Source organism: Cyrtonyx montezumae, unplaced genomic scaffold (assembly GCF_038088225.1).
Source record: "Cyrtonyx montezumae isolate F1298 unplaced genomic scaffold, pur_monq_1.0 scaffold_17, whole genome shotgun sequence".
Classification (NCBI taxonomy): domain Eukaryota; kingdom Metazoa; phylum Chordata; class Aves; order Galliformes; family Odontophoridae; genus Cyrtonyx; species Cyrtonyx montezumae.
Window position 1 is genome coordinate 3,420,407 of NW_027071903.1, and position 144,179 is coordinate 3,564,585.

The 144,179-nt window shown below is 38.1% G+C and overlaps 1 protein-coding gene across 1 annotated transcript; it reads left to right on the plus strand.

Moving 5' to 3' along the window:
* The first annotated feature begins 17,979 nt into the window (after window positions 1-17,979).
* On the plus strand, window positions 17,980-83,232 carry ADAMTS18 (ADAM metallopeptidase with thrombospondin type 1 motif 18). The gene is made up of 23 exons (XM_065734240.1): window positions 17,980-18,081; window positions 18,237-18,321; window positions 20,179-20,495; window positions 44,635-44,917; window positions 47,054-47,253; window positions 47,896-47,979; window positions 48,826-48,985; window positions 49,643-49,748; window positions 52,503-52,640; window positions 54,075-54,228; window positions 54,676-54,771; window positions 55,197-55,345; window positions 59,877-60,049; window positions 60,875-61,005; window positions 61,161-61,284; window positions 62,430-62,674; window positions 70,360-70,498; window positions 71,532-71,658; window positions 75,919-76,123; window positions 78,290-78,481; window positions 78,825-79,037; window positions 79,964-80,111; window positions 83,117-83,232. The coding sequence occupies exons 1-23, from the start codon at window positions 17,980-17,982 to the stop codon at window positions 83,230-83,232; spliced, it is 3,687 nt and encodes a 1,228-aa protein (XP_065590312.1).
* Window positions 83,233-144,179: the final 60,947 nt, after the last annotated feature.

Genomic DNA, 144,179 nt, shown 5'->3' on the forward strand with positions numbered 1-144,179 from the left:
GGTGATAATTTATTCCTCTTTAAACTTCCACATCCAACTGCAAGGACAGTGTAAAAATGTTGTGACAATGTTGAAAGCTTAATCTTTCTAAGGGACGAGGTGATGCACTGATCCCAAACTATAGTCAGCCTGATTTCTCATAAGTGTAGTGATTCTGAGTGCTTCTCTGACTGCAGATGCAGAGTAGGTTCTTTATGCAGAATTTGAAAGGCTTCTTTTGCTACCACAGAAGCAAAGGAGACTTGATTCTCTGGATATGATCAGGATGCCATGTTACAGCAAAGCAGTATGTACAAGCCTAATCTAACAAGTGCCCAAGTGAGCTGGAAATGTCAGAACTGATCAATTCACTATTAAAAGATGGTGTTCACAATTATGACTAAACAGATCAATAATACCAACAATTCAGAGTCTGAGATGCTATAAAACAGCAGTAATAGCTGTAACTAAGAAAACTAATTGCATTGACTAATTGTCTAGGAAAGTCCTACAGATAGTAGCTAGACTATCAGAAATGTATTTTCACTGTACTGTAGCAAAATTTTATTAGTACTTCAAACATTCAGAGCTACACAGTCCATTTTTCAATAGATGGTACTATTTGGGATAGCTATCTGCTCGTTCCCCAAACATCCCTGTATATCTTCTCCATGCATTGTCCTTTGTCAGGCCTCTTGTTTAAACTGCTTTTCAGACTGAGACTGCTTTTGACAGTAAGTATGCAAATTTCCCTTTGATTTTGTTCATTAAAAAAGCACTAAGATGGCTTAGAGCTGTGCCCTGTTGTGCTTAGAGACTAAAACTGATTGATAAATATTTTAAACCCTCTCTGACTGAAACACAGCAGCTACCATTACACAGCAGCAGCTGTGGCATATTGAGATGATTTTCTCTGGTGCTTGATATCGCCAATTTCTGGAACAGGTGAAGGCTGCTGTGGTGCAGAAGGGCATGCAACGCCTGCTTCCAGTGCTAGATCCTTGCAAGATGGTCAGTGCATTAGTTCAGGCTGGCGGACAAAAGGTACTCGCAACACCAGTAACCAGCAAGGGAGCTGAAGCAGAGGTGATACCACATGTAGGGTGTGTGAACATAGATTAATTTGTCCTGTATGTGTGCTGTGTATGGGCACAAGGCTGTGTTTAAAATTCCCGTTGTGTTGGTTCACATGGTGCCTCTGAGTGTGAACACGTGGCTGTGGTGTTCAAGAAATTTCACATGCACATCCTCATTGTTTTTCTGATGCAGTGCTTTCAGTATGCTTATTTTTGTTACAATTTCCCTCTGTCTCTGGTTGGAGTGAATAAGCTGTGCCATTTGGCAAAATAACAGTGATTTATGTTCACTTCATTATTTATTGAGATGCATTTTTGCTTCAGGGATATTTTAAATTTGGTGACTGATAGATTTAGTTTTCAGCTGTAGAAAACCTGTTCAGGAATGTCTCTGAGTCACATATGTGCAATGTAGGAGTGTAATTCTAACATGGCATTAATATAAAAATAGAGAATGTCACTGGATAGATCTGTCACCATAAGTGTAAAATAATGTTAAGTACATTGCCATCAGGCACAAAGGCTGCCCCTGGCAAGCTGCTGGAAATGTGGCAAGAAGCAAGCATCTGTTAAAACTCTGAATTCTTATAATGAAGGCTCTTCTTGAAAGTATTGGTATTTGCTTTCTACTTGAGAGATGAATCTCTACTTGAGAGATGACTTGCTTGAGTTCATCAAGAATGCATGTTATAAATGAGGTATCAAACACCTGCATCTGTGCTCATTTTGTACTCGTACCTATTTTAGTGAAGCTAGTCATAGATGGAGCCTTACTATAAAAGATCTGTTTTTTCAGGTAAATGCAGAAATTCAAGTGAAGAGAATTTAAAAGAGAATTTCAGTTCTTCAATGTAATATGGTTGATAGATGGTAAATTTATATTTTAGCTTCTGAAAGTAACGTATGAGAAAAAGTTCAGAAAGCTCATAAGACTCTAAAATTCTTTTCTTAAGAAATAATTTGGACTGTCTGGGGGATTTGTTTGTATAATCATCAGCGTCAGACATCACTTTTATGTGTTTGGCAAATTGTTACCATCTTTTTTTTCATTTTGATTTGATTAATTAGACCACAATGAAGACATTGAAATAAAATGGACTGGTTACTTCTTCCTTTGTTTGAAAAATAAACATTTGGTTTGAGATCACATTTTTCCACTTGAGTGCATGAGAATACACTTCTGTATGCTTTGATTTTTGAAGATTTGTTTGAAAAATGTCCAACAAGTTTCTGGTTAGCTTTCATTATTTGCACTTATGATTTCTTTTTTTATTAATCTATATTATTTCATCCATGCTCATATTCTTTGGAAGTAGTTACTGAAATATACTGTTTAGATGCTCTCAACTGTTTTACCCTCTGCTAATAGGAAGATAAACTTGGCAAAAAGAAATTGACATTTATTTCTTTCTTGAAAAATAAATTTAAAAAAAAAAACAAACACATTTTCTTCCTAGCAATTCTGAATCTTTCCTCCTCATAACACACAACTTGTACAATCATTAAAGAGTTCTGAGACATAACCACATGAAATTATGAGAAGATATGGGGTGAAGTATTACAAAGTGATGACAGCTGATTCCTAATTTCATCATTTGTTATATTTCTGGTCTCTATGAACAGCTTGAGATAAGCAGATTTTTGTGGTTGGTATATTCATGGTTAACACGATGATATATTTCTTGGGACACATGTACTTTGCAAAGTATTTCAACCAGTGTAAGCGCCTGTCTGAACTACATAAAATAAGGATAATTTAGGACATGCTGAACCCATGTAGAAATCCCCTTTTCCTTCTGCATCTGCATAAGAAATGAGGCATGAGTCAAACCAGGAAAACAAGTTTGACAGTGCTCCATTTTCAGGACCAGTGAGTAAAATGGAGAAAGACACAGTGAATGAAGGAAAAATCCCTTACTACAAATGAAAGTTCAGTTGTTTACCTTTTTTGTCTGACCTGTGAGACAGGTTAAATTTACACTGTAGTTTCAAGAGCCAGAAAGGAAAAAAAGGAAAACCCTCAGAAGCGTCCTCTGACAAGACGTTTTCACACCACTTTAAAATAATTACATTATATTTGTTGGGAACTCAGCTGAGGGGTAGTGCTCCAAAACTGCTTTGCAAAATGCCATCTGCTTGCTAGATTATACTGAATAATGGAATGATAATGCATGATCAAATACTGAAATAACAGTTGAGAACAGACCTGAAGTCAGTTCTCCATTGCTTGTGTGTTCTTCTGTTTTCAGAGTTTTAAATATATTTTATGGGATGTAACAAGTGTTTCCATGTTAGCATTTAAATATTTATATTTATATAGTTAAAAGTAATCTTATGCTTACATGCTTCAATCTTTCATGACATTACGATTTTCTGATAAATGCATGGTCCTCTGTTTTCTTTGAAGTAGTGAATTATTATACAATATGGACTAGATTATCCATAGATTATTCTCTTCACCACACAAAACATGAAATCCTTGAAAGCTTGGGCAAACAATCTATGTCAAGCTGCAGGGTCTGGGTTAGTGCTTGCTCCAAATTACAGTTTTCTATAGCATCTCAAAGACATATTCTGAGACAAATGAATAAGTGAAAAGGCAAAATACTTTATTACTCAAAAATTGGAGTGAAGGGGGTTGTTGTCTGAAGATTTATGCACCCTGTAATTCAATTTGCAGCTCCCTGTACTTGTGTTTTGTTTTGTTTTTTTCTCAGGGCACTATGCCACCCTGTTACATTCACAGGTGTTGGCAGTGAACATGGCTTTGAAACAAAACCTCCACCATACTCTTCAATCTCCTGTTCAGGGAAAATATTCTGTCGGCATTGTGCATAATTATTATATTTCCTTAAAGTCTACCTCCAGCAGCCTGATCTGTTCTTGTGCTGGACAAGTGTTTAGAAGCTTATGGTCCATGCCTAGTTCCTAATGACTTTTTCCACTCCACAGAGAGTTGGATAGTGCCCTTAGGAAATGTGTGATTTAGTCACTGCAATTCTCTTTTAATTATTAATTTCTACTCTTCATTTATATTTCACTGAACTGCAGAAAATCTCCAGTCATCACAGTGCCACTTCCATCTCCTAACAGCCTGAAATATTTATTAAACTCATTAAGCTCCAGTCTCGGTAGCTAATTACAACAAACTTATGTTTGTGAAAACAAATCTAGCCATGAAGATTGAATTTAAATGAGTGCTAAAAACTCTTTGCCTTTGGAGATTTTTGTTTTTCCTCTTTTTAATTTGTCATGCTGATTTGTAAAGCTTCCTAACTATTCTGGTAACATTAGCACTGTTGATAATAACAGACACTGTTTGTCTTGGAGAAGTGCCAGTATTCTAAGTACATATCTAATTTGTCCAGACAGTTTTAAAGTCTCTTGAATTTAAATTATAAGTTTAACCTGCAGAGTTACAACAGCTAATTGCAGATTAGAATTTGGAATGAGATTTTTTAAAACAAAGTGAACAACCAGAATTCTTTGAAGCTAAGAGAACTGAACAAATTCTCCTCCTTTTGTACAATAACTACCACCAACATAGATATTCAAGTAGGGTTCTCAGGTTTGTGCATGTGGACTTGGTGCCAATTAAAGGTTTGAACAGACATTAATCATGTAGATGATGATGAGGCCACTGCTAGACCTAAACCTATGTGTGTATATTTACTGTGGTAAAAAAGCACTTTGGCATTGCCAGTGAGGGGAGACTCCTCTGGAATGTCATCCAAGCTCAGGTCTCTCTGGGAACATCTCTGGAGGACTCTTCTTCTCCAGGAGCTATAGATAGGCTGCAGTAGGTGGCATTTTTGCTGGGAAGTGGTGATTCAGGTAATTTTGTAAGAAGTGTCAGTTACATGGATAGAGTCAGGAAGATTCTGTGCATGAGAAGGTCAGTGTATTTGGTTTTTGCCATCTACAGACTTGTGCTTCAGTTTCTGTCAAGTGATGGATGTGGAGATTGTAGAAAACAGCCTGTCATGACTTAGTCATGATGAGATTATAATGCCATAGTCATTATAATGACATAGGCCTTGGTATTACAAAATTTCCATGTTTCAGAATTACATGGCAGCATGAAATATCTACAAAGCTCAGATATCAAAGATAGCAGATCTAAGAAAACAGGACATTAAAAAATGGAAGTTATAAGCTGAAGTGATAACTTTAATTGGCATATCAGCTTGCATGTCAAAAGACAGAAGTCAGAAATTCTTAAAAAGACAAAGTCTCCCACATAATTACCCTTTGAATGGAAATATTCCATGTTTCTTAAATATAACTTGAGTTATGTTTCGAAGTCTTCATGTCATATACATTTTATATATAAATTAAGTTCAGTAAATGCCGTGGAAAGAACTACAGAACAGTGTGGAACATGAAGATGAATGTGCAAGGCTCACTTCTGACATCTGCTGGAAGGAATTTCAGGTTTACTGACAGAGGGAATTTGCCTTGACCTGCAGCAGTCAGGGGATAAAATGTTATGGTGCTGTGGAACAGAATTCCTTTATGCACACACTAGGTCTAGCGTATCCTTCAGAGGTGTTTAGTAAGTCCATTTCACACTGTCAGCTTTTCAGGCTAGGGCATGCAGAGGAACTGGGTGCAAAAGTCACAAGATAAGTACTTGATGGTTTGTGATTTCATGAGTTCTGCCCTTGGAATTTAGAAAACTTGCTGAGAATTATTTTCATACCATTTTAGAAAATATTTGCAGGCATGCTATGAGTTAGGTTACTTAGACAAGTAAGCTTAGAGTTGAACATGGAGTGTTGCTCTGTCATTGTGTGCTGAAATGAGATAGATTTTCGGAAAAAAATAGCTCTTTTTTTTTTTTAATCCAAAGGAATAGGAGTTGCATGAGTTATCCTGGCTTGATAATCATCATAGTATATTGCCAAGTAGAGTCAGACTTTTCTCTTGTGGGTCAGTGACATTAGACAGAGTTCTAAGAAGCAAGTTCACAGACAGCATATCTTTTTGAGTTGTTGTCAGCCACAGTATAGAGGCATACACTATGCATTTCCAATGCATTTGTATTCCAGTATACAAAATAATGGTAGTATATTGTGGAGGGTAGAATTACTTCAATATTTGACTTTCCAGTTTTACAGTTCAAGGCACGGCATGCATGGATATAGAATGGCTTGAGCTTGAAAGAGCCTTGAAAACCATGTAACATATATTTTGGAGTTCCAAACATTTCAGTTATGCTGAATATAAAGGCTTGTCTTTCTTTATCTAGGCGCTTCAGAGCCTATTCAAGCTTCAATACACTTTCTAAAAGTGATTAAAATCCTTCAAATCTGTATTTAAGGTCAAGATTTTTAATGCATATGATCAAACACACCTACTAGACTGGCTTACTGGATTTTTAACCTTTCAAGATGAATCTCTGCCTCTATAACATCATCATTTGTTTCTGTTCCTCTTTAGACAAGAGTGGACAATAATGTACTTTTCTTATCTCTCTCACAGAGCACTCTAGGCAATGAAATGGAACTCTTCATTTCAAATATCTGTTGTTGCAGGTCCTTTTTTCTGACCTGAGTGACATCCTCAGATATTTTTTGAATGTTACCAGTTAGTACAGATTTCATTTACTATGCTTATGCCTTATACCAAGAACAGTATCTAACCTTTTCCTCTTCTACCAAGATGCTTTCTGAGGTATTGGGACGACTGCTTAGGGCTCTGATGAGGTGATCGAGGCCATTCACACATACATCTATTGCACAAGGTTGCATCTGCTCTAGGCTACATGAACAATGGATCTCAAGTGTTGGAGCTGCATGGCATCTAATGTGTGTGCACTGAATAGGTGATCTGTGTGAGCACAGTAAGTTCAATTCACTCTGGACTTAGTGTGTGTGTATAAATCAAGGATGCATCCCAGACACATTAGTTTCACTGCATTTCATTTTGTCTGGGAAAATGTGGACAGAAATATGGTAGCCCTAAGCTTCCCACATTCCATACTCTACACACACACGTAATAGGTTCGTGTCTTGAACCCTTGTTCTCTCTTGGGCTTTCCATTATTGCTGATACAACACATAAATCTCAGGCTAAGTGTTCTCTTGACTTTGAAGTCACTTGTGATTTTCCTGTAGGCCCAACAGTCTTTAAATCCTTCTGAGTCATTTACTAGACTTTCAGGTGGGAAATAACAGACTCTCCTTGATTTAGCCCTGAAGATGATTCTCTACTTCTCTGTATAATGCCCTGGTATCTGACAAACCATTCCAAGTGATTTCTGCAGACATGGCCATTATTCTCTTTGTTTAATGTTCTGTGTGGTTTTCTTAGCAAAGTTGCTTTGGTCTTTATTAATTGAGAGTTGTAAATAATTTAGTTAATCTAACACTTGATCAGCAATTTCAAATCAACATTCAAGAGGGAACATGGCCTAAGGCAGCTGTTATTTATTCTGGTCAGGTAATTCTCTTCTGGGCTGTTTAAACAGCAACATGTTTTCTGTGGGAGTAAAGCTACCAAACTTAGGAAAGAAGACTGCAGAGGTCTGCTGAATTTTCTGATCACATTTCTGTTCATTAAAGGTTCAGCTACATAGGCTGCTTAGTGTAATAATGATAATCAAGTATTAAAATGGCCAGATAGCAGTGTAATTAGGAATATGCAACACTGCAGTATAAAGTCCAGGCATCTGGTAAGGATTAGATTTGCTGGTTATACACAATCATTAAGATATAAACCATTTTGACAGATCTGATAGGGAGAAGAAAGATGAATACATTACCATTTAAGCTGCTCTTGTAGCACTGAGAAATCCTGTAGTGTTTTCCACTCAAAGTATTTCAACATCAAAAGCAAAACATTTGGCTCTAAGGGAAAAGTTCACATATTTACATGTATCATCCACTGCTAAATTCTCCCTTAAGTATTTTAAGGATTCTATTCCTCTGTAGAGGAAACATTGACTAAAATGCTCCCATTTGGATTTTAGGGGATTTCTTTTCCCCATTACGAGTTTTGGAGCATGGGAAAGTCTTGAGATGGTACTCCAGAACAAGTCCAATAGTCATGAAGCTCCACACTAGATTTGCTTCTAGGCAGCCCATAAGGAAGAAAAAAATCTCCCTAAAATATGAAAGACTGAGCCATAATAAAAGCCCTACAATAATTCAAGGGCTAGCATATACAAACAACATTTTTAGTTAATGAACAACCAAGCTTTAATCACTGCAAAGAGATCACTTACTTCACACCTGTAAAACAAAACAAAACAAAAAAAAAAGCAGTTTGAAAATTAAACAGTACAGGCACTTAAAACTCTGTGATGAAAACTTACAAAAGATGTATCTCATCATGTTTATCAACAAAGTAAACCAGAACACAAACACCCATTCTCCCTTTTCTTCCTCCCAACAACAACCTGCACACTACTGAAGTGTTAAGCTCCATTTAGTGAGTTCTTAGAGCAGGTTTTCCTGCAAGTGTCTGCAGCTCCAGAATAAAGTGGGAAACTGAAGAAAGCTTTGAATTTCAAACGTCTTTCAGTGAGGAATTAGTTTAAAAAGACATACAACAATAAGCCATGAAATAAGTCCAGACACAACAATTCAGGGCTAGAATATGTTATGAAACTGGCAGGCATCCAGGCCAGGGCCAGGTGCCTGATTTGGATGAGATTCAAGTGGCCTTAGGCCACCTACAGAGCTTGCAGGTAAAATCTGGAAGCTGCTCACCTCAGTATGCCCTGCCTTGGTTCTATTTCAGGTCCTTGGAAAGGAATCCCAGCTGGCTGGACCTCATCCAAAGCAATATGCTTTTAGATCGTGTTGTCTGTATCCTGTGATGAAGCAGGATTTTAGAAAATGTATTTGGGAAAGAGGTATCTAATAAACTGCCTATTTCTCTCATTTTGCAGTGCAGCTGCAGTGATGTTTACTCATGAGAACAACATATAGGTCTTGCTACTCCTGACACCTTTAGAATGTGTTTGCAAATGAATGCATATATAATCAAAAAGACATAAAAGATCATGAAAAAGAAAAACTTAGGCTTAGATTATTATAGGTCATAAGAAGGAAAGGTACTTCATCAATCTAATTCATATTTATGCATCTTATTTCTGTTTGCTTTATGTTCCATTTTGCTCTGAGTCATGAAAATAGGCCAGGGTAACTCCAGTGGTATACTGCAGGGCGTAGATTTCTGACTGCAGTTTTTGATTGGCTATGTCTGAGAGACATGAGACCTTCCATATCCCTCTAAAAGATGCTATGGATGCCACTACACACCGTGCAGTGTATGACTGCAGTTTCATACCATGAGGACAGAGGCAACGCTTGCTGGCCTGGCAGAGCTGAAGTCAGTGCTTTTCTTCTTGTTAGATGCAACTCAGTAAAATTATCCAGTGAGCACGGGTGAAAAATAATCGGGTTACTCTCAAATGGACTAATCGGTTTCAGTTTCTGGTGATGAAGTTCTAGTACAATGTTGCTGTTGTCAGCACTGCCAAGAAGAAAGTTTTAAATCTCATTTCAATTCAAGATAAAAAAATAAAAAAAACACTCTACTCTCATTAAAGGGAAATGATTGAAAAGGGCACAAAATCAATTTTATTAACGTTAAAAAGCTCATCCACATAGGAAACCAACAGCACTTGCACAGTATTTGGTGTTTTGTAATGGAAAGGAAAGAAAGGATTTTGCTTATCAGGCTCTTCTCAGCAAACACTGACATACATAGTATTAGACTTGCATGTGAGGGTTTTCTGAGTAGGGCTTTATCCTGTGTCACTAGGATTTTCATATTCAATATTGTTCCACATTGTTCAATATTTTTCCACATTTCTCTTCTTGTAACATGCCTAAAAATCACTTCTTTAACTATACCAGTTAGCCTTACTATTTTCCCCACTGGAGTGCTTATCTTAATAGCTCAGAATTGCCACCATTAGGTCCAATTCCATTGTTTTCTTTCAGCTGAAGAGGGGCTGTTAATTTCAATGTTACAGGCATACAGCCTACAATGATTTCACTCCTTTTTCTTCCCAACATCAGGCTCTATTGAAAATAGACAAATCAAACACTTCCCACTCAGTACACACACATAGTAAGATATTATTAAATGTTGTCACAGCAACCAGTATAACACTGAGTTTGTAAAACAACTGTTTGACTCCTAAACATGTCGAACTACCTTTGGAAATCAACACTACGCTCAGGGAATAGTTTTGTTTGCAAATTAGGAATGCAAAGAAAGCTGTGGTAAATTAAAAACTGTAAGCTGAGCTCCTGGGATAGGGACCAATTTTCTGTTCTCTGTGTGTTCAGCATCAGGCTCTCAGGGGCCTTTACGACTACCACTGCCATATTCTTCATGGGTCACTGTCATCTTTTGCAAGAAAGATAGTGGTAGAAAGTATCTTTCTTTGCAGAAAAATAAAAGGGAAGTAGTAAAGGCCTTATTTTACTGATAAAAGACTAGAAAGTAAGCAAAATATTTAGAGTTCATACCTTCATACAAAACCATGAGGTGATTGTTTGCTGCCTTTGTGGTTCAAATTAGCCTACAAGAAATGAGAATCTGGTCTTCAAAAAAATGATGCAGCTTTCCAATGTCTAACACACATCCCACTCTTGTTATGGTAAAAGAGATTGAAATCTTTCAATACATAGTCAACAGAGTATCTATGCAGATTTCATAGACAACGCTTTCTTTGTATAGTATTGTGTGGTGCTGTAAGCCCTTACAGAAGCAGATACTGAGCAGCTCCATATCTGTGGGAGACATTTTCCTACTTGATTGCCAAGTTGTAGTTAAAAATCCCACCAAGCGGTCCATTTTGTGTGAGATTGATTTTGTGTGGCAGATAACTGCAAAGGGAGGACGAACGCACATGGAATCTGAAGTAAAAGCACCTAATTTTCTTAGGCAATGGGCTGATACCCGATTGAAAATGTTATAATAAAGTATTTGCAGGTACACTGCAAATGTTACACGGAAAGGACTGAAAAACTTTGCAGTCTATGTTCCCAGCAAGAAGGCTGAAGTAACAAAGGCTTATTGATGTGAAAAGGGGGGGAAGTTTTTAATAGAGGAATCCCCGGAGCCAGCCAAAGAAGCATTATCTTGTATTAAAAAAATCTGCAAATAATGAAATTCAGAGGAGAGAGAAGCCAATTTTCTTCTTTGCTTGGCCCATGAAATTAGTACCAAATAAAAGAAGAAACACATGTAGAAAGGACTGGAGACTAAATCTTCCCAGCAATATTCTTCTCAGGGCATGTTATTCAAAAGAGTACAGGGAATCATTATCAGAAAGGCTGAGCAGGTTCAGCTCCTCTTGATCTCAAATGGGGCTCTGAATTCCTGGTACTTTGGAAAATTAAGTCCCCAGAGTGCACTGAAAATTTTCAACCCAAGACTCAGAGTCCCACTCTGAAACTAACTGGATACAAGCAGGAAAATTATAATCTTAGATCTTGTCATAACAGCAACCCAAACTGATGCTCACTGCTCACATGGTAGCTGTTAAAATAAGGGAACAAGCTACATCAGGAAAATTTATCTTTCTAGTACAGAAATTAAAGAGCAAGATAGTATGTCAAGCTTGGGTGAGAAGAAGCAGTGCTACTAGGAGCAGGCTAGAACATCTAGCCATGATTGGAAATAAGCCAGAATAAGAAATGAGTGAGGTACCATTTCATCCCGATGCCATTAGTTTTGGGGATGAGTAACCTCATACATTCCTATCATGGAAGAAAGAGGTTGAAACTTCCATATGAATTCTCCTTCTTGGCCTGGTTTATCCTTTTCTGGGATGCAGATGCTGGCTGACTGTAACAGAGGCTGGGCTTTCCTTCTCGCATGTTATGCCAGAGTATGCCTGAAACAAATACTAGTGTTTTAGCAGTAATTTGGAGGAATTTTAAATACATCTTTGCAACTCCATAGGCCACATGTCCTTCCAGGTATACTGCAAATCAGTATTTATGAAAAGCATTTTCAAAGTGAATCTTTGAACCTGCTGGACTGTACAGTTTCTCCCGTGCCATTTTTGATCCATTGTATAAATAGAAATTTTGGCACGTGCACAACGTTATAAACTGCATAATTGTTTTTATTAGAATTCTGTGAGTTTGGAGGTACCTGTTCTTTAATTACACTTGGATATTGTCCAGGAAAACTCTTCTAAAATGTACAGCTTGCAAATCCATAGTCGGGCCACCCACGATGGCAGCTTTTATTTTTCTTCTATTAGTGATGGACATTTTCATTTAATTCTGGTGTGGGTGTGTGACAAAGCCCCCGTGTTCTGAACTGCAGCTTCCCCCTGTTCACTTTTCAGCCACAGAGTGCATTGGGATGCCATGGCAGCAACTTCTGTCATTTGGATTGGAGCCAGGTAAGCGCAATTTGCCGACTTTTTACGTTGTCTTTCTTGCTGCTTTGGTCTCCCCTCCCCCCTTCTAAAAATTGCCAGTGACACTGGAAATGCAAGTCAGTTAATCTTGTCTAAAATCTAAGCATTAGCCTACAGCTAACTGATTGCAAGAGAAATGCAGAACATTGCTCTGGGAAGTTTCTGCGTGTCAGCTGTAAGCATCCAGCGTGGAGGTGGGTTTAGTTCCGCTCCTGAGCCCAAATCTCTGGTGTGGCAGGACCGAGCAAGTACAATAGGAGCAAGTCAGCAGGATAGCTGGAACTTCATGCTCCACGCCAGTAAGTAGGATGTCCAGCTAGCACAAGTAAATGTGTAGAACTAATCAAATTAGGATGGACATGCTGTGCAACACAGAGACATGCATGTAAGCAGAAAATTGTGTTTAATATTCGTAATCAAAAGCATTTCTTTGGGACTATAACAGCCCAGTGCTACGTGCAAATTGGGTGAGGAAAAATGTAAACATTGTTTCTTTGATTTCATTGGGAGTTAGGGTGCAGGAGGAATGCTGGATCAAGCTCCTTTTCCAGTGGCAGTGATTAAAAAGCTATGTGAAATGAACTTAGGGACTTATTGACAGAAAATATTACTGTAAATGGTGGTGAAAACCTATTCCACAGAGATTACTCTTTATTGCTTGGAGTTTGCCAGGATTTATAGGATGCAATCTGAAAACTGTGGGTTTAAAGACCATTTGAGGAAATAACTTCAGTCCTCACACCATGTTTTGAGGCTTCTGCAGAAAGTAGAATTTAATACAGAAACTGGAGAGATGGTGGAATTTTATTCTGTGAACCTTCAGGCCCTGAAGGAACATGAATTAATGGAGGAACCACACCAAGTCTAGCAGTAGATGTTTTTGTTACTTACACAGTTTCCATGTCAGCTGAAATATAGTTACCTATAAACAGAATAAGCAGTGACACTGTATAGCCCATGCCATGTGTCACTGAAGAATTCAATTAACCATCATGCACAAGCAACTTTATTACAGTAGCTTATATTATAAGCTATACACTGGCTAGAAATGCTGAAGTGTGCTTTGCATGTGCTTTTGGGTATATGTTAGTCTAGCATTTCCCATCCCTGAGAATATTGTGGCCAGCTTCAGATTTCATGGAAGGAAACAAAGAAGGATTCGTTGTTTCTTTTCATTAGGGAAGCTTTTAAAATGTGTGGAGAGAGGAGCGGATATGGTATAGAAGAAGCTCTGCTGTTAGCAGGCATCACAATACTGTCTAGTGCTTCATAAATGTGGTCTGTGGAGGCAGAGCAACTGGAATAAAAGCAGCTATTCTAACTGGAGGGGGAGGGAACTGTTGTCCTAAGGTCATCAGCGTTTGGGTCTTGTCATGTCCCAGCAGTAACACACTCATACCTGAGGTGCAACCTGCAGCAGGGAGGCCATGAAATCTGCATGTGCAACCTCCCTTCTGCATGGGGATTGTCCCAACAAGAGGGACTGCAGCAGCCTGTCTTCTCAGACTCTGTGCACTAGCCAAGCAAAGGAGCAACTGCTACCTGCGCCAGCTGGAGAGATCTGTGCTCTTCTTTAACTGCATGGTGCTGAGTGAGTTTAGGTAACATACAGATAGCCATACTGGTTTTGAACCAGTGTCTTACATCCCTGCCACTACATGTAATCTGTGCAAACACTTCTACAAATTATGAACTCACACATGTTTTGCTGTAGAAGAAGATCAAGAAGATTTTTTTTAACTTTGCTATAAGTGAGCAATACTTGCTGAACTCTGTAGATGAAATATATAAATTCACAAATTGCCTTGGGATTACTGAATGAATAGTAATCAAGAAAGGAAAAACTTAAATGTTACGGTATGCATGGAGCATAACCAAGTAATTGCACTTCTGAGACTACTCAGCTTGGGACAGAGATGAACTTGACAGTCTTGAAAACTACCAACTCTTTCTAAAGAGGGTCCTTTTCAATGGGAAAGATGTTTTCATGAAGACTTCCTCACAAGGAGTTTCGCCCAGCACTAGTTGCAGCACTCACTGTAACTGCAGCCAAAGCCTACCAGGAGTGAAACATCTTCATAAGGATCAGCACAGAGAGAGCATCAGGATTAACCTGGAAGCATTGTCAACAACCCAACAAGTATGTTCCCTGCTAAGAAATAGTTGCAGAAATGGTCAAGGAGGAATGGAACTGCAGAAAGTGAATGCAGAGACAGCAAAGACTGCATTTGCTCTGAATTTATTATTCTTACTTACTCAATACAATGTGGCCGAAGTCACATAGACTGACAGAAACAAATCTTCACTGCTGCTTTTTCTCACTGGAAGTATTCCATTTCCAGCTGTCAATCATATATGATTTAAATATGATGCAAATGATTCAGATTAATTTCTAATACAAATGTATCTAGGACAATAATCAAGGTTAATAGAGGAAGAGGTCACAGTATTTGCCTATCACTGTGATCATGATAACTGTATGGGAACTGTTGAATCATGGCCCAAACCACTGATTGATCACCTGAGGCAAGTACTGAGTCAGCTGCAGGTGAAGGTGATGTACCTGTGTGATGGGAAGGGGTGGAGCCTGGCTCCACCTCTCCCAGACCCCACTTAAGGGCTGACCACCACTGGGGAAGGATCTCTTGTTGGAGATCTCTCCCTAGTGGAGTCATCAGCACATCTTGACCATTGTAAAGGTGAGCTTTTCTTTTCCAGTAGTCTGTGTATCATCTGTATAAAGCCATATGGAAATATACCATCCTCCATACTATTCCATCTGAATTCCTTTCTTTAGAATTATTTGCCCTACAATAACATAGTTCTTAGAGGGAAGCAAAGCTTTAGAAATTCACAAGAGAGGGATTCAGAACATGGAAAAACAAAGTTTTTGAAAGTAATATTCAATTCCCTGTGGAAACAAGAGCACTCAGCATCTTTGCATCCAGACATCAAGTATAAATGGACAATTTGCATCCAGGTGCAATATATCTGGGGTGGGTGGATAAGACTACCTAGTGAAACTCAGGCTGTGCTCCTGCAAGACTCAGTACAGTGATGAAAGAAAACCAGTAATTTACTGCTGCTATGGCATAGCAAAAATCAACATTTCCCTTATAGATAAGACAGAAAACTGACTTTCCAAGTCATGGTATCTGGAAGAACGTATTTGTGCTGGAGATCCTCTCCCAAGAAGAGTGTTATTTTCTGAGCAGTGCTGCTTAAGGGTGGCAGCTTTCTACTGGGACTCTGCACTTCCTTGTGTTCATTGGTAATGGAAGAGCTTCTCATGTAGGTACAAGGGAATTACAGCAGGTGGATACAAGCAAGTACGCTAAAAATACAGCAAAACTGATCAGCAGGAACAAGTTTGAGCTGTGTCCCACCTGCTGGCCTGGTGAGAAGAGTCCAGGAATGGGCCATATTATGGCAATGAAAGAATACATCTTAACTCGTTGTCTGAGGTGAGAAGTGCTAGGGAGTGGGACAGAAAGCAAACCCTCTGACAGTGCTTTATTTCACTAATGGTTCACATGGTAACGATGTTTGCACATGGTAAGGAGTCGCCTGCAGGATTCTCTGATGTTTATGACCATCGCTGCTGGGGTCATGATTGACTCAGGGAGCAAAGTGTGATGCTGTCTGAGCATGCTAACTGATCAGTGATGCTGCCTATGGGCCAAGGAAGGTTGGGGTCCCCTGCCTAATGCCAACTCAAATTTAGACGCGAGTCATTTATAGTCATGCAAAACAGTATCGCTTGTTTGTTTTTTTTCTTCTTTGATCATTCTCAGAAACTACAAATCCCTGGGGTGAAGCCACAGAAATCATGAGCAGAACTCTCTTGTAGGGAGTGCTAGGTTTGTGATGAAAGTTTTGCTGTTGTTTCTTTTGTTAACAATTGTAATTGTTATAGGTTTGTACTTCTTTCCCTCCCCTTGCAGCAAATGAGATGTCAGTCTTCCCAGTCAGATAGTCTACAGAAAACAGGTCTGTCTGTTGAGGGTGCTAAAGGTTGATAGTAAAATTGTGGTTCCCATGGTGTTATGCTTTTCTCAGTACGTACTATCTCCTATGCAGAGCACATTTTATGTGTTTTGGGACCGTTGTAAACTTGCAGCCAGCTATTTCTATTGAATATACTCTGAGAGGTGACAGATGCGCTATTACAAAACAGTCTTGAAACTTTACCATGATGTGTTCAGCAAGGTGATAATATAAAACCATTGGGAAATACAGAGAGGTGTAGGAGAAATTCCACACCTGTGGTGTTTTTTTTTAAACGTTTAGGGACAGAAAGGCTTTGGACGGGAAAACATTTCTGATCTGTGTGAGGCACTGCCCCACAGCAGCCACCAAGAAGCCCAGGGGAAGGATGCAGATGGAGCTGGCTCGCAGTTCACCTCGTTGCATGCTGTGCTGCATCCTGTGCCAAGTGGAGCACCGGGCACCTGGTGGTGACATAGCCACTGCCTGTTTGCACGGCGTGACACTGGGACAGGGGAGATTCTGAGTGAGATTGCATTGAGATGTGCACAGGAAAACTCTCTAGCACAAAAGGGAGATCGTGAGGTGAGAGATGCTTCTTTATCTGCAGCCAAAACCATCAGAAACAAAAATGTATTGAGTGCCAACCTGGATCTGTCCATTAACTCCACTACTTAAGTTTCCCTCCAGATTATTTAGACCTTTCATCCTTCACTGATGTTTTTTGTAGAATAGAAACTGTAACCTAACAGCATGGACAGGACGTGTCACAGGGCCTGGTGCTGCTTTTGGCTCAGTACCTGTAAGCCACTGCACAAAGCCAGCTCCCCTTCTGACATCATTGCTCAGCGTTCAATATCACAGATACACTTTGTCCACAGGCAATCTAGATTTTGATTTGATTTTGACTGTGTGCTTCTCCCGGAAATAATAGAAAATAACACCATATTCTCTCCGAATGAATGAAGCTTTAGAAGCTGGATGGCTCGCGCTGCTCTCTTCTCCCTTTTCCCAATTCCCTTCTCCCCATGTCATCACCCACTTGTCCGTCTGATGAACCCCCGCGGCTCAGCCCTCCATTCTCGCTCCCAGCTGCACCCGTCGCGCTGCCGCAGGTGCGCGGCACCGCTCCCGCTCAGTCCGGCCCTTCCTCGCTCCCGGACCCAGGTGCCTCCCCCCCCACCCCCAGCCCATCCCGGCCCCGGCCCGGCCCCGCCGCCTCTCTATTGGTCCCGCCCGCTCCGCTCCGCGGCGCCCCCCGGGCGGCGACCGCTCGGAGTCGCGGCGCCGGAGGCAGCGCTGCCCCGCGGCGGCGGTGGCGGCGGAGGCTTAAAGCGTGCGCGCCGTTGGGCGGCGAGGGCGCGCTCACCTGGGCGCCGCTCCATGGGCTCCGCCGTCGCGCACGGCGGGGGCGCGGCGTTGCGAGGCGGCCGCCGGAGCCGCTGCGGGGCAGAGCCCAGGTGACCATGCGGGGGATCCGGGCTCGGCCGCCGCGCGCTTCGGGCAGCAGGTAGCACGCCAGGTGCACGGCGGAACATGGACTGTCTCCTGCTGGTCGTCTGGACTTTACCTGCCGCGATTCTCAGCGGCAGCTGCGTGCGGTTCCCGACCTTCCCGTGGCTTGGAAACGCTGTAAAGGCAGGTCGAGAGCACTTTCTTTTGCAATCGCCTAGTGTACTTGCATAGCAGGTTACTGCACAGTTTCTGGTGCCTTGTCTTTCTGCCTTCCCTTGTCAAGTGAATCTCGCCCAATACTCCTCTCTCTCTCTTTTTTCTTTTTTTTTCTCTTACAGACCCTTCAGCTGTGCTGCCTCTGTTACGTGTCTCATGCAGCAAGTTTAAGCAGTGACAGCATCAGTAGCAGTGAATTAAACCATGGTTTGTATTGCTCTTTCTGTATCTGTGTATGTGAACATTCATGTAGATGCTTTTTTCTGAATGGACTTGAGTATTTAAAATGAAGAAGCTTCAGGGTTTGGGGAGCATAAAGTGAAAGTGAGTTGGCGTCGGTAAAACGGTTAACTGTGGGCACAGATTGACTTGTTGAGCCCTGTGTGCAAAGACTTCAAAGAATTATGTCTACAGACAACGGTGATGAATAAATGAGGAGGTAAATACATCCATATATACATGTGCAGTTAGAAAGATGAATGTGTATGTATCCACAACATCAAAACCTCATGTTTTTGTTATGAATGCAAGGAGGCAAAAGTAGTAAAAAGATTGGGTGGGAGAGAGGAAGAAGGAGCACACTGCAGGCTAAGGAAAAGCAAACCTGGAGAGGAAACTGTGTGAATGAGAGCCTTGGGGCTGTTTGTTCCCAGGCTGCAGAGACTAGCACAGAGATGCTGATGACTTTGGGAATGCTGAAGTGCAGTATGTGTTTTTTATTGGCTGAGAGGGGAAATTAAGTACAGTGGAGAACTGTACCAGGGTGCAGGACAGAAAACCCTCTTGCACCCATTGCCTGTTCACCAGGGGATTCCCTTACTCCAGCAGCTGTTTGCAGTTTTTGGCACTGGCCTGCTTAGTGTTCTGACTTCTGCCGCTGATTAACACCACTCGAGGAAAGTGAAAGCTCTTGATGTATTGCTTCCACTAAGAAGAAACAGCCTATCCCTGCTTACGTGTTCAGCTTAGTGTGTACCCAATAAAATCTACTCCGGCCCGGAGGTTGATGGTTTCTGCAACATCTTTATCAATATAAGAAAGGTTGTTTTTTGTTTTGTTAGTTTTATTTTTTTTTCCTTTTGTAATGGTCAATTTCAGTGTAGGGAGAGGAGAGGGTTGTCTAACTGTCAAATGCACAGGCATCTTTAAGCATGCACAGAGGTACAGCTCAGCAGTTCACTGGGCTGCAGAGCAGTTTGTTCAGCATACTTACTCACAGCACTGGGATTTGGTGCCAGTGGTCCTGGTTCAGGGAATGACAAAAATTCACAGCCTGCTTCTATGGTCCCTGTATGGACAGATCAAGCTCACTAGTGATAGACTTCAGGCTAGGCACTTTCTTGTGCAGTTAGCTGAACCAGGGCCTCTGTTTTTTCCTTTTGTAGTTTGCTGCAAGTAGATCTCAGTTGTTTTGTAATTTATCATGTATTTTATCCAAAACAATAAATTTCTTTGACATGCAATTAGCAATGGCTGACTAAAGGTTATTAGGTAGCATGTAATCTCTTTCTTCTGAAGGTCAGTTACAATTTGAAACCCAGTCTAATCAAGTCACTACAAAGAGATGAGGTCTTACTCAGTTAAGGCATTAATAAATTAATCCTTTAATCCATTTGAACAAGTGGTACAGTTCTACAAAGTCCCAGTCACGGTTCCCCCTACAGTGATACAGTATTTGCTGCATTCTTAGGGAATAAAAAAAAACCCCTCAAACCAAAGCAGCCTTCACATTTGACAGCAATTAATACAGGGGGAGGGGAAAATCTACAGATCTGCTGGTGATGACAAATGTCTTCAGAAGAGTGATTGTGGGAATGTTCACAGCTATGCTACTTAGTCTGTACCTCTCAGTGGGGCAGAAAGGAAACAAACACTGTTTGAGAGGCTGTGTGACTTGCAGGGTGAATATATGCAGCCATGCCTATATACACATAGCCTGTGGAGCTTTCAGGCTATTCCCCGAATGAGGGAATTCATACCATAACAAAAGCCTGCTGCTTACTGTGTTAGACTGACACCTTATTTGCTGGATGCTAAAGCTGATGGCTAACTTTATCGTTACAGATTATGTCTTTGTGACACCTGTCAAAGTGGATTCCAGTGGATCGTACATTTCACACAATGTTTTGCACAGCACTAGGAAAAAGAGATCAACTCACAGTTCAAGGAGTTCCTTGCACTACAAATTTTCAGCATTTGGACAGGAGCTTCACTTAGAACTTAAGCCTTCAACCATTTTAAGCAACAGTTTTATTGTCCAGGTACTTGGGAAAGATGGAGTCTCAAATTCTCAGGAACATGAAATTGAGCAGTGTTTCTACCAGGGATTTATAAGGAACGATAGTACCTCATCAGTAGCGATATCTACATGTGTAGGCTTGGTAAGTGTTTCTTTCAAACAAATCAGTACTCAAATTATTTTCATACTTGAAACCAATAGATGTTTTGGCGAAGATCTTGATGTACCACGTGCCATTTGGTGATTTTCTTAATACACTGCTTGCTATTGTGCTAAACAGAAGAGGTATAGTTACAGTCAGTGAACTGTATTACTGTATTTTGTATTTGCAGCCTTTGAGGAAAAAGCAGAATAGTGACTGGTAGTCCGAGTAATTTGCCCATAGGTGCTTTCATTTGGTATAGTTGGTGATTGTTTCTACCTTTTTTCTTCCTTTTAAATAAATGTTCTTCCTGCTATTGTGAACTGCTGTGAATAAAGAAAAAAAATCAAACCACAAGCTAATGAGAAAAAAATGTATACTTAGGTTTGTCAACTGCTTTAAGGAAGGTTGAATTTCCTAGCTCAGCAGGAGTTACGAACCAACTTCCCTTGGCTTCCGGTGGCAATTCCCGTCTGCTTTGGTTTATAAGTTTTGATGAGTTGATCTCTTACAAATGTCTTAAATTCTGTTTTTGCATATTTTCCATTGGCGGCTGTTCTCCAAGTTCATGAAAAATTATTATGCACAAATGATTACTTTTTTTTCCCCTCAAAATATTTGACAGTGCTGAAATTTTTTCCTGCAGAAATGTCTTTACTGATGTAATTCAGAGTAGTTAACTGCAGAATTAATAGTTATTGATAGCTCTAAGGCAAAGGATCTTGCACTTTGCAAGCAATTTCCCATGGATGGAGATTTGAACAGTGACATTCAACAGTGTTATGTTATATGAGGCCATCTTTATGCTATGTGGCTGAGAGGTCTAAAGGATGTGTTGGGTCACCCTCTAGGAAATCTCTTGCAAAGGTACTTGACTGTAAGGGCTATTGAACTGCATGGTGAGACCAAAAGAGGGGCACTTCAGACGTCCAGCGTTTCTTTTGAAATAGTAATCAGTGACTTGAGAAGAGGGCGGTTCACGAGGAATTGCTGTTGAATACTGATAATTGGTTGAAGTAGTCTGGATAGTATTCTGAATGCTCTCCTTACGTGTTGGTCACAGCAGTTAGACGAGATAGTATTTTCCAGTTAATTTGAACAGTTGCAAATGTGGCTTTGAAGCAGATGCCAGGAGCTGGAATGAATTTTTTTTTGTAGTTTTTTTGTTTGTTTGTAGCGCTGAACTGTCAATATCACATGTGCCTCGTTGTGAATTTCAGCGGAAGCTTAATCCTAGAAACTAATAGGTTTTAAATGCCATTTCCTTTAAGGGAGGTGTTCTACCTCTGTACAACAGCTGGAGTTTGGGTGATCTCCCTGTTTGGTCACGTTTTATTTTCTAACATGCTTCATGAGCTAAGTGGAGCTGGGCTTGTCATGTCTTGTCTGGAGAAGGAAGGTTCAAGTCTGCCTCGGGTCACAGAGAAACAGAATGTAGTGATCTTAACTGAGACTGAAATGGATCTTTTACCACTGTCTCGACATAGAGGTTGTTATGACTGGTAAGCTTTACTTACAAAAGATCCAGAAACTGATCAAAAGAGAATAAATATTGTGGCTTCAAAAAATTTATTATGGCAGAACCTTTTCAGTGTGTATGCTATCATCAATTAGAATCTGTCTCCTTCTTTAATCAGTTCCAAGATTCAACATAGTTCACCTTAAATTGTTATTTTACATTGGTAAATGAAATAAAACTATTAATAATCTCCTGCAGAGTCAGTATTACAAAGTGTAATTGTTCTTTTCTCCCTGTTCATTTATTAATTTCAGTGCAACCAGTGCCTAGGAGGAAAATTATCAACAGGATTCTTAGTCTTTCAGTTTGCAAGACTACTTTCTTAAAAAATGTGTCATCAGCTGTTTGTAATGACAACCTCCTCGTTTTTCACTGTGATCCAAATTCAGTAATCATATGCTAAGTCTGGACGCTGTGCCCTGACCAAGAGAACCTTGTGAATAGCTTCTATATCCTCTTTGCACCAACTACTTTTGTCACTTGGTTGCCCTTCTTTCCTATTTGCTTTGTTCACTGCAATTAAACCGAAAGTGGTGTTTCTTCTATATGGTTGGTAGCACTAATCTTTCCATTGTTCCTTTCATTAGCAATAGCTTCTCTACAATAAAATTGCAGTGACCCATTCTTTCAGGCCTGGAACACCACAATGTGATTTGGAAGCAATTGCATTTCAATAGACTACAGGGACTCTTTGATCTAATTTTTTGGATGACCTAGAGTATTCAGTCATTCAGTTGTCTGTTATCTGCCATTGCCTGCAGAGTGGACTTTTGAGAGAGTCTATATGAAATGGTTTGTTAGACAGGATGACCTTAACTTAACACTGGAAAGGAGCAAGAATTTGTTGCTTCAGTATTATTAAGATGTGTGTATCTAACATTTTAATAGTTTTGTTGACTGTGAGGCCTCACAATTTTTATGCTGATTTGTTGATTGGAAACCGAATGTGTCCATCCATCAGGATAATTTTCTTGATGGGTCAAAAGGCAAACTTGGGTCCGTGCTCTTTATCTGAATAAATACTTTGTGTATATTTTTTTATCATTTTAGGATAATGCATGCACATTTACTTTGAGTAGTATCTCTTTTTGTCAAAGTGCCTGAGAGCTTTGATTGTCAACAGGAAAATTCCTTTTTTTTCTGCCCTTCATTTAACATATGCCTTGCTGTACCTTTTTTTTTTTTTTTTTCATGAAATTGACTCGTACACAGGAAATCTTGTTCAGATCTTCCTATGTGTCTGCTTCACCATCAGACATCGAGTAACAGCACAGTGCTTACACAGTAATAGAAGTGTGTCACGTTTAGTAAAATTCAAACTCGTGTTCTACATCACACAGTTTCACTGTTTATAGAAAGTGCTCAGAAGATTGCTGTACTTCATATACCCTCAAAAAAAAAAAAAAAGTATTCTAGGCTATATGTAGAGAAGATGATATGTTCTCTCCAAAGAAGCTATGGTTTTTTTTTTTTCTTTGTAATTTTCATATATTTTGCTAATACATTCTTACTCTCAGGGCTGTTTCTGTTTGTTTAACTCTTTTAACTTTGGGTCAGTGAGTTCATTTACATTTGTAAATACAAAAGCAGTTTGTTCTTCTGGCATCATCTTAATGTGGTTCAAATAGAAAATTATGTAAAAATTTTCAACTCCTTTCTCCACTGGTGTTCATTATCACTCTTATTTAAAACTCTTCTGGTAGTCAAGCATGACTTTTTGGAGTTTCCTTCAATTCCTTGTGCTGTCCCAGTGTGTACATCCAGTCTGCAGGTTTGCCTTGTCACTTCATCTTACTTTCAAATCAAGCTGCTCATTCTGCCCAAATTTATATACATATTTTCTTTCTAAACTCCTGATTTAATTCTTACCTATTCAAATTAAAATTTATTATTCCCGCTATTGTTCAGTAATATGAAATTACTTAGAATTGCCTCTACTTATATAACTGGTGTGCAGACTATGCCAAGAACACGTAATGAAGGGGCTTCCTGAAGGAGGTAGTGTAGGGCACTGTTAGAAAAGAAATTTTTTTAGGAAGTATTTAGTATGGCCACTTCTGTATTTCCTTGCCCATGCCTGTAAACATCACGTTCTTGCTCCTGTATTAAAAACAAATCTATGTCAGGTTCACCATCTTTAAACCCACTTGATGATGACATTGTCTCTAAAAGCCTTGCTACTCTCTGTGGTTTGTCTCTTTTTATATGCTTTTTGTCTCTGTTCTGTCTCCTTATGTGCTGTGTATTAGGTCTGACTATGTATAAACTCTTGTATGAAGTGAGTTGTTTGCAGTTACACAGTAAATTGAGAACTCCAGAGTTGTTAGTAGTCGGATTAAATTACTTTTAAGAGTATCTCAAGAACATCAAAGTGTACTTTTAGGAACAGAAGTCTTGTTCCCTCGTAAACAAGACCTCTCTCTTAAAGAGTCAGGGAAGTTTATAGCATAGTCCAGTGCACAAAACACAGAAAATACTGATTGTAATGAATGAGTTGCTTTTTTTGTATAAAGTTTGTGGGAGTGCTGCAGCTATTTGGTAGAGGAGACAGGTAGTGGAGTATATGGCAAACACAAAGCATTACCCCCCAGAAGAAATATATATATACAACATAAAGGGCTACTCTTAGCTTTACATCACTGAGGAGGCATGCATGTGTACTTTGAGTCAGAGGCAAAAATCGGTTCAGTGGAACAATTCAAGTCCTGTAAAATTATACAGTTTTACTGTTTAGGCCACATTCAGCTCTAAACAAGTGTGCCAGTGTGGAGGCCTGACAGGCTGTCCCTGCTTACCCTGGAGGAGACTTTGTGCCATTCTGCCCTTTTATTTAACTACCTCAGTTAGAAGAGTAGTTAGAAGAGTGGAATCGGCTCCATGCACTAGCTAGTGCCCTCCTTTGTTTTTGGTAAGATGTGATTGAATCTTTCATTATAAGGGGCCTCTTGTCTCAAATTCTGTTGTTTCTTAGTGTCTAGTCAAGGGAGGAGAAAGAGGAGGGAAGGATGAATCATGTTACACTCACTGAGCTGTCGAGTCTATGACTGGAGAAGGGGTTAGATGTAGTACTGAGAGATAAACAGGAGATGTATTAATTCAATGGTAGTTGTGTGTGCATGTCTGAGGGCAGGACTTGCTCAAAGTATCAAAGAAGCCACAAAATTAAAGCTTCTTAATGTAGTCTGGCCACCTAAGAGGCAGGCAGGCAAGGCAACTCATGTACCCATTCTTTGTAGTCATTTAATTGCGCCCTGTATTAGCATTATTTAAGTTCATGCTAACAACAGTCTCTTATTCTTAGAGCTCACACTTTAAGTCCAATTAAGTATGTTGAGACAGATCCCAAGGTTCTTATTCAGACGAACTGCTGTCAAAATCAGTGAGCCAGGCTAGTGGTGAAAGTACAAAACAACTGCTGTTTGCAAGGACGTTCTTTTAGAAAACTACAGCTGTAAAAAAAAAAATAGGATAAAATTTGGCCTGGTAGGACCTTTAAAAGAAACCAAGTACAGGAATGACAATTTGACTCATTCTCAAAGCTATTTTTAGGCCCTCCACAAGTTGATATACAAATTCTGTATTTTTGCTGTTATACTAGATGTGCCATTGCCTCCACTACCAGCCCTTCAGTGAGGTCTGGGAAGGGCTGCATCCTGGCTCCACCCCTTCCAGTTACTCAGGTGCATTGCATGCACCTTAGCTCCCCTGGGTTGGCCCTGCTTTCCTAACTGGTGCTCAATCACTGCTTCAGGCCGTAACTTAGCATTTCCACTACATATGGAGATTGTGCCATTATTTTTCCCTTAATACAATAAAGAGGAAAGGAGGAAAAGTCTTACAAGGAAAATGAGGTTACAGTGAGAAAAAGCCATATTCTTGAAGATATTCTAAACTAGACAAATGCGGAACATTTCTGACTTCAGCCTTGTATCGATCTATGATGGGAATTGAATTTCATGGTGGTTAGGTTATTATTGATAAGCCTTCTCTATAGCTGTCTGATAAATTTTCTATTTACCTTTGGTTTTAACTCTGCAAGACAGGGACTGTGTTATCCCAACCGACTGATTCCTCATGAGTGAGAAAGCGAATTCAAGAGGTTAAATGCTGGACAAGTAATCTGCCTACACTGGACAGGAAAGGTAATAGTGTTGTGTTTTTTCCAGGTTTTATATTAAAAAAAAAAAAAAAAGCCTGCAACCCTTGAACACACATAGACAGTGAGACAGTGTTTCCTCTAAGATCATTTTGGCCCCATCTTCCTGAACACAGGGCTGTGAGCATGCAACAGGTCTCAGGACTTGCTCAGAGGAGCTGCTCTGCTCAGTTATTTTTGCCTGCTCCATTATTGCTTAACTGGCACTAAGAGCATGGAAATTGTTCTTTGGTGTATCTCAGAGCAAACTTCGGCCTTTTTTGAGCACCACAGTTGTACCCTAATAACAGTTCCAGTAATTGAGCTGTTGCATAGATGTTTACCTTTCTTCTTTAAGAAGCAGTGATGTCTACCAATTCCTTTATAAGTTACTTCATCTATCCTTGAAACATGAGCATTTTTCTTGCTGTAGCAAAGTCTTTCCACAACTCTTAGTTCCCACAGTTTCCCTTAGGGAATCAGTCTGTTAGAGAGAAACTAGTAGTCAAATGCCTCCATAAGGGTCAAGAGTGGATGACCTGTCTGCACAGACTTGACCTCCTCATAACAGGATGTCTTTGATGTAAATGAGGATTTTTATTTTAAGTGCCACTATTTTTGTTTGGATCATACCATCTCTGCTGCTGATATGCAATGTATTTGTCTCCGCAGCAGTGAACTCCTGAACATCCAAAATCTTTCTCTATTTAGAGGCAGATTCTAAAAACTAATAGCAGGTTTTTTTTTGTTACTAATAATCAAGGTTTTATTTCTATTTTTTTTCTTTCTTCCTCCACTTTAAAAGTGTTTGAGGAAAATAACCAGGTTTGCAGACCCATAATCTAAAGCCTTTTATTTACTCAAAACACAATGGCAGTCTGTGCAACTGTAGTTCAAGACCAGCTCAAGCAGCCCGCTCTCAGAGCTTTGTACATGGCACACAGCAGTGGAAAGCACAGAGGTATCCTGGTTGTCCCCTGACCATGCTGTACAGCCCATTTAATTTGAACAAACAGTAGTATCATAACTCCATATTTTTTTTCTGCCAAGCTTTCTCCTTCTTTAGTCTCTCTGCAAAGCCAGTGGCCTGAGTATAATAGCTCTGTGATTTGTACAATTGTGTTGAACTGGGAACTGGTCTTTGGTTCCTGGTCCTGCTGGCTATGAGAAAAGGACAGAAGTCTGAAGTCTGTTACCAACTTTTGTGATTTGAAGTTTGCAGTTCTTGGATGGGCTATGATAGAAGCTGGGGCAGTGCTATACAATTGACTGCTATGCCGAAGTTTATTGGTTCAGTAAGATAATTTCAGAGCTTCATCTGATTTTGTTTATGGACTTATAACTCTCCAAGGGGAATCTAAAAAATACGTCTTCTTTTTGGAGATTTCAGTGTCCAGTGGCAACAACCCCACTGAAGTGAACAGCCTTGTTACTTTCCTCTAACTTGACTCCTGATCACACATAGAAGTTCGGTCTGTGTGACACATTTTGAAATGGTCTTCTGTCAGTGAGCTAGCAGAAGAGGAGTTAAACTTGGCTGTCTGTGCAGCCAGAGCTAAACCTACAGCAAGTTATATCAACTGAAGCTCAGACTTCATTATCTTTTTCTTAAAACTCACTCATTTTGTGTTAGGAAGGCTCTGACTAGCCCTTAAATGGTATCTGAATTGAACTATAATGTATAATTATATTGCAAACAAAGTTTTCCTCTGTCTTTTTGATCATGTCACCGGGAGCAGAAATGTTGGTTCTTTCTTGCCTTTTCTTATCCCATTTTAATCCCAATTCTGTTGCTGCAGGTCTACCATAAATTACAGTATGTGAAAGGAATTTCCTATTGATTTGCTCTGACAGTGATTCGACCAGCTATGTGAATAGCTGATGGAAGCAGCACTTTACTTGGGTTCAGACAGCAGAGCACTGACTAAAGCTTTGAGGTAAACATTTACCGAAACCAGAAATCATGATGTCCTTGCAGCTCAACACAATTTACAAATGTACTAAGCTTTAGTACAAGCTTTAGTGTGTGTTAGAGGCTCATAATAGGTTGACATCAGTAACCTTTTATTGTTTGGCATGCTCGGAAATCACTAAGAATGAGGTGAAGAAATGTCAAATAATCAGGTCATATGCAAGTGAATGAGTCTTGATGGTTGAAGCTTAGTGCCGTGGGAACCATTGTGGTCCGGAGTAATTTCTGGAACGCTCAAGTTAATTTCTCTCTTGCAGTGTTCATGTGCTAGGGAAATCTACAAACGATTTATAAAGTCAGATAAAAATAAATTTCCTAAATCTTGTATGTAGTTTCCAAGCTAGTTCCTGCTATGAAGTAGTAAAATAAAAACGTATGGTGACAAAGATAACGGGTCTTGAAGTTATTCTTACTGGAATAGCAAGGTCTAGCATACACACATTTAATAGAGAGGAAGCTGAAGCAATAAAGTGATGTTTACTTATGGAGACAATAGGGCATTGCCTTTTCACTCTTCTGTGGTATTAGCATTTCTAACTACACTACTATGTACACAGCTCGCTCATGGCTTTATGCTGTGAGGACTGGATTCTTGCTGTTCACAGTGGGATCACTTGAAAGCTTGTGCCTGCCTGCCTAATATGTTAATTGAAGGACTTTTGTGTCTCAACAACTTTATTAATATTAATAGAATGAGGTTTTTAATGGACATGTGCAAAATATGCTTGACCTAACTTGAGCCCTGACTCTTGTTTTTATACTCCGCAGCACAGTGTGGCTTCCAACTAATTTAAGAATGTAATACTATATACTGTGTCAGAATGCACAGTCTAGTGGAACATGGATTACTCTTCAGATCGAAAGTTTCTTTGCCATGAGATATTAAATTTATATAATGTCAGAATATAATTAGATTTTTTTCAAATAATAAAATTAAAAACAGGCTTGCTTTCTCTTTCTGCAAATTAGTGCACTTCAGTGAGAAGACTGAGCATGTGAAAATAATTCTGTCTTGAGTAGGCTTCACTTAGGCCACACTTATTCATCTTTTTTTATTATTTTTATTTTTTAAGAGAGAATTCATCAAAAGAGTAGTTCTTAAAATCAGGCTAGACTAAACCTCATGAAGTATTTTCAGTGAATACAGTCATTGAAGTATTACCTGGTAGTGGTGTAGAGTAGGTATAATGGTTGTCAGAGAAGAAAGTTTAAACCTTTCTAAATATGTGGCTACCCAGTTTCATTTCCTGTTAACACTTGACAGAAAATTGTGCTATTTATTTTGGTTGATGCAAGTATAAATTAAAGATTGAAGTACAAACCTTGGTCTAGGGCTAGCCTGAATTTTCTGCAGCCCCCTGTGGAGCTTTAAATGATTATAATATGGATGAGAAAAATGCTTGTGTCACTTTTGCCCTTTTTTGCTACTTCTGACAGATCACTCTACATTACATTGTTTGCAGTAGCTGCCTGTAAAAACACTAGACGCCAGCCTACCACAACAGTATCTCCAGTCCCCAGTTTCTTTCTCTGGTTGCAGGCTACTCTTCATGCTAGAAACCATGCTGAAGACTGTATGGGTGTATTTTCCATTCCCAACTACGCATATTGATCAGATTCTTGATTCTAGCAACTAAAACCTGAGCAAATGGGGAGGCAAAAGGAAAATTTGCAGGCTGAGACAGAAGTGAACAACTGATGTCCTCTTGATTCCTGCAGCATGCTATCTTCCACTGTCACTGACAGGTATTTGCTGTTTTAGGGACTTAATCTAAAGCTTATAATGTGTTCCACGCTTCTTTGGATCATTACTTGGCCTCATGAGAGTTCCCTTCTTCCATCCTGGCCTTTGAATCAAGAGGCACACAGTACCTTTCTGGTAAAATTACCACAATTATTATTTGGTTTAGAAATTCATTTTTCAGATGAAAAGTACTGCTGGTTTATAAAGGAAGTGAAGCATGTCAGTTTCCACTGGCAGACCCTAAAACACATCTTGAAGTAGCCCAAGGTAGTGCTGTATAATCAGATTTCACTGAGTCAAACGATAGAGGAAAGCAGCCTACCTGAAAGGCAAAGAAACCAATCTGCAGACTGACCCTAACTTGTTCTCACGGACCTCTAAGGCTAGTAACAGCCAGAAGTGAAATGAAGCAGGAATTCAAGCACCTTCCCAGAATATCAGCAACATACTCAGAAGTAAATAACTGGGAAGGGTTTACCTGGTCTGATCATGTTCAAGTCCTGATGAAGTCAAATTTGGCATTTGGGCTATGTGACAGTTTACCTTCCAGACTTGAATTTTTTCATTTCACTAGCCAATAAAAAGAAAGGGGAATTTATGTATACGTAAGTGCGTGTCTTTACAAAAGCACTGAATTGGTGCCTGTGTTGATCTTGATTTTACAAAAGAAATTCCGTTTAATATTAATGTATTATTGTTTACGTAAAATTGATACAGGACAGTGCTCTTTGAGCTGCTATCTTCGCTGCTATTAAATAACAGTACTGTGTTCTGGCTATTTAAGTGAACACCTTCATGTTTCTTCCAGGCATTGACTCAAACTTTAAGCAGAGACATTGAGATTTGTCTCTGTTTTTCAAAGCAAGTGGCTGTACATAAAGTAGCTGGAAAAACTGACTGTGACATATATTGTTTTTGCATTACTTCAGTAGTTATGTATCAGCATGTATTAAAGGAAGTACTTCTGGTGAGTTCAAAAGGTATCTTATAAAATTGATTTACTAATGCAAATAATTGAGATAGATTTAGGATTGATTTAAAATAGTGTAAATAGTTTGAAAAAATATGTCCAGTGTCATTTGTAGTCCTTTTGAGGAGCTCAGTGGAAGTGCTCAAAGAGGAGCCCAGGACAGGAGTCATCAAGCGTGAAATCTTGGGCTGAAACTATTTCAACAAGGGTGGGAGTGTAGTTTCAACCCTCTCTTATCTTAACAGCATTCCTTATGCATGCTAGCTTTCCACAGTGAGATGTGTGGTTGATTCGTAGCAACTGATGGGCAGCTTACAATTATAAAGCCTTCAGTTTTCCCATTCCCGAGCAGATAAGGAGGGTGGGCATTTCCTGATTATATGGTATATATTCAGAATATTTCAGTTCCCTATGGTGCTATTTGTGACTAATTTACTTCCACAGGACATTAGCACTGCTGGTGTTATTTTGTGGAAGGGGTGTATGGTGTAACATGCTGTGAAGAGAGGAAATGTTTCACAAGAGGTCTTTCTTGCTTTTCCTCTGTTTATATTACCACCTGGAAAGAAGGAAAGGTGGAGTAAATGACTGATGATCCAGATGGATTGGGTGAACAGTCCCATCTTTAGTCATGATACTTTAAGCTGGGTGAATTCACGCTGAGAAGTGGCAAGATTGCACTTTAATTCCTGGAAGCATGTAAGATCTTGTGTAGGAAAATGTGTAGGCATGAATAGTGCTTGACTACCTTCATGTCAGTGTTCTTTTGGCAGGCAGTGCAGATGGAGACCCCTTAGCCAGGGAAAGCCCAAATGACTGCTCTGCAGCCAGGTGATTTGGGGGCAGGTCAGAGTTGTGCTGATGTGAGAGATGGGCTTGGGGCAGGATACAGCTGAGAAGTTAGAACGTGAGAATGGTGAATCAGTGTCTGCACAGTGTGCAGTGGAGCTTTTGTGTTCTGTGGTGTCAGGCTGAAGCAGGGAGCACACGTAAGCCCTGGGATAGATGAGACTGAAGTGCCTGTAACTTTCACACACTTCCATGATGTCCCAGAGCCTCTGTAAACCTGACAGCACATTCCTCTTCTTGGAGCTTTTTTCTTAACCTGTGTTTAACCTGACCTTTCCTTAACCTACTGTTCAGTAGATTCATTGCAGAAAGAAGGTCAGGCTGCCTAGGAAATTTTGCCTGCTAAATCTTCTGTTGATATATATATATATATATATTTTACCATCCTTGTATAAATTTGCAACACGTTAAGCTGTCAACATATTCCATACAATTTTATCTCCCTTGACTTCATTGCATTTTTGTTCCACCTAGAAAGTCTTTATAGTGCTTAACATTGTGGCAATACCTGTAGCAATAGATTTCCAGGTTTCTTGGACCAATTTAATATAGACAATATCTCACACAACAAAAAGTCACTTTCAAGTACAGCTTTCCCTTTGTCATTTTATTTTTCCTGCTTCTTGAGGTCTCAAAGATGCTCAGATTGTTCCTTTGATCTTTGGAGCTCCACAAACTATATTAGAAAGTAATACATTGAAAACACTGTACTGTACAAACACTTTCATGGTTGCTGTTCCCTTGCTCGATAATCACAATTGTGTGCTTGCTGAGACAGGAATCAAAGATCTCTCTTCTTGATCAGTTTCTATGTGATTCTGTAGAAACAGAAATCTTCATGTCCTCTCCTCATATTCTTTTTTGTTCTCTGTTCTTGTCGCTGATTCTTGGGGGTACATAATGGAGCTAATTTTGTTAATGAAAAGAAAGATGTAAATATTCCATGCAGTCTTTCATGCTTTTCTTAAGACTCATACCAGCTGAAGTGTCACATAATCCATAGGCTTACACTAAAATCTGTTTGTGGGGAAATTAGTGTAGCTTTTCATAACCATCGTAGTTCTGCAGGCCTATTCAGTCAGGCTGAGTCAAATGTAGATCTGAATACTCCCAAACCGCTATGTTAGCAGTCCAAATACTGGTTTAGGTTTGTGTGTTGTACTCTGACCCCATCAACAGATGTCAACAGGTGTAAACTGGTGTATTGGAGTGAGAAGGAATGGATTTAGCTCAGTTTATGCTGAGAATCAGGACCAAAATTAAGGCAGCGTTATTATTTCAATTTTAGGAGGATTGTTTTGATACTGTATCGTATTTCATATCACACCAGAACATATTTTAGTGCTTTTTGCACAAGATTGAACTTGCTTCTATTACAGGGACTACTGCAGATAGAAAACTTTACTGAAAATTATTTCTCACCAAACATTCATTTATAATAGTATTAAATGCTTTTCTGAATGTGGACAAATTCACCTAGGTTTTCTGCTTTTAATTTCACTAGTTAAACCAGCAAAACAGTTGGCATGCTCACTTTTGTACATCATTCCCTTATAATAAAAAAAGTAGTGTAATTTGCGGGAGAGAGGAGTGTGAATGAGTGTGCACAGTTTTGAAGCAGGACATGAATGAGACAGTATATCTGTTCCTCTGTTTGGTAGCTTGTTGCATTTGACTGCAATTAAGGAATCAAATTTTTGGACCCATGGTATAGTTGGCAATTTAATATTGTGAAGGCAGGTTGTATGGCTGCAAGCTATGCTGAAAATATGTGAGCATATTTCATGACATGGACTATAGATGGCAGTTATGACATTTAGCTTAGCAAATAATTCACTTCTTCATCAAATGCCCATTCTAAACTAAGACCTGGAGCCTAAGGATCTTTATATGGCTTACTGTGTGTCTGGCTTTTACGTGGAGTTGTCATGGTACAGGTTTCTTATGTTGTGATAAACTGAGAAAATGGTGAGGCCTAATTTTAATTTGGTAGGATGCTGCTACCCCATTTCAGGTTAATAGTATGAACTGCCTTCAAAGTTTTACTTATTTGTCATTTCTTAGAAAGAAAATGTGTTGTGTTGTGGTTTAACCTGACAGATGGCAAAGCACCACGCAGCTCATGGGATGGGGGAGAAAATCAGAAAAGAACAAAGTAGAACTTGTGGTTTGAGATAAAACTATTGACTAATATAGAGAAAAAGAAAAGGGTTATGACTTATACATAAATGTTATACATAATAGTTATGACTTATACATAAATGTGTATAACAAGTGATGCAAAAGCAATTGCTCACTACCTTGCACAGTGCCCTGAGCAGCAGAAGAGAGGGAGATGTATTCCCACACCCCTTCCAAACTCCTTCTGTATGATGTCATATGATATGGAGTACCCATTTGTGCAGTGTGTCAGCTATCTTGATTGTGTTCCCTCCCAGCTTCTTGGGCCCTGCACTGGGAATGGCCTTGGCTCTGTACATCACTGCTTAGCAGCAGCTATAAACATCAGTGTGTTATCAACATTGTTTTGCTCCTAGAACCAAAAACAGAGCACCATACCAGACACTCTGATGAAAACAATTCCATCCCAGCTGAAACTAAGACAGTGTGATTCTTTGAAAATGTGAATGCAAGCAAAAGCTGAGTTTAAGTTATTCTTTTCCCCTCTACCTTTTATGTCGGTGCTAAATAATCACACTTCGTGTATAGCCATGTGTAAAGTAGACAGAATTACAGCAAAGGAATTCCTTGTTAGGAGCAAACCTATCCAACCTTGTCAGACTCCAGTGGATGTGTCCGCGTTTCTGGATCATGTAATGTATAGCACTCAGGTTCTTGTGACTGAGACCACATGGCAGAAGGCAACCCAGTGATGTGGTGGGGGACACATGGCAGTATGGGCTGTCTTTGAGCAATGTGTCTATGGACAGGGCACTTACCAGTGCAGAGTCCTGGTGGTGCCAAGTGTCTAGCTACTATGGGTTTGTGTGAGTGGCAGCCTGAAGGTTGGGGCTGCAACAGGAGAAAAGCTGTGCGCTTGTATAGAGTGGGGCATGGAATCATCTGACAGGTCACATGTGAGCCTTTGCAATTTTTTCAAGCATTTACAGTGTAAAATATACTATCCTGCCTTTAAAACTGAGAAATAAGGAACAGAGAAGCTGTGTGACTGAAGAACTGGAAGCTGAATCCAGATAACACAGGCGCCAGCTTGACATTCTCACCCTTGGGCCATCCTTGCTTCTTGTTTTCCATTCCGTTAATGGCCTAAGCTCTTTTATTCCACTCCCTTTCTCCTTCCCACGTAGATATTTCAACATATGTATGTCTGTGCATGTGGAATATCAGCAAAGCTGATACTTTATTCCCTACAGAGTTCCTTGTGACCACTCTCTCATGTAACTAATCCATAGCAATGTATACTCTAACAAGGAAAATTAAAAGGTTGGGAACCACTGACCTAACTTCTTAGTAAGCAATACAGCTGGCAATCAGATGTAACTCGAGATCCTCGCTATTGGAGCTGCATGAGCTATTCATAGCAAAATAAAATTGCTATGGGAATTGAACTGGATTTATTTTGTTTGAATGCAAATTATCCTGGGTCAGACAGGCTCAGATCTTCTGCCCCCTCAAATGCATTTGCATCAGCTCTGCCAGGCCGAAGCTTTTATCTGGAAGATCTTCACTGGGGAAAAGTAGGCATGGGTAGCAAACTGTCACTGTCTAGAGCATTCCCTCTGGGGCTTTGATGTGGTCAGTGTAAATCACCGAGTAGAGAGAAATGTCTGCCACCAGCTAGCGGTGTGCAGTCTGAGTGTGTTCTGTGTCTCTTGCCTGCAACTTCAGCAGGGTCTCTTTCAGGCTTGTCTGCCACTCTCACTCATGATACATAAAGTTCTTCTGAAAGGACTAGCTGCCAAAATCCTAGCATCACAGGAAAAGCTGAGTTTTCACTAAAAAAAAAAAAAAAAAGACTAAGTATGATTCTCGTACACACAACCATAAAAGAGTAAAAAAAAAAAGATAAAAAATGAAAATTAAAGATCCATCCAAAGTGGTTCAAGAAATCAGAAAGCAAACAAAACACCAAAGAGCTTCAACATTATGTTCCAAAATCTCACAATTTACAGTATTGTTTCCTGTGAGGCCTGATTTATGACTTTTAGCGTTTGGAGTTGTATGTCTGATAGGAAGGAATGTTGCTGATCGGAAACACTCAAGCAAGCATCTGCTAATGCTACGTACCTATGGAAAGGAATTTCCAAGTGCTGGGTTTAGTTATCTATCATCATCATTTGTTGTTGTTGTTTGTTTGTTTCTTTAAGCAGTCTATTTTTGGTGTCATTATTATTTAAATAATTTTTCTGGTTTTGCCTTTATTGCAGGATCAGAAGATTCATTCAGAAGCCATACAGTTTCCCTAGAATATTAATATATGTTAATCCAGTATCAAATTGATTAGCTGTACATGAAGGAGTAGAGTCTTTCCAGTGCATTTTCATTGCTCCTTGTCCTTTGAGCAGTACAATTCTTGCTAATGAGCTACATATCTTGAAGTCACATTTCAGAGATTTGAGTGTAACCTAAATGGTGCTTTTATTTTGTGTTGGCACTCAGAGAGATCAAGGAGGTCTTTGCCTTCTGTGCTTCAAAGTTTCCAGAAGGTAGGGCTCCTCTCATCTGCAAAGGATTCCTTTAAGTCCTGATGCAGCAATGACCTTTGTTGCAGGCTGGTTTAGGTGACTAACTAAGCTGTCATCTGAGGCCTGTTGGTTTGTTACGCTTGGTGTGCCATAAGTAACTAATCAACTGTAAGACAGCACATGACAAATATGGACTGCCTCTTTTTAGGAAAAGTAAAACATAGTGTATTCATAAAACAATCCTGCTGTTTCCTGTTTACTTTGTGATGGATTTTAGAACTGTCATAACTAATAAAACATCTAGATTTTATCTTGCAGTTGCAGGGATTTGCTTAAACAGGCAGTCCCCAACTGCTTGTACAGCCACCAAGCCTTAATTCAAGTTGTTGGTTTTAGCTAATTGTTTTCCAGAAACATTATAACAAGCCAAAAACTCAGTACCCATACTGATGGAATTGTTAATGAAGTGATCTTGAGTGCTGCTTGGCAAACCTTTGGCACTTGAAAAGATCTAACACTCTGTCCATGGTGTCATGGTGCTGTAGACTACAGTAGTATTTTTCTTCTGTCTATTTAAGATGCCTGATTATGTAGGGTTTTTTTTGTTGTTATTGTTTTTGCTTTTTGTTTGATTTTAAACACAAGAAATGAAAAAGCTCAGGTACTTGAGCATGTATTTAATCTTCGGCTAAGCAATCCAATTTGTGTTAGTTCTAGAATATCTTGTTACCCTGCAATAAGTGCCAGTTTAATACATTTAAATACCAATGTGAGTGGTTCAGTTAATTTCAATGGAGAAAAAATAGGAGTATTTCCTTATTTGCCATATGCTGACAGAAGATTGCGTAAAGATGTTTTAAACAAGTTTAGTCAACTGCAGAAATACAAAGGCACTATTCAGAGATAACATTGTCTTTGTTCATTTAGGAATAATTAAAGACATGCAATTTTGTTACCTTGTTTTAGTAATTGCTGAAAGTTCTGTATAGCACTTCTTTTGAGCAGCCACACAGAGTAGTCTTTCATGACTAACTCAGATTTCAGTTTCAACTTCTTACTTTCTGTTAGATCCTTAGATAATAAAATGCTCTGTTGTTAAGAATTCCTAACATTTTGCATTTGCAAGAAAATCTAACATGATGTAGAAACCAAAGTAAACTGAGTTATTCTATGACTCATTTAGAACCTAAAGGAACATGTGATCTGCTGTACAGTTTTTAAGTTGAAATAGGGAACCAGTGTGATTCCAGCGCTTCTTTGATAAAAATACTTCAGTACATATAAAGTCCATTAACTTAACCTAAACATTTGCTGTGGTACAGAGCCAGATATTACAGTCTGGTGGAAATCAGGAGAGGTCTGCTGAGGTTACTCTCATTAGCCAAGGACTGAGACCTATGAAATATTACATTTGTACTTGCCTGACTGGGATTGTCATTAGAAACTGCCCTTGTACAGACTTGATACTTTCCTGAAGAATGGATGAATTTGTTTGGCAAACATAAAAGCTAGGGAAAAGTTTAGTTAATTTAAATTCTCTTTTGTTTAGCATGTTTGCATGACTTTGTGCTGCCTGGTTTGGGATAGGATCAAAAATGAAAACGCTCTGAGTTTTACTCGTGGGATCTCTGACTTCAGTAATGCCTGTGTATTATTGGAAACCTCATGAGAGTCCATTCTCACTGGTTTCCCAGAACATTTTATTTCCCAAACTGGTATAAATGCACCCTGAAAATGCTTACAGTCCAGAGATAATGTTCTGTTCAACAGAAGCTCCTGGATGTTTAGCACTCTAACATTTGGTCATTTAACAGCCTGTGGTTCCACTCTTTGTTGGAAAATGATGGATTGTGTCCCTGTTACTCAGTTAGCTGCTGCTGTCCCCATTGCATCTACAACCCAGAAGGCTGTAGCTCATAGCAGAGAGTGAAGACACTTCTTTAATTACCATGATATGCTGCCATAGGTTTGACTGTTTGCTCGTGCTGCTTCCCTAGGGTAAAGATACCTTTCACCTCTGCTGCACGTGCTACAATTCAGCTCCTTCATTCTGCATTGCCAGATATGTAGTTGTTTTGGTTTTTTTTCTACCCAATTTCACATCTTAATTTACTTATTTTTATTATAGTTTCCAGAGCACTGCCATTTTGACCCTAACCTGAGAGGTGCTCAGTAACCCATCTCTCAAAAAGTCAGTGATATCAGGTATCTCTAATTCCAGGTCACTATGTACTATACTGCTGGCTATAATTCTTGGAAATAATTTGGCTTATCACTGTAGTAAGGTTGTAGTCCTGCATGTTTTTCAGTCTACCAATTTGACCCATCCCAAGAGGTGAGTCTACTTCCATTACATATTCTCTAAAGAGATATTTATTTATTTAGACTGCTTACGTGATGTGGGATTGCTTTGAACAACATTCTACTCTTATTGGTTGAACATCTTTGCTTTGAAGGAACAAAAATTCCATGGTATGAGAAAGCTGTATCTCTACCCCTCTTCTCAAGACTCGACCCAAAACTCATTCTAAACAACTGGCACTTCTCTCAAGACAGGAAGATTTTGTATCAGGCTGCTCCTGTATGCATAGGGGACCGTCAGGTCTGACTATGCGTTCGAAGTGGATCTGAAATGACCCTTGCTGTTCTCCAAACTGCTGGACAAGAACTATCTCCATTCCAAAATACCATGTAGACACAAAAAAATTATGCTGAGCTCATAAACCCAGTTTCTCAGCAGCTACTTTGTTTCTAGTGAGGATTGGCTTGCCACCATCTGCCTCGGACGGTGTACAGAATTGGATGGAGAACTGATCTCAAACATGACGATCATCTCTGTACATCATGAGAAGACCACCATTGTCCACCTATAAAACCTGAAGGAAAGGACTCATCTCTCCACCATCCTGGTGGAGTCTTTGCAAGTACAAGTGTTTTGGGGGACCTCTCCCTTTTTCTGTCATGCAGTGTGGTATGTTGGTTTTTGAAAACAGACATTTGCCCAGTTTTGGAGGCAAGTCTGGGCCCTATGGCAATATATGGCTGTTAGCTGGTAACTCTTAGTTGTGTGAATAGCTTAATGATCTGTGGATTTCCATCATATCCTCTTTCTGCTTCTAACATGCTCATTATTCCACAACAGGAAATGATCTTGCATAGAAATGCCAAGGGATGTACATTTGAATGAGGGCAGTCCCACATTCCAGCAAGGGAAGCCATTGTGGCAGGCAGGTCTCTGGTGTTTCATTTGGGATGCTAAATGATCAAAAACTTAGCAGCACTTCAGGGCTGACAACAAGAATTTTTAGCTTTGATTAAAGTGAACTGCAGCTAAGATGATTTCCTGAGTTTTCATTACAAAAAGAATGAGAAAAAACTCCAGGATGTTGTGACATTAGATAACTCCAAAAATAGTGTAATGTGAATACTAGATAAAAGGCAACTTTTGATTGTGGACCTCAGGTAATTTTAAATAACCAGCTTTTAAATGACCTTTCTTAAGTCATCTTTTCTTATTCGGTCTATTTCAAGAAAGTTCTTCTTTTACACTTTTATTTAAATGGAAGCTATACTCTGATACGTGCTGTAACTCTCGTTAAGATGTTTGAATCAATGATGTGTTTTCTAAGAGCTGGACAGTTGGAAAATAGCACAACAGAAGTCTTGGATCAGTGTCCACTGATGTCTGTGTAAAGGTTTATGCCAATTTCAACTGGCCTTGTGTCAAATCTCTTAAAACTTTGCATGAATGCTTGGAACGATTTTAATGGGTGTGAAACTACATTTAACTCTTCCTTTTTGAGAGATTTTTCATCTTGATTGCATGCACGCCCACCTAGTGGTATAGAATTCATTAACTTCTTTGGCCGTGGTATTAGCGGCCACCAGTTATGATGGAGTGTTTTTTAACAATTTTATTACATGCTCATAACATTGAATAATGCATTCTGGAAATGAGTAATATTGCTTAGATAGTTTTTTACCACTTAGTTGAGTGGAGATATTCCTCTTTATGCAAACCATAATTCAATTTTGCATCAGTCAGTATTAAGTAGTTTTGATAAGCGGAGGCAGCGCAGTTCATTTATTCACATTTTAGTTTTCAGTTTCATTTCTTTATGCTTCTTACCTAATTTCTTGGATTTTTCATCTCAATTATGAAACTCTTTATTTCGTTACCTGTGTAGCCAAGCTGTTACATTTGGTGTTATTAGCATTTAATGAAAGGGCCTTACATGCAAATAGAGAACTGACAGCCATGAGACTCTTCTGGTTTGGAACAAGGGTTTCCTTACTATTTCAGAATGTCGGTTTTTTCCTTGTTGTTCTTTTTGTTTTTGAATACAGGAAAGAAGTAGAAGTTCTGGAAATGTTCTTCTGCATGATGTATCCCTCGTTGTCAGTGCTGCTTATTTCTTATGGAGGGTCTGGTTCTTAGAGATACTGAAACATTCAAATGAATTAGATTTACTGGCTGGTAAGCACCAAGGTTGTTCACCAAGTCTGAGAACACAGAGGAAGACAAATGGAAGCAGCAATTTGCAGTTCTATTTAAAGGCAGAATGAAAAACAGACATTCTCACTCTAACATACATTTTTCTACCTTTGTCTAACAAAGCTCCTCTGAGTTTGAGACCAGTGGAAGATTTATCTGTTTTTTAATAGCTAAGATGAACATTTGGTGGTTCAAAGAATTCCCCTTATTCTTCAGGGTTTTTTTCTAACATAATATTAAAATAACTTAAAGCTGAAATTTTATCATTTCCTGTCTCTAAACTTCTTTTTGAGATTTGTCCTCCTTTCGAACTGTACTAAGAAAATGGAGCAAGTGCCTTTTCTTGGTGATAACCCCCTGACATTTAGGAATTTTATGAAGATGTAGTCTTGTCTGAAAGTTTCTTTAGCCCAAACCTGAGCTAACATTTCATCATGCATAGAGTGGGAAGAATGTTGCCTTTTCATTTTTTCCTCATCTTTTCTGCAAACAAGTTCTTCAAATGTATTGATTCTGAATAATTTGCTACTACACAGATCAACATATATTCCTTTCAGTTTCCCTTCCAGCGGTGTAGAATATTTCTTACAGAAAGATAGCAAATGTGTGTTTTGAAGGAAGAACAAGAGAACAGCAGATTCCAACTCAGCAGTCCTCCTGGGTCTTCCTTCCCACCATATTGTCACAATCACTGTTATTGCTAGTGATAGCTATGCTGGGAGAGAGGGACTCCCCAGTCAATTTCATGTTGTGTTGTCTAGACTTGTTAAAAACATCTGATTTTTGCCATACTGCTTCCTTCATAGTGTTCTGAGTACAGAGAATCTGAAGAAAAAAATGGGGGTTGGACCTATATGTTCCTTTTCTTGCTGGGTCCCAAACCCATCAAAGTTAATGGAAAGGTATCACTGACTTCCACTTCAAGGAAAAGCACATTTGTACATAAAGCTATGCTGCCAGTATGAATACCTAATACTTAAAATTTCCATCACAATTTTGACAGTATTTGTCCATCTACTGAACTGCTCGAGCTGGAGAAATGTATTGCATCTAACTGATGATTACAGTAATGTTTCATGTATGTATAGGAAAAAATCCAAGCACTCTGACACTGCCCAGGAGTGCAGACTAGCCAAAAACTGGTCTGCTTCAAGGAGCTGAAATTAATTGGCAGTACGAAGTTAGAAAAGATGATTCTGTGCTATTATCCTGCCTCAGTTCTCCAGTATTTCTCAGCTGGCATAGTTTCTAGCCAACGTGACCACAGTCACAGACCATTTTACTTTATCTAAGGGACTCAAGAACCTATAAGAAAGGTATGTTGCAGTTACTCCCCAGGTGCCCACTTTGCACCAGCCCAAAGGAGTGCCTTTGTCAGAAGGTCAGCATTCTCAGCATTGCTTTTGATTTACCAGAGAGATTAATGTGATTCATTGAAACCATCCCATACCTGTAAGAAATGGAAAATGGTTGACTGAGTGTCCAGACAGCTGCATGGCACTTCCCCTTTCTTCTTGACATCTTAATAAGACTGTATGTTACCTTTTGGAGAATGTGTCTGATATAAGACCCAAAGGAAAGTAGTTTTATGGGAGACTCAGCATCATTCCTGCTGGAAAAAGATGAGTAAGTCACTCAGTTAGAGCTTACGAAGTGGTGCAGCAATATGCATGCAAGTACTGCGCCAGAATTCAGTCTACTTTTTTTTTTCCCTCCCACAGTTCTTAATCTGCCTTTATGATGTTAAATGTAGAAATTACATTTGGGGCTACATTTGGTGCAAGTTGGTATACATCAGTGATAGTTTCTTATAGGAAAATGCAGAAAAACTTTTGTTCCATATGGTTTGATTCATTCACAAGATGAATCCTACAGGAATAATTTCAGATGTAGAAACCTTTAAGATGGGGAAATAAAAACCAGACTTACTACATTTCTGTTTTCCAGCAGGAAGGAAAAAAAATAGCACTGTACTATTACCAGTGTACTTCAGCAGATTAAAGATTGCTTCTCAGAACCACTTTTAAATTGTGTAATGGCATCACAAGGATTAAAATATTAGTCTTCTTTCCTACAGGAAAGTACTTTGCCATTACCAAATGAGAATTGACATTTGAAATATGCCAACTTATTGCAGTGAGCAGACAAACTAAATTCTTGTCTATGCTGCCTCACTTTTATCGACAGAGGCAATTTTAGCCCTTATTTAGAATGTCAAGTAGATGCAGATGTATTATGACAAATTTGTGTTGACGAAAGGAGAGGGGGTAAATTGTGAATCATAATATGGTCTATTTTTACTTTCATACAAATTTTCAGGAGACGATTAGACAATTAGACAGTTAATAATATGGCATCACTTAAGTTGTCAAAAGGGAGAGCACAGTGTGAATTTAAGAGTAGTCTCTTTAGGACTCAATACCAGGGAGTATGAGGAGGATGCAATTGATTCGGGAAAACGGAAGTAAATTTCTTTGAAGAGTGTGTAATGTCTGACTATAGACTATGGAGAACTTGTATGTCTTTGAAATGTATTTTTAACTGGAATAAATTTAAATTCAGTTTTAGTATTGACTTAGTAGACAGTTAAAGATGTGAAGATTTTACACGTATTTTTTCATTTTCCTTTGCTTTACATTTTCTGTTGGGTTTTCCTCACGAGAGACAGTTGTGAAAGTGCAGAACATTTAAAAAATCCTTAAGAAATACAGGGCTTGTATTAGGCATTAAAATTTGCTCTCTTTTGAATATCCCTGGCATTCTAGATGCAGGAGTTTGGGCTAAAGAAAAGTGTCAATTTCAGAAGTGAATAGATGGTACCTGTTTAATACGCACATTTCAGAGAATGCCTTTTGAGAAAAGAGGTAGAATCATGAGCTGGAACTTAAGATGTTGGACATGGTTTGTAATTGGTGTTCGTTTATCTGCAGATATTTTTCTGAAGCATTAGAGATATTTAGTTCTCATGGGATGTCAGTTTTGGCAAGAGAGTGTTGGCTTGTGGTAGAGCTTCGTTGATCCAAAACAAAAATCTGTATTAGTATTAGTTATATAATGTAATAGAATTACCTGATGAAACTTCTTGGGTTTTGACTTTGTAAAAAAGAGTGTTTATTACTACATGTTTTACAAAACCAAGAAATGAAATAAAATCATAACTGATTAATGAGCTGCATGGAAATACTTCCTCCGTGCCACCCACATTTCTCTGGCCCTGATCCTGGAAACACTTCATCACATATGCATTTTTGTGTGTAGACAGTATGTGAAAAATACAACATAGATTTCCCATACTTCAGTCTTTTAGGGCTCAAGAAGGTGAATGATAATATACTTGATTTCACTGATGGTTGTTTTTTTTTTTGTATGAGGGTAAAAATTGTAAACTGCTTTACGTTGATTAAGTTGTTGAGAGTTGATCACTGAATGATGGTACTAAAATTTGTAGAAGCTTTATTTTTGCTCCACTGTACCATAATGTGCTTAGATTTCTACTTAGAATAACCTGATGCCAGGATTAATATTGCCTAAAAAGTTAATTGTAATACAACGTGAGAGTGCTGTGCTAATACAATGGGGTACAACATTCTTGTTTTCTGTGTTACCAAACATGACACGTGGCCATCTTCAAAGTGAAATAATGTATATTTAATCAGGAGGACTATCAAGATTACATCTCAAGTAAACCTAACGTGGAGGAGCACTTTTCAGTATGTCTAGAGGCTTTGGAAGATCATTTCTAAGAGATGGCATGTTCCATTTGTGAGCCTTGACAATCTTTCTCTAATTTGTGGTGCTTTTCTTTTTAGTCAGGTTTGATAAGGACACGGAAGATCGAATTCCTTATATCTCCGTTACCTCAGCTGCTAGCACAGGAGCACAACTACACATCACCTGCTGGACATCATCCTCATGTCTTATATAAACGAACAGCAGAAGAAAAGGTGCACCGGTACACAGTAGAGTCCAATCCCAAATCCTTTCCTCTTGGCCATCATAGAACTCACGTTTACCACAAGTATCGTGCACAAGCAAATGGTTACCACCATGGAAGGTTTCAAAAGCAACATTTTTGTGGACGTCGCAAGAAATGTATGTAAGGAAACTTTCTCTCCTTGTTTGAGTTAGTGGCACTTAGGGATGTGTGGTGATACCTGCAGCTCATAGTCAGCTTTGTGATATGGTTGTAGTAATTCTTAACAGTATGGCTATAGAGAGAAATAAATACGGAAAATGTGATTCTTCCTTTAAATTGATAATCTATTAGGCAATCAGAATCACTGTTTAGTTTATTTTTTCTCTACCTCGATTGAAAGATCCCTTGCCTGTTTTGGTTTGGTTTTGTTGGTGTTTGTTTTTTTTTTTGACGTTTGTATAGTTCTCAGTAAGCTGTTCTGTTTCATGTTGCTGCTTTTGCACAGATAGTCTCTGAACTGTCCCCAGTTAGTTTGGGGAAATACAATTAATTAGGCTTAAAGGTGCCAGGAGAAGCCTTCAAAATCATTCATTTATGAAGGGTGGGGAATAAATTTTTCAGAACTCACCATCTCATATTGAAATTTTCAGCAACTGAGATCTTCAGAAAGAGCTTCTTAAGTAAATTGTTTAAATAAAATTTTGGAGCCACTTCCTAAGAAACGTTTTAAAATATATCCTGCCAAGGTCTATTCTGAGTCTTTCATTAGGCCCCCAAATTTCTAAGCATTTTAGAGTCCCCTTGGACTCTATATGTGTACTTAGAGTATTCAATTGGTTCTCTTTGAAAGCTGATCTCCTTCTGAATTGAGTTTCTTAATAAGGGTCTTTTGGATTTAGGATTGTACACAGTATTGAAGATATTGTCGGTCCATTTATATTCTTCCAACTTCCTACTTGAGTAAGTTCCTTTTCCAAAAGCCATAAAGGGAATACAGAGGGAAAAAAAAAACAAATGGAAGGGAAGGAATGAGAAAGGAGACAGTAGAAATGATGGCTGTCTGAGACTCAGGTCTATTTGTAGCCTGAAAATTGCATTTTAAAAATTGACTGCTTCTTCAAAAGTCCTTTTCTTCCTAGAGTTGAAAGTTAGGCCTCAAATGCCCGATGTACAAGTCTATGATTCAAATTGTAAATGTTTGCATTCTGATGTAGGTCAAAGCAACCTCATTACATACAGGAGACCTTTCCTTCCTGTCTGTTTTTCCTGCTGAGTGCTTAGAGCAAATCAAATGGTGCTACAATAGCTCATCTGCTCTGTGGTGTTTTATTTTATTTGCATTGTTCACTGTGGTCTCATGCCTTATTTACTCTATCCTCTGTGACTGCTTGTCCAAATTCAGAATTATTCATGCCCTCCTTAGCTTTTACACAGTGCTGGTTCCTGCATTAAATGAGAACATCTAGTTTGGCCACCTGGAATAGAAAATTTTAGCTTGAATAAACAAATGCATAAGCACCGAGTGTGCAGCAGTACAGGAGGCAGTTCTCTGCTGTTACCACTGCCTGTATTCAAGGTTAATTTATCCTGATCTAGGAATGAATCAAAGCTTGCTGAACAGTAGGAGGGACAAGCATCCTGCCACTTCTGGTGTCATAAAGGTAGCTTGACCAGCTCACCATCTTTTAAATCCTGTGTGGAGGAATTTGTAAGAGCTAGAAAAGCCAGTTAGTCATTTCTCAAACTCCTCCTCAGAATCTGTATGGCTTTTCATAAGAAGTGAGTGACTGTAGCCAGTAGATTATGCTTGAAATATATTTCTGCTTAAGTTCTCCTAGTGGCAGTGAAGCTAATCCAACTGCAAAACTCTGCTGCTTGTAGATTAGTCTACAGGACATGTAAATTTGAATACAAGAATCTTACTTACGTGATGTGTGCTTCCTTTCTGTGCTGGTAGTGGATATCTGTTGTGGAGCTTTTTTATGAACCCTGCTATGTAAGTAGCACATCCCAAACACCTCAGGACAGGACAAATGTAGGTATTCTGTTTACAAATTTTGTGTTTTCTTTTTTCCTTTTTTTTTCTTTCTCTTTTTGCCACAGATGCTACTATTTTATTCTATCAATTTCTCCTAATCATCCTATCCTGAAGAAGGAATCGGATCTTAATAAATATACAAGAGCTTCCTACTCATGTATTCCATACTGTGAAAATAATCTAAGGCTCCAAATCTCTGTTATTTCCTTTTCCGACGAAAACTGGTCAGAAATGATCTGAACCCTTCCCCAAACTGAGTTTTATTTCCTTTCAGATGCACCTAAGCCACCCACAGAAGAGACATATATTCGTTCAGATGAATATGGGACTTCTGCTAGGTTCAGGAGATCGTCTGCTAAAATTCAGAAAAATGGAAGTCTAAATGTTGAAACTCTTGTTGTGGCGGATAAAAAAATGTTGGAGAAACATGGCAAGGAAAATGTAACAACGTATATATTAACAGTTATGAATATGGTAAGATCTGACGTACTTGGATTATGTTATGACATGTTACTCCTGTAGAATATTGTCATGTCGGATTCATATCTTTCATTAGACAAATGGTGATAACAAAAAGAGCATGCATACCTTACCCAAGCTCTTTTTCAGGTCTCATCTAGTGTATTACTTAGGTCAAAAAGCTTTTTAAAAATAGGTTTTTAGATTTTAACAGTTCTAGCAACATTAAAGAATATAAATGTTTGGATGTCTTACTCTGTTCAGTTTGATGTCACTCCTTGACACTTAAAAACAAAACAAAAACAACAAAAAAGAGAAACTATAAATTTATTTTAAGAAATTGGATAATTAATCTATAAATATATTTTTGTTTGTGGCTTTGTTTGTTAGTTTTGTACTGCAGAACTTGAAATTGATTAGACTTGATCTAACAGAGCAAGGACAGAACAAAGCCCATTGGAATCAGTAGAAGGATTTCAAGTTTTTTGAGTAATCAGAGTGCTTTGGGGCATAATTCTGGGTTTGGATTAATCCTAATTCCATTAATGTACTGAATGTATTGAAGCTGAATGTGATGACTCAATACACATGTCTAGTCTACTCAAAAAAGTTTTTTTTTATATGTAGTTGACATTTCTTCTTCAATAATCATTGCAGGTTTCTAGTCTGTTTAAAGATGGAACAATTGGAAGTGACATAAATATTATTGTTGTGAGCCTCCTCCTTTTGGAACAAGAGCCTGTAAGTTGTCAGAATTGTTATGGTGTATATTTTGTTACATACTGTTCACAGGGAGCATTGGATATTCCCATGTTGTGTATGTAAACTTTCATTAGAAGTTTGTTATGACGCTAAAATGTGAGAGGAAAACTAAAATAACCCTCAAAAAGCATGTTCTCTACATTTCACTTTTTTCCTTTTTTTTTTTTTTTTGAATACTAAATCTTCATTTTCATTTAAATGTTCTTTAGAAACTTGAAATAAAACTTAACAGTTTCTAGCATTTTTTTGGATAGAGCTGTACTGTGAAATCTAATTAAGAACTATTTAAATAGATAGGAAGGTTTGGGACTAAGCTCTCCAGTCAGATATCAGAAGGATGAAGGAGTAAAAAGCAACAAAATGTAGACAGCACATAGCAGAAGAGGAACTAGAGCCAACTTTTTTGGCAATGGCCCTGAAAGCGAAGAAGAAAGAACCTTTCCAATGGAAAGAAATTTGTGAGGGATTCATCTACCTGGATAATACTTGTCCTCCAAAGTAGTATACACACGTATTAATTGCAAGGTTGAAAAGGTTTTAGTATTCAGCTTTATTAGAAATCAAATGTATTTGTATGCTGTAATTCCAACTATTGACTCTGAAAATATTTATATGTCTGGGGAATGCTTCAGTTTTATTCTATAATTCTAATATATTCATTCATTGACTGATCCACACAAACAGTAACTACAGGAATAGGTAAGTACTTACAGGAAAAAATACACAAAAAAATCCCTTTTCCTCTAACCAGCTCTTCTTCCTTCAGTCATCTTTCTCAAGTACTGATGGAAGCACCTTATTTCTGTGTCTTTGTATTACCTACAGGGTGGATTACTGATCAACCACCATGCAGACCAGTCCCTGAACAGCTTTTGTCAATGGCAGTCTGCTCTGGTTGGGAAGAATGGAAAACGCCATGACCATGCCATCTTGCTTACAGGTTTTGATATCTGCTCTTGGAAAAATGAGCCCTGTGATACTTTAGGTATGACATGAAAACTTCTGGATATCAACAGCAGCATCTTCATTCATAGAGACTGAAGTGTCTTAAAATAAGCAAAGTTATTTTTGCATATAATGTTAGACTTGTTGAACAGGAAAGATCAGTATTATTACTACATAGTTTTCTTTGGAGTACCTAGAAGAAAAAGATTTCAAGGATTACTGCATCAGCAAAAAAAAAAAAAAAGGCAAAATAAACTACCTGAAGGCATTCTTCTGGATTGTCACCTCTACAAGAAATACTTGGGATTTTACAAATCTTTGAGCCACTCTGATTTGATTTGTTTTGACCTTCATTTATATTATATATAGTTTTTTATTTTGTGACTACTTGCCCTTTGTGAATGAGATTCCTCCCTTATTTAGGAGCAGTAAAGACATGTAGGGGCAAAGAATGATCTTTGCCAATAAAACACATTTTGGACAGTTAGGTTTGATTTGCATTTTCTTCTTATGCAAGATCTCCTTTATTGTCAAATAAAAGTCTGCTTTAATTTTTCTGTAATAAATCTGGTGAAGAAGAAAACCATCTTGCAGTTTTATGCACTGCGATAGAACGGCTGATTAAGATCAGTGCAGATGATACATGTATTTAGCATTCTGTAGAGGAATGACCTTTTCTACTGTTTCCTTCTTTCAGGATTTGCACCTATCAGTGGTATGTGCAGCAAATACCGTAGTTGTACCATTAATGAAGATACAGGCCTTGGACTGGCTTTTACAATTGCTCATGAATCTGGACACAAGTAAGTTATTTTTCAGGAATCTCACCTGCTCCTTCTATAGCTAAACTTGTAGATGAATGGATGCTTTCCTGTGTAACTTTAGGGAATCTGCTTTAGCAGGGCATTTGGACTAGATGATCACTAGAGGTGGTACCTTTCAACCCCGAGGATTCTGTGATTCTGTGAATTCTGACTAACCCCTGGCAGTATAGAGGCATCACTTCTGTACGTGGAACAAACCTGAAATCAAGGCTTAGAGAAAATGTGGACCTATGGTCACTTTTCTGAATAGCAACATTTCTGCACATAGTATCTTTCAAAAGCAGTGCTACTGTATTCTGCTGTTTGCTCAAGGCATGAATCCTTCTGATTCTGCATGACTGAATCAGGACTATTTAGTTTTCGTTGTACAAATATGCTCTACAGTATATACTATGACCTAATGTCTACATGAGTGACCCTTTCACAAGTTTCTGTGCATCTGAAGGGAAACAAGGAATTAAAGAATAATCCAGCTACTAGTGAAGTCCATGGGAACAGAGCCAATGCATTCAGTAGGACCAAATATGTAAAATGTGTAGGGCTTGATCCTCCTGCCACACTAAGGCAATTTCACTGACCTCAGTAGATTTTTAATGCTCTTCGATCGGTATTAGGGAATCATGCCTGTAGCTCATTTTTCAAGAATTACCCCCTTCAGTTGACTAATCTCTTTCCTTATTTGTTTTCTTCCTACTGACTTTGAGAGATTACACTTGGAACCTCTTTTCTTCAGCATTGATATATTTTCTTTTCCACCACTGCTTTTGACTCTTACATTACGTTTGGTATACTTTTATACTCTTGTGTAATGACATGCATCTTGCATTCTGGAGAAAATCTGCCCCAGATACAAACTGCCTTTGTTACCCTGTGTTCAAGTTCCTGAGACTACCTAGTGTGAAGTGTAAAATGACAGAACTTGGCCTCTGTGATACAGAGATTTGTGAAAGAAAAATGTCCTTGAAACTATTGCCAGGAAATCCTAGCAATCACACAGTATGCAGAATACAGCTTTGGGAAGAGTACTCAATTTCATCATCTTAAAGTGTGAGGTACTTCAGTGCAATTCAGGAACTCTACTGATCAGTGTTTATCTAACAGGTTAAGGAGTGCTCTGATGCTGTGTTTGTGTTGGAGAACAAGTGATCTGTGGTGATAAATGCAGGTTCATACTGTGGTAAAAATTACTTCTGACAAGATGATCCATACAGGACATTTCTTGGAGCTTTCTTATTTTGCTCACTGTGTGTCTTTGGAAGTTACACACCTCTTTGTTACACACTTTTTATGGTTTTATTTCAGTACTTTGTATCTTCACCTGAAAGTTTTAACAGTTTATGAGTTCAGAGCCCATTATGTCAGTGGATATTAAAGCTGGATTCTTTGGCTTCAGTGCATGTGAACAAAGCTTGTATCTTATAAAGGATTACAAAATATCAGCTTATTTGGGACTGTTTTTTGACCATTTATAGTGAGCCATATATTTTAGCAAGCTTGGAGCCACAGTTGATGGCAACACATTCAGTAACTGATGAGCCTGCAATGATTTATAATAGGGGACAGAACTCAGTAAATTGGATATTCCCTGCACATGCACTCATTGCATTTATAAAGTTTCCAGTGTACTAAAATGTTGAAGTAGCAGATTATGAAATTTCTATTCAAAACATACTGAAATTCACAGATGTCCTATACAATAAGTAAATATTAAGTAGTGAAACAAAGCTTGACAATTACATTTATTATAATCATTAGCCCCTCATAATTTGTCCTTTTCAATGTGGTGTTTATTACTGCTTACTTATTATTAACACTACTAAATGCTTCTTTATATACAATGTACTTTTTCCTCAGTTGGACCTACATGCTATCCTTAACTAGTAATGATTGTGGCTCTGGGGTAATTTCTATAGCACAATTATCTGCACAACTCATTAGCTGCAGTTCTTTTGTTTGGTTGGCGGATTTTTTTCTTCCCTGTAAGGTACTTAGTATTTTGGAGATGTGAAAATAGTGTGCCTAGAGTGTAAACAAAGAATAATAGCTTTAACTTGAACTTCTTATAATATTTTTCTTTCAAAGTGATATTACTTGGAATTTGTCTGTTAATCTGCAGAATATGCTTATTGAAGAAGGTGATATAGTAGATTTCTTCTCTCTGTTGCCCCTTACTGTTCCTTCAAAGAGCAACATCATTAGTAGTGAGAGGCAGCTGATTCCAAGTACCGTAAGCTGTTGGCTTGTTATGGAATGTCCAACAAGGTGGCGAAGTGCAGTAGTTATTTTTATATGAATGCATCCACTCATTTTTGATGCACCATAAAGCAGATGTTAGTAACTTTCAGTTGCAGTTGTGAAAAAACAAACAGGCAGGATTTCATGAAAAAGTTAAGAAATGGTTATATGTAAAACGCCTGATGCAGTCTGCAGCTGGTAATTAGATGCCACTGTCTTGTCATGGCTCACACTACAGAGCTCCTATTCATCACCAATATGGGTCATTCTTGAAAAATTATTATATTTTTCTAATTAGACTGAAGGCAGTAAAATCTGAATGCTACATAATGGAGCTAGTTTCATAATCACCATTGTTCTCGTGGTGGTTTGTGTCTATTTTCAACTCTGTGGATTTCAGTCTTAGAAGTGTTGCCTGTAATGTGTTCCTCCTGCCTTAAGTTGTTTCTTGCTTCTGATTAATGAACATTTTCACTCGTATGTGTGGCTCTTTTTCAGCTTTGGTATGATTCATGATGGAGAAGGAAATCCTTGTAGAAAAGCTGAGGGAAATATTATGTCTCCCACGCTCACAGGAAACAATGGAGTATTTTCTTGGTCTGTATGCAGCAGGCAGTATCTCAACAAATTTCTCAGGTAGGCCAGATGTAAATCTGGGCCAGAGCCAGGGAATGTATCTTACTAACTGGGCTTGAACTTTTGAACAGACGTAAAAATTACTTAAGTGTGAAATGTACCTCTTTCAAAATGTACTCAACCCAGTGCACTGTTTGAGCTCTCACACTTGGACTCTTGAAGCATATAGGTGGTATGGTATTTAAGTGCCTTTGTCCTGCCTCATTTCAAAAGAACAAATTTCACCCTGTATGAATATCCTATGCTAATTAATGGCATATCATTCCTTCCCAGGCATTCCTGTCATCAGATAGGTTTATTAGAGAATTAGCAGGAAGTAAACACAAAAGAGAGCAGACGCAGTCGTACCAAAGTCATTACAAAATGTAAACTAACACTAGTGGACTTTCTCCCTAGATTTTCTCTCTTGATCTAGCTCATGCCATGAATTTCAAGTTTTAGGTTAAGTTTTTATTTTAAAGATTTTCATGCTCTGCTCCTGGAATAAAAAGAAAAAGAGAGAAGGATGCTGTTTATTTCTCCAGAGTGTTAGCATTATTCAGTGATGCTTTTAAACAAGCTGTGTTTTAGTTTATAATTTATGTCATCAGAACTGCACTCTTTTCCTGCAGAACTTCCCTATTATTGAGTTTGTCATACATATGTAGGCAACATATCATTATGCAAAGGTGTGTAACAGGTACTGAGACCTAGATCCAATAAGGGCATTTTAGATGTTAATTCCTTAAAGTAAAAATCAAGCACCAACATTCTGTGGATCTAATTCTTGAATTCTAATGTAGTATTTTAAAGCAGTGAATGGGGAAAGAAAAAAGAGCTCTGTTGATTTTTGCCTGCCCCAGTGGTGCAGCATATTCAGATTATACGAATTTCAAATTAAAAAGTGATGTAAGCACCCCACTGTACAGTATGGTCCAACAGACTTACACTTTGAAGATATATCCAGCACAGAGCAACCTTCCAATTATATGGTCTCTCAAGCATATATAAAGGAAAGAAAGTAGACCATAGTGTACCTTTGGCATTTAGCTGGATCCAGCCAACCCGAAGCACACAAGCTGCATCAGGCTTCTGTTTGTCAATCCACATTAAGTGAAATGAGCCAGTATCTATGTTGTCTCCATTGATTCCTGACTTTGGGAACCCACTTAAGGAGAGAAGCAGAACAGATTAATTTGTCTCAATTACATGCAAATAAAGATAACTTATCACAACAGTTCCAAAGCCTGGAAATTCCTGCTTCCTCAAAAGTTTTCAGGTCAGGCTGCCAACAAGATGTGTCGAGATCTTTTGGCTCCTGCAACCAGATATTCTCATTTCAGTACGTGACTGTAAAGCTACTTAAAAGTACTGTATGCTGTACTGTTTTTACTGTTCCATAGCAGATTGTTTTGATATAAAGATCATAGTCATAATTATACATTCTCATTATAGTACAGCTCAAGCTTCCTGCCTGATTGATGAACCTAAGCAGACCGGACAGTATAAATACCCTGACAAACTGCCAGGCCAGATGTATGATGCTGACACCCAGTGCAAATGGCAATTTGGAATGAGAGCAAAAGTGTGCAACCTTAGCTTTGTAAAGGTACCTACTGATATTTGTGTCACTATAAATACATAAAAATAACACTGAGGTTTCTGGAGCTAGGGCTGTTTATCTACCTTACCTTGCTTGGCAATGTGCTTTGAAGGCTATGGCCTCCTTTAAGGGATATCACCATTCCAGGGGAGTTTCAAAGCAAAATTTGTTCTTTCCAAGAGTCATAAGAAGTGCAGTTGAATACATAAGACCCAAGTCCTTGCCTGCTTATACTTATTTCTCTATGCTTAAGGAAATGAGCAAGAAATACAGCTTTGATGAAAATATTCATGGGATGTGGGAGGTGGCAAAAGGAGGAAGTTTCTTGTTTTCCCCCTATGCATTAACTTGGAAGTCTAGTAAGGATTTATAGAGTTAAGTAAGAAAAAAAAAAGGAACTCAAAGTCTCAACTTTGTGATGAAGGATTATGAGTTTTTTCTTTTTCTTTTCAGGATATCTGCAAATCTCTATGGTGCCATAAAGTGGGTCATAGATGTGAGACAAAATTCATGCCAGCAGCAGAAGGAACAGCTTGTGGTATAAACATGGTGAGTGAGTGACAAAAGGCGAAATGTTTTAGCAGAATTTTTAAACAGGGTGGGAGGTTTTGGGGTTCTGACAGCCCCAAGACCATCATTTAATGTGGATTTTTTTGTATAAGATTACCCAAAAATATATTCTCAAAAAGAACAATTTTGAAGACTTGTACTTCAAAGATCTTAAACTCAGAGCTTGTATAAATTATAGGATGCTGCTTATTTATACTGTTGTGTTAACCAATGTCTACTTCAGAGTTATTGTTATCCAGAGAACTATCTCATGGATCTCAGTTGGAAACATTTGATTTATTAGGCACTTGAGCTTTTAAATGTCCCTTTTTTTTTCTTTTTTTTTCTTTTTTTTTTTTTTTTTGTTTTGCACCTACTAGGTACCACTAACTCTGATGGGATATTTTTTGGCATTCTTTTGGCAGTGGTGTCGAAGAGGACAGTGTGTCAAATATGGTGATCATGGACCCAAGCCTGTAAATGGCCACTGGTCTGCCTGGTCTGAGTGGTCACAGTGTACTCGGACTTGTGGAGGTGGGGTCACATATCAAGAAAGACACTGCAACAATCCAAAGTAAGACATAGATATGAAAAGGTATTATTTTTACACTATTTATGTTATTAAAACAGAATTATTAAAAAAGAATATAGTCCATTTCTTGGGAGAAATAATATGCGTGAAATGCTTCTTAGGCCTTTTTTCCATGTCCAGTAAGACCACTCAGTAGCTGAAGGACAGATGTATGTTCTGCTGGTAGAAAGTAGTGGCTGAGTGAAGACTTGTAGAACACTGTAACATCTATACAGCCCAACTTTCTGAATTTATTGTGTCACGCTGCAGTTTATCAAACACCTGCTGCAGAAGAGAAATGCCACACAGTCACATTCACACTTAATAATTTAAGAGTAAGTGAAATAATTCTTACAAGCTATTAAAAGACTCCTAATGGGATCATACCATCTTGTGTAATAAACCAAAGATGTTTCAAGTCAATATCAAAATAGTGGTAGACAGATGACTTTGTATGCCTGCCATGTTCTTTGTATTCTTTTATGCTTCACAGGTCATAAAGTTTCAGAGCCATAGATTTGTATGGTAACTCATAAAACATTTCTGGTTTGTTCCTCTAGTGAATGTCTTATTGCTGTAAATACTACTATCCCATATACTACTATTTCATAGTAGAAATAAAATGTTATCAGATCAAAATCTTTTCCAAGTACTCAAATTACTGCAACTTACTAGAAAAAGATCTCACTATGTTATACACAACTTTAACAGGCATATACGTATGAATTTATCATTGCACACAGTAAAAAAAAGCATTTAAACTACACTAATAAAAAAAAAAAAAAAAAGAAAACCTGACACGGTTTATATGAGGCTGTAAGGAAGCCTCATACCTGTTATAGAGTGCTACAGTAGTAATATCCAAGCTTCATATATTGTGTTACAGGAGAATGCAAAAATGTAAATTAGATGAAATAGTCTTTGTTACCCTCAGTCAGTCAATCTTTGCAGATTTATAACAGATCATTCTCAACATTAGTTGGAATGTTTCACTTTTGCTCAATGTAATAACTAATAATGATTTCAAATGATGTTAATGCAGAAACTCTACTTTTTGAAATGTCTGGCTATCACATGTTGAATTTATAACTTGTGTTCAGTGTGATCTGTCCTAACTTCTGTAAAACCTGATATAAGAGTAGATGTCAGAACTGGACTGTATCTCTACAAAATTTAATTTTATTACAGTAGAGTATATCCAGTTATAGCAAAGAGAATAAACTACAAATCTCTCTCAGTTTTAGAGTGATTAAATTAAAGGACTATAAACAAGCCATCTACACAACACTGTATAGCAGTGAATGAATATTCAGGTAACTGTATTTCACAGAATTTTCACATGCAAGTAGAATCATTAGAAATATGATCCTATCCATTTTCAATGTTAAACCATATGGAAAGATTTATAGCCCACTGAATGTTCATTGTTCACTTCTAAAACTACAGATAAACAAAGAATAATGATTCCTTTCTTTCTGAACTTCTGAAATATATTTCAGATGTTTATACATTTCAATATATATATATTATTTCATACGTAAGATATTTATTTCAATTTTCCTAATCCAGGTTTGTGTTGGAGCTAGTGTTTGTTTTGTTCAAATGCCTGACAGAAGATTTTGGATAGCAAAATTCTGAGAATGACAACAAACAATATGTATTTGTATAAGAGGTTATGACAGGGGCTGTGTGGATCTCTGAAGAACGGACTGGACTCTAACATGGTTTTTTTTTAAGATTAGTACTCCATTTTTTTTCTGAACAATTGACTTAGGACCACTGAGGGAAATTTCTAGGTTTCCAGTGATTTCAGTGGTGACACACCTTACTTAAGAGCTTAAAGACAGGTGAGGAATGTAGCTCCAGGCTGCTGCTTATGAAAATCTCATCTGTGTTTGTGAAATTCACCTCTTGAAAATGATATCCAACCAATTCTGTTTCCTTTTGTTTGATGATTATAAGATGTACATCGTTACCACACCTAAACAGCTCTGGATATGGCTTCTGAATGATCACCTCAGTTATGTTTGAATTTGTAATAACAAACTCGCATGGAGGTCATCATGTAGAACACAGGGCTATGAAGATTTGCTAAAATCAGTATATTTCTCTAAATTGTCCCACTGTAAACTCATGGATCTGGTTTTTATACATCACATTTGACAATCAAGGTACTTTTCAAAGATACAAATAGGTTGAATAATCATTTGGTGAGAGAGAACCTAAAGAGTGAGAGATTTAAATGAATCACATAACTGTGATTGTCAAAGACATTTTAGACCTTTTCAATACATGCAGAGAACTGTTGTCCAGCTTTTTGATACCGTCATAATGTGGTTGTAGTAAGAGTAGGAAGTTGAATTTAAATAATTACAAACCAGAGAAAAAAACAGGAGTCCAGAAATTTCAATTTAATTCCCTGTGTGTGAAATGTTTTCCTTGATCATATTTCTTTGAGGACTTTATACTCTCTGTTTGTTTTGAGGACTTTGAGGACTGTAGACTCTGCTTCTGTTAGCCTTGAAGCCAAAACCTATTGGTACAAGGCAATCAATAGAAGCATGATTTTATCAGTGGATAATAAGCCTTTTCTTTGAAATTTGCTGTTGTAGCCCTCTAGTTTCCTGTGAATTACTTTACACTTCCTGGCATCTTGGTGTAAAAAAGGAAGGTGGAAATGTTTCTATGAATCCTCTGGCCAGCAATTTCAGTAATAAGAGTGTACTGTAAGATCAAGATACTGCTGTGACAGGGTTGGAGAACAGAATGCCTGTTGCAGTGTTTCGCAAGTTTGGTGGAATTTTATACCATCCTCAAATGCAACCCTGTGGCTAGAAATCATGATCTAGCCATAAATAATTCCATTTTATTGTTTATTTGGTGGCATTTACTTGGAAGAAGGTTGCTTCTTTTCTGTACACTAAAGCAGATTTGTTCTCTGGGGTAGAGGAGGTCAAAAAATCATACATGTGCTGAAGCTGGAAAGAAAATCTGTAGAGACTTGAGTCAGAACCCAACACTTGGCTGACTTAACTGCAAGCTCCCCCCAGTTGCAAAGTCAACACAAATACTCCCTGACTTCATGAATATTTCACATCCTGCCCTTCAAGGAGTGAATTGCTGCCACACAGGACAGAAAATCTGACTCTTTTTAAGACCTTTGCAGCTGTTCTGTCTGGTATCAGTGTAGTTAGGAGATGACCACAGGAAAGGTCCGTTTAAGTGCTTCTTCCACTGCATGTTTCTCTGGTGCTTCAACCCAGTTTTAAACGGAGTAGGAAAGTGTTTCCATCTCTACTTTTGAGAAACTGTTTTGTAACCCAGAATTGTGGAAAATTCAGCTATTGTGTGTGTTCCAAGCTGACTCAAAACATGAGAACCAAGCTCCAGCTTGGTTACTGGGTTAAAAGTATATATTTTACTATCAGCTCTATACAATATTTTATATTTAAATATATATTTAATAGTATTAATATTTAAAATTGTCTTAACTAGTAATAGTTTTTAAAGAACTTATAGTTTGTCTAAGTACTTGTATTAACTCATATACTTTTATTCTCATTTTTTTCTCTAATGTGTGTGTAATATGGTCATGGTAACCACTGAAAACTCATAACTAATTTTTCACGTATGTGTGCTTCCTAGTTTTTAAATATCATAGTATAAATGTGTGCAGGTGCAGAATTGTTACTTTTTTTTTTAACTTGATACAAGAAACAGTATAATATCACAGCGTTCTTAAGAGTTTTGGGTTTTAAAGACTTGGCTCAGTGCTTGCAGATATATATCTGAGAGCAGTGGAACTGCAAAAATAACATCAGTGGATTCTTAGGAGATCTAGAGGGAATAAAAGAAGTGAGTGAGTATATTTCTCAGCAGCTTATGAGACCCTTCAGTCACTTTAAAAAGTGCAGTTCTTACATTTTTACCCTGTCTCACAGCTATGTGCATGGATCAAGTAGTAACAAATGCACACACGCATACAAATGATTCTTATGGCGTACAGTTGAAGTTATCCACAAATGTCAGTGGTATCCTACAGGAGGCAACTATGCAGTTTCCTACTTCCTTTGTCTCTTAAACAATGCTTTTAAAAATGTTTCACAAAACAAAAGAAAAGAATCAATCAAATGTGATTATTTTGTTCTCATTTGATCAGTTTTGTTTTATCTTTTATTAACTCCTATTGTGATAGGTAATTTTTGCACGTGTTCATTTGTGCATTACAGCAGAGCAAGGATAGCTGTTTAAAAAGACTGAAATCAGCCAGTATAAAGCCCTATAAATTCTAGAGGTGAACAATGTTTTCACTAATTAAATGTTTGCATCTTTGCTGAGTTTGCAGTGATCCAATTCATGGCAACTGCTTTGCTGTGTTTTAGCACCTATGAAAGTTAAAGGTTTGTTTAAGAAATACTGATTCCCCAGGACAGTTTGTCCTCTCATTTACTCTGTTAACGTGTGTATAACATGCTAATCACACAAAAAGTAGGTGATGCCAATGACATTTTTTCTTATCTTTTTTTTTTTTAAGACCACAGTATGGCGGCAAATTCTGCCAAGGTTCCAGTCGTATTTATGAGCTTTGCAATAATCAGCCATGTCCAGCAAGTAGTTTGGACTTCCGTGCCCAGCAGTGTGCAGAATACAACAGCAAACCATTCCGGGGATGGTACTACAAATGGAAACCATATACTAAAGTGGAAGGTAATTATGGCACAGCTTTGATGGACAAAGGCAATTGCAGGAAGCCAGCTATCAGCTGTAATTCATCCATATTCCTTAGGCAAATATCACCCTGATGTAAACAAACAGAAATTCAGTTGGCTTATTTGAGGTATGTTTGCTTTCCAGCATAGTTGAATCCGTCCTCTTATGTGATACCATCTGTATGAACATGCAGAGTTCATTTTGGTTGAGAATTTAAATCTTTGTCCTTAGCATGACTCCCTAGCTATTGCTGCCCCTTTCTTTAATTTTATATTACATCTATTTTAGTCTAAAACCAAAATAATAAACAACAACAGAAATTCCGTTAATTTTTCTGCATGGGAAATGTGAACTCCCACAGTAATACTACCAGAATCTTCTTTCCTTTGGAATGTTCTCAAAGTCTAACCATAAACCAAACTTCTTATTTTTCTACTGGTACAGTCCCATAAGAATCAGAAAAACAAATAATGTACTGGCATACATTCTTTTTTAAATCATATTTTACTAAGAGGTCTTAATAAAGTTCAGGTATCGATTACTATCTCTTTTCTTTTGTGGAATTGTTATTTTTAATGTACGCATCTTAATTTTGTAAATACTTTGCATCTGTATCCTCCATTACACTCTTGAAAATAGGATCTCTTTCTCAAATCTGCTACAGATGCCTTGCCTCTGTAGAAAGTGGAATGCTAAGTACAATTGAAAATCCAACTGAATAAAAGCATAAAATGATGCTGTTTCAAATTTAATGGTCCAAAAATTCTATATTTGCTAATACTGCTAATACTTCTTTGTTTTTGTGTTTTTTTTTCCCTTCAGAGGAAGATAGATGTAAATTGTACTGCACAGCTGAAGACTTTGACTTTTTCTTTGCAATGTCCAGCAAAGTGAAGGATGGAACCTTGTGTTCTCCTAATAAATATGATGTTTGCATTGATGGAATTTGTGAAGTAAGATAAAAATATGTTTCCTAATGTCTTTTTTTCGTTATTTTTTATTTTATTTTGTATTTTTATAAGTGGGGAATTGATTCCCTTATAGAAAATGCAGCTGTTTCTTCAAATCTCTTGTGTCTGAGTCCTTCACTTCTGCCTTTTGGTTGCAGCAAGTAGGGTGTGATCATGGACTTGGTTCCAAAGCTGTACTGGATGCTTGTGGAGTTTGTAAAGGAGATAATTCAACATGCAAGTTCTTTAAAGGCCAATACTTGATCCAGCACAAAGCCAATGGTAAGGAAAGCTGTTCCACGTGATCATTAACTCATCGCTCTGCTGTATCCCCATGTAATACATATGAGTCTTTGCTCATTAGGGCAGCGATGATAAGTCCAGATGTGAACTGAAAATCACAGGGAGAGTGAGAGAAGAGTTCACATTTCTCCTGTTTCTTGGTAACAAGAAAGCTATGATCATAAGTCTTGGTTAGTTAATCTGCAGGCATTCCTCTTGTATCTTAAAACATTTTCCTTTAATGTGTGAATTTCCTTTTTAAAAATATTTTAGGATTTGTGCAGGTGTGTCAACAATTCTGACTGGAATGGGACAACGGAAGTCCTATTATGTTTATCATAAAAAATGAAACACAGCATAGGGCCAAACAGGACAATGTTTCCATGCCCATTTTCAAATTAAATTGATTGAAAGCAATCTGGTTGATTCAGTGGATGAGCAAATCATTAGGATGAAGACTGTTCTTTAGTGGTCTGTTGCAGGTTTACTGTAAAATTCTCTCACTGTGCCTCAGTTTATCAGGCGTAAAATGGAAGTATTAAATATTTATTTACCCCCATGGGTATTTTGCATATCCATTAACTGATGATCGTAAGGTATGTGAATACTATAGTAAGATGTACTGAGCTGTGTGCAGTGAGTGCTGGAGGTTGTCAGTGTTGTCTCAACTGACTGTAGAATGAGGTAGGTTTTTTAAATGCTCAGGATTACAAATGGGTCATAGCAGGGTGATCCACTGTTATATGGGGCTTTTGGAGGCTCTCTGTATCCTGGTGCATCTGACCTCAAAATATTGTCTGTGACTGAAGTAGGACCTTCCCTACTATAGGGAAATACAGGGAAAACGTGGTAAAACATTTACAGTGGAACCATCTTTATTCTATTCTGCATTTTTCTAAGGTGAACTTGCTTATTCTTGTCTTCAGTAGCAAAAAAATTCCTGGAATTGAAATACCTTTGAGTTACTGTGATTGCAGACTGCATAGTGGGGTTGAAGTCAGAACGGGTTTCTTCTTGTGGAAATGGAGTAACTTTGGTGGATCAGAACAGCTGTCTTCAGTGGCTTTCAAATTGGCTCAAGAAGGAGGAGCCTTCTCTGTCTGTACAACAATTGGAAAAATGTTGCTTTACTTCTTTCATTTCAGACTACTATGCTGTGGTCACTATTCCAGCAGGAGCACGCAGCATACACCTCCATGAAATGCAGATCTCGACCAGCTATCTCGCAGTGCGCAATCTCAGTAAAAAGTATTATCTAACAGGAGACTGGACAATTGATTGGCCAGGAAAGTTTCCTTTTGCTGGAACAGTTTTTGATTATCAGCGTTCATTTAACCATCCAGAGAGTCTGTATGCAGCTGGACCAACTAATGAGACGCTGGTCTTTGAAGTAAGCTTTCTTCTGTTTATTCTTCCCTTGATGTCTATTACAGGATTAGTAACGACAGCTTTAGCTCTGTGCTGTAGCTCTCAGAGAGATTAAAGTATAGTGTTAAGTCATGATAGTATTCAGTCTTAATTGTGTAGTCATGCTAAATTGCAAGGCCTTTCAGCAGTTCATCATGGTCTGAAGTTTACAAAACTGTCACAAATTCATTGAAAAGAAAGGTGCATAGAACATAGCATGTAGTGTCATTTCTCCATTGCTGCACAATGGTGATAGAGATTAGAAGCACATCTCACAAGTGGTGTACTATAAAATCTAGTGATGCAAAAAATAAACCTAACTTATGCTAGAAGGCTTAAAAATAAGTTTCAAATAGTGCCTTGGAAACTGCAGGCGCATGTAGGCCTTTTTACATCTGCCTTGGGACACAGATGGTTTAATTAGGCTCCTTTAGGATTAGGTTCCTGGGTAGTTTCTGTTGATTCAGTTTTATTGGTGATAGCATCTAGAATATAGAATTTTGTGTATCTTTATTTCCCAGTGGACTTTGTACCACTTGCTCTTTCTGCCAGATATCTTGTGTTGACGCTGTTTTGAGTAGAAAGTGAATTTGGTACATAGATGGTGTGATGCAGTGTTGCACTGAAAATGAGTCACGAGTACTTCTGTTGTGGGAAACATCTCTGCACTAGGTTACCTTACTAGATTTTCTGTTAAAGCATATCAGAACATCTGAAGGTCAGTATCTGACTGAATCACCTAAGAGTGTTTACAGATCATTAGCCACATTAGTTGGCCTGCTTTGTTGTAAGGCTCTAGCAAATCCCTGCATTTTTAACTTGTCTGGTGTGCCTGTTTTGATGGAGAAACTCTCTTTCATGGGAGAAGGAAGAAGCACTCCCCAGGAGTGGTTCAATCCCTTCCCACATCTTCCAGCAATACCCTGTCCAGCTCACTATCCAACAGCCCTTTCTCTGGAGAGTACTTGGGGGGCATGATCATGAGGGCTGTACCCACTCTGGGGAAGTGGTTGGTGGTTCTTCATCCCATCACGTAACACCGTAACTGAGCACTGCTCTCTGGACAAGCTTAGCAGGAAGGGTAACCAAGAACATCCTTTTTCCATTACACAGCTCTGTTCCTTTAAACTTAGAAATGCAGCAAACATAGACTGTGATACAAAATGTATTCTTCAAGGATTATTTAAACTTTCACAGCTATTCAGTGAAGTTTTATTTTGAATATTGAAGAGCCTTACCATTATTCATACTGAGTAATGTACTTAAACTTCTATTTAAGCGCCATTGAAGCTCACAGACCTTGAGCATGTGTTAAGGTACTTTAGAGTGGACAATTTGACATAGGAAAAAGGCATGTGCTTTAGCAAATTATTATCACAATTTGTAATCCCTTCTTAAAACATTTTTTTCTCTTTTGAACATTTTTCTTTTGAGATATGTAGGTGAATAAGAACATTTTAGTCCAAAGAAGAATTTTGGCCTACATGTTACAGACATGCTTCCATGTCCACAAATCATTTCCAAAATAGCTTTACACCAAAGAAAAAAGCCTACTTATAAATGTTATGAAATGCTAATCTGAACTCTCAAGAATTTTATTTGTCATAATACAAAGTAAATTGTATTGTTGTAGAACTTAGGTATGAATACTAAATAGCCTGTAGATGACTGACTTGGCTGCATATTGTGCAAATACTTCACAGAATAAAGAAAAAAAGCTTAATGCCAAATACCACTTCTATTTCCAGCCTATCACATTATGCTAAACAGTTTTATTAAGATTTAGCATTTAACTTGAGGCTATTGCTCCTACAAAAGCTTATTTAAACTTCCCTTGTATTTTTATTGAAATACCTATACCACTGACTTTAGTAACTAGGGATACTAACAACTAGAAATGTTAAAGTTGCATATTCCCCAATTATATTTATCTATGAGCTGTAATAGGGATTTCATTAAATAATTTAAGCAACAAGATGAATTCTGGAAAATATGCAAAATCTTGTTTGTTCAGAGATCTCCATTATTTATGCTTTGTCAATAACTAAGCAGCAAAAACTGCCAGTGAAGAGTACGCATTTATGTGAAGACATTACTGAATATCTGTTTGCAACAGTAATACTGAAACAAATCCTACTTAACGATAAATACTAGAACCTGAGAGAAGGCTGAATGATGAACATTTAAGCATGCTATGTTGTAGATTAGTTTTTATCTCATTTGTAACTTTCAAAGAGGCATACAAAATAAATCCTGCCAGCAATTTTTTTATCCAATTAAGTTGATATTCAGTAAGATGAGGCATTCCAGGGCCCAGACTTCAATTTCTTCCTGTAGTTTAAATATTTTTTCTTTATTTTTAATTATGTTTTATTTAACACCAACTTAATAATTATTATCTGGATTTGATTTTTTCCAGAATTCCGTGGAAGTCCTTGTAAAAACATACACTGCAGGGACTGAGAAACTGAATAAACTGCACTAGTAAATACAGGAATTTTTATTAAGTGGCACAAAATACAAGTTTTTGTAGATGTATTTACTGTCGTTCTACTATGATCAGAAAGATAGATGAGCAGAGCTTGTGCTTAATTTTGTAGTCATAGTTTTGCTTGACATTTGTGTGGTGGTGACCCAAGCAACCCAAGTTTTCAACTGAATTTCTGGATGCAAATCAATCTGCTGCATCCAGAGAGCTGAGGTTATGTGTGTCCTCTGAGCAACATTCACAGGAGAGGATGGGACCCGTGCTCTGCAAGCATGGTTTCAGACAGGTCTAGCACATCTGTGCTCAAGGCAATCCCTTCCTTTGAAATGCAGTCTTCCTCCAGAACATTTTCTTGAAAGTGACATCTGAGGCATGTATTAAGAAAGAAGGATGAAACCTAAAAAAAAACCTTAAAATTCCCTCTTGCTGTGCATACTACAAGTAAAATAGTTCAGCCTTACAGTCATACTACTTTTCATATTTATATCTCATTGTACAGCATGTTCCTGTGCATCTGTGTTTTTCTGTGAGGTGTTCCAATAGCTAAGCTGACACGTATCATTTAAACAGGCTTTGTAGTCCTATTCAGTAGTGGATGAGAGACAAAAATCAAAAAGTAATTTTCTTATCTATCCTGGAATTTCACACAAAAAAACCAACCCCAAATGCACATATATTTACATATATTATGTGTATGTAATTATGGGAACCAGTAATACCAAAGACAAAGAGCAGCAATTCTGTAATTCAACTAGGCTGTGGGACTAAAAATACAAACTTCAGTGGCCAGATATTTTCTGAGGAGAACACTGTGTGAAGAATGCAGAATTAAGGTTGTAGGATGAGTATTTCCTGAGCACAACTACTAGAAATGTAAATGCAGATTTTAAGAACTCGTCAAAACGCTTTCTCAATTGTTGAAGTAAATTCACAATGTAGGGAAAGCAAAGTAGTGTATAACAGTGCACCTTAAAATTTGTGCATCTTTCCGAAATGGCTGTTTGTAATATTGATATGTTGGTGATTGTGGGTTTGTAGAAACCAGTAAAAGCCTAAATGAGAAATATTCAGGGGTTGAGAAGGCAGTTCCCAAAATGTCCGAATTCAGACTAGATGGAATAACGGACAGAGGTCAACGGGGTAGAAAGATGATGGTTAAATGATAATTTAGGATCAGAAATCAATACCAGGTTTTAAATTATATTTTCTGTAGCATAATTAAATGGAAACATACTGGATTTTTTTTGAAGTAGTTGAATATATTCCGCTTATTTATTTGTCGGTCATATAAGGTCACTACTGCCAATTTAAGGACCCTGACAGTGTTTTTCTCTTAACTGAAAAATACTTAACCTGAGGAGGAACAAACAGTAAATTCATCGTTCATTCATCGAGGTTAGGAAATGAGGGCTGACAGTCATCACCTCTAAACGCTGCAATTACTTTCTCTAAGATGCTGATGGAGCACCGAGGGCATGGGCATCAGAGAGCTCCATTGACACAGGTCTTGTGTGAGGGTCACTTGTGGCTCCCATTTGCTGAAATATTCAGTCACCCTCCACCACTGACTTGAATTAAGGGAAGGATTCTGACAGTGCAAAAGAAACTGAACTGCTAGGTCAACCCAGAAAATATTGTATAAACTAACTTAAAAACATGGCATTTGATGATTTATTTGTCCAGTCTATCAATAAATGAAGAATGGAGTCATTTGAGAACTTATATCTGATTTGAGAAAGCACTGTAAGTTTTTCATGATGAGATGGCGTCAGTGTCTTCACTGATGTTTACCTCAGACTTGGTGAAATTTCTAACCAAGGAATTGTGAATTAATGGTGAAAAAATGTGGTTTATTTTAACAGCAGTTAGTAACAGATGGAAAGGATGCTTTACAAAGAGACAAATATTCACAGGAAGGCTAATGGACCTTCAAAGCAGGCAAATGTCTAATTAAAATCAGTAAATCACTTCCTCTTTGTCAATAGGGAAGAAAAAAAAAAGAGAAGGAAGGCCAGGTGGAATGACTTTACTGATGATCTAGCTGCCACTGGGAGAAAGCCAAGTTGTAGTTATAAAACATTACATTTATTATTAGCTACTAGATGATAAATTTGTACTGATTTCCCCTAAAGAGAAAGTAAGTTAAAGAAAGCTAAGATGTGCTTATAAGATACAGATGTTGATCCAATACAGCGGATAAAAGGGTTCTCGTTCAGTGAAGAGAGACTAGCTGGACAGCATCCCTGAAGGTTGTATGTTTGGCATGTGAACAGTAAAAAAAATTAAAAAAAATGGAGACACAATAACAACATAAGATAAATTTGAAACAGCTGAAGTAGGAATGAGATCATGCAGGACCTTTCAAGGATACTCTATTATTTTTATTTTGCCTTTTAATGACCTTAGTGGACTTTCTTGAAAAACAAGTTTGTCATAAGCTTTTAGTTATTTTGTTTAAACTGACTTTAGAGATACTGAAAGGATAAAAACTCTTTTGTTTAAGCTTTGGCTTAAGCAACCAATACAGATGCAATCCTTCCTTTACTGATGCTTTTCTCTACAGGTGTTCTTTCACTTTCCTTTGAAGCTCCTGGTGTTAGCTGTGGTCAAGGATCCCGTGTAACTGCCCCTTGAGCCAATGGTCCCTTTTTTGTAACCGTTTGTAACAGCTTTCCACAAGGATCATATCCTCCATGCTTAGATTTACACTACTGAAAACAAATTAACTTCATGAATGCCAATGTGATTAATCTCGACTGATCAAAGAAATCAGAATCTGGGTTAGTATTTTGGATGCTAATACATTTATTAAATGGCATGTAGATTCAGAGTGGATCAAAGTTGCAGGCTCACCAGCATCTTTCTGAAAATCCAAATAACATAGCCAGACACTCATCTTCTGCACAAGCTTCTTAGCCTGCCCTTACTGGTGTAACTCTGGAGACAGCTCAGCTCCAATGTGCACCTCAAGAAATTATTGAAGACTTACAAAACATGGGAGGACCCAGGAAATGTGGACACAATTTGAAGATGCAGCTGCCATGTATGCAGCGGCTCAAAGTCTGGGCTCCTGCCCATTTTGTAAATGATGCATATACAGAGTGAGTAAAAATGCGAATACATTTTCATTTAGCAGATAGGGGAAACACATATAGGTAAACAGTAATTATTCCTTCACCTGGCTTTTTGTTTAAGTAAGTAAAGTAAAGTACTTTGTAAGTAGTGGGCGCCTATCCCTCTCCTTCACAGAGACTAGGTCATTTTTACATCTGGCTAACCTGCCAGACACTTGCATATATTCCTGTACGTTAGGCAGATTATTATGGGAGGAAGAGGAGCTTATCTTTTGTAACTTAGTCTATTCTGTTTCAGTGTATGGCAAGTGACTTCATATCACCTTAAAAGCACAAAGCCTCAAGCATAAAGAGGCATGTGGACAGGCTCTTCAGAATTCTGACCTGCAAAATGGAATACTGTACAGGAGACTTAGGGTAGCCACAGTAAAAAAAATTAAAAATAAAAATGCATCTCAAAGAAAGGGCAGATGCACAGCTAGTTTCAAAAATGTATTGGTTAGCTTTGAAATCAAAATTAGCAGCAAAAGGAAAAGGTTCTTTACTCAGGAGAATTCAGTTTATCCATTGTTTTAACATTTTATGCCCTAAGCAAAAGCCACAGTTCTTTTTCTACAGAGTAGATCTGGCAGATTCCAGCCATAGAGTCTGTGGTTTTCAAACTCAAGAAGCTGTAAATTTTATAACTCTGCGCCCTGCGGTCAGAGCTGCTGAGTGTTGTGTCTGAAGTCAGGTGGTTGGTGTGTTAAAGGTAGACATTAAACAGTATTGAGGAACTGGAAATGTTTAAGGAGGTTTTTTTTTGCCAGCTGTAAATTTGGGAGCAAATGCCAGTTGGCTGAAAAGATGCTGGAACGTATCCAGTTAAGTAGAACTAGCACTGGAGGTCTTTCCAAATTTGTAGGTCTGATAACTTGGCTGTATATGCAGACTTCAGTTATTGGATTGTTAAAGGAAGGCTTTATAATGAATGTTTGAAAATATGATAGAAAACTTTTTATATGCTCATTACTTTGGCAAAATTGTAACCTTGCAATAGCACTGCATTCCTGATGAAAACTTGGTTGAACATTATGCATTGTATAACATTTTTTAGCTGAGTGCCAGGGACTTTAAATTACATGGTTTTGTGCTGTACGGTATTTTGTCTTCAGTACTTTTCCAGAGTTTGACTTTTACCCTTTTAATCCGTAGCTGGGATGATATGGGACGTAATAAACCTGAATGTGATGCAGTTCCTGCTTTGTGAACATATCCTCTTGTGGTTTCAAGGATGGGAAGGAGGGGCTGTAGCTTTAACTGCTGGCTAGAAGGAGAGGAAGTTACAGATTTCAGCTCCCTGTTATAACTCTATCTACTTCAATACTAATGAAAGAAGTGTAGCCCAGTGACTTAAAACATGTATGGAGCAGTCTGCATGATGTGCAGGATTTACCCAGAGGCACTCAGTCAGCTGGAGGCTGCAAGTTCCTGACATTGCTGTGAGGTTGTTCTCTGAATGATAGATACTAGCATCTCTTGTTCCAGCATGCCAGGGATCATTTGCTCTCTTTCCATTTGCTGTCTTGAAGCATCAGGATAATATTCCTCCACAGAAGTAAAGCTAGTAGCCACATTTTTATTTTTTATATCTTCTCATCCTCCCTCTTCTGTGTTCTGAATTGTTGCTTAAAGATATCTTACTAGAAATTTTAAGCTTTACTCTTATTTTGGCCATGTAAATACCACAACTTCATAACAGTTAGAATCAGATGAGGCAAGAGCTCAGAATTACATGTGAGCTTGAGGTATGAACCAAATTTTTGCACATGAATTACTAAAGGCCAGACAGGCCGTTTCTGCACTCTGCTTGGATGTCCTGCAGGTGCTGGTCCAAAGAAAGTTTGATGTTTAGGAATTGCTTTGATGAGCTTTAGCATAACAAAGAACTAGGTCTCTGGAAACTTATTTCATGGTGCGTATAAATACATTATGTTAATCTTAATAAATGCATTAGTTAATCAGTTAATCTTCCAAATCACAGAATGCCTTTTTTTTAACACTCCCCCTTTTATTTTTTATATTTTATTTTTTTCTTAAAACCAAACTCCAATTACCCATCTGTAGATCCTGTTGCAAGGCAAAAATCCTGGCATTGCTTGGGAATACACATTTTCCAGAATCAACGAAAACAAGACGTCTGTCAAAAAGCACAGCCACTCCTGGGTAACAGTGCAGTCAGAGTGCTCAGCTACCTGTGGTGGGGGTAGGTAACTTCCTAGTATATGATGCTCTTCATTTTCATTCTTCTTTATACGTTCATCTCAACCATTTCAGCTGCCTTTAATTTTGCAACCATGTGTAACAGTACATACCTTGAACACCTGGTCCTTTTTTTTCTTTTATCTGACAACTTATAATATAGATGGAAGTACCTTTATACTTGCTCTGTGGTAGAAAGAAAAAAATAATGACTGTCTCAATTCATGCCTTTTATGGTGACAGTCATTTTTTCTTCAGGTAAATCTGTGCATTACTTGCTGTTGAAGTAACATGGGAATTAAACATGTGCTTTGATGTAGTTGTGACCTGGGAACACAGGAAGATAACAACTAATGAGTTAATTTCTTCTGTCTGTAGAAAGTAATTGAAGACTAAAATACTGTAATGAACTGTACTGACAGTTGCACACTGATCTTCTTGCTGTTTAATTACAAATATTTGAGTTCAGTGAACATAAAGTCTGAAATTCTACATAAGCTGAAGACTTACTACCATACTCCTCTAGGTATTAGCTTTCCTCAGAACATGTATTTATTCTTTTTAAATCCTGTGTGTTCTGTCAACTGAAGTAATTCTAGGATGTAATGAAAGCAGAAAAGTGGCACATGGGAAATATTGCAGAAAAAAAAAAAAGCAAAAATAAGAGAATTTGAGTGGCCTTTAAATTGTAAGTGGGTCATATAAAGAAGATTCTGTGATGCAGTTGTTCATAATATCGAAGAATTGGACAGGATGATCCAAGGAAATGCCATTTTATGTTCCTGAATTTGAAAGAAGGTGTAATTCAGAAATACCTTGTTAGTTTGTTGTTTAGACACACTGGTAGAGTGTTTAAGGAATTTAGCATTAAAGGCCTGTTACCAAATGAGGTCCTGTTTCACTTAGTTGAAGTCAGTGGAATTGTACCGAGGATGAGCTTGGACTGGTTCAGATAAAAATTTTTTCCTAATTCATTTTCTTTTGAATTTTGAGTAAACATTTATTTTATCACTTTTTTTTTTCTAATACTTCCATAGGACACATTACAGCAAAAGCAATCTGTTTAGAAGATCATCGTACACGAGTTAATTCCTCTTTCTGTGGTCCAAGGATGAAGCCTTTAACTGAAACAAAACTATGCAATACTAATCCTTGCCCAGCACAGTAAGTTCTCTTTATTTTTCTACCTTTCATTATGCCTTATGACTGAGTTAGCTAGCAAGGAAGTTCTCTGTGATAGGCACCCAGAATTGTACAGCCCGCTAGATGAACCCATTTTTATTCTGTAATTTAAAGCAGTAATTGTTTAAAAATGTTAGTTGTGTAGGCTTCTGCCCAATGATAATAATAGAGGCAGTATTTCTAATGTTGCTAAGCAAGACCTCCTGAGGATTGCTTGCAGCTCTGTCACCATGCTGGGGTTAGCTATGTGACACTGAGTAAATCTAAGTTACTTAGAGGCCCATTCTGCCACCTTTACTCACCTTGAATCAATAAGACCATTTCCTGAGTAAAGTGCTACTCCCCATGTGGAAGGTTGGCCTTCTGACTCAGATTCCACATATTAGATTAGGCTAAAAGAATCTTGTGAAGTGCAATTAGTGATTTTGGGGCAAAATTCTTCATACAGTATATATACAGAGGACTATCTTAGCCAAATAAATTGTCAGCAAAGCTCCTGCTCCCACTAAAATAAATATAAAGACATTTCTTATGTTAACAACCTTATTTTCTAAGACATAAGAAAGGTGAGATGCAAAGGAAGACAATGACATATAGATAAGCCTTTAGAATCCAGCTGGTATAAATCAACAGAGCTCCTTTAAAAACAAAGGAGTTACACTGATTTATAGTAGCTGTGGTAGGAGTCCTTTGGAAAAAAATGTTGTGTGTTCATATAATTAAACACAGTATCATGTGGCTCAGAATTTAAATGGGGAGATTTAAGGGTACACTGACTGTCTGTCTCCTGCTGGTTTTTTTAACATTTGGACTCCTGGTTTTTCAACTTTACTATAAAATTATAATAACACTAAAGATCAGAAAAGACTTTTGACTTCCAGGACAGGAGATTTTCTCCAGTGATATGTTGGAAAAATTTAATTGTTGCATAGGAAAATTAATATTGTTTGAAAACACAGTTCAAGTGCACGAGCAGCAGAAGGCAGAAGTGGAGGAGCTCTAGTCCTCGTGTCATCTGCTGGTTTTACTGGGTGGTGGTGGTGATGAACCCAGTAAGTGTAAAACCACTTAGTTAAGCCCACTCCAATACTTGATAAAAACAACACATTTAATAGGTTTTCTCTGTCTGCCCCAGTGCAGAAGAGGATGATGGGGTGAGGCAAAAAGACAGACATGCTCTATGGTAGCGTTGCTTTTGCTGCAGAATCCATAATTTGCAATATGTTTAACATTCAAAAAAACAGTCCAGTAATAGTTTGGAATTTCCTGCAAAATTTAAAGATTACAGCAGAGAGCACAGAATCCAAATGGTAAATTACACATTGCAACCACAAAAGGATAGAGATAAGACTTAAATAATGGCAGCATGTCACATCAGAGCCCCATGTTCCTGCTTCAGCAATTTCTTTAGATTGCTTTTAGCCACATGATTTTCTGAATACTAATTTTAAGTAATCTTTGTAGCCAAACACAATCTGTTTGCATGTGACTTATCTCCTGCCAGAATTATTTTTAACAGATGAACATAGTATCATGTAGGCAGAAATGTGGTGTCTGTGATGTTCCCAGAGTCTTTTTTCATCAGCTTATGCTCACCTTCATTTTCATGTAGCATTGTTATGCTGTAAAACTTCAGCAAAATGATTTTCAGATTTTCATCTCTATTTTCTCTTTCTGAACCATACAGAGAATTTCTATTTCTGTTAAACAGATACCATGACATGTTTTGAAGATCCACTGGTATAAATATCACTGAAAATGCTGAATGTCCATTTTGACATGCAGTCTAATATTTTCATGATTTACTACAACACAGTTAATAACTTGATCCTTAAAAGTAGTACAGAAATAAAAACTGTAAAAGCCCCAGGCTTCCCCAGACTGTGCATTTGGGGAAAAAAACAATTCAACTGACTGATTAATTCTTTTTAAAACCACATGGGGCGACATTAGAAAAATTAGTAAATGTAATGGAGGAAACGATAGACAGCAAATAAAGAAGAAACAAATATGGTGGGCAGAATAGGCAAGGAAAGAAGGTGACTAATAGATGAGATATGTCTGTTTTGTGACTTGAATGAGAAGATTCCAGACTTGTAAAGGTCAGTGAGGAATAATTGCTGTATAGGAACAAAGACTGCGAGAACAAAACTGTCATCCCAACAGTAAGAACACAGACATCAGAACCACACACTGTTGCTGGATTTCAGAACTGTCAAATCTGCTCATAATTACTTAGTTATTTGAGCTAATGAAAGATACTCTTGGATCATAGCCCAGATAATTCTGGAAAACGGCAGTTTACTAGAGGACATTAAAGCAAGTTTATTGCCATCTCCTCTACAAAGAAGAGAACTTTCTGGACAGTCAGGCCAAATAGACTCTTAAAATGATTGTTTTTGATTGCTCTGCCAATCATGGTTGTCAAAAACATCAAGAGAAACTAATTAAAAGTCATTGAATGGATTAAAACTATTAACTTATTCCAGATGTTTGTATTGCGAAGGTCCACATACTTCTAAATTTGACAAAAACAAAATTACAATGTGTTCTGGATAACTGCTGACTTTTCATATTAATATTTCCTTGTCCTTAAATTGGGTCATTTTATATTTCCCACTTCTTTTGACAGTTACTTGAAGTTTCTAGATTGAGAGTTGAGATCAGTTCTGTTCCCAAAGGAATTTTACCCAAACAGGACTTTTGTATATTTTAAAACAATTAAAATTAGTTTTACTTTCAGGCAGATGTGATCAGACAGGCAAATGGGATGCTGGTCATCTTTCAAACAGTAGGAAAAGAAAAAAAACAGCAACCTTTCTTGTCATTAAAACTGTATGTGAGCAGCTATTCTAGTCATCGCAGGGTGAGTGCTGTAGGATATGTAGGATAGGCCAAGCAGCTGGATTTGAGACCAAAATAACCCACAACCTTTTCTGCTACATAAATTATGAAAAATCTGTAAAGTACTTGAATTCAGTGCTGCGTGTTTCAGTAACAGATTTCAAGTAATCATTTAATCATTCCTAATTTCCTCTGTTTTCTTCACTCATTTCCCATCTTCTTGTTCCTTATGGTCGTACATTGGAAGCCTTTGAGGACAGACACTTGGTTGTGTGTCTGTGAAGGGTTGGGGACCCACCCAGTGCTTCAGTAATAGAAATACTGAGCAGCCATTGACATTTCAAAACTGAACTCAGCCTAAGGAATTGGCAGTGATTCTTCGGTCTTTGTGTAATTTTAGTGACAGCATGCATAACTGAAGCTTGCCTGTGACTGGAGTGTAGATTTGCTGAACAGCTTTTACTGGTTAAGTTCTTACTGTTTTATTTAGATCCCACATCTTCTGTCTGACAAATTTGTTAGTCTGAGATTTAAATCCTCCAAACTCTATTGACAGGACTGCTGATTTTAGCAAGTCTATTCTTTTTTGCAACTAGAGGCAAGCTGAGGTTTGATATTGTTATCACTGGACACTACCATGCCAACATTTGTCAGGCTGCCAAAAATGCTCTGGGGGGTTCATGCCTACTTAAGTTGGTCCCGTTCCTTCCCTGCAATGCCACCTGTTTCCACATACCTGATTAGGTGAACCTTCTTCCAGTTTGTGGGTTTTTATGAAAGAGAAGATAACAAGGAAAGCAGCATAACAGCAAAGGTTACAGTTTTCCAGTGAGACAATCTCATCTATTTATAGATGTGCCTTATCAATCAGGCTTTTGTTTTGTTCTCTTCTCTGTTAGTCTTCTTGGAGGTCTCTTTAGCAGCTGAAGTGGCAAAAGTGGTCATTCGCTCATTTCTTCAGAGAATATTTTTCTTTTCCATTTGTAGGGAGTTTTTCAGTTAAAATACTGACGCAGTTAAAAAGGAATGATGATTTGGTAGGCAGATCTTTAGATTTTCTAGATACTCCACCAGCCTTAATGGCAGTGTCTCTCTCTGTCCCCATGGAATTTCAGATTCCAGATTAGATTCATAGGCAAGTTAATTCTGGTAGATGTGAACTGTATATTTTTAATACTGGTTTTTCTAGTTCTATTACTTATATTTGTTCCCAAACAAAATGTTTTCTTCTTTGAAGAAAGATTAAATAATTAAGGTTTTTTGATAGCTTGAAAAGATTATCAGTACATCAGTAGATCAAGCAGAATCCCTGAATAATTCACGTTTGATAGGTGGCTCACACGTGTTGATAAAGTGAATTGGCATCCTGTGTTTCTAATATATGTTTTCTCTGTTAAGCTGGTCAGCGGGAGAATGGAGCGCATGCAGCAGATCCTGTGGAGGGGGGCAACAAACTCGTCTCATCCAGTGTGTCCAGAAAAAGGCTTTCCAAAGAGAGGAGGTGGTGGCCCATTCCCTGTGTCCTGTTAGTACCCCTACACAAGTGCAGATATGCAATAGTCAAGACTGCCCACCTGAGTGGAGCCCTGGACCATGGTCTCAGGTAATCTTTAAAAATACTTGTATTTTCTATTGCTGACATATTAAAACTGCCAAAAATTCTACACAGAGAAAGGAAATGGTGCAAACTGTGAAAATCAATATTGTGCACATAGTTCTATTCATAGAAATGATAACTTGTAAGCTATATTTTAATGAGCCTTGATATGTGGTCAGACAGGAGGGCTTCCAGAAGGGAACATGTGGTGTCCTTTCTGGTGCATACAAACAGATTGAAGATCTTTTCTGGTTTCATAACTTAAGGCTCAGAGAATTGAAAGCCATTAACTCCTGTCTGAAATAAGTTACTAAAGCAGTATGAACTTTTGTTAGAAATGAGTGGTGGTCAAGGAATGAAGAAATATTTGGAATCGTTAGTTCACACAAGTTTTTTAATTGTGGATTGATAAAGGTGTGATTTACATGTACAGTAATTGTTTCTGTACTTTTGTCTTTGTCGGAGTAACTCTTCTGTAGCAAGAACACTGCTGCAGTTAATCTCCATGAGGGGCATAAGGCCCCTAGGCAGATTCCTGTGTGTACACACCCTGCTTCACAAACCTATGAAGAGCTTGACATTAAACCAGTCTGAGTTAAAAAGCACACACATGCTTACACAAAACTCTGCTCTGCTCTGTCTGTGACTACTGTTGCTGCTGGCATGAGCTGTGAATGTAAGGATAAATCAAGTGTTGGGAAATCTTTAGATGTAAGAGACAGATGACAGTAAACCTATACACAAAAGAATTATTTTGATTTTTCCATATTCATTTAGTAAGACTCAAGGTGGAGTTGAATTTACTGCAGATTTTATTACTCCTTTGTACTCCTCTTGTTACTGTTATTCTTTAGGTGTTTGAGAACAACTTGACCTAAGCTTTCCAGGTTGAGAAGCACAGATTGCTTCTTCATGTGAGTGCCTTGTAACGTACTGGGACAGATAAGTAACTTTCTCTTCCAATGCACGTGAAGAAAACGTTACTATGGCAAAAGGCTGTAAAAACAGATATGATGACTAGATATTTAAAAGGGAAGAACAAAACCTTCAGACACATCCACAATTTCAAACTTTATCAAAAGTTTTAACACAGTTATCCAAGTCCACAAGCCCTCACTTGTGGAATTATTGAACCAGGCTTACTGAACAATTTAGCAAAGTTTTAAGAGTCAGCTGAAAGCTGCTGTATCACAGGCTCAAAAGAGTTAAAGGAAAAAATGCAAACTACACAGTCTTTCTTCACAAATCAGAGAATCATTTTAAATGAAAGGCTTTTCCATCTGTTTGGGGATAAGATTACAACCAGAGATTTTTCAGCAAACAGGTATTTCTGTTCTATTTCAGTGCACTCTGCTTTCATGAAATCCTTAGAAAACATTCATGATTTAATTTGTACAGTGATAATGTGTTAGTCCACACTGGAATGTACCTATTAATTAGTATAAGAAGAAGAACACTTAGAAGAGGGTGCAACAAGGTAGAAAGTCCACAGCATTATTTCAGAGCTGTTCCCTCATTTCGTCAGAAATGGCTCATTAATGCATTTTGTTGCATGCTGAGGCAGTGAAAGCTATGGAATGTCTTTTCAGATGAACCACAATTAAGCAATTCATATTTATTCACTAGTGACTTGTCCTAAGCTTTGTTGTAACCTTGGCAATTAACTTTGGTCAAGCATCTTAACCATTTTCTGTATCAGATACTGTCTTCTTGTGAGATTCATTCAGTGAAGGAGTTATGTATAGATTCCCTACATAGATTTCTTTGCTGCTGTCTCATCCCTCTGGGCCAACATGAGGACAAGATAACAAATAGTTGAGAACATCTTGCTGCGGGAGATTTTCAGATGGGAGGTTCGAAGTAGCTTTCAACTATGCTGTCTAGAGAAAAAACAGTTTTGCCCGCAAGTCCACCTTCCCTCATCTACAGAAAAATAAGATATTACTTGTCCTACATGGGGGCTGTTAAGAGTTCATAGTTTACAAAAAGACAACACTCAGATGAAAAGTTTAAGACTGACATACTGATGTTGCTGTTGTGGAATTTCAAGTTTACCTCTGTTAGAGTGGCAGCTACAGAGCACATTTACAATGGTTTCTATGTTCTGCTGTAAAAAAAATTATGACAATTTACATTTCTTCTAGCTCAGATGAATATTTCTTTCCATCACAGTGCTCCAAAACTTGTGGGAGAGGTGTTAAGAAACGGGACGTCTACTGCACAAGTACTAGTTCTCCCAAGCTTAAAATCTTGCCTGAAAGCATGTGCAGCCAAGACCATAAACCTGAATCCCAGCAGACTTGTGTGCTAGGACGCTGCCCCAAAAATGACCGGCTCCAGTGGGTGATTGCTTCCTGGAGTGAGGTAAAGTACTGCTCACTACTGTCTTCCTTCTGTCGCTTTGAAAATGTTGACTTGGGGACACAAAGTCAAACAGCATAGGAAAAAAGAAAAGCTGAGCTGACATTTGGAAATCAGTTGTTGTGGGCAAGCCACAATAAAAACATTCAGATGTGCGCAGATGTACTCAATGTCTTTGTCTTTTTGGACTTCCAGTGACTTAGCTTCATATTTCTGTTTACACACGTGGACTTTAGGGTTTTATAATGCTTTTATAGTTTTCATGTAATTTAGGTTGTCTTGGGCATAGCTCAGACTCCTTTGAATGTGTTTCTATAGAATTAAAAGATGTGCTTTGCTTTTACAGTGCTCAGCCTCCTGTGGCCCGGGTGTACGCAAGCGAGAACTAAAATGTGGTGAGAAAAGCATCCATGGGAAATTAATCACCTTTCCTCAGAGAAGATGTAGAAACATCAAGAAACCAAACGTAGACCTGGAGGAAGCTTGTAACAATGGACCCTGTCCATCCCAAACTTTGTATAACATGGTGTCTGGCTGGTATTCCTCACCCTGGCAGCAGGTAGGAGCAGGAAGCTTTCTTGTCCCTCCCATTCCATCCATGATATGTTTTAGTTCAGTTAACTTCTTTGTCCTAAAATTCAAGAAGGCTTCCCTAAAATGTTACTTGTGCTCCAATGGCACTTGATTCCACAATTGTTTCTCAACACTTCCTTTTCAGTCTTCTGACTGCACTGTAATTGAACTATTACATAGATATATGCACAATGTATTTGAGGATCTGCACAGATTGCCTGAAATTCCCTAAATACAATGATTAATTAGGGGATCAGTCTGTATTTGTTTCTACATTCTTGCAAATAAGCTTCTGTATTTCTGGAACTTATCTACTTTATGAGTCACATATCAATGAGCCACACACTCATTCAATAACATTTACATGAAACAACGTATGCCTGACAATTGTAATCAGATGAAAATGATCACATTTATCTTAAAGACAACTTTTCACGAAACACATACGAGTAAAAGGCTTATTCATTCTAAAGTACTTCATAGATCTTCCTGCAAATGCATAGTGTTTTTCCCCAGATACTGCTATAATTATGTTTCCAGTGGGAGCTTTATCTCTGCTCCGACAGCAGGATTGGACCCAGAGGCTTAGAGTTCAAAAGAAGTCAGTGCAGCCAATGAGGAACAGGTTTTCTAAAATATTCAGTTTATGTCTACATGTCTAAGTAAGGAACCAAATTTTCAGTTGAATCCTTAAATAATCATATTTTCAAAAGAGTTCAAGTGTGTAGAACAGACACACACACCTTGGAAAATGTGGTCCTGACGGGGATCACCAAGCATCAACACATCTGATCCTGACCTCTCTCTGAAAGCCTCAGCTAAAGCTCTTCAAAATGTTTTCCTTTGGCTTTCATAGACTCTGAGGGACTCTCTATAATTAAAGATTTTTTTGCTGTTGTTTCTTATCTACAGTGTACAGTAACATGTGGTGGGGGAGTGCAGACCCGGAGCGTACAGTGTCTGCGCCAAGGGAGACCATCCTCTGGGTGCCTGCCCCATCAGAAACCAGCAGTACTGAGAGCCTGCAATACTAACTTCTGCCCAGCCCCTGCAAAAAAAGGTAAAACTCAGCTCTGTGTTCTGCAGCAGCTTATATTAATACACATGGATATACTTTATGTCCAGTAAAAATCACCTTTTCCAGTTACGCCTACTGAACATTTGTACTCGACATGTTCTTCCACAAACAAACAACTTTTCCCATCTTTGCAGCTTTACAGTTACTCTCAACACTACATCTCTTCTCAGAGTTAGCTCTCTTAAAGCAGACTTGAGAATAACTGAGAGAAAGTTTATAAATAGAGATGTTTAAAAAACAAACAAAAAAAAAGTGTTGTTTTTAAAAAGTTAACATGGTGTTGTTCTGAGCTGCACCTTCAGTTTATGTTTTGGTGAATGTCCTATGCTGGTACTCTTTTATGATTAATAGTGACTTTTGAATTAAACAGTAAGAACTTGCAATTTATTTTTAGTGTTTTAAAGTCCACCCAGGTGTCAGATAACACCCTGGAGGTGGTTGCAAAGAAATGCTTTGTCTAAAGTGCAGTTTTGCTTCTCCTCCTGATCAGTATGGCACAATAGGTCAGGGAAAATGAAATTCAGCTTTCTTCCCTACTTGTATGTCTGCTATATCTCTCTTCATGTCTTTAGTGTGTTTTGAGTTCTGGAGTAGCAAGAATCTTTATGTCAGTGTTGGAATGGGAATGATCTTACAATCACCAAAGGAGGAGAGTGGTGCATTTATCCCATCCAGTGTATTTGCTCACAAGCTGGTTACAGTTTGTGACTCCTTAAGTGAGGAAAAATATTAACGGAGGTCAACGCTTGCCCATTGTATTAACAGTTACCTAGAGATGTTAGAGCACTTCAATCATTAACTTTCAATGTAGTGTACATCAAGTGTCTTGTTACCATTTTAAAACAAGATGCTGAAAGTACCATCTATAAAGGAAGCTGAATTGCAAGAGAAATCAAGTAGAGCTGGGAGCAATGGTCAACCTCTGGCCCTGCACCTTGTAATTTGATGTTAGGCAACAACCCCTCTCGTCTGTAATGATTCATGATATTCACTGTGCACACGAACCCTGCAGAACCTAGTGGTATCTGAAGAGCTAGACTGTCCCACTGTAGTAACTCAAGGCATGCAGAGTATCGAGCAGACCTGAATTCTAACAGGGATATACTGATTAAATGTACCTGAAACACATAATTGAGCACTTTTCCTATTTTTATAATTAAATATTCTTAACAATTCAAATGGTAATTAACATTCCTAAAGTAGTTCTGCTGTACTTCAGAATTTCTGTAGTTCATCCTCTTCTGTCACGATACAGCAAGCACTCTTCCTTCACCCCAGCCTCCCTTTGCTATATTTCATGTCTGAAGTAATGTCTGTTACTAATTTTGGCCTTGGCCTGTTTCTTTCTTGCCTCACATCTGCAGGAGCCCTTTCACCTTTATTATAACTGGGTCGTCAGGCTCTAGAGATCAATTATCTCCTCACTGCTCTCTAACTTTCTGTCTAAACCAGCAAAAAAAGAAGGAACCAGCTGTGCTGGAATCACATCGAAGCAAATCAGTCTCCATTATCAGTCATGCAGCTCCAGCTCAGTGATCACAGTTGAGAAATTAATGTTTCAGGGAGAGTTTACACACTTTCCTAGACAAGCTGGGTCACTTCCATCTGTTAGATTCAGTTACGGTCACCATAACTCTGAACAAATCCAAATGCTTGAAATAAATCAAAATTAAAACAACATGTAAATACTTGAGTAAATAGAAATAAGGAACTGACAGCCTGGTCTGCATCCATTGAAGTTTGTGGGAGTCTTTGTGTTCATTCCAATAGCCTTTGGATTAGGCCCCAAGAATAAAGTTTTTGGCCATACCTCTGTAATGCTAATGTTGCACTTCAGTCTTCAAAAGGGGGACAAAGATTTATTAACATTACCTCCTCAGTGCTTATTATTAAAAAAAAAAAAAAAAAAAAAAAAGACCAAACCATAACAAAAACAGTCACCTGTAATTTCCAAAAATTAGCCTTTACATGGAGGGTGATGGTCCCAGCGTGGAACAGCTTTCCTTGCCTTGAGCTGAGCAGCTTTTCATCTGTTGACTGCTTTGGTGGAGAATCCTGACGCTCGATTAAGGTGGTACGCAGTGTGTCACTGAGCTTTCTAGTTCCTATAAAACTGTTCAGGGGCAGTGTTATCTTTGCATAACAATAGCGTTTACAGATGGGATTCTGTTTTTAAAAACTGAGCAAGAAAATGGCAGTATTTTCCATTTTCCTGTTCATCCAGATAAATCTGAGGATGGTAAAGGTACAAAATTATCACCGTTGCCATCATAAAAAAGGTAATTAAAAAAGTGAAGTAGTGACTACTCAAAAGAAATTCATACAGGGAGATCGAGATAACTCCCCAAACCGCATGCAGACAACACTGGCTAGATTTTCTTCAGTGTCCCCTTGTGAATTCCTTTTACTGACCATGTTAACAGAAGTTCTGAGAGTGGAATGGAATCTTTTCCCACAGTTATAGATGAGATTTCAGTTTAGCTACAAATTTTGCTGAATCTCATTTAAATGACTGCTCTCCCAGACATTGTGAATTTGTTTATAAATCATCCATGTGAATCACCACTCTGCTCTTCTAAAGACAAGTAAAGCATCCACTCCAAAACTCTAAAAAGGAGCAACTGTGAAATGTTTTTGAAGCTACTGGGCCATGGGTATACATGAGCTGCATGTAAGTTTGTGAAATGAAATAGTAATGATAAATTTTTTCCAACTTCTTTTTGTAATTAGTCAGAAGTTAGGTTTTCCAGAACAAGACATTGCCATCCTGTCCCTATTCCCATTAGTTAATTAAGTTTTCACCACTATGGAATAGTCCTAAAAAAGCCTGGTCCATGCCACCTAACTGAAACACTTAGGTTACAAGAGCAATTCCTTTCAATCCCTAAGGAGCTAAATGCAGAGAAATAAGTCACTTCGTAAAGCACTGGTGAAACTACTGTCTGATTTGTAGAAATGCTAAAACTGCTTGCATTTCTCTCTCTCAGATGATCCTTCTTGTGTGGATTTCTTCAGTTGGTGTCATCTGGTACCCCAGCACGGTGTCTGTAACCACAAATTTTATGGCAAGCAGTGCTGTAAATCATGCACAAAGAAGAACTGATAGCAGCACGTTACCTGAACCCTTCACTGACAAGATTTTTTCTTCAATTTACGTTGAAACTAACTTCACTTTGAGTCAAGACATGGTGCCACACGAACCACTGATGGAAGAGATTTTTTTCTAAGGGAATGTCTGAGGTGCAGTAATTGTTGGATAGATGTTGAAAAATGAATGTTTTTTTTTTTCATTTGCTGACCTCACTAAAGTACAGGGTACTATGGATCACTTGAACACTGAGACTCAAGGGGCAGTTCTTCTTTCCTTAAAAATGTCACTTTGCACTGTCACACATTACGAGGAAGAAAATAAGGTAAGGATGCCTTTTCTGGCTAATTTACCAGAATGCTAAGCAAGAAATAAGATTGCAGCATGGCAGCATGACAGACCACAGAATCACCAAGGTTGGAAAAGACCTGTAAGATCATCCAGTCCAACCATTCTCCCATCACCAATAGATCACACCATCAAAAGTGTTTCCTTCTTTGTCTTCTGAGATAATATGGTCCCAGGGTAAGGAAGCTGTTCACTGCCATTTTCACAGGAAGACTTTCAAATACTGCTGGGAGAACCCAGAGTCACGCATGTGACCATGAGAAGTAAGTGCACTACAAAGATATATGGTGCTTCTCTATTGCACTTGCTGCTGGAAAAGCAAGTTTTGCATCATGCTTATGTTGTTTTGAAGAATTCATTTTCTGCTTTGTGTAGGAACTCAGAGGTTAACTAGTAACTTGAAATGTATTCCTAGAAATATTCAGCGTTAGAATATTTGGACTTTTAACATTGCTGTGTTACAAGTAAAATAGAATTTCATATTTCAACTAACTCAAGGAACTCAGATGTATTGAGCTCGATGTTATGTTTTCAACTTCCTAAGCTCATAAGATATGTAAATTTTAAATTTAAACTTGATATATTGAAGTAGGTTTTTTTCAGAAGCTATAGGTTGCTTAAATGCCAACATACTGAAAAATGTCTTCCTTTTAATCTCAAATCTCTGCAAATTTGGTTTCATCAGTTGCCCAAAGGAAATATCCAGAACATTACAGTCCATTAATTCATGCCAAACTTCTCTAAATAGTTATTTTTTCATACTAGTGATAAGAAAAAATTGCTAATACTAAGCAGATTTTTCTCTAACCAAATAAAAATCATTTCTATTTTTATACATTCTCTTAATACTCACATTTAGCTCAGAATCCACCAGCAAACAAACAATTGTAAATACTATTTGTCATCATTCCGTATCAAGATGTGCTATGACGCTGTACACCAAATGGTACAACTTAAAAAGTTTCAGAATTAAATAAATCCAACCCAACATATTTGCCAAAACCGTTCTGAGACAGAGCTGTGTTCTACTGTAATTTTCTGGGGAGCGGCTGTGAGGGACATATTTATCTAATTCCACCCAATCCCACAACTTCTTTTGATGAATGTAGCTGCATTTTACTGTTAGTTTGTTTTTTTTTTTTTAAAGTATCAATTCAGCATAAGATTAGCCAGCTCAGCACTAATGCCAGACAGTGGTCACTTAAAATTATCAGTTCCTTTTGCAACAATTTAAATTAAAAACATGGATTCCTTGATATTTAAGAAATGATGATTGGAAAAATATCTCAACCTACATTGCTCTGTCTTGATATTTGACATTGTATAATTATGAACTCTTTTCTAGGAAAACAACAAGGGTTTTTTTTCTGTTTTCTGTTTTGTTTTTATAATGATGTCCTTTTTATTATTTGATGTAAAATAATTAATTTATTAATGCATAGCTTTTCCTTTATATTTCTTTGCTCAATTCCTTAAGAGAAAGCTGAGAAAAGAAAGTGGTAGTGTCAAAAATATGACTTATGATGTAAAAAAAATTAAAAAAAGCAAAAAATATAAGTGTATTATTTAATTATTTTATAAGCTTTGTAATAAAGTACTTTAACTGTTTCATTATATTTGGAATTGTAAAATTCATGAATAAAATATGGAGGTTATAAATAAATATCAAGTAATATAAATAGTGTATGCATTTGTTTGTGTTTATGTGGATGATGCCTTAATATTTTAAAAACATTTTCTTCTATTTTCTTGCACAACATAATTGTCTAATCCTGTTGACTCTCAACCTATTCCAGTTCTGTGGAGGGCAGCAACAAAAACTGCCCCCACATGAGTGTGTTCTTCAGGGCTGTGGAAATTTAGCCACCATAGCATGAATTTTCTGCTTAACCCTGCCCTTGCCAATCAGGTTTTGTATGGGTTAATATTGGTGGGGAGCCCTCAAAACAGTGGATTTGAGTGTTAACAAGCCACTGTGATGAATGGTGGGGAGGTCATTCCTCTCAGGGACTCAAAGTCAGGCATATATTCTAAGGTCATGTGAAACTTGTCCGCTTTTGAAGTTCCCTTTACAGTGGTAAGTGTGGAATGCATGACTGACTCTTCAACAAAGTGAGAATATTGCAGCTGCCTTTCAAGGGTAGATGGTAGTTCTCATTTGAATGGCCTACACTACCACTGAAGCAGTCGGTCTGGGCTCTGCCCGTTTCAGCCATGAAAAAATAAAATGGACATAACTTCATGGTTTTACTTTCAGTAACAATACAGAAGCTAAAATACACAAAAATACAGATGCGTCCCTGTATGCAACACAAAGCAGACCCATGCATTTATCTACTAAAGACAGCATAAACACGTATGTACGCCAGAGAACCAGCATGTTTCTTCCCTACATGTATTTATCTGTAAGGTGATTTACAAGAAGCCTTGTGCCACAAAGTACTGTTTTGGTTTATTTATTATTAGTTTTTAAACAGGCTCTCCTACCTGCCTAGGGAAGATGGAAGCTAAGAAGTTTCCAAGCCATTATCCAGTATGGACAAATAGGGACTGCATCTATTCTCTGGCACATTTTACATATACTCTCTAACATTTATTTGCCACTTGTCCCTTCAGTCACGTCTTTTACAATAGCAAGCTCTAAGAGTGTTGTTGTCAGAAAATACTAAGCTAACTTCTGATTCACAGTACAGTCTAGTAGGTGCTGCTAAATGATAACTCATTCTGCTCCTGAAAGATTCCCAGCAAGTGCTCTTTTGAACATGACTCGGACTAGTGATTTAAATAACTATTAAGCACATCGAAGAGCTCAGACTCTAAACTGCTTTGTGTTCTAGTCCAGAATTTTGGAATTAGAACGAACTGACGGTTGTCAGTGAATTACAGAGCTGTAGATGGATGTTGAAAGAGGAAAAATTGCATAAAGATGTGCTATTGTGTGGTTGGATCAACCCCAAGTCCACAACTGCTTTATTGCTAAGCCCTCACAACGGTATTTGGTATACAAAGCTTGGCAGTTTTCTAGAAGTATATTGCTGCAAGGCTCACTTTGTAAAGCAGAATGGGGTCTTTGCACAAAGGAATAGCTCTCCTTCCTGTACTCAGATTTCATCGCTCAGGTAAAGGATGCATCTGCCTAAAACTCAAACAGATATTTAATGAATGGCTTGATTGTGTAAATCAAACTCAGCTACCTTGGATGCCCAGAAGACATGAAATGTTGGAGAGACATGAATATTTTGCTGCATGTGGTTTTCTAGTAACACGATCCACAACCCCTATTTCCTTTACTTTTCAGCAAATTCTATTCAAATGCATCAATAAAATAAATTAACATGATTATTTCTATTGTAATGGAGGTCCAACCCTACTGAGTCAATGAGGCCCCATTGTGTGCAGCACCCTGTGTGTGCCACCAAAGGCTAGCTGTCCCAGTATACAGTAAGAAACAATAGGGAAAGAATGTGCTAACAGTAAGCTCACTGTGCTCAGAAGTGCTGCTCATGGGTCACTGTCTGTCTGGACATTGCAGATAAAATCTGAAAGCGAAATTTTGATGAACTATCTTGACTGTGTTTTGAAAGCAAATGCAAAGCATTGCTAAGGTCTGAGAGGACAGCAGAGCTAGTGGGGGAACTGTTCAGCTGCGTTCCTGACCAAGGAACGCAATATGTGTGAACCATTCAACGTGTTAGCCTGGCAGTTATCGAGGACTGCTGAGATGTTTTTGGCAAGGAAGTAAGTCATCTTGCCATCAGAAAGAGTTCTGAAATAAGAAGATACAGCTGCTAAAAAAAAAGGCCAAATTCTTCCCTTGCCAATCTTGTATGAACATAAGCCAAATCGAGCTGCCCTTTCCTGTCTACTTCCTGCACATTATGCACCATTAGCGCAGCTTTTCTTCTCTTCTAAACAAACTCAGGTCCGGGTTGGGCTGAAATGTGCCCTTCGATGTATGTATTTCTGAAGTTCTTTATCTTGCAACTTAGCCTGCTTCCCACGAGAACAGGCAGTGAAGGACATAATGGGGCCGTATTGATTGGCTTGCACTGCAAAAGGCACAAATACTGGCTGCTGTCTGCAGCATTGCCCATGGCAAGTCATTGTCTCTGCCCTGGATAGAAGCAATTAGATCACTCTGCCTAAAAAACCCACCTCTGAGTGAAAAAAATACCCTTTTAAGAAGTTATACTTCAAACTAATAAATATGTTATGTACTTTCTATTCAATAATAAGTTTTCAGTCATGAACAGCATCTGATTTCTCAATTCTGCCAACAGAGTCTTGAGCCTCTAGCTAAACCCTTACTTTTGGACTTTCAAGCATTAAATCAAGCCATTGTCACCATACATTTCAGCCTTCTTAAGTACTGAGTACTTAACAGCGATTTAAGACAGACCCTTACTATCCTTTAGGAGAGTCGGGCTGCCAAGCCTTAGTTTATTATGTTCCGTTGTGATAATGTTCACTAATCCTTTTGTAACAACACAGGAGAACCGACACAAAAGCTTATTCAAAAATCATATTAAAAGGCTTATAATATGAATATTTACTCAGGAAATTCTTACCTATGGTAAGTAAACAGGCTTCATAGAAAAGCATACATAAGAATTCCATTTCTGATACGTATGTATATCTGCATCAGATTTGTCTGAAGGCCTTCTCCTCAAAGCAGGAATCCCCTGCTTGCTCTCCTGTTCTTCCATGGAAATATCGGCTCTCTCATAGCTCTGTTTAGATTACATGATATTATGAAGATATTCAGGACATCTGCAGGATTGCAGAGTTGTTCTTGTACAAAATACTTAATCCTATCGATAGTACTCATTCTGAACAACTTTCCTAGTGCTTGTGGGATGGTAACGTACAGCAACCATTGTAACTCCTTACCTTGTGCTCTGCTGGAAACTGTAGTGACAGGCAGGAGTCCTGCAGGGCTCTGCAGAAGTGGCACTTGAGCATAGAAATAGATACGTTTTCCTTTCGTGAAGAAAGATAAGAGAAAGTCCCATTAGTGCTTTCCCTGGGCGCAGTAGTGACTGTTTCACTGGAAGAGCCGTCCTGGTGCAGCCTGTTCTCCAGGGCAGTGGAGCTCACATTTCCATGTTGTACATTCAGTGCACCTGTTGAACAAATAAGAAGGAATTAAGGCCTTTTCCCAAAACCAACAGTGATTTTTCTATGCTTCTAAATGAAATGTTGACAGTTGAAAAATAATTGTTTTGTTGGGATGGTTTTCTATGTTATATTTTCAATATCCAAAATGAATCTTCTCACAGTTGGTTTTTATTTTTCTTTTGTTCTTCCCAAAAACCCTGCAAAAAGGAAAGTGCTACTACATTATTCATTCTGTTAATGATATTTCACCACTTACTCATCAGAGCTTAATAAGAAGATTCCATAATGCAAATTATTATTTCACCCTTCACAAAATATAGTACACTCCTAAGACACTAAAAGAGGTTGAACTTTCAAAGAATTTAACTGTACAGCCACTCTCCATTGGTAGACAGTACTTTAATCTGACCAGAACATCTCATTTCTAGACACAGATATTGCCTGTCAGCAGAAAGTTCTTCAGCTGAGACTTTGTAAAAATATATTTCAAATACTATGTTGCCCAAACTACCACGAATTACTCATTATTGTCTTTGCTGGTGTGTGGGAAAAGCCGACCAGCAGTCAATGACAGGCTGTAAACACAGCTCCAATTAAATGTAGTATATACTTCTTCAAACTGTACTATGTACCACAATTTAATTTTGAGGTTCTTGGTGTCCACTTCTAAAATGCTAGTTACAAACCAAAATTACTTATGAACAAACTGTAACATCTAATTTGGAAAGTATTCAGCTACTGAGTGAGCCCTTAAGATGGTACATGGGCAAATGTGATATGCATCTACCATATTACATGTTCTGAACTCAAATTGTTGTTGTGTCTTGTGGCCAGTTAACATCTAATTCTGACTTTTTTTTTGTTTCAACTGCAATTGAACTTGCAGTGAAAATTATGAACTGGTTGTAAGCTTCTTGTTTAAATATTCAGCTTGCTCAGCATCATAAACAGCCTATGGGCCTCTAGCTAGACTAGACCTATGTTACAGCAGCCATATTGATTCAAGAACATATCAGTGCAACTCTCAGGTAGCTGACAAAGAACATAATTAAGACATACTTAACATCTGGCACACTCATCAGCCAATTCATTTGTTACTTAGTACCATAATTTTACAGTGGACTTTGTATATTTTAAGAATCCTATTTGATCCCACCAGTCATACTGCTATCGGCTACGTAGAGCAAAGCCGGAGAACCTGCACCCATGCCACAGTACAGTGCTGTAGATTGGTTATGAGCAGTGGTGAAAAAACTTCATCTGAGCTGAGAAGTTCACAGAACTGCTCATCTGATAGGTGAGGTTTGATGCCAGACCTATAAAGTTTGAGATCACTAAATGCAAGGTTAAAGAACATCATGTTTGCTACATGCACATTGCTTTGGTTCTGACCCATGTTCCAGTGGGGACCAAAATTTAGTTCTCCACCTTGAAGCATAACTTAAACTCAAAATAGAAGGGAATTTATCTTCTGACTGGCAACAAGCAGAAAGGAGATACTGCACAGAATATGCTGATACTCTCTTGTTCTTGGTTGGCTGATTTGTGCTTTCCTTTTATACCCATTGTTACATCTGTGAACAACAAGGAGGAATTTTTCTCACCCACATAAGATCATCCAGACATTTTCAGATGCATTCCAGTATTATTGCATATATATATATGCACACCTCTTCAACAATATTCCTGTGGATTACTAAGATCTGAGTCTTCACTATTTTGCACTGTTGTAAGGTGGTAGATTGTTTTTGTGGCTTGTTACTTGCACTGAGAAAGGAAGAGGGAATGGAGAACAGAAGAGCAGACAATCTTCTGGTTCGTTGTGGACATTACACTTACAATACAATAGTCTGTTATGTTTTGTCAGATGTGGTCCAAACAAGTCATTGCTTTCAGCCCTTTGACCATCCATCTGCAGTTCAGTGTAGCTGAAGTATCCCCCTTCCATAAGCTTGGTTAAATGCTAATTTTCTGGGGGACTCAGTTCCTCATATCGGCATGAAGCCAAATGCAGTGGGGTGCTCTTATTGGCTCTGGTGAAGTACTGTTATGCTGAGAGATCATGATTTAGTTTTCTTTTAGATCAGAATAGAGATTACTTTACCAAAGCAGATTTTTTGATCTGCCACACAACTGTTCTTATCTACGTATATGCAACATGTAGCACAAATCTTCCAAGCTTGCTTATATGAGGAACTAAATTAAGTAAAAAAAGAAGAAAAAAAAAGAAAAATTACTGTTTCGTGTATGCTATCTGTTCTTACTCAGGAAATAACCAAAGTAAAGAAAGCTTCCTAGATGACACAATCACACTTTGCTCAAGGACAGAGTACCTCAAGAACTGGGTTATTGTTGATAGGGGCTTTTGTAAATGCTCTTCCCTGATCTTCTAATTAACCTTCTGAACCTTGTGCCTACTGGATGGATCCCAGCCAGCAACAACCAAAGAACTCTTTGAAAGCAGAGTTTACACCTCAGTTTCCAAACTGTATCACTGTAGCATTCTAACTATATATACGAGAGAGACAAACAGTGGATTTGTCTTTTTGAAAACAGCAGCTGATTAAAAATAAAGTATCAATAATGTGAGAAACATGCAGTCCAGAAACTTTCAGACATTTTGGCACATAGCTCCGTCTCTCTCAGACAATTGCATCCCCCTTTTCACTGCTTCTCTCCTCCTGTTCCTCCTGTTCTAATGCTCCCCCCTCAAAGCCATGGGGGCAGTGGGAGCAGAGCTGGTTGTGAAGTGTCTTAGGATAATCCGCTTTGACAGGGAACTATGCTGATTACAAGTTATGGCTTTGGAACAGTAAGGCTCCCACTGCTGTTCACGTACAAATCACTGCATTCTATTTAAACCTTAACAGTCACATCTAATCAAGAGAAAATAAGGACAGTTTTATGAATTCCATGAGAAAAAATTCCCCTCAGGTGTAGGCTGCATGGTTTGATCAGCTCCAGTATCATGTTTTAGCATTTCATGTTAATCCTGCAGATACTAAGCCAAGAACACTAGCTTTCTATACTCCCAATGGCCATGCAAAAGCACTTCTGCAATTTGTTTAACTGAAATAGTAACTTGTAGTATGCAAATTAAGATTTATGATAAATGAAAGCTTAAAACCATGCGTTTATCTTCATGAGTAAAAGGTATCACGTATTTGCAAGGTGCCAAAAATACGAGAGCTGGGCAGCGAACAAGTGAATTACAACTCCCAGAAGGCACTGGTGAGCTGTACATCAGCATTTTGTGTCCTGATGACAGGAAACAAACTATTTCACAGTCTAAGATTTTCTGGAAGATACGGAGTTGACCCAGCCCCCAAGCCTGAAGTATCTAGTTTCAGTTTTTCCAATTGAATATTGTTTAAGTGTCAGGTAAATTCAAGGTTTTCAACAAGAGTACACTAAAAGAAAAATTACTGTTTTATGGAACATAAGTATCCTGTTGAAAATACCACGATGGGAAAAAACTAATCAAGTACAGATAACATTCATATTCTGTACTATTCTCCCGACCCATGTACACACAATTAATATAATTCCCAGCCATGTGCTGATTCAGCTTTGCTGCAATTACACTAAGGCAAAGACAAGATACTGCTCATTGCCTATCACATCTTTCTGGGGTAATACAGTCTAACACAGACCACGTAAGAAAGATTCAGAGATGCTCTAGAGAGATGCAGTCCTGTGTGGTCTTATTCTGTGCTTTATATTCCGCAGAACTGAAGACAATAGGATGACACATGGACTAGAGAGAGATCTGCGCATACTTTCCTTCATAAGTCAGGATTTCCAATGAACAACACAGGAAAATAGAGATACATGCCCAAAGTTCAGCTCAGTCTGAGCCTTGGGGTCCAATTTTCATCTCAATCAGAAATAATTTCCCATAAGTTAAAGGATTCATAACCATACAAAATCAGTACATACAAGCCAAACTCAAACCACATCTGGCTGTAACGACATCTGGCAATAAGGTAATACCTGATGCAGTGGTACAGGCCTGGGGAAGAGTGGCTGGAAAGGTGGCCAGCTGGACCAGAACTGGATGTGGGGATGATGGTCAACAGCAGGTTAAACACAAGACAGCAGTGTGCCCAGGTGGCCAAGAAGGCCAAGGGCATCCTGGCTCGCATCGGAAACAGCGTGGCCAGCAGCACTAGGGAAGTGACAGTCCCTTTGCACATGGCACAAGTGAAATCACATCCTGAACACCAAATACAGCTTTGAGTCCTTCACTACAAGAAAGTTAATGAGTTGCTCAAGCATGTGAAAAGAACAGCAAAGCTGGTGAAGGTACAAGAAAACACAAGTTCTGAGGAGTGGCTGAGGTGACTTGGCCAGTTTAGCCTGGAGAAAAGGAGGCTCAGAGGAGAGCTCATTGTTTTCTACAAGGACCCGAAGGGAAGCTGCAGCAAGGGCCTGTCGGTCTCTTTCCTCAGGTAACAAGCAATAGGACATGAGGAAATTGCCTCAAGTTGTGCTGGAGTGGTTTAGATTGGATGTTAGAAAGAATTTCTTCATGAAAAGGCAGGCTAGGAACTGGAAAATGTGGTGGTGGAGTCCCCATTCACAGAGGTATTTCAGAGACACGGATATGGCACTAAGGGACATGGCTTAGTGATGGGACTCAGCAGTTCAGGTTGATGGTTGGACATGAAAATCTTGAAGGTCCCTTTCAATCTAGATGATTCTATGACTTTAACTAGAGATGAAGGATGTTAAATGAACAGCACACTTTTCTTTTTTTTTTTCCCTGAATCTGTTTTCTGGAAGCTGCTTTACTTCACCTTTAGCTTACTGGAAGAACAAAGTACATTTAATTATGCATAACATTTCTCATTCTCTGATTTTACTTAACGTGTATAATACCTAACATTTGATAAACTGGTATTGCAAGGAAGTCGCTCAAGCAAGGCTTTGGCTTAGTTCATATGAATACTTAATTCTGCACTTCAGAATTTCTCATGGTATGGAGGCTGAAAGTGGTTTTAAGTAGAGACGTTCACTGTCCGATACTCACGGGGAAGGGGTTATTTCAGCCCAGAACTTGCAGCTGGTACCTCTATGACTGATGAGAGGGTGCTCTCCAGTGTGAGATCAGAAAACGGCAATGAAAGAACTGTATTTCAGCGAGTGAAAGAATAAGTGTGTTCTTAGACAGCCACCTAGTGAGCTTAGAGAGGAATCAAGAGCTGGAAGAAAATTTAGTGAACTGTGAGAGATTGGAGTTACTATACAGTTACAGTGCTAAAATTAGTAGTAAGCTTCATAGGATTTTATCCTCACAGTGAATGCAGTAGCAGAGAAAGGCTCTTGAATTACTAAACTGCTGTAAGGTTTTTTATTACCCAGAAATTCTAGATTAATTAACGTTTGGGGGGGAGCTCAAGCATTAAAAAATGTCAAGGCTAAGTGAAATTTGAAAGATTTAGGAATGAGTATGTATGTGTGTCTGTACATACGCTTTTTCATCTCACCTATACGTCATATACTTATTTCTAAATCAAAACACTTCTATAGATAGAAAAGTTTTACACCACACAACATTAAAAAAAAAAGAGTCAAAGTCCAGAGGGAAAGAGTCTTAGATTTGTGTCTGGGGATTTGCACATAGAGCCTGCACTGCTGGCATGTATGTTCTAGCAAACACCTCTGCCACTGAAACTTGAACATAGTTATGAAAATAACACAAAGTCTTAAGTGATACAGGAGAACCTGTGTCTCCTGTTCATACGAAGAACAGCATCTACATTTACTGCTGTAAATGTACTTAGTACTACATCCTAAATTCCACCTCTGTGAAATAAAGAAAGAATCAAAAAAAACCAGTGCCTTTGCAACAGTTTGCCTTTGCAAAATTTTTCCAGGGAGAACACCACAAAGTTTTGTTCTTATGGCTTCATATCTCCATCGGTGCTCTGGATGTTCACAAATCCACAACGTGCAGTTTCATCTTCATGTTAGAAAGACACAGAATGTGTGGAATTATAGTGAAGCAGCCAGAGTTTGCACCTCATCACTCCAGTGGTTGTGTATTAACCACTGCTTGCTAAATTACTTTTTGCTATGAAGACCACTTGCATAGACAAAACTCCCAGGTGGCATCTTTTATAACTGTGATCATTTATAAGGAAATGAAAAGTTCAGCTGAAATAAAATATTAAGACACTAATGGAAACTACTATTAAAAAAAAAAAAAACATTCTCCAAAGTTTAATCTAGCATTAATAAGCCACAAAATAACTGCATGAAGATGGGCAGGTCAAAGAAGAAACAAACACTGTTGATTATAATCTGTTTGGGATGCTGCATAGTTTATAGTTAGACACTCGCTATCTCCCAAATATTCAAATGCAGAGAACTACCTTAGCTGTAGATCATGTCAGTCCTAAACCACTGATGGAGCCTTGAACATACAGTTTCTTTGTTCTTACAGACTCGTTTGTAATCCACAAATCCAGCGGTGTAATATTATACTAAAAATAGCATGCTTTGAATCCCTCTCAGAAACATCAGTTCTACATGCCTAATTAAATACTCTTGACAGACACACACATACAAAATAATTGCAAAGAAAAAAGACATCTCCCTCATGAGAGCCAGATGATTTTAATTAGATCTCACTCAAAAATCTTCCTGCCCTCCTCATGCAGCTCAGCTCACTACAGAACTCAGTCACACTGAGATCACATGCTGATCCGGATCTCTTTTCCTTTTCACACCATTTTCTGCTTTTCTGTCTCCGTTTCCTCCCTGTTTCTTAGAAACTTACTGTCATCCAGCCCTTAGAACTCCAGTTCTGACACTACTCATAGATGTAGGACCAGTGCCATTTGAATTTTTGTGGGTTTTTTTATGCCTCAAGAAATAATATTCATTGTATGTATTTCAGACGGACTTAAAGACATAAGACTATTAGAGAACATGCCACGGAGGGCCACAAAGATGGCAAAGGGCAATGGAGGGCAAGGCATACAAAGAATGGCTGAGGTCCCTTGGTTTGAGTCTCCCCTCACAAAGGGGTAAAGGGCTAACGATGGCCTGGCCGCAGTTACAGAGCCTGAGGGAATGGCATAAAGCAGCATTAGGGGAGGGTCAGATGGGTGTTAGGGAAATGTTCTTCACCAGAGGGTAGTGGGCATGGAATAAGTTTCCCAGGGCAGCAGCCACAGCACCAGGCTGTTCAAGAAGCCCTCAAACACTTTTACTGAGTAGCTCCATGAAGTGCACAGAGTTGGACTCAGTGACCCATGGATATTCTATAATTCTGTGACTTACAGTGCCTTTGTCCACCCACAGATACAACCAGATTTTCCATGAGCCCAGCAACCCGAATATAAGTAGATGCTTACAAATAATACAACTATTTTATCTGCTTCAGTACAATAGATATTAATAGACACAAAATCCTTACAAAATCCTCTAGTTCATTCTTGTGTGATTTCTCCTTTCCTGTTCCCAAGTATTTATACCATACTGGCAAAGAAATATCTACCCACTACTGTTTTAATGCAGCATTAAACCAGTGATTGCAGTTTCAAAAGTACTTGAACCTTAAGAATCACTATTAGCTCTGAAGTCATGATGGTAGAGTTTTCTATCTACATATATAATGCATTCTTACTCTTATGCAGTTCACATGAAGTGTAAAATTCATTGCTATCAGATTACATAGCAGCTAATACTTCTTAATAGTTGTAAAAGAGTAAAATTATCTCATTTCTGTGAGATCTATAAAAGTTATATGTTCTTCTTTTAATATTTGTATGGCACTAACTTCTACATTACGTAGGTAACATCTTTTCAGTGACAAATCCTAAAACCAAGCCAAGTACTTGAATTTTCCTAAGCATTTTCTCTTATTCTGTGTTCCCATCATGTTTAGAGATCACTTTTTGCAAGTATTTGACCTCTGTTCCTGCAAAGTGGATGAGCTCTGCATGTTTATAGATATCTGATATGGAGAAACTCTCCTGTGAACACTCATTCAGATGTTACCTTTTTTTTTTTCCTCCTCTGTGACCTTTTGTTCTGACACAGTCTTGTGATTACAATTACCCTCTGTGGCACAGATAACAGCCATATGACATCACAAAATTTAAGCCTGTAGCAGTGAAAAATGTGAAGAGTTTCTGAACTACCAGAAGACATAGCATAACCTGAAATTCTGTCCTAGGACTTTCATTTGACAATCTGTTCAGTACTGCTGCTCTGCCATACCAACTGACAAGTCTAGGCAGAATCCTTGGATCAGTCATGAACAACCATATTTCCTGCAGCTCCTAGAAAAATATCCAATTTCTGATACAATTCAGTATAATGCTGCATCTGTGGTTTTTTCTTTTTTTTTAATTTGAAAATAATACTAGGATGTGACTGAACATCTTCCATTACAGGCTTAATCCTTAATTATTCAGAGCAAACATCTCTCTGGCAGAGAGATGGCAGGGTAACCCACACTAGTAGGAAAGGATATGATTAGATTTCCATTATATTTTATGCAAAAGTTTGTGTGAAAATGAGATACGTAAGAACACAAATCTCACTATTAAGATTTGCTTGAGATTTCTGACAAGGTCAGCTGAGCTGCAATCAACAAAACAGCGTACCTGCAAAAGATGCTCTTCAGACACAACTCGCCCAATATTCTTACATTTAGCAAAGTTTCTATTCAAAGTTTCCATTCCGATGAAATCAATCTCAGAGACAAAGTTGCCACACTTTTCTAAAACAGGAAAGATGCCAACCCATTTGAGAAACTAAGGTATGCCCACTAATTTAACACTGCGTGGATTACCAGTATGCTTACATTGATAATACCACAGAGGTCAGATTACAGAGGAAAAAGAAAAGCAGTACAGAGTTTGGGTGATGGCTTTTCTCTTGTCAGTGTTACACAGTGCTTTTGATTGTATGTAGTATGAGAAAAATCTCATATTTTGGATCAGAAAGAAATAAAAATCATTTGCTTTCACAGATTTAGGAGATGTAAATTCATGCAGTCTATGAGAATTTATACAAGCAAAAACTTCTCTCAGCTCATCTAGAACTTAATAAGGGCATGTTCACTCATTACACTGCTCTTGTGAGACAATTCTCTCCCCTAGTGGTCTTAATTTCAGAGAAGTTTTGTGTCAGAGAAGCAGACTGAATGGTGAGATGGTTGAGAAAATTTTATGTCATACGGGATAAACTTTAAAAGCAAATTATAGGTGTTTAGATTATAGTGAAATTAACGGTCAATCCTTCCTATATATACTTCATGGAGATTATTAATAGAAATGCTAAAACAGTCATATCCAGCAGTGTGCTATTCTTGCTTCTCACCATAAGCATGTCAGCAAAACCTGAGTACTTTTCACTTTTTCTCTTGTCCCTGTGTCAATGTATCAAGACATCTGTGGAACAAAATTGCAAAGATTGTCCTTAGAAGGCTCTGAAATCATGGGAAAAGTGAGACTGCAGAGGGCTCATGTCTACCACCCACTGCTATGTAAACACAAGAGGAAATGATCAAAAGTTGGTACTAGAATAGGAGCTGTACATCCTGAAAGATGAAACGACAAGACAACTGCTAAAGTACACTTGATTAAAATCATGAGTCCAGATTAAACCTAAACAGCACGAAGTTTTTTTTACACTGCTGTCAGTAGTTTTGCCTGAATTCAAATGGTGGTAAAATCGTGTTTTTACATAGGAAAAACCCTGTGTAAAGAGTGGCACAAATCTTATTTAATGCTACTAGTCATGATTTCCTACTTCTTCCTGTCACTTCACTGTAGCTCTTCTCTAGCTTTCTGAAAGCACATGGAAAAACTACTACAAGAAGCTGTATCTTTCCTTTCTTTTATAAGGAAGTACACAAATGCAATTCAAAACTTTCCAGCAAGTGACAAAACTCAACAAGGCACCATTAATTCTGCTCTTTCATGCTATGCTTCTTTCTGAGCTACCTTAGCAGGCAGCATTCTATTCAAGTTGCTGCAAATGGAAGCAAGTTTATTCATGTTATACCTGCTCTTTTGATATATACCTCCCCCCCCCCAAAAAAAAGTGTTTAAGGAGAAAGCCTTTCCTTTCATAGCATGCCACCAAGCTCTCTATAACCCCACTTCACAAGCCTACTTCATTAAAAGCACAAAATAGAATACATAAGCGAACAATTGCAATCACATTGTTTGCCTGAAAGCTTTTCACATATGTGGATCTGTTTATATGCTTTAAATAAATAAAGAAAGAAATAACAATCCTGCAAGTAAAAACAAGAATGTGTCCTTAAAATTGCCCTTCTGAAAATAGCTCAGCCTACTTGTAAGTATTCCTGCAACTTAGCACATGCTTCATCTTTGGTTGAGAGCATTAGCCAAGTAATAATCAGCACTCAGCAAAAATTAGGAAGCCAGTTTGTCACAGTGAGGTCATGGGGAAGATTATTCCTGCTTTATGTCTCCATTTATAATAAATATTCCATAGCCTGTCATGGAAAGGATGTAGAACATATTTATATTTCTAACCTCCCTCTTCACATATAATTCATCAACTTATTCTGATAAATTCAATAGAAACCTATTCCCTTTTATCATTTTTTACATGTCTCCTGGCTCAGAAGAACTAATAATCTACCTTAGAGTGCAATGGAGATACTGTATCTTTGAGAATTAATGTAGTACAGATCTAGATTAGCAAAGCTATTTCCTTTTAAGGTAAAACATGAATGTGTAAATCTTTTTAGAGTCATGTAAAACATGCATTTTGCTCACCTCATGTTTAGGTTTCTTGTGACCATCTGTTGAGATATCGTGATTCAATTTCACAGCTTCATCTCTCTCCTATTCATGTATTTATTGCCAAATACTGTGGGGTTGAAAAGCCTACACAACACTGTTACAGCTCTCTTCCTCTTTCATAAACACTTTAAGGAGAATTTAGTCTATTTGTCTGAGTAAAAACGTTCTGTTGTCTGAAACAGCGTCACAAAACGCATGCAGCATTTCACTGGAATGAATTGTGGTAGCCATTAAGTAATTAGTACTACCCTTAGTGATCTCACAAATATATCCTAGATACTGCAGTTCTCTCTGCATCCATACATAGAGGCGCCAAGGAAAATGGTGATGAAGTTAGCTGTTGCAAAGCTCGATGGGAGTATTACATGGAAACATCTTCTACAGATGGGACTGACTATGCTGGTAAAAATCACTAACATCATTATGGCATCTAAACTGTCAGGGAATTCACAGCAATTAGTCTAATCTATAATGGGTGGCTTTCAGCATGACATCTTCCATAGGCAGATGGTCAGGAAGGAGTTCAGCTGACATTAAACACAATTTTCCTATGTCTTCAGATTCTCTAAGGGAACATGGCAAAGGAGCTGGCTGCGGTATTTTTACAAAGATTGGAGACTCCTCAGACCAGGAATTTCCCATGAGAACACACAGAGAACAGTTCACGTCATGGTGTTGCCAGGACTGTAAAACAGACAGAACATTCCTAGCTTCTTTTCATTCTGAATCTCCTAGCAGCCCTGAGGTGACCATGCAACTTCAAAAATAAAAGAGCAAAATAGATTTAGAGAGGTATTAGAATTCAGGTCCCAAACTACTAAAATGTCATAAAAATGCAGGAAACAAAACATATCAGCTAAGATTTCAACAGAACAGTATCTCAAAAAGGCTTTTAACATGAAAACGGACATCAAACACAAAAAGCATTTATTTACAAGACATTAAGATATATATTTATAGTGGACACAGATATAACATAACAAATATTCTGAATGCATCTTTTTCAAGCAAATTGAGTACAGACAACTATTTTTCCTCTTTATAAAACATATGGGAATCATCATGGTGGGATTATTCTTTCCAGAAATTCAGGCATAGAGTTCTGGGAAACTTCCAGTTGTAGCACAAGAAAGTAACTAATAAGAGATGAAAAGACATTTTTCTATGAAAAGAGATTCTAATCCTACATTTCTTAATCCTATAATTCTTACCCAAATGGTTTTAATTGAAGCCTACTGCATAAAGTATTCTCAGTGAAAATAATGAAACAACACAACAGCAAGACATTTGAGCTGATAACAAAATATGCAAATTACTTCTCAAGTTTGTCAAATGCCTAACTTTCTTTTCATAGTAGCACAGCAGTTGCTGATAGAGTTGTGTGGCATTTTAGGGATGAGTTGATTCTACAGTGATGTTCAATGTCCAGCATCATTTTACAGCTAACACAGGAAATCAGAACACCTATGCATAAAAGGAGGGAGGACATGGATCCTGGAAACACAGCAAGGAAAAAGGATTAGTTCCCCTGCTATGGCTGACAATTTGTTTAAACCTTATGCAACATTGTGGAGTTTTTCAGTCAACTTGCACAATCATTATTTCAGGACAAGAAATCAGAAAAAGGATGAACACAGTTAGAAGAGAAGCACACTGTGAACAAGGCAGTAACCACCTCTAGTTGTTCAAAGATGTCAGAATTCATATTTTTAAAGTCATTAGAATTATCATCTTGCTTTGATGACCTGAAGTACCCGTACCTCCAGCCCCTGATCTTTTCTTCAGGGCATACATCCCCTCTCAGTAGCACATCTGACCTAGGTCATTTCCCATGGCCTTCCCCCAACAGGTCTTGACATCAGTGCCTGGCCGTTAGCTCTGGCTGTCTAACATAGGGTACTCATCTCATTTTCCATGTCCTGGAATTGTTAACATCATTCAGTTCACTGGATATCTCTATCATTATTTTACATGGATTCTGTGACATTTTAGCAGTTTTACTTCAATCCTCTAACTTGAGGTGGTTTGTAATCCACACAGCAGATTCTGTGTTCTGACGTACCTGGATTTTCATGCAATATGTAAAATACTAGTGTAACTCCAGAGAAGAAACATGAAAAGAGTTTTGAACTGCCAGTTTTTTTGCTTTGTTTTAATTCTCTTTCTGAGACCGCAGCACTTTACAGCTTCCAACATTGCATACAGTCAGTAGTATTGTTTAACTATCCTTTTCAACCAGTTATTTACAGCTGAGCATTATCATCCCCATACTCCAGCTGGGGTGACAAAGGCAAGAAATATGTGTCCCTTTGAATGGAACAACTACCAGTAGGATCAGACCTGCTTAGAATGCAGGAAAGTCATATTAAATGAGGAATACAGGCCCATCTACCTTACTGAAGCCTATCCATTTCAATGCTAAAGAAACCTCACCTTTTGTAAGGCTTATCCAGAAAAGTATTTTGATGAATAAGACTTAGAGAAGATAATAAAACGATGTGAACAGTGTAGAAAAGTCCTGAAGCATATATCCTACGTTGCAGGTAAAATATGTCCAGTTAAGAAGGGCTACACAATAAACCTTATAAAAGCTTTCTACAGACACAAATGAATACATTTAAATAAATCTGAACAGAAAATTATTTCGGTATAACCAAATATTATTTCTTCTTGCTGAGGTAAGCTAACGTAGCACTCAGTCAAATCCCTGGCACTTAACAGCACTTAAAAATACACAATGCAATCTTGGAAGTGAGGCAAAGACAGATGGGAATGAACAATAAATGAACGGATGGCTAGACAGACAAAAATCTCACCCACTACTTTATCTGCCATCTGCTTCTCCTTGTAACTTTACCTTTACACAATTAATTCAAGCCCTAAATTTCCTGTCCTGAGACTAGAAATTGCACAGAGTGTTTAAGACAGAGTGGTATGTATTTAAACACAAAAGCAAACAACAAAATTAAAACCTGACCTTAAGTATTTGATAGCAGAGGCTCTTGAGAAAGGCTTCCTTAAAAATAAATGCACTTGTTGTTTCCTTTGTTTTTCCATATTGTTCTTTAATCTTTCTCCTAGAGGGGGTCTAAACAACAGCAAGAGATAAGCAGAGGAAAGATGAAAGAAGGAAAGATACAGCTTTGAAAAACTAAAATCTGTTTCTTTTTGTCTAGCTCGCTGGTATCACTTGCAGCAATATGGGAAAGCAGTAGGAAATGTGCTGGGGTGGAAGACTTGCTCTGAGCTTGTGTTACAAACAGTGTATTCCATGCCATGCAAAAATGCAGTCTTTTTCATCCTTCTCACCAGGCCTAATAACAACATTTGACATTTAGAAGTCAACATGTACCAAATTATTTCAAAGCGTAGCAAAGCTTCTTTCATTTAAATTTACATTGCTCCTAGGGGAAGAGGAGAGAACAACAACAAAAAGTAGTAGAGTTTGATAGTTATTGAACAAGTTTCTGGGGTTTAGCTGCAGAAGTCAGTGAAATTCTTTGACAAGATTCATACAGGATTGGCCTTTTCTAGCCTTAAAATATATGATACTATATGCCATACAACCATAAATACCTCAAAGTTAATATTTTCTCATGTCATCAAGTGGGCAGCAATAATATGAGACCTCAACTTTGTCCTCTAAGAAGGAAATATTTTCCTACCAAATATACTTAGTTTCTCAAGAACTATGTAAAGTGCTCCATAAATAATGCAGTGAAAGTTTCTATGAATGTCAATTGTTTTTCAACATGTCGGAATTCAATGACACACCTCTGCTTCATATGCACTTCCACATCAGATGTCTTTTTGTCAGACTGTCTCTCTGCTGCCATTTGTCACACAGCAGCAGAATGTAACGTTATATTGTTGGGAAAGTTTAACCTCTACTGCCGTACCACCAGCATCTGTCTCAGGCACCGTGGGCCACCAAAATGAAATAAGAGGCATTACCTTTGCAGTCACCCTTGTAACAGATAAGCAAGATGCAATTATAATCCAGTTCTACGCCATTTCTTCAAACAATATAACCCCCACATGTTGGAATTTAGGACTTGACTCACCATTTGTATAATACTGTATCTACTGTAACTGTCACTTTCCATTCCCATTTGCTAAACTCGGAGAAAGCACAATAAAACCATTTTCAACAAGATTCGTAAATTTAGAATCAATCAGTGTTATTGATGCAAAAGACAGAGGGTTTTCTGGCAGCAAAAGAAAATATACACTTCCATTTGAAGCTTCCAGTAATTTAGATTTCTTACTTAAAAGCAGCAAAACACTGAGTTGTCTCTGGTGGCCAATTCCTGAGGAGAATGGTGTTGGGATGGAGCACTAAATCACTGCAATGAAGGACACTATACTTTGGCACTGATGTAGAGTGTTTTTATAGCAAAAACATCATACTGATTTCAGAACCATGCCGTACTCAAGCATTTCAGAGGGCTGTAAAGACTTTGCAAGAGTTGTAGCACCAAATTTTATCAGTTGTGTCTGTTTGATTGGGTTGTATTGTAGCTTCAGAGATGCCATCTATGTAGTAATATTTTATTGTTTGTATCCCTGACAGAGATTGTAACATCTCCCTCTAGAAATGTGCTTAGAAAGCTGTAAATAAAAAGCTAAAATTTGCAGGGCTAGTATTCCAGGCTGTGAACAGCAAGAGCATACATTCACAATAGAACACTGTTAGCATTTTGTGATCCCTACATAAGTGTAACTGCTATGTTAGCTTTTTCTCCATCATTATTCAATTGCTAAAACAACTTTGTGTCATGAGAAAGAACTGCATAAAGGTGCTGAAAAAAAGCCGACTCTTTCACTTCCCTGTATTTTAGTTCCCCATCTTAGAGAATGTTCTCTGTTAAGTAACCATAGGATATTGTCTTATGATAGAGTACTATACTAAAAAGACTAATTCTGTTGAGCAAAAAACTTTACATAAGGATTATCACAGCACATATACAATCCATAGGGCTGGTGCTTCTGGAGAAACTAACATGCATTTTGTTCCTATCGCTATCTAGCACCCTGCCTTCTACACTTGCAGAATTGTTTATGTGTTCAGTGTCTCAGATGACAATATGAACTCAGCTAACAGTGAGCTGACTTTTAGCTGACATAGTGGAGAGCTCCTCTGACAGTAAAAGCTGCAGAGTTTGCAACTCTTTTTTGTTGAACCTGATCCAAAATTCATTCCAGCTGATGAAAATACTCCTGTTGCCTTCAGCATATGGTATATTAGGCCTTTGGTGCAATTAATTGCAGTTAAAGTGTACGAATGCTGAAGTTCTTGAACTCTCATGCTACCTAGATATATTACATCTTATGGAACACATGTAAGACTGCGCTAGAGAAAGCTAATCCCCCCAGCATCTTTTAGTACCCAAGTTACAGCCCACCACAAAAATACTGTTATTTCTTCAAGTCACAGCACAACATTCCTTACATGATTTTTGTCTGAAAAAAGATAGAGAAAAATTCATTGTCTCCATATTAAACAGCTACTTCAGAGCAATGAACCTATTATTTTTAGCATTATTTAACAGCTCAAAGGTGGACCACCCTGGGAATTGAGAAGAGTCAAACATTTCATTTAATGAATTACAAATTCATATTAAAAACGTTTCTCAATCTCTGGCATGTACCTATATCACACACACCATGCACTGCCTGGGATGTTCTATGGAGCAAAACACGCAGTTCTCATGCGAGAGATCAAGCTCAAAACTTCTCAAATATCACCTTTTGCTAAACACTTCAAAAACAGTTTCAACAGCCAAAATTTTCACCCCTCTTGTTCACTTCTAAGAAAATACTATTGCTTCTAAAATTTACATGAAATACATGAATGATTGTAGTTGCTGTTATCCAGTATTTTTGTCACACTGCTGCTGTGATTAAATACATGAGATTTCAGTGCAAACACCTACTGACGAATCATCAGAAACTGTAAGTGGGTAGTAGAAAAAGAATCAGTGAGTGCAAATAGGAACAGAAAAGACACGAAAGAAAAGGAAAATGCTATGTGCTTCAGTGATGTGAGATGTCGTAACTAACATAAGAAATTCAGGTAATGTAATGATTTTACTCTATATCCTTATCCCTTCTAGCAGCCAAGCATTTCCTTTCATTGCTTACCTAGAACACTGCCTACAGTTGGTGACAGAGGCATGACCAAGGCTTACCAAGCTACAGACCACTGAAATCTGAAACCAAGGTGGATTATATTACCCCAAGAACTTTTTTTTTTCTTAAAAATAATAGGAGATATCATCATCAGAAGAATGAAATATTCTGGAAGATTGTTTTCATCAGAAGAATGAAATATTCTAGAAGAGAACAAGCGTCACAGGCTATCCACAGAAACTACTTAAGGTATTTCCTAGAGATCCTATCACTGTTATAGCAAAATTTTCATGTGTGAGGCAGATAAATATGGATAGCAACTGAGCTGCAAATTGACCTTGTAGGCTTGGGATAGATTTAGTCACTGCTGCCAAAAAAATTTTCAGGTACCTCTGAGATTTGTGCCCAGGGGTCCTCTTCTTACCCAACTAACTTGTAATCACAACTGTCAGTTTCAGAACATTCATATGACCCTGTGGAGTGTAATGTGAGTCAACCATCTGAATGTGAAATTCGTTAGACAACTGCAGTGTGCACAGTGGGAGCAGATTGTGAGACAACAGTGATGTACATGAGAAGATGAAAGAGTAGGTTAAAGGGTTCCTGCAGTGGTTTTGCAGGTTTGGGAATAGGTGTGCACGCATTATGCCAACGTGTCTTCTCACACACCTCAAATGAGACCGTTCAGATGCTGTGAAAACTTCAGCAGTAACAGAACTTGACACCTATCTCATCCAGTATCAGGTTATAACAGTGATTGGACTGCACTTTAATAAGTCTTGCCATTTCTTGTTTATCAAGGACGTCAGGCTCTGAAAGCAGTTTGCTAGATTGCAAGCTTGCTGTAAGAGGTACAAGTAGCCCTCCTCACTTTATCTATTACCCACAGTACCTCTCAATCTACACCAATCACTCATCTCCAAATCATTCCAATTGTTTAAAGGGGTCCTCAACGCTATTAACTTGTATTCAGTGCCAGCAGGGCTGATATATATTACCCCTACCCTGGTTACACTTGTTTAGCCTTCAGAAGTTTTAAAAATAATCTATTGATACTGTTAAAAGATTTGCATGAGGCTGAACCTTTAGGCAAAAGACTACTTGGCAGGCTCTCACTGAGTTATCTTTAATACTTTTTCCCCCCCATTTGATTCTAATTTTTACTTTCCACTTCTGTTTTTCCCCATAATTTCTTATTGCTGAAGTGGGCACTTACAGAGACAAGCAGTAGTGCTATTAAAAGAATCAATACTTGCATTTCACGATACTTACACTGCTTTGTTCTATTTGCTTCCTATGCCCTTCATCTGTGAAGAATAGTGATCAATTATGAAGATCTGTCAAGTTTGCTATTACATGAGATCATTTATTCAGTTAAGAGGGTAAAGCAAAGTCAGCAAGCCAAGAACATGTGAAGTCAACTACAGTTTCAAAGCCTACAATTAAAGCTTATAACAAAGACAGGCATACATTCAACAGTCAAAATTCAAAGCTTAAGAACAAAGGGACAGCTTTCTTCAATTCACAATAAGCAGCTTCAACATTTCATAAAAAAAAAAATAATTCTCCAACACTCCAACTCTTCACCTTAAGGTTTTCCCCTAAAGCTCTTCTTCCATCATAAAAACAGTCAACCATAGCAGTGCCCACCTAGCAGAGCCTTTTTATAAGGGACTAAGAGAATTGCTTAATTATCAATAGATGGCACAGTTCAGGTTTTTTGGGAATTACAGATAGGGCATGCAGCTGTGGTCCTCTCTTCCATCTCTAGGACAAAATTAACTCGAATTCACCAAAACTAACAAATGCCCGAAGTGCACTGTAGCAGGTAAACAGAATAGTATTAGCAGAGTACAGCTTCAAGATCTATAAGAGCTTGATATTGATGTAATTAAGCTCCTAATCAAAAAAGCTGGACACCATATCATTAAATTTGCAAACACACTCAGTTGCCAGCTAACAAAAGACTTCATTTCCAAACATGCACATGTCAAATTCAGGCAAGGAAACAAAGTCAAAGGTAGATTTTGTTTATTAAGGTTTTGTGGGTTTAATTTTCTTTCTGAGATAAAAGGCAGATGAGTGCAGAAATGAAGAAAGTGCTGCTTTAGAAAAGAATTTCTGAATGTTTAAACTTTTTCTCGCAGTATGAATTCCAATGCTTGTTTGCCATTTCCAAGAAAGGACCGTTTGTCTCTTACCTGGTTGAAACTGGAAGCAAACAAACTGCTAAGTCCAGGAGCAATACCAGGAATGCAAGTTCTCTGCGCGCTTACAGAACAGGTAGAGTCAAAGTATGTCTCCTATCCTCAGCAAACATCTCTCCCTAATTTAGGCATGACTACGTTAAAGATAAACGTTTGTTCATTTTGTATGCCCACTTAGCAGTGATTTAAAGAGCTAATTAGTGCCAGGCTTGTTTCGGAAGTAGGGTGAGGCCCTGATCCTAAATGAGCTTAAGCACTCTTTACCACTGACTTGCCACCTGGAAGTAAATTACTTTGTAGGAGCTGAACCCAGTCTTTACTGCAAGACACCCAGACCTAACTCTTGGTTCGTCTCTTGCTTTTCTGTTGGTAGAATACAAACACAAAGAAACCATCGCATATGTGTGCTCTGACCTTACAAAACAGGAAGAATGTGCATTCATATTTAAACTCCACAGAAGGTGCTGGAGATTCTTCAGGTATAGCCTGTAGGAAAGCATTTAAGACTGAACTTTTCTTGTTTCTCATTATTCACCTGTATATCTCACGTACAGCTCTCTTTAAAATGAGAATGATCTTAGCATATATATTTGTAATCACAAAACCAGAGTCTGCATTTTACTGTGAACATGGCCTTATGGCATTTATGTGGCTGTGTCTGTCCTGGGTCTGTTGATATGTTACACAAGCAACGACAAGGTGCAGAGAAACAATTTATAAGAAAAGAAATGCAATTCTGAATGTGTTATGCCTATCTGCGTTTGTAATTCTGGTCATGGATCCTATCTGTTTGTAAATTTCAAAGCAAAATATCTACGAATTTGCGAAGTCAGTGCAGGTATGCTCATCTTCTTCTTGCTATGTAAAATTAGACTTATATCAGGCAACTGTGAGCTGATTAAAAGACTCTCTCCAACAAAATAAAAGATGGCAGATCTTTTTATAAACTTTGCTGCTGACTCTTGACAGAGGTAAGAATTTAATGTGCACTGAGATGCTTATGAGATTCCTACTATTGTGAGAATGTTAAGAACACCTATAACAGTTATATGCTGAGAAGTGACTCTGAATAAATAATATTGTGAAGTTCCAAATTCATTTTCTCTCAAAGTCTTGTGGAATAAATTTCCCCACTTTACAAGTAAAGATATATTTTCTCTATCTGACAGCCTTGCAAAATCTGGAAGTCACAGCTGTGCTCTTGACTTATGCATTTCATTACTGCTCTTCTGATGTGGCACCTTAGTTAAAACTATTGTTAATTTAAGAAAAAAAAACAACCAAAACATCCAAACTCCTTCCCAACAGCTCTGATTGTATAGGATGAACAAGAATAAGGCAACCTAGGAGATGTGTTTTTTTTAATTATTTTATTATTTTACTATTTCTACTTTTTTTATTTAAAAAGATGAAGACATACAGGAGAGAAGGAATACAGGGACAAAATTCTGTTCAGGCAGTTGCAAACAATAGCTAGATTTTCTTAACTCAGTTTTCTCAAATTCTTCTGCAGCTTACCTGTCAGTCTAGGTAGCTTATGCAAAAACTGTGAAATAAATAACCCCCAAATTAAATATCTGTGTTCTAACTACGAGAAATACCTAACTTCGAATTATAAGTAAAGCTGCCATCTTCCTAACACATAGTACTTTGACTGGCTTTATAGTAACTAAGAACAACAGCTCCATAGCCCAAAGGCAGCTGTGCCCTAGAGCCAGCAAATGAAGGCAGCTTATGCACTATGTTCAATTCCTTTGCTCAGAGATAAGAGCTGGCAGTTTCATTAGTATCAGTTAGCACTGCTGTTCTGCTCAGATGAACAGGAAGTTAATTGCCAGAGCTTATTTCCACATTGCTTGTGTCTTTTGTTGGGATGTGTGACCTCTCCTCTCAGGCTGTGTTTAACATAAATGCAGAGCTACACTGGGTGCTTCTATGCTGTGTTTGCCCTGAAAGATTCCTTTATGGAGACCTGCCCTTCTAACGGTGTTGGCCGTTGCTGCTGTGGTCTGTGAAGTATATCTCCAGACATTTTGCTGCTGATCTGAAATCCTCTTGACGTTAGTGGAAGTACTCAGTGGAAAACATCTCCCTTCTGCTTCATACTTGAATACAATTAGCCTTGCGATGAATTAGGAAACCAAGCAACCTGCAGTACATCCACACATTAAGCTTCAGATATAAATCCTCTTCTAACAGGCCTTGAATGTAAAGAACAACCACTGCACATCCTAGGATTACTATAAAGTTATAACCATAGCAAAAGAAGGACACAAATCACTCTGAGATTTGATTTCCCTGAGTCATAACATGCTTTGAGGAAAGTACATTAAGCTGCTGATCTGGGCTCAAAACTTTCTTGAAGGTTAGAGAACTTTTCTGAACAGCTACTATGAGTTTGATGAGTATAAAAATCTAGTATTTTATCCTATTATGTTTAGAGCTTTCAGAGGAAGTCTGGATATTATTTAGTAATACTGCAGCTCTGATGGACCATTTTCATCAATGGATCTCAAATAATTCTACATGAGAGAATTATTTCATCATCCTATTTTCTAGATGGGAAAAATGAAGCACTGAAAAAGCATTATGATGCAGGAAATCTAGAATTTGAGCTATCAGCATCGCATTGGTTGTAATTTTATTCACAAACCACATGATATGCTTTTCAGTGGAATGCCATCAAATGAGGAAACATATGGGTAAAATTTTAATAAATATGCAGTATTTGATGACTGTCTGAGAACAGTGCTAAACTATTCAAGTATCAACCAATACATTCTTTTAGAGGTCTGATTTTCAAAGAAGCTGAAAACTCCTGGTTCTTACTCAGATTGCAACCAGCCAGAAGATTATTAGATTTTAAATAGTGACATTGATTTGAGTTAGTAATTACACAAAATATTCTGTTAATGCTTGTTTGCAACATCACAGTAGTCTTCAGATATTCCGGATGATAGTTGTGATGTAGTATTGTAGATGGGGAGACACGTGTAAGGCTGCTTTAACAAGGCAAAAGAAACAACAACGGAATGACTAAAATGCGACAGAAGCATCAAGATGTTCCCCTTTGCCTTCCTTATCTGTGTGTGCAGACTTCTTGACTGTCTTTACATTCCACAGCAATCTTTGGGACAAAAGGAGTGTTGGGAGGAAGTAAATGACCCCCAAGGACTAACAATGGACCATCTCGATGCAAGGATGCTGGATAACATCGAAGATTGCCAAATAAGACTATGTCTGTTAGGCAGTCATTGGGGGTGGATAGGTTAATGAATTTGGGAATGTGAATATGCAACACATGAGAAAATATAACCTGTTCACAAATGACCAACTGGTGGAGCATTTTTGGAGAGATATATCGATGCTGCCCCAGCACTGCCAATAAAGAATACCTTGCTTAATGGTAGCAAAACTTTGCTGTTATGTTTCAACTCATTGATTTCTTTAAATCAACATACTATCATAATTTCAGCGTTCAGGCTAGCAAAATAAGATGCATTTTGTATCTGGCAGTGGGGGACAACTGTTGTCCCTACTTTCATGAATCTGTATCCATGCTCCTTATTTTTCCAAAGGATTCCTTTTAAATATAAGGATGGAATTGGGACGTAGTATTTTTTTCCCCTTCAAGTTATATATTTTCTTGGAGATGGGAAAGCTTTGGAGTATTTTCATAGATAATTATAATGAATTTTTTTTTTCAAATTTTTTGATGCACTTTTAAGTCTAATGAACTCTATATGATAACAGGTCACACTCTAATTTCTTCCTGCCATTCTATGACAATGGTGTTTTCAGCTTACCTTACCATATTTATTTTATTAATACTGGCCCATAGCAAAACCAAGCATTTTAAACTCCTTGAAGATCTCTATACAGAGTGCTTTACAAAGCACTAGTTCTTCGTAAAGACTTTCAAATAATCAATCCAACCAAAATCAAATGATTAAAAATTCCTCTTTTTACATACACAGTCGCTTCTCAGGCTTAGACCTTGCCTGATCGATCTCTTTGAAACATGCATTTCTTGTTCATTTTTGTGGCTTCTACATACATTTTGAAATAACACTAGAGGGCAACAATGCATGGGATATTCAGAATTTGTGTTCCTGAGAAAGTTTGAAATGAGTGGTCTTGCCTGTTAAGTTAAACAAAATTTACTCTTCGTGTGTTTTAATTTGAAATGGACTTGTGCTGAAATAGCAAAAGAAAACAAAAGATTCTATGAGGTCCAGAAAGAAGACATTGTTTTCTTTTACAAAGTGCTGTGATATTCTTAAAAGAAAGTGAGAATCTTTTTTTTTTTGAGAATGATTCAGGGAAGCAGTCTCACTTTGAAACAAAATATTGAGGGACATTTTAAGATCCCTGAATTTGTTCTGTATTCTGGCGAAACACTGACAGACAAAATTTTCTTAGAAAGGAAATGTAAGATGGAAAATAGAAGGAAAAGTCATAAAAATGTTCATGTCTTCAACAGAGTTATCTCACCTGCACAGCCCAAAAACTGTGCTTACACTTACTGTCAAGAATCTCCGTAAGTTTTAGCTTGAATTTTAGCTACTAGATCTTAAAACTGGAAGTTTCATGAGGGAGGGGCAAAAGGGCCTAGTTTGTTTTTCTTTGCTCTTGAATCTAATTTGTCAACCTTTCATGTAATGTCTTTGGCCACAAATATATCTAACAGCTTTATTTGCTCAGATTGCTAATAGTAAATGATATTGTCTACAGTCTGGATTTTGCATGGTGCTGGACAATAAAAACCTTCGCATCTTATTGCTTTCAAGTCTCAGTAAATTCAAGGTATCTGGGTGTTTTTTTGTCTGGAAGGTACAGCTCTGGCGATTAACATCTTCAGGGTGCATTCAGACAAGAAGTGAAGGTTTCACCTGAAAAATCTTTGGGGAACATTAAGAGCTAAAATAATGATTCCAGACTCAGTCTGCAAAAAAGAGATATAAGCATGAAGTGAACCTGTAATGGTCTGTATGAGGGCATGAGTGCACAGAGAGATTTATAGCGCTGCACTTCCTGCTACTTCAACAACAATAATAACAGTAAAAGTAATAATGCCTACCTCTTGTGTTTCGCTTTCTATCAGCAGAACTCGAGTAATTATGTTAATTTCATATCTTTAAAAGACCGTTACCAAAGAAAGGAAAGTGATAATGAATGTAACAGGACTAATTTTTGTCTCCTCCACTGAGGTAGGAGGACCGAACAGCAGATAAACTCTTTTTTGAGTGATCACTGTGATCTCCTTAAAGGTGAGATAGGGATCATGCCATGGACACAAGTTAATCTTGCTATTTTGAGTAAAAGAAATACTTGTTGAATTTCAAAGCCTCACTGTTTCTGTTTTCAAGTATATAGTACAGAACTAGCGTGAAGCTACATTAGTATGGCATGTTATTAATGGTTGACTGGTTCAAGCCAGGCAATTTAAATGCTGCAGATTATGTTCTTCGTGAGAAAAGGAATAAAAGATCAGTCTTAAAATGCTCAGCAGTCTAAGTGGGCTTCATTTTTTAATTCCTGCAGCCCAAAGAAAATTATCATGCCCTATGAAATTAATTCAGGTCATGTTAGTGTAACTTAGAGCTAGCAGGCAATTCATGGGGACTGCTCAGAACAGACTGGGTTTCTGTGTAGCACGTAATGAGTCTTTTGGTTGAAATAATTGTTATGAGGTAGTCTGTGTCCAGTATAAGATGAATATGGCTCCTATGTTTTGAGCTTCACTACGATGATGGCTGATATTCATTTGTTTCTCCATTGTGTTCCCTAGGCCTATGCTCACTTAGTCACTGGCAGGGCACAAACTTGAACAATGAGGATATTCATATTGGTCAGGTTTCCCTGAAGAGATCTTCCCTCTGATGCTGCTGTTGTTTCAGTTATTCCAAATGTAAAGATGAATAGCAACAATTCATTTCAGCTATATATTATTAATTTTAAGCAGTCTAATTTTTCTCTCAGCCACTTTATATTACCCACATGTAATGACCCTTGCCCACATAAATCAGGCAGGAAGATTTAATCCGCTTACTGATGAACCCAGTTCTGTTAATTTCCACCCTCTTCCACCAGAACACTGAACATGACACTGATTTTTTTCTTAGTCTTCTTGAATAAGTAAATCCTTTGGAGAAAGGTGGAATATTGCCCTTCATGCCCTAAAAGCTGACTGTTAACTAAAGGAATTTTAAGTGTTTTGCTCTACTGTATTTATCTCCACCATACTAGATTATCCTTCATTTTTGCACCGTCCATTGTGGTTGAATGAGGTGATAATTAAACACATGCAGTCTATAGAACAGAAAGTGTTATTCAAAATTAACCATCAAAGGTCACAGAATAAATACATTGACAACTTGCTAAGAAGGGAGATTATCCAAAGTCTTGACTTGGTGTTAGTTCAAATCCCATAACACAAGAGAGTTTTTATTCCATCTCAATCCCTTTGTTGTTTTGGGATTTCTATGTATTGCTTAGATTTAATTTCTATCAAAGCCATCCCATCAACAATGTTGACTGCTACGTAAAATTCCCTTCTAAACTCCGGTCAGTATGTGCAGAAGAAGGTTATCTGCGCTATTAAACCTTTGACTTCTTGTCTTTTAAAGAGATCATTTTGCATTTTGCTATGGCAGAGCTGTAATTAGATCTGTTAATTAAGGACAGAATGAACTTTTTAAAAACTCTAAACCCCTCTGCATTTTTGATAAGTTTGCTTAGGTTGCCACTGACCTTCGTATGGGGTTTGCCACTGCTTATTAATTGTTAAATTTTAATTAGGCATGCTGATGAATGTGCTAGCCTTTGCAATAAATAGAAGGTAGCTTCATTTTTAATCAGATATTAGCCAGTCTACAGTGAAACTGTCTGCTTTCCTAGAACGCAGTTCATTTAACATATTTTGATAACAGTAATTGGTGATGTAAAAAACTCAAACCCAAACATATATTGTACAATGACTCCCTGGTTCACAGACTGGATTGCCAGCACAAGCTGAACTATGATGTTGGATCTTATAAACATTCCACAGACACTTGAACTAATTTACTTTAACAGCTGGTAAGATATTCCTGGTATTTTTACTGAAACTCATCAAAAATGTGTTTTCCAGAGAAGACTCAATCCATCCTACAGAAGAAGCAGGTCAGACTAAAGGTGAGAGGGGATTGGAAAAGTAATAGGATGAAGAGGAATATCGCCTTTCATGCCCGAGGGAAGTGAGATCTGCAGCACTAACAAGTAACCTGCTTTTCTTTGCCAGTAACCTGGACTATGCTTGCATCTGTGTGACACATCCAGGGACACCACAGAGAAACCCACCAAGAAAGTTGTGAAGCAGAATAATGGAAATCTATACTAAATGCCACTGAATAAAAATATTTCCTTCAGATTGATCAATAGTCTCATAACTGAGAGAAATGGCAAGTACCTATCCTGATTAGTAGAATCTGTAACCACCCTGCAGCCCATCCCTCACACTGCCTTTGTGAAAGATCATCATAGAATCCTCTTGTGATGAGTGGGATATATAATTAGCTACATCCTTTACCAGGAAGACAGAGTTAGCAATCACCAGCTTGTAATATTGCATACTCATGTACATAACTTTATCCTTAATTTTAGTGTCATAACTTTAAACTGGGCAGCAACTGAAAACACCAGAGACAGGCACTGGAGTTCTGGTTCAGACTGTGTAAGAGCTAAACTTCACCCTTCCTTCCCACCTAGCCCCTGCCAAACTTCAGAGATCAACACCCAAACACCCTGCATGCTCTTATCAGGACCCACTATGTATATAGCAAAATCCTACTATGCTCAGTGCTGTTTTCCTAGCTGCTTCATCATTTACCTTGAAGAAAGAGTACATGTGATTCACTTCTTACTGGGAAACTCAAGTATCTCTTCCCAGTGACTGGCAAACGAGATAATTATCATGTTATCTGTGTTATTAGTGACAAAATGCAACTTAAATTTCATTTAGGCATTATCCAAAAGGGTTTTGAAAGCAGCTGAAGTGCTCTGCTCAGAACTGCGTGTGTAATGCTGGGGGTTCCCTGTCCTCTGATCACCTCCAAGCATGTGGTCACTACTATCTGGTTTGATGCCAGTTCTTCAAGTGTTGAGTGCTGCTTTCAAGATTTGCACTGCAAGCAGCAGGGCTGATGATTGACTTGCTAGGGTGATTTCAGGCAGTCATGAAAGTACTGCTTTTCAAAGGCGGGTGCTTTGGGAGCATTCTGCCATACTGTGGGAATATTTTGCCAGTGGTACACCTAACTGCTAACTGGCCTTACAATGATGAAAGGCATGAGAATTCAAATACAGTAGGCAAATTAATTTTCTGGTCCCTAATAAGTATGCCTTCCCAGAAAACAAGTTTCAACAGACTCCTGATGCGGGACTCAGTGGTATGTGTTTGATTATCTCCTGACATTGACAGAGATCTAAGCCAGTTTTCAGAGTGTTTAAGCAACCTATCTGCTGTTAACCCTGCTTTATCCACAGATGTTCCCAGCAAGTCTACTGAGGATCAACTCTTTTTCTTTTGAAATCACATCTGATTGCATGACTGGCTTCACTTTTCCTTGCAATGAAAGAGCAAGAGAAATGTCTGAAAGCTCTACCCCTTACTGACATAAAAATGACATTACATCTTCAGCTCAGGGCGGGGTGCGCTTCATCTTATACTTCAAGACACAGGGTAATGCATCTTATGCAGCACTGTTGTTGATTTAAGTGCAGACCAACACCCTAGAAATACAGTTGTTACTGCAACAGAAAATGAGGCATGAAATAGAAGCCACATATCAGTCTTTTTAATAATGATCTCCTCAGAGCCATATTAACGAGCTGGAAGCAAGGAATTATGGTTGAGCAGAATTTCTTTCCCTTGAACTTAGATAGCAGCAGGACATGAAGGAGCTGTAATAGAATGTTATTTTACAAGAAGTAAATAATGTAATAGAGTCTATAAGGATGTCAGCAGGAGAGTTAGAACTGTCATAGCATAATCCTGACTTGAGCAGCAATGTGTGAAAAAGTAGCCTGCAGCAGTTTTTCCAGTACTTCAATAATTTCTGCTTTCTCACTGATCTTTGTTTACTCTACTTACCTTGTCAAAAAAATGTTTTACCTTATGTTAAAATGCAAGTTAAAAGAGGGAAATGTATTCCCAGAAATCCAAACTTCTCAAGCATACATATTTTCTTTTCTTTTTGAATTGCGGTTGTGGAAAAGGTGGGAGAATTGTATTCCCTTCACTTAAAAAATATGAAGAGTAGTAAAACTATAAATAAAAAGAGAAATCCTATGACTTTGTTGCTTTTTTTCCCCCTTCTTCTGATGAATAATTCAAAAAATTGGCTGTATTACACCTCACATTCTTGTGATATGATGGCAGTTTTTCCAGAGAATCCTCAAATGTAAGCTCAGGAGGGTCATGAAACTCCACAGTTACCATTACAGGAATACAACGCCTCCTTCCAAGATACTGCAGCACCTTTTCATCATTATTGTAACAAGCCAGGGAGGACAAGTTTGCAACTAGTAAATCACTACATAAGAAACTGAAGTTACAAAAAAGAGGAGGGGGGCTGAATCCCTTTCTTAAACCACTTTTACTTTCAACTGTATCTAGGTGCCTAAAAAATGAACATAGTCTCCTTTCCAGAGTGTTGCTTCCATTACTATTTTGCTAGTTGGTGCTGCGGCATAACCCAAGATCCCATGCAATTGTCTCATCCTCATCCTAGTCACAGCATCAGGAATAGTATGCCATGCTTTTAATTCTAATTGTATCCGCTCCTCTAAGTTTGAGTCAGACCTTTAACATCAGTTTGGTGTAATGTGTTTGTATGGAATATTTGTCTCAGCTTTAAGAAAATACATTTGAAACCTTTCACTGAGAATATGAGATATTGCATTGTCCTTGAAACTGTGTTAGGTCCTCCAAAGCCATTTAATCTCAATTAAAGCAAAGCATACAAGATAAGGTGCTCTGAAGATGCATTAAAGCATGTTATAGTGCCAAGCCTCCATGCTCTTTGACACATCCTAAAAGCTCTGTGGCATTGGTTTAAAGGTACGGTTCAAAAATCTCCTTGTGACCCATTATCCATGGATCATTAGTATAATTCAGAACTATTACAGTGTATTGTGCCAATGCGTGCTAACAAGAACTGCTAATGTATGAAGTCTTGACATGATAGATTGTAATGCCTCTGGCTCTGTCATGTCAATGGAAGTTTATGCATTAAATAAAATACACCAGGGGATCAGATAGCTAAAAGAATGGGAATGGACTATAAAGCCTTCTAATTCAAAATCACCATTTGTAATCTATTCTGGAGCTGCAAAGCTTGACCTTGGATGGATGGTCAGAAGTTTCTCTGATAGAAGTTCAGCATTCTTAGTACAGTCCTTCCACTACAGCATCCTTCATACGATTCCTATTGGGATCCTGAGGACTGCAGGCGATATGAAGTCTGGGCTACTCTCACAGCTGAGTGAGCACCAGACATTTCAGGGCGACACAAGCAAGCTTATGCTGCCATTGATTTTCCTCTGCTAATTCAGAGGATAAACAGAGGACTCAATTCTCCATAGTTATCAATCTGGCACCTTTCAAGTACATTTAGATTGGCATGGGCTTTTGTTTTCTATTTTCTTTTTTTTTCCCTTACTAATTACATGTTAAGTTTAACAATGTTAACAGATGACACTAGAATATAATTCCCAAGGATTTCAAGAGCAAATAACAACAAGGAGATAACTGATGCAGGAAAAAATGTTTAGCTATCACCATAATTTAGAATTGTAAAAAAAATTTGTTATTTTCTTGAATGCACAGTTCAAAGATGGGTTTCGTATAGTTATTTTGTTATAAGATTTTGCCAAAATTGCCAGCAAAACACTGAATGACAATTACACAGGAAGAAGATGGCGAACTAATGGGAATTCACCTGCTGCAAAGATAGAAGGCATTGGCTCATGGTATTTACAGTGGTCTCACCTCTAAAATGCGGTACATAGCACCATCCAACTATGGCAGAAAAAGTATTCATGTTAGTGACATGGAAAAAACTACAGGAATCAAGATATACATCAGTACCACAATATTTTACTTCTATTTTCTGCTTCCCTTTTGGGCTTAGAAAACCATTTTCATATTTCTATTCTCTGTAGCTTGTTAACAGTGATTTTTTCTTTTACATAACTCACCTACTACATAAATTTGTTAGGGCATTTATTGCAGGTTTAAATAAATCTAAGAAAAGAATTGCATAGGAACCTGAAGTAATTAATATAGCAGAATGCCTACTTATATTGCTGTATAATAATGATCTCATAGCACAGAGTTCCCATGGCTCTCAAGGAAGGCAGTGAAAGCTGAAAAGATTAAACCTCTCTAAAGTAAAGAGATCTTCTAATAGATCTGCACACATGTGGGCATACATGGGGAAAGTCTTGACTGCAAAATTTATAACCTCACATATAACAATCATCAATCAGTAGCTGAACTTTTTGGAGTTCCTTTACCACTAGGTTTACCTAGGTATTTTACACTAACATACATAAGCAATTTTTGATATGTAACTATTTTGGACATGGCAAAGCAGGTCACAAACAAGTAAGAACATTCAATTTAGACTACCTGTGAGGTTCATGTACACAGACAGCATGTTTGTTTAATGCTACCTAGGCTTACTGCCAAGAATAACACTGATAAATATAGAACAATCTGTGAAAATTGGTTTATATCTAAGATGGGAATCTCAGTGACCTTTCCTAGAAACTGGTTTTATCTTTTTACAAGATCACAGTGCTGGAGTTGTATCAGCACATAAGGTTCAGACAAGTCCCTCCTGCACGTCCTGAGCTGGCTGCCCGAGGCAGATCTGGGAGCCCTGCGGCCAGCCAACAGCCAATGGAAATCTGGCCAGAGAGAAACTGCCTTGTCTAGCCAGCTGAAAGGATGGCAAAAGCAGTTGTACATCTGTCTGCATCCCATTCTGTCTTCCTTTCTCCTTCTTTTCCTCCACCATTGCACTGGACTTTAGGATGAGATCTGCCCATTCAGAGAGTGGTATCAAGGAACTGCTACCCCACTTAGAGGAAGCCTGCTAGAACCTCTTCTCCTGATATTTGCCATAGGCTCTGAATTCTCAGACAAATACACACAAAAAACCATTGGCTAGCAGCCTCAAATATACGTTTACTCCATGCCATGGAAAAAAACAGTTCCAACAAAACAAATTTTGCACTTTTACCATTACACTAACATATTCTCCTTACTTAGTCCATTGTTTAAAATGTAGCTACCTAATTCAGGCTCATAGCTCCAGTACTTCTGGAACTATTTCAGTGATGAACTGTAGATGGAGTTATTAACCCACCAGAAGCATTCGACTGAGGGAAAAGAAAAGGCCCCCAACACGTTCTCCTCTGAAACATTTCTGAGCTCTCCCAATTGTTTGTTCATGTACTAAAAATAGTGTATTTCAGATCATAGGAAATGCAGAAGGCTATTTAAACTATCTGAGAGGCATATGACAGGTACCTGGCTGGAAATGTATCATGCCTTCCTGTCCATATACCACCACCCACTTCTGAACAATTCCTTACAAATTGTAGATGGGTATAAAAAGACCAAAAGCCATAACTCTTAACAGGAAATGGAGAGATCTCAGGACCAAAAAAGCAATACACAATAATGTTCCTAGAAATATAAACAGCCACATCTGCTTGGACTAGCTTAAATTAAGACAGCTCACTTTATCTCTCTGTTTTGACTTTGTTTTCAGTTGTTTTTGAAATTGTACACGACCAAACCCTTGTTTAGCAGCGTCACCATTGGACAAATACAGGCAAAATCACCCTAATTTTCCAGAACATGGCTATTTTCTATTGAAAAGATCAGGATAGCATTCTTTCCCTGTGGAACAGAATTTTTTTTCTCCCAGTTGCTACATACTTGCATATTTCTAGGGAGCAGAACAGTCAGTCATTAGTAGGTTAAGAAAATCCCCTGGAACTACATCATAAGCAAGTTTTATTCCTGTTCAGTGATTTATTTAAATGCAGTTATCTCTGAAGGATAAGAAACAAATCCTTAGGGTAGTCATAGCATGAAGGAGTTACGGCACAAGGGGATTTTTCACCTTCAGATTGAATTAACTGACTCTATTCTAACATGAGGATAATGAACCGGGATGGCCAACAAAGCATTTACTCAAGACTGTAGCACATGACCAGCAGAGATGCTCTGCTGACCTGAAGGTGTTTTGGGTAATCAGTCTGAAACTTTAGCTGTGGGAGTATGTGAATTTTAGCAGAGACTGCTGGGGCTGATAACAAACACCCAGCCCTAATAGGGATCCTGGAGAGCTGTTTGCTTTTAAGACACTCTTCATCTTCTCCACCTCTATCCATTTTACAAGGGGTTTGGTATACATTTTCTTATCACTCTCAGCGATATGAAGCTATCAAGACATGGTTTGTAAAGGTAGGGAAGCTGGCCTAATCTCTTCGAGCCAGCTGCTCTCAGCAACTGAGTGCCCAGAGAAACATGGAAGTGTCTTTTTTCATGGAAGGATCCACAGGTGAACCTCTGGAGCAAGGGGGACACACCAATCAGGGCACTGCTGCTGATGCATGGCAGTAAGCAGCAGACACTGCTTTGTGTTTCAGAGCATCCCTGTAGTGCCCTGCAGACACATTTGTCACAGGGCCTGCAGGCATCCTAGCTTTAGGGGTCCTGATCCTTCAGCTGGAACTGCTCTCCTCTCTTCCCATCAGCTCAGAGTAATAAGGAAGGGGCAAGATAAGCAATTTGCTTGGAGGTCAATGTAACTTGTACCCTTTCAGGACTCACATAGTTTTCCTTTATGCATTCTGAACATGAATAAACATGCCGATGATCTTAATAACATCTGCTCCTATACACAAAAATGCCCCTATTTGTACACACCTAATTTGTATATACCTGATTGCCTAAAATCAGACCTTTAATTTATGCACTGTAGAAAGTTGACTAATTCTGAACATTACCACAAAGATATTCATTATTGTCCATCAGAGCAAGGTAGTCTTAGCAGCTTCCACCCAGGCTATTACAATAGGAACATATGCAAGTTATTATGCAGATAATACCATGAGATACATTGCACACAGAAAATCATCCCCATTTATAGGCACCATGAAGATCATGCCTTTTAGCTGTCTCAAAAGACTGGAGGGCTACTATTTAAAAATAAAATGCTTTGAGAAACATTTGTTATAATCCTTAAGATACTGCAATTACTTGAACTAAAAAAAAAACAAACCTCCACACCTAGTGAGACAAAAACTTTGATGGCTTGCTAAAATAAACAAACCTTAATAATGTATTCTTGTTAAGCTCCTTCATTAAATGGAAGAACTAATTGAAAAATGCCTGATTCTCTGTTACCCTACATACACTTTATGATAAAACAGCCTGAGATCATCTGTGCTGTTTATAGAGCATCGCAGAAATATGAGTTCAGGCTAATATTTATGTACTAGCAACTGTACAATGTTTTTTATACACTGCATTAAGACTCTAAAATTGATAAATAAGATTTAACAGAACGGATGATTTGGTTATTCGGAGTAGTTTTGATTACTGAAGATCAGCACTGTAGAATACATTACTTTCTGTTAAAATTGTTGTTAACAGCAGAGGTCTCTCTAAAACTGAATCCTTTTTGTGTCATTTCTCATTCTTTTGGAGTCCTTATATACGAACACTTATTTTGGATCACTGTTTATGCATTAGACAATTTACCTTATATAACCTGAATGCTATTGTATAACACCCACTTATTGAATTAATTGTTTAATGGACCAATTAACTTTAGTGATTTCTCTAAGTGTGCAAATGAGATCATTCTCTCCCTCTACATAATACGACACTATTGTAATGCAAAGTTAAAGGAGATTGGATAGCATTATTCTTTCGGGCATGATCCAAGAATTATTGCAGGCTGCAGGACTTCTGATACTGACTCCAGCTGTGTCAGGATTTGCAAAAAGCCACTTTGCTACAACAGAGATGTCCATTATCTATATCATTTTAACAGAATCGTGCATCACTCCACTAGCTAATGCACAGTTAGTATTAACAAATCTGTCTTACGTTTTGTAGTTCTTTCCAGATCACTCATATGGTTGGTTTATTAAGCATTTTTCACTCTATTTTCACATTTAGAAAACCTGTCTTGCACACTCAGATGGCACTCACTAAGCAGTGTTATCAACAGAGAATCCGAAACCGCTGAGCTTTTGGAGGAAATGCTGCCACTCACACACTCAGTATAGCACCTGATCCTTGAAGCACAGAAATTCTTTCCCTTGTAATAAATACAGCATCTTAGACTGACTCCTGTCAGAGCCTGCATAAAGATCTGTCTCAGCACCATCATCATATTAACCTGTGCAACCATACTGCTACACCTTCCAGCCATTTCTGCAATGCACTACCCTTGGCAGGAGCTGCAGGCCTCTAGTGCTCATACATTTGCAGCAGGAGTATGCAGGACTGAAAAGCAAAGGGCTCTCTCCTCACCTCAAGCAGAGATCTGTCCGTTTTCAACCTCCCTTCTTCTTCCCATATCACCTTTACCACCAGTCATTGGAAAGAAGTGAAATGCTTAGGATTAGACATCAAAAATGTTAAAATCTGCATTAGCTGTTCCACTATCATTGGTCTGGAATTTGGCTGCATCAAGTGCCTCAGATAGTACATGCCTTGCAACTGTTGGAGCCCCTAACAGCTAAGTTTCATACATTCATATAGCTCATTTTTCTTCAGAGTAAAGAAAAGCTTTTTTTTTTCTTTTGGTTGGAGGATGTGCTATTATCTCCTACTGGGGAACTGAGTAAAAACAATCTGAGCAGTTTACTGAAAGACTGCTCACAACAGTTCAGGGCCAGGAATGGAACTGAAAACTTTAATACTTGTTGTTCCACCATGCAGGATACATTCTAACATGGCAGCATGTTCTTACTAAACTAGATGTAACTATTTTTTCATAAAACGCTTAATTACATTACTGAAGTCAGTATTGTATTTATGCAGTTCAAAAATGGATTCAAAGAAGGCTTTAGAAAAGTTGATCACCACAAGCGGTCCATTACTAATAACTAGATAGGGAAGTCCACAAGCAACAGCAGCAAGTCCAACCCATCAGATAAGGGGAAAAATTCACTGTTACACACATATCCCTTAAACAACACCCTTATTTTCCACTCTGCTCCCTTTTAGGGGCAACGTATTTCACAGAAAGGGGTTTGTGTTAAAGTTACCTCTCTAGCTGAGAAGAGAGACAGAGAAAATATATAATAAATTATGCACTTATAAGCGCAGTTAGGGTTATGCAGCACAACTAAAATTTACAGGGAAGAAGATATTTTTATGTTTTTTAGATTCTCCTCTATGGTTTGGAGGCTGGTTTAGAGACTTTACTCCTACAGAAAGTGCCACAGCTTATTTCAGAATGATTGGTTAATCATATGTAACATAATCAGCAAACAATAATCACACAGCTCACATCATGGTCAGAAGACTAAGCTTCAATCAAAGTCTTTTTCCCCTTTCATTGGCAGGAAATCAATCCTTTCTGAACTGATACATTGACCTATCACTTCCTAGATTACCAGCTATGGAAATCAATACATAATAACATAACACAGAAGTTTGAAAAGGAGCTTTTCTTCCATGTTCAACACAGGCACGCTACAAGGATTATAAGGGTAATTTTGAAACTAAGGGCAATGCAATGTTGTTTTTGTTTTGCAAAGCAAATGCCAGTTCTTCAAATGTAATGTCAACTGATGGCAGCTCAAGGCTATATCCGTTTTTATTCCACAAGTGTACCAGGAACTAACAGTGCCAGGAGGCTGCTACAGAAAATGAGAGGATCTAAGTAACTACTTGTTTATGTATGTAGTGTAAATATTCCTTTGTTAAAGCACGGTAGACTCAGTGCTAATTGCCCTTATCTCTGTACTGGCTTCTGTGGCTGCATCTACTCTGTGTCAGGGCTGATCTCCTATTTCTCATATGGATCTCTCTTAGCTGAAGTTCTTTGTTTAGCAGTCACTGTTTTGCCCAGTGAGTGTCTCTCTCAGTCTGGCTTAATCTTTCAAGGTAGCTGGATTTCCTTAAAAAAAATAAAATAAAATAAAAAAAAGATAAAAACACCTGAGATCTTTCTAGTTTTTCTTCTCATTTTCACACTCAGCCATTCTTCTTACATGGTCTTTATCTTCTTTTTCCCACCATTAATTTTTTCAAAGCTAGAACTCTAGCCAAATAGGAGTATCGGAAGAAAGTGCCTTTCTGGCTTACTTCAAAATTATAAATGATCAGTGTGGGCCTTTTTTTCAAACTCAATAACATCTCCTAAGTCAGCTGAAACATCTTGTGCCCTTCAAAACATAAACATTTTTGGCTTTATTTCACAGGATTATTTTTTCTCTAGAGCTTCTAAATTGTGTTTAAGCAAATTTCATCTCTAAACAAATTTAAAAGATTGTTTTCTTAAGTCTAAGAATTCAAAACTTAAATTTTATAGAGTTTTACCTTTTCAGGCAATTAATGTTCTGACTTTTATGGGGATCTGAAGCCTGTGTTTATTAGCCTAAAGTGAAACTTCTAAAAATTATTATTCGTCCCAAACTATTGCTTGCTCTCAGTTAATTTTCCAGTTAGACAGATGGAACATCCATGACAATGTCCACATGATCATTTCACCATTGTTTGCATCCTAATGGCTTAATTGATATTGTGTTTGGAAAATAATGTGTAGAAAGTGACATCATCAGTTGATATTCCATCCCTGATACTGAACAAGCCTAACTTATGAACAGTATTTTGACAATCCTACCACAGCCATGTTATTCATAGGTAAATATACAGACAGATAATACCACAAATCTATCTGCTGTTATTTTACACTGTATAACTTGGTTTTAAATGGGATATAGTGTGGCTCTGAATATAGTCTCTAATTGGTCCTACTGTTACCATTAAAACTGGGGAGGGAGAGCAAATTTTAGATAAAGACAGTGAGATAAACCTTTGCTGTGTGCAGATTTATGCAGTCTTTAAAATAAATGCAGCACAAGATGTCATTTCCTAAAGTCTTATTTGAGCAAATCTTACAGGTAAGGAAATTAACACAACCTCACCGAAGTCTGAAGAACACAAGCTGAAGCATCAGGATTCATGGATTTTAAATTAAAGAGACTGAGCTATGACTATGATTTGCATTGCTCAGGCCAAAGAACTTCATCCAGTAAATCCTGCTATCAAAAGAATTATTGTTTCCTTCCATGTAAGCAGTCCTTAGATCCCGTAAGTTGTGGCTAAATTATAGCACACCTTTCAGGAAGGCATCCAGATTCTTTCCATCCTATAATGCTTATGAAGCCAGGCATGAATCCTAATAAGCCATTCCCTTTTCTATTTCATGATGCTAGAACTTAATCCAGCTATGATGTGGAAACAAACTTATAGTGCTGTGATGCAGCACTCCGATATACCACTGCCCTTAACTCTTGCCAAGAATTCTACCTCCACTCTATGAGATACATATTTCTTCACTAGGGATTACTGAGATAAATCTGTCAATGGGAGGATGACTATCTACAAAAGGAGAAGTAGTTCCTACTTGGGTCTTCTCGTAAATTGTTGAGACACTTGGTGAAATAAAAAAATTGAACTAGAGATTGGAAGGAGGAACGAGAAAGACAAAAAGGACAAGGGAAGAAACATGAAAAGATCTCAGATTTATCTTGAGATCCTCAGTGGAAACATCTGAAAATAATACACTGAATTTAGGAATGTTACCCTTGGACTCCCTATACCATCAGCAGGGAGAGCTATATCCCTGTGGAGAACACTGGTCAAATAAGATCTGACTCATCTTCAGGTGCCTCTTAATATCCTGGAACATGCAGCTAGAATGGGTATATACCTTACCTAGGTACTGGTTTTGTGAGTAAATTTGAACATGAACTGCAGTTATATGTCTAGATAAACGTAAACTGAAAATGGTCCTATTTATTTCACTGGCAGGCGTCTGAAATCATCTTGCAGCTTCATGTGCATTTCTATTACATCACTGCAAAATACAATGTGCTCAGGAAGCTGAAACCCAACAACTCCAGGGTGGGGGAGAGATTTTTGTTGTTCTAGTAGAAATTTGCCATTGGTGACATAAGCAAATAAAAGATGTCCCAGCTGCAACCCATTCTCCCTTCTGATTCAAGATTTTAATTTGAAAATGGCTATTTTTAGGCCAGAGCTCATTTGAGGTTGTTCTCTGTCCCCAGCATGTAGCTGATTGCTGATAACCCGTGTGGGGGAGTAGGAGTGAACTGGTGCAATCTGCAAACATTACGAATCAGATTGACTGAAAAGCAGAGCAGAGCTACAGAGACCTTTCAGAGATTCAAGTCTGATCTCTGATACTCTCTGCCTTCTCTTAAAGATCCACTCTTTAGTTATAAGTGACACTTCTTTCACATTTTAAATAGCTGGCAGAAAATAAAAAGGAAAAGACCCTAAAATGCTTCTGCCAGACAAGTCAATGCATTTAAGATTAAGCTGAACATTTCTGTACATCTGTGACCTTTAAAATCTGTAAGGAAGGTGAGATGTTAGGATTTAGTCTCAGCCAGGTGATTGATATTTTTTTCAACTGTAAAGTAAAGCTACAGTCTGTAGTCTAAAGTCTATTTATAATCCTCTTTAACAGCACATGCTATAAAGATACAACTCATTTCTTTGTGAAAATAGCCTGGCTCGGCAATAGTATTTAAAAAAAACAAAGTAAGGACCAGGAGCTTTCCTCCAAGATATATATTAAGGAGCTGTCAATAATTGTCCTGCATCTGCAGGTGCTTCGTTAATATGAAAACCTGACAGCATCCTTGTAAGATAAGTGTCGATAAGGATATTCTATTGATCTATTTATTTCCTGAAAGCAATTGGCAGTGACAGTAAACAGGAACAGAAGCAGCTTTGCAGGTGGGGTATTTGTTTCTCAAGGTGCCCCCAAAGATGTCTGGCACTCCATACCAGAATCAAGCACGTGCTTGTGCACCAGGACTAGCGCAAGAGATAACCACCTATTGGTAGCAATGCTTAATGCAGCCCCCTTTTACTCTTCTTAACCTGATATGCTCTATTGGTTCATTCCTGATAGGCTCTAGTAAAGGTATATAGACAAATATAAATACCCATGCTACTTGGTGAGGTTTGGCCACACAGCACCTTTTTCCTCTCCTTAGAGAAGTGACTGGTAGGAGCAGAGGAGATTTTTGGGGTTTGCCAGTATATTTATGCCCTTCTGGAGTGCCACAATGAGACTTGCTGAGGGAAGTGAAAATTGGTAGCTGTGGGGCATAGGTTTGTAATCAGTGAAGAGATCAGTAAGGACAGGCTGTTATATATGACTCAGTATATCCTCAAGCCAGAACCTGAACCAATCAGCAGCGTTTATATTCAATAATGGTGAAAAGAAGGCAGTTATCTCAGTGATGACTCATTAGGGCTTCAGTGAAGTTAGATGCAAAGCTGAAACTATGCCTATTGGTTTAGTCAAACCATTACCCTTTTGTGCAGCCTGCAGCACCCTGCGGGTTCTAGTCTTCCCTCTTAAATTTAAGGGAAGTTTTTGCTTTTATGTTTCTGTGGCCACCAGAACGTAAGTAGATGTGGGATCAAAGTAATAAAATGATCAAAATAACAAGAAAGAATGTCTAAACGTGAAACTTAATACTTCTGAAGAGTCCTAGAAAAGGAAGTTTCTAAAAATATGCAGTTTCCATGCAAGACTTAGTATTTTTCCCCTATCATATTTGTCCCAGTGCATTGCTACTGCATTTACTCTAGCAAAGGACTTCATGTAGGTTAATTTTCATTGTATGGTCATGATATTACAGCATAATTTTCAAAAGGGGTTGTTCTCCAACTCACAGATCTAATGGAAATTGAGTGATCCCTAATAGTCAACGCTACTGAAAATGCCCTACTTAAGTACAAGAAAAAGCAGCAGTTATATCTGTTTCTTTCTCTTTTCTTTTGACTGTTGGGTACTAGAAGTAGACTAAAACCGCTGAAATTCTGATTAAATTTCAGTGGAAGATAACAAGACTACAAGGCTACTGTGCTACATCAGAAAAGAGGCTCAGTTCTATCAAAGCCCGCTGTACGCTGTGCCAGTGGTGCAATCTAGCTAGAAATAACTGTGCTGCTGAGACTCCCTTAGACTAAAGAGGTCTTTGGAGTAGAATAGAGTGGGAGCTGGAAAACAATCAAGCAAATTGCCAGCATGCCACTGTACTTTTCAAATCCTTGATTTCTGAAGGTATGCCAAGAAGGGTCAGTGCCAGATCTGTCAATTATATACTTGGTTACACTATTCAGATAAAGCTCTGAGTGGTCTTAATCTACTTACCTGGACCTAACAGCAAGATAGGAACAACCACAGCCTGTGGCCATCAGACACATGCACGGCACTTGTAGCCATTACACAAGTATGCTGCTTTTGATACTTAAGCTACCAGTACTACTTCTAGCTTTGCAAGAGCTGTAATCTTCCAAATGCAGGGTGGGCATGCTCTAGTGGAAAAAGCAGATGTTACTTTCACTCATTAGAATCAGTCCTGGAAATCTTTCCTTCAAAGCTATAGAAGATGGTAGGACACTCATACACAAAGATGTGAACTCTATTCCCTATTTCTTACATTTGGTGATAAGATTTATTTCCCTGACAGAAATATCCACCCTACCTCTGAAGAGGTAGTGATCTAAAAATGTGTTTAAAAACTTGCATAAAGGAAATATTAAAAAAAATATATAACAATACATTCATGAAGTGCAACAGCCCTATACCTCTCTGTCAGATGTGAAAGATCAGAGTTGTATAATCTTAATGTGTTTGGCAACAAAATCATGGCAAAAGAGAGTGAAAGAAATAAATTGAAAAAAACAACAATTTCCACCATCTAATAGAGACATTTTTTTTCAGGGAACAACCTGACATTCTCCTAGCTGTATGCACACTAAAAGAGGCACAAGGCTAAAGAATACCAGAAAATCAGATCTCTTGAATTCACTGAAAAAAAAACAGATATGGCTCAAATTTGACACCTTGGTGCTTCAGTGTAAAAAGGAAAAGCATCCTTGGTGCCTCAGAGCTGCTTCAAGTTTTCTGGCGCAGGAAAAAGTGGAAACACTGCAAGAGCTTTTGCAGACTGATCCCTCTGCACATTCAGTCCCATCCTGCCAGTCAAGCCAAATGGTTGTGCTCCTGGCTGCTGTCCTCTTTGCCTGCCCTTTTGTCTTGGAAGGATACTACTACCTCATAGCTGGCATTTGGGGTGATGGCCCTGCCTGCCCCCACAGTGCAGAAAGAGTTCCCCTTGATCATTACCCCAGGGATAAATTCTAGCCCTCTGCAGCTACGAGAACAGTTTCTATCACTACCAGCATACCTTTTTTTTTATTTTATTTTATTTCTTATTCAGTAAATAGGGAAGTTAGTCACGAGATTCTGCTCACAGGGATTTTCACATGAAGGAGATGTTACTGAATTTATCAGTGTCACCTTCCTTATGCAACACAGCTGCATTTGTACAATGACAAAGTAAAGCAATTATAGACAAAGGAGCTCTCTATACTACGCATGTCCCAAGAACGAGGTGTAAATAAACAAAACAAATTTAAAAGCACGTGAGTGTTCAGGTAATGAAATAAAATCTTAGGTAAGCACTCATATGCCTTAATACCACCAGGACTGAAGTATAGTGCATACTCTTGAAAAGAATCAAGCAAAATCATGCAGGGGCTGGAACAGTTTTGTACACTAGAAAAGGGTCAAAAGATAAACGTAAGGGCTTTACGTGGGCAAGCAAGATGCAGTACCTAACCAGACTCTAAAAGAAAACAGTGAACCAACAAAATGGAAGAAGGTCTGATTTCATTCTGCATACTCAGTTTAGAATTTCTCAGCTTCTCTGGAAACACTGCTGAAGTTACACAGCTCATGTATTTCATTTATCTGAAGCTCACAGGATCATTTGCTGTTAAATCTTGATACGAAAACATTAATTCCTAGCGCTTCACCTCTCAGGGAAAGAAGCAGAAATGTAAAAACCACACAAGTAGCAGGTAAACATCCTGGCTACTAAATCTTTCTCTTCATGTCTGGCCTTTCTATTTTGGTTCTTTGCTGAAAGGAAGTACAGGACCATACCTAAGAAACATGACTGTCAGCATTCATTAAGACCAATGCTTAATCTCAGTTGACAACATCAATGTCAGAATCGTAGCTGGGAGCTGGCAGCATTTCAATAGAGGATTCTTCTGAGCTCTTACACACTACTTCAATAAATAATCCTACCGGGAAATATGGAGAAGAGCATTTAAAATGATTTTAGCTGGCACGTCACTACAAGGTTGAACCATCATGTAGTGATGTGCCCACTGCCTAATTCCACTGTGAAATGTTGAAATACAGCTTTTAGCTCCACGGAAGCATGTAGGCCTCTATTTACATGCAAATTGATGCTATTCATGTGTGAACTACAGCAGGTACTGACTCTGCCAGATGGAATAATTTGGGGATAGGCCCATTCTCTTCGGCTGAGGGCTGTATGTATCCACACGTACTTTAGATAATTGTTGGAGTTTCTATGTCACCAGAAGTCCCAATTAAATATCTGTTTAAATAATTCATTTTTTTTCAAGTGAAATATCACCATGCATAAAGCAGCACAGACTAAAAATAATTACAATAATCACCCTTGTAATACCATTAATAAGAATAACATCGCTGGCAGGAATAGGGAAGCAGGTGGTTCAGGGCAGAGCATCAGGAAACCTGGAAATGTCATTGCCCAGTGATTTCGGACTTGCCATTTCATCTTGTCATCTCTTCTCCCCTTTGTTTTCTGTGAACTGTTCGTGGAACAATACTTTGTTCAGTATCCTCATTTGAGGCAAGCAAACCTCTCCCCCCCAAACACTTCAGGAACAGATATTAACATGCATTTTGCTGCACCAGCCCCCACATGACCTTCACCAGCAGTGAGGGCCACTTGATTTCAAACAATGACAGTTCCTTTCTGCAGAATTAGGATGAAATTGCAAAGCAGTAGGTGGCTAAACTGATTGATGAAAACAGGCCTAGCTTGGCTGATAATGCTTTGTTTGAAGCGCTGATATGTTTAATATTTGTTCAATCATCAGCAGCAGAGAAATTAGGATTTCAGAGTGTGAACCTCCTCAACACTCAGTGGCCAACCTTACATAAGGCAGCAACAAACACAAGACCTGAGAGGAATCAAACGCAATCAGCTGATCTATTTACAATTGGAAGATACAAAGGGTTTTTAGGCAGTGATTTTCATTCTCTTCAAGCTGGGGATGCAAAGGCAGATTTTGACAGCTACACAAAGACAAGGATTTAATTAAACTGAAGAAAATGAGGTAAACTTCGCATAACAAAAGAAAGGAGGAAAATACACCTGGAGACTGGGACAGGTTGTGAGGGGCTGTCCTTGCCTACTGCTCTCCTTCAAGCCTGTTTCTGTAGTGCGTGCTTCAAGCCACACAATAGGGAGCAGCCTTGCTACTGCCAACCCACACTGTCTGCATTGAATGCACAGCCCAGGTTGTTATTACATGGGCAGCCCTCTGACCAGCCCTCCAACTGACACCTTTCTGATTTTACCCCAAACAGCCTGCCTCTGCAAAGGACATTGGAAATGTTACTACAGAGCAGTCAGAAAGGGGTATGGAAAAGCCTATAACATTAGCTGCACATTCAGAAGTCCATACATGGAAATTACAGAAAAAATCATGCACAAAACAGAAGAACCCCACTGCCAAACAAAAACAAAACTGACCAACCAACCAAACACACATACACAAAAATAAACCCCCAACCAAAAAAATCTCTACATTCAGGCTAAACATCCAATCATTAGTAAGGTTGGCAGAGTCCTTTCCTTTTCCAATATCTCCTATTCCTAAGCCATTTTTTGAACATTTGGCTCTGTTACTCCCAGCCCTTGGAACTCTCCCAAATGTCTTTACATTTCAAGGTCTCAAGGGTTAGTGAATGGGTTTGCTTCACCTGTAAATGTTGGCTGGTACTGCAAAAGGTAGACAAAAACAAAATCACTGCAGTGGGAAATACAGCATCATCTTTGAACCACAGAAAAAATCCCTTTACTGTAATCCCTAACTCAGAGGATGATTATCAAAGTTAATTCTCCCTAAATACAATTTCCAAAAAGCCATTTAAAAATAAGATCACAGAATCATATATTGCTGCAGAAGAAAAAAGAAAGATCTAAGCAGTAAGCATCATGTACAAAATGGCACACTTTCAGACACTAATGCCTCAATCTTTTTTTCATTGACAGAGATGAAGATACACCAGGAAACAGTCCATTCTGGACTTTTTATTTTCCACATGTGATTGATCTTAGGGCACTACTTTTGTGGCTCCTTGAAATCCAATCTTTCTTTGTCAATTCTATGAGATCATAATAATTAGCTTAGAAAGTGGAATAAAGGGCACTACCATGGAATTGATATCCATATCTGTGACTGCTTGTCTCTTCACCAGGTATGTACACGTCTGTGAATAGAAAGGTTTGATTTGCTTCCCTAGCTCACCAGGAGTTGATCAGCATACACTGACAGACTTGGCTGATGTGTGATACATAGAAAAACTACAAATAGAGAAACAACAATGAAAATTTATTCCATGTTGCACACTTCCACAGACATTAAAACTGTTGTACTGGATTAAATGTAAAGTCCACCTAGTCCACTTGCATGCAGTCTCAGGATAGATATGGAGAGAGTACAAAAAACATGGCTATGCAGTGAAATGTTTTCCTCTCTGTTCTCGATAGTTCAGTCACTGTGAGAAACCTGAATGATGTCACTATTACTCAGGCATGTTTTCAATAGCCATTAATAAGTTTGCCCTTAATTTATATCTAATTTTATCTTTCTAAAAACTGTGTAGCAATGAGTTCCACAAATGAATTATACAGCTTGTAAAAAAGAACTTTGCTTCTTTCTGTTGAACCTAAATCAAATCACCCAGTTATTTTCCCGTTCTCCAGTCTTGCAAATCAGTAATTTGCAGTACTTTTCCCTTGCACTGTGCATGATTTTATGAACTTCCATGGTCTGCATCACCTAAGCTTTTTGGTTTTGACCTGAATATTCTGATGATTTCCATATTGCCACTACACATGAACTTCCTCACCAGGATCCATGATAATATATTGATTAGTACAAACTCTAGCTCAAGGCCTCCTAGTAACCTCCATTAAATGGAAAGCTGCCCCATTTATTCTTGCCCTTATCTTTTAACTATTTTTTAAATACAGAAGAGGACCTTCCCTCTTATGCTTTGACAGCTTAGTTTTTACAAGAGCATCTCATGAGACACCCTGTCAGAAGTGTTGAATGAAAACCACTTGTACGAAATTTTTCTATTAGGAATTAAAATATTCAGGATCAGCAATCTATGGAAAAGATTGATTTCTGGAGAAAGGAATTGCGAATCATTTATAGGATGTTTTCTGACATTCTACACCAAAGTAGATGCTGCAAATGTCATTAAAACATTGTAATTTCAATACCTTACCTGATGTTTTAGTAATAAATGGTAAATAATGAAACTGCTTATTTTCTCTAAATTGTATATAATTTCATTTTTACTTCATTATTTATTAGCTGAGAATTAAAAGAAATTAAAAGAAAAACAAAGATGACCTGAAATGAAATAGAACAAGATGAAGATGCTTACTAGAACATTTGGGTGAGGCTGCAGGAAAATGCCTGACCTCACAAGGGACCCAATTCAGAGATGGACCCTCCTGGCTGTTCTCTGCAATACTGGTCCAAGTACAAGGAAAACAGACTCCAAGCAGCGGAAGACTTTGCCTGAATCAGCCTCAATTGCTATAGCTGATGCTGCATTGCCGTGACACATGTGTGGGATTTATTGTTCCAGGTACAGGCCACGTTCCCTGCCAGTACTGGCAGCCACCTCCTGCAGCTCAGCCCCGCTGCAGCTGCCACTGCAAGTCCCACTCTGCCATATTCTCTCCATTCTCTCTCTTGGCATCCTTCCTGTCCAGAAGTCTAGAAAACACTTGAAATAGTGCTCTGATGTAAAGCTACTTTCTTTTAAACCTTTTAAGGGGAGAGAAATGAAAAAAAAAAAAGGAAAAAAAAAGGGGAGAAACTGAGGACCCTTTTCAACTACTTTTCTCCAGTCACAGCTATTCTGAAAGACCTCTGTTCTTCATCTCTCCTGACATAAAATCCCTAAACCCCACAGGCAACATTCCCGGTCTTCTTCCCTGCTTACTTGCCACAGTCTTACTAACTGCTGCCAGTCCTCCTCCCCTCACAGAACCTAGCTGACACCACTGCAAAATTGAATTTTTCCCACTCTGCTGAGAAATAGAAGAAAATGGAAATGTATTCTGCTGACATAGAGGAGGTCCCTGTCTGTTTGACACATAAGTTGCCATGATTTGGAGATCTAATACAAAAGGAGCGGAGAATATGCATGAGAAGGCTTTCACATTCTATTTCCTTAACCTGATCATGGCAGGAAATGATCTCATAAAACCACAATGCAAGGATTAGTAATGTCTAAAATATAACTAATGCTTTACATTTTCCCATAAATTTGTTAAGTATTTTTTATCTTGAAAAATCCATGTTAGTTTTTATTTTATAGCCTTCTGTTACTCCATGATGAAAAATCACATAGAGAGAAATCCAGACTCATCTGTGCCAAATACTTAAGAATATAAAATATCAGAGGCATATTGTAAATTCCCAAAGCCATACATTGCAAGGCTAAGAATACCAGTGTTAAGATTACACTTAAAATACATCTGCAAATACTAAGGCCAGTAAAGGTCATTAAATAAACTTAACATTTTCCTGTACTTCAAGTAGAACGAAGAGGCTGAATTCCTGCTGTAGGTGCCAAGCCCACCCTGTTTCAACACTGCACTTACCACCTGCTTCAAGTGGTAAGTTATCATTATAGCAAAGAGATTTAGCACAGGCTATACAGGAAGCTAGACAACAATTTTAGAATAAAAGCTAAAAGGGAACTTTTAAAAGGCACAAAAATCCATACAAATAATCTAGAAACAGGGAAGGATAGCTGCTTGATAAAATGAGAAATATAATTTTAGCATAATTTAACAGAACCTTGTTGAAATATTTCTTTTCTAGGTGTTTTGTGTTGGCTGGGAGCCATTTACTCCTGCACTGCAATTGAAGAGAACATTTGCCTCCTTGGTTTTCAACTCTAATATCTAACAGCACAAGCAGAGCTTTTGTTATGCATCAGCAGCTGCCAATATTTTAATGAAAGGCTCCAACAAAAATGGTTGTCTTTTGCTTTTGATTTATTTTTGCTGGCAGCTCTTCAGAGTTTCAGTCCCTGGTTCAAATCCAGCCCTCTGTAGCTTCTATGCACAGTCCTCCAGGATCTCCTAGTGTTCTTCCATTACAAACTGACTGACTACAGTCTCAGGATCTCTCAACAAAATTTCCAGTTTCCACCTTTAAAACTTTTGTTTTTAGCAGAGCAAATTCTCAGTTGAACTCCTAATAAACTAGAAGGAACACTTTACATCAGGTACGTTCATGCAGTGCTGGGCAGTTAGGACAGTCTGTCTCCTTAGCCTACAGCCTGAATTTGTTTCTCAAGATACAAGATATTTCTTTGCATCCTAGTTTAAAGTCTTTAAGGTTTTAATTTTCAGTTTTTCTTTTTATATTTAATTCTAGTAGGAGTGTTTATTTTACTAGTACTCCATCCAGAATGCTGTGACACCTGTAGGCAAAAATTCAGGCACCTAAGTAGGCCCAAGCTTAAAACACATAAATCTGTAGAAATTAAATACATGTCTAAATACTCTCTTGAATTGTTACTGACAAAAAGATTTGTGGGCTTTTTGCCCACATTACTCAGGTAATGTTCTATACTATTTACAAATACAACAGCATTTAACCTGCTTCCCTTCCAACGTGATATTAGGTTTATTTACTAAGTCAGATGTAGTTGGGAAAAAGCCTTGATGGGTAATAAATATAAATTAATTTGTACAAGAATGATTGCAAAATTGTAAAAACAATATGAATTATATTCCTATTCATGACAATTTAAAAGCACAGAATTTAAATACAGGTCCTGCAGAGATTTGTACCTTCCTCATCTGTACTAGCTTTCAGGATTTATCTTGCTGCAAAGAATCTGTGGAAATATGCTATTTGGCATAACAAATAGTGTCACTTTCTTCTGATTCTGTAGGGTTTTAATGTAGAAAAGTACAAGGAAATGTTAACCTCTCCTGTTCTCACTCCTTCAGTGTGATTTCTAAAACATCTGACACAATCCCTTGCAAGTCCTTATTTCTCTGTAATTACATTAACATGATGATGTGCCTTCATCTGGGGCTTCATCTGGATTTCATCTTGTAAAGAAAAAAAGTCCTGGATCATTGAAGTGCTTTTTTCTTATGAAAACCATCTTCAAAGCCTTAACCTTCAATGTTTCTAGAGATCTGTCGGCTTAGAAGTAACACCCAACACCATCAAATAATTGCCATTATCACATCCAGGGCAATCACTGCCCCCTCCCAACCACACCTAGGTTTTCAGAAAACAAAAAAAGAGGGTTTTTTTTCTCATCTTTAAAAGTTGTTAGCCATGAGTGTGACTTAGATTTACTGAATTAGTGTACTATAGTGCCCCAGGAGGAGTTGGCAGAGATTGATTCCAGCCACACTGAGGATGACACATATCAAACTCTTTCACAGATGCTTATTCACCCATCAGATTACATAACATTGACCCCAGGATTGCTGAGGACTAAAACAAGTAAAAAGAGAGTTGGATGTGTTTTATCTGGGATGCCAGGTCATTAAGACTATTCTGGTAAGATATAACAGAATGGTATGATGCAGACTTTCTACCTCGGGCTATGAACTTGTCATCTTATAAGTGAAGTGACGCCAGCCTGCTTGAGCAATAAATAGAAACTCTTTTTTAGCACATAATAAAAGCAATGGATAACTTCTACTTAACTTTTCCTTCCTCATTCTCTCTTCTAACCGTGCCCTGAGCTCTGTTGGAGTGCTTGTTTAAGAATGCTCGCTGTTGATACTTGTAAGTAATTAGCCATGGTAATTGTGCAATTTTTCATGCCTTGAATGCCATTAGATGTTTACAAATACAGTGTCATAACCTCATGAAGTGGTAGAATGTAGTCCATTTTTTGCAACAGAGACTAGTTTCAAACGATGCTGATGATGAGAAAGAGGAAAAGCTATCGTTATCTCTTAGAATGTCCCACAGCACATCATTAAGTAAACTGAACAAAACCAGGACTCAGGTCAGCACTGTAGGGCTGAGATGTCTCTGTCCAAATAGCCTAATGCTAAATTTGCATTCAGTTACATGTTCTGTTTTAAGATGGTTACCTTCCTGTAGCAGAAACTTGCCTTTGGCAAAAAACGAGGAAATACAGAAAGCATCCAGTTTTTACTCCTCTACCATAAAGGCTGCTTCAGAGTACACTACTGAAAAATATGCTATAGTTATGCAAAGTATATATGTTTAGGGTTTATTAAAAATCATACATTGGTGAAGGATAAAACTTTACTACAATGACCCATTTCTCACCCTCTCTTGCTACTCAGAGGAATTAAGGCAGCTGGGTCCAGTTAATTTCCTGCATCCTACAGGGCAGTTTTCAGTTACTTCAATCTCCCAGTATCCCGGCCCAGACTAAATCCCTTTGTCAGCAGATAACTCATGAGAACCACAGCCAGACAGTGGAAAAGCCTGATGGAATGCTGCACTGTGCAAGGTGTTGTTCACACGACAGTGCTGAAAACAGCTGGCCTTTTTCCTACAGCAATGGTATTACTTTTGTCTTCTGAAGAATATGTCTGCCTTTCAACTAATGGCTCCACACTGAACTAAATTAAGTCATGGCTTGCCTTCAGTGTCTTCTTACAGTCCATACATTCTGTTCTAGCCCTCTTTCTCTTAGGTCCTTAGGCTTTGAGTTGGCAAAATCAAGTTGGCATCCTCAGTTGTTACAACAAAATCATGTTTACAAAGAGGAAGATAATCAGGTCCCTTTAAAAATCAGTTTTATGAGAACTAATCTAAATGTGAAGTTAACTCATTTTTAAAGCTGCAGGTTAAACTGTCATTGAAGCAAAAAGTAAAGGCCCTTAGAGAGAAAGAAACATTAAGAGGAAGGAACTGAGACATTGGGTTACTGACAGAATTGTTTCCTGCCCAGCAAACAAGGAAAAGAGTTAACCATTTCATCTTCCATCTCACATAAACAAGCTGTTGATAATACAATAAACACAGCAAAAGTGAATCTCAGTATTACAGATAGAGTTATGCTGAAGTGCAAGAAAAATAAGGCTCTGAGGTTTTATAAGCTCCTCACAAACAGGCAAGTTAAGACTGCAATATTACTCGAGATCATTTAAAGCCTCTAAAAATGTTTAAAATTTTTATCCTTCTTTCACTGCACTTTAATAAGGCAGTTCCCAATATTTGACTTGTGAAATGGCCTAGAATATAACAGTTGCATCAGCAGCCCGTAGCTAGGTTGTCTCTTATTGGTCCTCTGTGAATATTTTAAAGACCCTTTGTGTTGTGATGAAAGCCATACCTATTTCAAGGCTTATTTGCACAGAGGGAGTAGTTAAAAGTTTTGATTATTGGGACTGCAGATGGTGGGGCTGATTCTAGGAGTAGCAGTCTATCTTCCCCATCCACAGCATCTGGAGACCACTGGCTCCACTGGCTACGTTTGCACCCATTTTTTTCTGAACTAAGTCCTTTTCATCTGATAACAAATCTCTGACTCACATTGTTCATTTCAGGAATCCAGCTGGGTGTCACATCAGCTTTGTCCCCATCTTTAAATATATTCATGCCATCTGTCTTATGGTCTCAACTGGTGAAACAATTGCTTCCTAGGTTGCTTACAATCAATTCCCAGTTGTTCTGAACAGCTTGAGATGTCTCACATCTTACTCATTGGCTTGTGGTAGAGACTAATAAATGATTTTTATAGGAAGATGATCAGTTTAGGATTCCCTTTACTGACATTTCAGGTGCCAAGAAGTTCAGATTTTAGCTTGATATCTTTGCACTTTTTCCCCATACGGTTTTGGTTCCCCTTGCAAAGAAATGTGTTTCCCTCCATATGCCTCTTATCTTGAGCTTTCAGTGTCATCTTTAATTAGAAATTGAAAATCAGTTGGTTTGATTTATATCAGTATTTGTCATTGCTGCCTTTGTCTTTCAGACAATCATATTCAGATGTTAATGTCAAATTAAAATTATTCTTTATAGGGTCATAAATATGAAATATGCAATTAAAACATTCCCATTAGGAAATAATAGAGTATGACAGACTGTTGTTCACGATGCTTCAGCAGCATATCCAGTCAGCACTGTCCTTGTGAGAGAATGCTGTGAATCTGTCGTTCAGACCTACAACTGCAAAAAACTAAATTATATCTGTGGCTGCAGGTGTGACACAGTTCAAATTCTGACACCAAGAGTTATATTTGCTTTCAGCCCATGTGATTATGATGAAATTGTCAAAGTGAGTGATGATGCATCACCCAAATGGAGAATGTGGGTGGTCCTTGCTGAAAGCTGTATATCGGGAGCAATCATGTCCTGTGACACCCATGGGAACAAATTCCAGGGTAAGAAAAGCTGTGTTCCATGGTAGGTACAGCTGCTGTCTTGTGGATATGAAAGGTTAACCATATGCAGAGAGAAAAATGTAGAACATAGAAAAGTAAAGTCATGAATAAGCAGAGCACTTGCTGCGTAGATTTGTAAGCAAAATCACTTACTCCTATTCCATTTCTAAAAGAACATCAAACTCCAAATTATTCTTTTGGACTTGAAAGAAAACCATCCCCCATGTGAAGCAGCTCCATGCTAACCACTGGGTTCTAGTGACAATAGGTGGGTCTTTGCCTTGATGAATCTGGAAAGGGCTGGACTTTGTCTTTTCTAATAAATGAAGGGAGCTTGAAAAAATATATAACTTAACGTGGGTAACTTCTTTTTCATCCTGAATCTACAACCAGAATTCCTCTTCACAAGGAACCTTCTACAGTAACTTAGCTGACCCATTTTCTGTTATTCATGAGCTCAGTAGTGTGAGAATTTCCAACATTCACTCATTACCTTACTCAGAGGTGGTAACAGGGCCTCAGATAATCCATAAATAGTGCTAAGAGGTACATGTGAAGAGCTGTACACAAAAGAAGACTTTTACAATGAAATATCCAACAAGCTATTTGATTTATCCTGCAAATAATGGATTAAATGCTGCATACTCCTGCATGCTAGCTACTGGAATGTTATCTTCGAACTATTCAAGCTAGTTATTTTCACACTATCCAGGATCATTTTTGTCAGTATGAATTACTGCAGGCATCTACATGCTCAAAGAAAGAGAATATGTCTCTCTATCTTACACATGGTGATGGTAGAGAATATTTGAGGGCTCCTGAAGGATTACAGGAACTCAAGAATTTGAAAGAACTGATGGCATGGAGGACCGACTGGCCCTCAAAACTAAGGGAACAGATAAAATATTAATTTTAGCAAACATCTAGGATTTTCTTGAACACAGAGAAAAGAAAAAGACACATAAACTCATGCTTATAGTGAACTATTGTCTCCTCCATCTGTTATCAGCAGCAATTCAAGGTTTCTAGAAAATAAATAAGATAAATAATTTCCAAAATATTCAATCCTCTATTCTAAGGATGCTTTACTTCTGCAGAATATTTTTGATAATTCAAAACAGTTTTAAAATGGAATTTATTCTTTTCTTGGCCACCCTGTGAAGCTCTGATTTTCTGACAAGGAGTTAGTTGTCTTGGAATCATTTTTCTAAGATACTACATCTAAGATACTACAGCTCCGTGCAGGGTTATGGAGATGTTGACCATAAAATAACAGCATCTGAAACACCGTGTCTGAATACCGACCTGAGAAAAATCAGTCACATTATTGGACAGCACCCAGGTAGCTCTAGCCTTCATATTTTCTTCTATCCTAGTAGGTAAACTGAGAATAAATTAGGGTCTTTTATTGTGATACAAAAGAAACAACCTGCTACATTGGGCTTCATGGGTCAGTGCTTTGATGTCTGCGCCAGTGGAAATCTGAGATAAAATATATTTCCTAACTGCACAGGGAAAACAGAAAAGGACGTGAAAGCAGCTCAGAGGATAAGTAGAATAAAACATGATTAATTGAGATAGGTTTTCAGTAGACACAGCATTTATCTGCATGAATAAAATGGGAATGGTCTTGATTTTGCTTCCATTACAGTCCATGACAAAACAGCTGTGTTTGTAAAGGGAAGAATGGAGTTATCACCTACAGTACATTTGCTTTAGGAGATTGATGCAAAAAAGGCATCTTCACATATTTTCCCCCTGTAGCATACTGACTCAATAGGAGGGAGAGGTGGTAGAAAGATTGAAGGACTATATTCAGTAATTTGTCTGGCAAGCCTTAAGAAGGGTCACTAAGATTGTGGAGCTGGAAAGTTTATCAAAAAGCAAATTAAAATGCAAAATATGGGGGAGTCATACTTCAATGTCACTAGAAAAAGTCCAGTGAATATCAATCTAAATTAATTTTGGCTTCTTTAATCAAGCATCTCTTTATGAAATACAAACAAACCCACATCAGTGTGACATGTTATTAAAGAAGAAAAGAGATGTGCCCTAAACTTCTGGTGACAATTTACATAAATGTCATTTGAGGCAGCAAGGTTAGACCTCAGGGAGAACATTATAATATTCCAAAGAGCATCAGCAACTTCACTGTATGCAAACCATGGAACGAGGACTGGTGCCCAGGAACCTGAGGGTGTTAGAGAACTGAGGCAGAAGTTTAATCTGTTATCTCAGTAAATCTTAGAGTTTTCAGAGCATAAAAATGAATCCAAATAAATCATCAAAAGAAAATGTACTGAGGGAGAAATATTTAGTGTCCTTTTTTAAAAAGGAACTATGAACCTTAACTCATTCAGAAATTCTAAGTTCATTAAAAGGTCCGTGTACCTAAGGTACAATTGTTTCATTTATTATATTACACTACTACTGATACATTTTTGTACTACTGTAACTTGCAATTCATCACACGAAAGTGGGACCCTGTAATGCCATACACATTTGCTAGAGGGAAGTCCCACTTTGTGTTTTATAGTCTAAATAGCTGGGAAATGGAAGGAGATTGATTTCCCAGAGATATACTGAACATGGCTGGTTAAATCAGAGTTAAAGCTTGGGAAACACCATTCACAGCCAGTGACCGAGTCAGTACACAGCCCAGCTCTTGCACCCTAGATGCTTGTGATATGTGCCATGGGTATTCTTCACAAAAAGGTCATCGGATCACACTGAAATCTCAGTCATAGCCAATTTCTCTCATCAGGTCTCTAATGTGTGTTTTGCTTTCCTTCCCTCCAGCCTGTTTATCATTTATTCCCATTCTCCTATATAAAAAATGAACAAAGACACTTTCTAAAGGCCATTTCACAGCTTTAGGGAGCTGTATTCAGGAGAGTAATGTGTGATCTAAGGCAAACTGAGGAGCATTATTTTCCTATCACCACCCCACAGATGATGGGGAGTGACAGATTACATGTCAGTCACAGCACAGTAGGCAAGGGGCCAGTCTGCCAGTAGTTCTGTCCTTTCTGGCTCCAGCCAAAGCATTGCTGAGAATAAAAGAATGGTTTATAAATAGCACACACTGAAGTCAGTCTATCATAGAGGCTGCAGATCAGCCTGGTCTTTATTCAAGCTGCTTGAGATGGTGTCTGTGTGCTCATGCACACACAGGTGTTGTACACACAGCCTGTAAGGATCACGTCCCAGAGCTATTCCCTTCCTAGCTGTCACCTTTATGTGCAAGAAAAATAAAACCTACTGTGAGCACATTTAACTTCACCTCTCTTCACTTCTTTTTATTTCCTCTCATCTGATAGATTCCACATTAATTTGTACTTCCTTAGAAAGACTTAAAAAAATAATTTTCAAGCATCCAACTTTTCCTGAAAAACTTACAATGAAAAAAAGAATATATCTTACTAGCAGTCATGTTAACAGATGTCCCACAAAGCATAATATGGAGAGTAAAATGAAAATTCAGTAACGG

What these genes read in the sequence shown, in the direction of transcription:
- ADAMTS18 (XM_065734240.1), top strand. Translation starts at nt 17,980, where the DNA reads ATGGACTGTCTCCTGCTGGTCGTCTGGACTTTACCTGCCGCGATTCTC. An exon ending in TATCTCAACAAATTTCTCAG is followed by an intron (nt 52,641 to 54,074) that starts GTAGGCCAGATG and finishes TTCTCATTATAG; the next exon opens with TACAGCTCAAGCTTCCTGCC. An exon ending in ATTCCTCACCCTGGCAGCAG is followed by an intron (nt 79,038 to 79,963) that starts GTAGGAGCAGGA and finishes TCTTATCTACAG; the next exon opens with TGTACAGTAACATGTGGTGG.